The sequence below is a fragment of the Ipomoea nil genome, unplaced genomic scaffold (genome assembly GCF_001879475.1).
Source record: "Ipomoea nil cultivar Tokyo-kokei standard unplaced genomic scaffold, Asagao_1.1 scaffold0268, whole genome shotgun sequence".
NCBI lineage: Eukaryota > Viridiplantae > Streptophyta > Magnoliopsida > Solanales > Convolvulaceae > Ipomoea > Ipomoea nil.
This window is the reverse complement of record NW_017616696.1, coordinates 4,715,859-4,846,156: the sequence shown is the minus strand read 5'-3', so window position 1 is coordinate 4,846,156 and position 130,298 is coordinate 4,715,859. Positions and strand designations below refer to the sequence as shown.

At 34.1% G+C, this 130,298-nt stretch overlaps 13 protein-coding genes across 31 annotated transcripts in view; 7 read left to right on the top strand and 6 right to left on the bottom strand.

Annotated features, from left to right (window-relative positions):
- Positions 1–519, top strand: part of LOC109153176 (uncharacterized mitochondrial protein AtMg00810-like) — an 858-nt gene extending 339 nt beyond the window's left edge. Inside the window, exon 1 of the mRNA XM_019301001.1 lies at positions 1–519. This exon is cut by the window's left edge and continues 339 nt beyond it. Coding sequence (XP_019156546.1) covers positions 1–519 — 519 coding nt within the window.
- Positions 520–8,716: 8,197 nt separating this feature from the next.
- Positions 8,717–9,907, top strand: LOC109153165 (uncharacterized mitochondrial protein AtMg00810-like). The gene has a single exon (XM_019300977.1). The coding sequence runs from the start codon at positions 8,717–8,719 to the stop codon at positions 9,905–9,907; it is 1,191 nt and encodes a 396-aa protein (XP_019156522.1).
- Positions 9,908–14,903: 4,996 nt separating this feature from the next.
- Positions 14,904–16,914, top strand: LOC109151611 (cytochrome P450 94C1-like). Its single transcript, XM_019299443.1, has one exon. It carries the CDS (start codon positions 14,963–14,965, stop codon positions 16,442–16,444), a length of 1,482 nt encoding a protein of 493 aa, XP_019154988.1. The 5' UTR covers positions 14,904–14,962; the 3' UTR covers positions 16,445–16,914.
- A 7,538-nt stretch (positions 16,915–24,452) lies between these two features.
- On the bottom strand, positions 24,453–25,304 carry LOC109153150. The gene is made up of 2 exons (XM_019300952.1): positions 24,796–25,304; positions 24,453–24,693 (listed from the first exon to the last, which is right to left on the bottom strand). Exons 1-2 carry the CDS (start codon positions 25,302–25,304, stop codon positions 24,453–24,455), a joined length of 750 nt encoding a protein of 249 aa, XP_019156497.1.
- A 4,279-nt stretch (positions 25,305–29,583) lies between these two features.
- Positions 29,584–36,429, top strand: LOC109149566. Of its 4 annotated transcripts, none has more exons than XM_019297401.1 (15): positions 29,584–30,027; positions 30,191–30,320; positions 30,447–30,487; positions 30,639–30,732; positions 30,922–31,682; positions 31,820–31,948; positions 32,140–32,212; positions 32,537–32,576; positions 32,766–32,838; positions 33,046–33,111; positions 33,600–33,680; positions 33,773–33,945; positions 34,734–34,780; positions 35,594–35,849; positions 35,925–36,429. In XM_019297401.1, the coding sequence occupies exons 1-15, from the start codon at positions 29,693–29,695 to the stop codon at positions 36,230–36,232; spliced, it is 2,607 nt and encodes an 868-aa protein (XP_019152946.1). In that variant the 5' UTR covers positions 29,584–29,692; the 3' UTR covers positions 36,233–36,429. The 4 variants fall into 4 exon arrangements, with proteins under 4 accessions (XP_019152946.1, XP_019152955.1, XP_019152938.1 ...); XM_019297410.1 differs by having other exon boundaries at positions 30,429–30,487; positions 35,943–36,429; XM_019297393.1 differs by having other exon boundaries at positions 30,429–30,487.
- A 124-nt stretch (positions 36,430–36,553) lies between these two features.
- LOC109149586 (bZIP transcription factor 68) lies at positions 36,554–39,789 on the bottom strand. 6 transcript variants are annotated; one of them, XM_019297468.1, is made up of 7 exons: positions 39,532–39,789; positions 38,850–39,005; positions 38,696–38,773; positions 38,056–38,121; positions 37,782–37,847; positions 37,431–37,688; positions 37,152–37,332 (listed from the first exon to the last, which is right to left on the bottom strand). In XM_019297468.1, exons 1-7 carry the CDS (start codon positions 39,703–39,705, stop codon positions 37,258–37,260), a joined length of 873 nt encoding a protein of 290 aa, XP_019153013.1. In that variant the 5' UTR covers positions 39,706–39,789; the 3' UTR covers positions 37,152–37,257. The 6 variants fall into 6 exon arrangements, with proteins under 6 accessions (XP_019152971.1, XP_019152978.1, XP_019152995.1 ...); XM_019297426.1 differs by having other exon boundaries at positions 36,554–37,688; positions 39,532–39,786; XM_019297433.1 differs by having other exon boundaries at positions 36,554–37,688; positions 38,850–39,002; positions 39,532–39,786.
- Positions 39,790–42,695: 2,906 nt separating this feature from the next.
- On the bottom strand, positions 42,696–43,649 carry LOC109153142 (heavy metal-associated isoprenylated plant protein 32-like). Its single transcript, XM_019300941.1, has 4 exons — positions 43,610–43,649; positions 43,340–43,415; positions 42,869–43,163; positions 42,696–42,708 (listed from the first exon to the last, which is right to left on the bottom strand). The coding sequence occupies exons 1-4, from the start codon at positions 43,628–43,630 to the stop codon at positions 42,696–42,698; spliced, it is 405 nt and encodes a 134-aa protein (XP_019156486.1). The 5' UTR covers positions 43,631–43,649.
- A 15,751-nt stretch (positions 43,650–59,400) lies between these two features.
- Positions 59,401–60,513, bottom strand: LOC109153138 (uncharacterized mitochondrial protein AtMg00810-like). Its single transcript, XM_019300929.1, has one exon. The coding sequence runs from the start codon at positions 60,511–60,513 to the stop codon at positions 59,401–59,403; it is 1,113 nt and encodes a 370-aa protein (XP_019156474.1).
- A 1,996-nt stretch (positions 60,514–62,509) lies between these two features.
- Positions 62,510–63,385, bottom strand: LOC109153120. Its single transcript, XM_019300906.1, has one exon. The coding sequence runs from the start codon at positions 63,383–63,385 to the stop codon at positions 62,510–62,512; it is 876 nt and encodes a 291-aa protein (XP_019156451.1).
- A 3,498-nt stretch (positions 63,386–66,883) lies between these two features.
- On the top strand, positions 66,884–70,863 carry LOC109149508 (serine/threonine-protein kinase D6PK-like). 2 transcript variants are annotated; one of them, XM_019297307.1, is made up of 3 exons: positions 66,884–67,074; positions 67,930–69,749; positions 69,831–70,863. In XM_019297307.1, the coding sequence occupies exons 2-3, from the start codon at positions 68,056–68,058 to the stop codon at positions 70,690–70,692; spliced, it is 2,556 nt and encodes an 851-aa protein (XP_019152852.1). In that variant the 5' UTR covers positions 66,884–67,074; positions 67,930–68,055; the 3' UTR covers positions 70,693–70,863. The 2 variants fall into 2 exon arrangements, with proteins under 2 accessions (XP_019152852.1, XP_019152861.1); XM_019297316.1 differs by lacking the exon at positions 66,884–67,074 and adding an exon at positions 67,544–67,617.
- Positions 70,864–71,799: 936 nt separating this feature from the next.
- Positions 71,800–75,452, top strand: LOC109149536. 4 transcript variants are annotated; one of them, XR_002048966.1, is made up of 5 exons: positions 71,800–72,489; positions 72,651–72,718; positions 72,792–72,971; positions 73,058–73,679; positions 73,906–74,226. XR_002048966.1 is itself a non-coding variant. In XM_019297368.1 (5 exons), exons 1-5 carry the CDS (start codon positions 71,946–71,948, stop codon positions 75,417–75,419), a joined length of 969 nt encoding a protein of 322 aa, XP_019152913.1. In that variant the 5' UTR covers positions 71,800–71,945; the 3' UTR covers positions 75,420–75,452. The 4 variants fall into 4 exon arrangements, 3 of the variants coding, with proteins under 3 accessions (XP_019152913.1, XP_019152904.1, XP_019152892.1); XM_019297368.1 differs by lacking the exon at positions 73,906–74,226 and adding an exon at positions 75,413–75,452 and having other exon boundaries at positions 73,058–73,227; XM_019297359.1 differs by having other exon boundaries at positions 73,058–73,278; positions 73,435–74,228.
- Positions 75,453–75,581: 129 nt separating this feature from the next.
- LOC109149519 (growth-regulating factor 3-like) lies at positions 75,582–78,294 on the bottom strand. Of its 2 annotated transcripts, none has more exons than XM_019297328.1 (4): positions 77,704–78,294; positions 77,421–77,621; positions 76,826–77,150; positions 75,582–76,286 (listed from the first exon to the last, which is right to left on the bottom strand). In XM_019297328.1, exons 1-4 carry the CDS (start codon positions 77,924–77,926, stop codon positions 75,875–75,877), a joined length of 1,161 nt encoding a protein of 386 aa, XP_019152873.1. In that variant the 5' UTR covers positions 77,927–78,294; the 3' UTR covers positions 75,582–75,874. The 2 variants fall into 2 exon arrangements, with proteins under 2 accessions (XP_019152873.1, XP_019152881.1); XM_019297336.1 differs by having other exon boundaries at positions 76,826–77,138.
- A 27,402-nt stretch (positions 78,295–105,696) lies between these two features.
- LOC109149470 (probable DNA double-strand break repair Rad50 ATPase) lies at positions 105,697–108,284 on the top strand. Of its 6 annotated transcripts, none has more exons than XM_019297265.1 (5): positions 105,697–106,294; positions 107,120–107,230; positions 107,663–107,752; positions 107,852–107,893; positions 107,948–108,284. In XM_019297265.1, the coding sequence occupies exons 1-5, from the start codon at positions 106,040–106,042 to the stop codon at positions 107,978–107,980; spliced, it is 531 nt and encodes a 176-aa protein (XP_019152810.1). In that variant the 5' UTR covers positions 105,697–106,039; the 3' UTR covers positions 107,981–108,284. The 6 variants fall into 6 exon arrangements, with proteins under 6 accessions (XP_019152810.1, XP_019152818.1, XP_019152803.1 ...); XM_019297273.1 differs by having other exon boundaries at positions 105,698–106,294; positions 107,852–107,928; positions 107,986–108,284; XM_019297297.1 differs by having other exon boundaries at positions 105,700–106,294; positions 107,663–107,743.
- Positions 108,285–130,298: the final 22,014 nt, after the last annotated feature.

The following is a 130,298-nucleotide window of genomic DNA, read 5'->3' as shown; positions in this document are numbered from 1 at the left end:
ACTAGTGACCTGGTTCTGTTTGTCAGACGTTCTGTTTCCACTGATATTCATGCATTCTCTGACTCGGATTGGGCCGGTAATCCGACTGATCGCAAGTCGACGAGTGGGTTTGCTGTCTACCTAGGTGGCAATCTCGTTTCTTGGTCTTGTCGCAAGCAACGTACAGTGGCTCGCTCGTCAACAGAAGCTGAGTACAAGGTCTTAGCGGATGTGTCTGCGGAAGTGACCTGGCTTGTGTCACTGCTGAGGGAGATTGGACTGTCTCCGGAGTCTCCGCCCAAACTGTGGTGTGATAACTTGGGCGCCACCTATCTCTGCGCTAACCCGGTATTTCATGCGCGAACAAAGCATGTGGAGATTGACTACCACTTTGTTCGTGACGAAGTCTCCAAGAAGGAGATTCAGGTTCATTTCATCTCCACGAAGGATCAGCTGGCTGATATTTTCACTAAGGCGCTTCCGTCTACCCGGTTTCTTTTTCTGCGTGGCAAGCTTAATGTTGCAGCTGGTCCACCTTAAGCTTGAGGGGGAGTGTTAGGACTACTTGTTATAGTCTACTAGGACTCTTCTACTTACTTTTATATCTATGTTGTACAGACCTTTTGTTATGCAACTTCGTTAATCTAATCCTCATCATCATTAGTAACAATAAATTTTAGCTTGAATAGTATCACAATTTCACATAAAACTATATAAGTATTACAATATCATTTATTTTAAATTCAAATTGGTATTAAATTTTCTACAATAAGTATTACAATTTCTTTCATAAGTAACATAATACTAATGTACATATAAGTATTACAATATTTGCACCAAAATAACACTCGGTAAGTATCACAATATCATTATTAGTGATGAGATATGGACCCGAGCCCGGAAGGCTGATGTTAGTTTATTTATTTCAAATAGTAAATGATCAATATCCTAAATAGTATCACAATATCGCATATAAATATTACGGAGTACACTATATATATTATAAGTAATAGTTTATTTATTTCAAATAGGCATTAAATTCTCTGAATATGTATTATGATTATATCATAAATAACAAACAACTATCATATCATAGATTTCACCCGTCTTATGAATTATTAAGACCAATGAGAGGTTCTCACAGAAGTGTGACTCAAAATATACATGTACAGGAAGACATTGGTGAGAGGGCAGCCATAATGGAGGCCAGGGAGTTGGTTTTGGCACGTGGCAAGAACCAACAAGCTAGAATCTGATCAGCTTATCTGATCTAGCTATCTGGCCGGCCAATTCAAACTTTCAAACATCTGGGTTGACTGGGAAGTAGCTAAAGAAGATGGGTTGTGCCACAAAAGGTGAAGTATTAGTTTACTGAACAGTGAACACCAAATCTCTGTCTGTCTGTCTTTCAAGTTGATGAATCTATCTATATATCAAGGATGAGATGAGATATGTTTGACAGTGACCATGCATATCATCCTGCACTTGAACCATGCATGTAACATGTGGGAATTCACCTTCAGATCAGAGTTCAGACGATATATATATATATATATATATATATATATATATATATATATATATATATATATATATATATATATATATGATGCCTGCTACAACTTCAAACTACAAATAATTTCAATTCTCCAGAATTTAAAAAAAAAAAATCTATTAATCAAATTATATTGATGAGTAGAATGTGAATCATGAACATTTAAACGGTCTCGATACGTCTCCCCAACAGGTTAAGGTTAAGACATGTTGTAGGGTCGGAAGGGAATACAATTCTGCCTGTGACATTTTTCATGTGCATGTTTAGCTGGTCTGGGGTAGGAATGTAGGATTGTTATTGGATTCTCTCATCTGCTCAAGGCTTTGGATCTGACTCTATAACAATGTGGTATCTGTTCATAAATATTTTTTCAACCTATTGAAGCACAATGAGCTAATAACATCTCCATTGAACTCGAACTCACAACCTTCCATATGGAAGTCCAACTCGGGTGCCATTAAATTAGACCACGAGATTGTTACATAGGTTGTTTTGTTTCAAATTATTACAACTGAAAGCGGTTTATTAGTTTTCTTAATTTGAATCTGTCAATTATAGACAATCTCAGCTAATTTACTCCATTTACCAACTAGGATAACAAGACAAAATTTATTTAATGAATACTTTCAGGTAATGGCTTTGAATTTTTTTCATCACTAAAAAAATTATTACATACATATATAAATAAAATAAAATAAAATAAACCAAATATCGGCTAACGGCGCGCTTAGATTATCCATAATCATGACAACCTAAAAAGTAGAAAAAGAAAAGCTTCAACCGTCAACCTGATTAATCATGTTAACAACACTAAATTATTAGTGTTGATTAAGAAGGGAAATTATCATGTCTTTCTTGTGGTCCAAAGGGGGGAAGGATTACTTATTTACTTAGAGAAAGATTCCATCCTCAATTATCATGTTTAGCTGCTCCGAATCGCGTCCCGCGATACTTTAGGGACGAAGTCACTGTGTGGCAGCTGTCCTCCTCCTCAACTCCATCCCTTTATATATATGTATGTATATATAAATATATAGCATTAAAGTTTATATAAAGCTTATATTTATATTGAAATTATTAATAGTTTGAGTACTTTTTTTTTTTGAATGTATAGTTTGAATAGTTTAGTTGATTACGTTGAACTTTAAATTTATTTATGTCATAGGTTCAAAAATCTCATTACCAAAACTTGTTCTTATCTTTTCTATTTTTTAGTATAGTCTACTTGTTATGAATAAATTAAATGTTCTTTTAGTCTACTTTTTATGAATCATTTAATTAATGTAGTATATAAGTTTATATTATACTTCACTAGTATTTTCACCCGTGCGATGCACGGAATGGAATTGTTGTAATATATTAAGAATATTTAAATCGATATATAATTATTTAAGAGTTAATTTCACCAGAGGTCGTTTATCTTTCCTGACAATTCCAAATTTAATCCTAGACTATAGTTATTAATTATTACAATTTATTCTATGTTACAACTCTTACGTTAATATTCTTACTATTATTATTAACACTTAATTACTTTTAGATATTATTATTATTATTATTATTATTATTATTATTATTATTATTATTATTATTATTATTCATTGTATTCGAATTAATTTAGAAAAATTTAAAGTTGATCTAACTAAAAGAAATTAAAATAGTGTTATTCAAATTATTTTATCAAATTGATTATGTTTCATATTTTGTCATAAATATTTTCACATTTTCACCTCACTCAAGCATATTTTTGGCTCCGACTCTAAGTATCATATGTAATCTATCAAAAACATTATATTCTATTGTAAGTTCAATTCCTAGTAGGAGTAGATGAATAACCCAAATTAATTTATTTCTTTGTAATCATTTGCCGACTAGAGCCACGAGGCGAAATTTACCCCTTATTGTATAAGATAAAGTAACTTTAGGTTGCATACAAAATTTCAATATGATCAACATATTAATAAAAAAGAAAGGAAATCAACCATATACTCTCTTATAATAATTAATTTCAGAATTAGTTCTTGATTATAGTGTATGTTTAGGTTTAGTTCTCAACTAAAAATTTGACCAAATTTTTCCCGTAACTTTAATTGCAATCCAAATTTATTCATATGTTATCAATTTTGTTTCATATTTTATCAAGGACTAAATTCAGAATAAATCCTTTTTTGAGATAATTATATTAACTTATTATATCAATTTTTTTTAGCGTACTCAAGAATTTGAATTGAAATAATCCAACGGAGTAACTTAAGTCTCTCTTTGTGGGGAGAATTTCAGGACAATCCGGGTTTGATTTTCACAAGTGACGACTCTTTTTGGGCTAATCCCTGTATCTCCCGAAACAAACGGGGATTAGTCAAGTGGACTTAGACCGTTAAACGGATATAAAAAGATCCGACTCACCTCATGATTTACACTCAAAAAAATTGAATTTAAATATATATTTTTTTCGTACTACTCAAAAAAGATCGAACTCATGACACTTAATGCCACTAAACCATAATATCATTGGTAAATGTTAGTATACCTTAATTGTTGTAATATTATAAAAAACACGTGGTGGATTGTCGTGTCAAAGTTCCATCTGTCCCCATGGTAGGCTTTACTAATTCTTAGGTTTAATCAAAAGATGTTCTGATCTTCATCTCCTAATTAAAATTGAATAGCATTAAGTTACCATCATTTTGCTAATTTTAATTTAAGGGAAATACTTCCTCCTCCTATAAATGCCACACAATTTTTGTGATTCCTTAATGTGGCTAGTTTTGAATTGTTAGTTTTTTTTTTTTTTGTTTTTTTTTTTTGTTTTTTTTTTTTTTAATTTGAAATCTCAACTTTCTATTGATGTCAATCGGGCCAACATATTCGATTTTGGTCTAGTCTTATCAGACTGTCAGGCTTATTATTGATTCAGGTTAATCAACTTTTTTCTTTTTTGGGTTTAAAATTTTTTACTATAATCTTAAAATCTCGGGTTGTTAGGCTTATGTTGCATACTTAATTAAAACTTTTGACATTTTCAAATTAGCATTCTAAACTTTCAATATTAATAAATTGACATATTTATACTAATAATAGATATAAACTTATACATCATTCAATCAATATAAACCTCAATTTTCAAATTATAACTAAAAATAATTAATATATTTACACTATAATATAATAATTATAATAATTTTTATTTTTCATTATTTATTGTCATAAAAATTATTTTATTTTGTAATAAACTTATTAAAATTTATTTACAAATTTAATAAAAATTACAAAAGATAAGTTTACATATAAATTACTTGTATATTTTGTTCCACAATACTTGTAAAACAAAGAATAGTCTTAAGTAACTCGAGTTGTAGGGTTATCTCACTAAACTTCGGACTAGCCCGTCTGCATCATTAGAGTTATCGATTTCAAGCCTTTTTTTATCGAGCTAATATTTTATTGCCTTAATCCTACAATTTTTTGAACTTATCGGATCAAGCAATTCAAGGTTAAGATTGACATCCCCTTGCTATAAATTTCCCCATCATCAAAGAGTGGCAAAAAGTAGCATTTTTTTTTTCTCCCTAAACTTTCTCACCCAGAAAGTGGTATTTATATAGGTTTTATTGGACCAAATTTTTTATTTGTCATTTTTAATTGTCAAACATACATCCCTTCATATATTGTCGGCAATTCCTTTCACTAATAAATCAGCGTGCTTTAATTTCCCATCTGAACCACAAATTTCTTGTGACCATATGGTGCCGATATAATCAACATTATTGACACAAATAAAACCTACACTTCTCTCAAGTAAATTCAAATGACAACAATTGATCAAATAAGACCCGTCGACTTGTCGACGTGTCTCAATTATAAAGAAATTTGGTCCAATAAAAAATTAAAGATGTTATTAGACCATATGCATGAGATTAGCCAGGGATAATTTTGTCAATCTCCTTAGTTGGTTGCAACGACTTTTGGCGCCTTTTTTTTTTTCCTTGTGTACTTAATGCTTCATACCTGCTTGTAACTGACCAACTTTCTCATTCATTGAATCAACTGGTTTCATTCCTTCCTTCCAGTATGATCTCTCTTTCACATTCACAATAGCAAGTCACTATTCCATCATGGTATCAGAGCCATGGAGGTCGAGTTACGCTACGGCAGTTACTGGCGGCGTATCCAATCAGTCGGCGAGTCCGACGCCTTCAACGAATCAGTTTCCGGCAATTGCAGTCGCACCGAGCAACTTCCAGAGAAGTCAAGTCGAGGATATGGAGAATCCTCTGTATTTCAACGCGAATGAGAATCCTAATAGCGTTTTAGTCAGTCCGGTTCTCACAGGCAGTAATAATTACGGATCATGGAGCATCTCCATGCAAGTGGCGTTGGAGGTGAAGAACAAATGGTCCCTTGTCGATGGCAGTGCGGCGAAACCGGACAGAAATCAGAGCAATTACGGCGCTTGGAGAAGATGTAATTTGATGATTAAGTCGTGGATTCTCAAGGCGGTGGATCCTTTGATCGCACAGAGCATCATGTACATGGATTCCGCATCGGACATATGGAACGACTTGACGAAGAAGCGATTCGCACAGCGCGATCCTCATCGGATCTCGATTCTCCAAGGTGAGATCTATGGACTCAAACAGGGAAAACTCTCTGTAAATGATTACTATACCAAGTGCAGGTCGCTATGGGAGGAGATGAACGAGCTGCGTCCCTTACCGATCTGCAAATGCATCCCTCGTTGCTCTTGCGATCTGATGGATGAAGTGAGGAAAGATCGCGAGATTGACCAGATCATCCGCTTTCTTCAAGGCTTAAACGAGGAATACAATTCACTCAAATCAAATGTCCTAGTTCTAGATCCGTTACCGGAGATATACAAAGTATATGTGATGGCAGAAAAGTATGAAAGGCAGCTCACGATCAACAACATGAACCTGGAATTCAATCACGCCAATGCAGTGCAGAACAATCCCTCTGCAGAAGAAACAGTTGCCATGGTTAACTATTATAATGGTAAGAAGAACTTTAACTCAAACAGTGGAAACAAGAATGCTAAATGTACTTACTGTGGCATGGTTGGGCATACGGTCGAAAAATGTTACAAAAAGCACGGGTATCCACCGGGGTGGATACCGGGATACAAATCAAAGGGGAAGCAATCTGCCATGGCAGCTACTACCAGTTCTGAGGCTGCTGCCATGATCACACCTGAGCAATTGCAAAAGTTATTGACCTTGCTGCAAACTCAAACTGGACAAGGCCAAAGCCAGTGGCCCGTAACTGCAGTCGTCTCTCTTGTCCCTAAGTTCGACAAACCAGAATTGCACAGTGAAGGCAAGTGTAGCTCATACTCTTATATAAACTCTGCTAATCTGTCTTCATCTATATGGATTTTAGATTCGGGAGCCACCGACCATATAGTGTGCTCCCTTGACTTCTTTGATAACTATTATGATGTTGAAGGAACCATGGTGAATCTACCCAATGGAGAAGGAATCACTGTAAAACGCAAAGGGAGTATTAAATTGGCAGATGATATATGGTTGCAGAATGCTTTATATATTCCAGAGTTCAAGTTTAATATTGTCTCAGTTAGCAAATTACTGCAAACTTCATCTCATTCCTTAATATTTGATTCTGGCCAGTGTCTAATACGGAAGCTTGGGAAGATGATTGGTTTTGCTAGAGAGGATAAGGGCTTGTATGTGCTTCTCCAACCACCTGAGATTAAAACCTGTAGTCACTTTGTTTTGCAGTGTAATAGTGCTCAGCTTTGGCACAAACGTTTAGGGCACTTTCCCATTAATAAAATGCATTTCATCAAGAATATAACTGCTTCATATTCCAAATGTATGCCATGTGATGTGTGTCACCTTGCTAAGCAGAAAAGAGCATCATTCCCTCTGAGTGTTAGTACAACAGATGAATGCTTTGACTTAATTCATATTGATATATGGGGTCCGTTCTTGATTGAATCTTTGTGGGGTGAGAGATATTTTCTCACCATTGTTGATGATCATTCGAGATACACCTGGATCCATCTCATGAAAAATAAATCTGAAGCCAGGGCAGTGATCAAAAGCTTTCACAGAAAAATTCAGACTCAACATGGTGCAAATATAAAGATCATTCGTAGTGATAACGGATTAGAATTCAAGATGGCCGAATTTTTTGATGAAACTGGGATAATCCATCAGACATCATGTGTTAATACTCCCCAGCAGAACGCAGTGGTTGAACGGAAGCATCAACATGTCCTAAGTGTGGCTAGGGCACTTCGTTTTCAAGCCAATCTTCCTCTTGAGTTCTGGGGATTGTGTGTTCTTTATGCTACATACATTATCAATAGGGTTCCTTCTCCGGTTACAGATTGGTTAAGTCCCTATCAGAAATTATACAAGCAGCCACCAAACCTTAATGATATGAGGGTGTTCGGTTGCCTTAGCTATGCAGCCACTCTGCCTACAGCTCGCCACAAAATGGCACCGCGCAGTAAACGGTGTATCTTCATTGGTAGACCAGCAAACACCAAGGGATACCTGCTATATGATCTGCAAGACAAATCCATTTTCATATCCCGAGATGTGATCTTTTATGAACATTGCTTCCCTATGGCTAATCAAGTTTTTGATGACAATTCACAGGTGTTCAACCCCTCGTTACCACAGATTTCCAGTAATGAGGACATTGGTCTACCCACACCTGATCAGGAACACTTGCATGGTACGAGTGTTAGCCACAGTGAGGGACCTCCTTCATTCTTGAGACACAACCCCCCAGTGTTCGAACAGCCAGTATGTGAATCATGTGAGTCTGCAATCCATCCTAGCAATAATGATGTAAATGGCAGCAATAATGATCATCCTAGCAATAATGATCATCCTAGCAATAATGATCAGTCTAAGCCGCAATCTGTTCATGATGAAGAATCTGAAGCTGGTCAGATCAATATTAATCCCAGGAGATCAAGCAGACAACGAAATGTGCCAACAAAGCTCTTTGACTATTATTGTGACAGTGCCATAAGTCACAGGACTTCTCCACATTTGCTATCAAAAGTAATGTCTTATGATTCCCTTACTCCTGCACATAAGATGCTGGCCTTAGCTGTTTCCTCAATTAAAGAACCTTGGACTTACAAGCAAGCTGCTCAGCAAGAATGCCGCTTGCTGGCAGAAGGCAATGAATGCCGAGATCGTGGCTCTTCAAGACAACCACACCTGGGAACTCACCGACCTTCCCCCAGGCAAAACACTAATAGGGTGCAAATGGATTTTTAAAGTCAAGTTGCGCTCGGATGGCACAGTCGAACGGCACAAGGCGAGGCTTGTAGCGAAGGGATTCACTCAACAATTTGGTGTGGATTATTTGGAGACATTCTCCCCGGTTGCTAGACTAACCACCATTCGAACTCTACTGGCTGTGACCACATCTAAAGATTGGAACATCCATCAAATGGATGTCAACAACGCCTTCCTACACGACGACTTAAATGAGGATGTTTATATGGTTTTGCCTCCCGGATTTCAGAGTGAGAAGCCCAACCAAGTCTGTAAGTTGCTTCGATCATTATACGGACTCAAACAAGCGAGTCGTCAGTGGAATGAGAAATTGAGTTCGGCTCTGCTACAAATCGGCTTCCAACAGTCCAAGACCGAACCTTCTTTACTTACCAAAGGGGTAGATGACAACTTCATTGCCTTGCTAATATATGTCGACGACATAATTGCTGCCAGCCCCAGTATTCAAGCAATTAACGCTGTTAAAGAATTCCTAGATGCTGCGTTTAAAATCAAAGACCTGGGGTCTATCAGTTACTTCCTGGGAATAGAAGCACGCAAAGTGAATGGTGGTTTGAATCTCTGCCAACGGAAATTTGCGTTAGACATCCTTGACGAGGCAGGCTTTATTGACTGTAAGCCGGCGAGATCTCCCATGGCACAAGGACTGAAACTTACGCATGATGATGTTACTCCTTTGCCAGATCCCAGCAGTTACAGAAGACTGGTGGGGCGTATGCTCTATCTCACTGCCACGAGACCGGATATAGCTTACTACGTCCAGCAATTGAGCCAGTTCGTGGACTGCCCTACTGACAAGCATATGTTAGCCGCACACCGCATTCTGAGATACATCAAGCAAGCTCCAGGTCAAGGGTTGTTGTTCCCTAAACACTCTGAGCTTCATCTGAATGTGTTCTCAGACTCCGATTGGGCTGCTTGTTCCGAGAGCCGGAAATCCATTACCAGCTACTGTGTTTTTTTGGGCAATGCTCTAATCTCCTGGAAATCAAAGAAGCAGAGCACAGTCTCACGATCTTCATCCGAAGCTGAATATAGAGCATTGGCTGCTACCACCTGTGAAATTCAATAGCTGAGCTATGTCCTAAAAGATTTACATGTTGAGATGGATAAACCAGCCACGTTATTCTGTGATAGCAACTCGGCCATCGCCATTGCCGAGAATCATGTCTTCCACGAGCGCACCAAACACATCGATATAGATTGTCATATCGTGAGGGAAAAACTTCAAAAGGGATTGATCAAGCTTCTGCCGGTTTCCACGCTGAACCAAGTAGCTGATGGCTTCACGAAGCCCCTTGCCACACTGCAATTCTGTCAATACGTTTCTAAGCTGGGCATACAAAACTTATACGCTCCAGCTTACGGGGGGGGGGGGGGGGGGGGGGGGGTATTAGACCATATGCATGAGATTAGCCAGGGATAATTTTGTCAATCTCCTTAGTTGGTTGCAACGGCCTTTGGCGCCTTTTTTTTTCCTTGTGTACTTAATGCTTCATACCTACTTGTAACTGACCAACTTTCTCATTCATTGAATCAACTGGTTTCATTCCTTCCTTCCAGTATGATTTCTCTTTCACATTCACAATAGCAAGTCACTATTCCATCACATGTCAAACTCAATAATATAAGATGAAAATTACAAAAAAGTTCAGTCCACTGTGTTTCTTCCATTAATTACTTTCATAGTGTGGTGTAAGATAAACTTTAATTTATAATTATCTAAAAAATTGTCAAAACCTTTGCCAAATTAGTATTATAAAGTCGATTTCTAAAGCACTTTTGACATAAAGATTCATTTAGCTTGTCAAAATCCCCAAGCTAATTTCATAATTACATTAACAACATTTAGCTAGATATCATGTTGGAATTTTTTTATTTTTTTATTTTGGCCCTGCTGGGATGTATTGTTACAATAAAAATACTATTATCCCACTTCACACACTGTTTTTCATTAGTTTTTCTTTTTTTTTTTTGAATTTTCCATTAAAGACTAAAATTTGTATTGTTTTTATAATATATCTAGAGATCCCATATGCACACTCTTTTTGTTTAAGTATTAAATAAAATATATTTCTAAAAGAATAGAAAACTGTAGATGAATATTTGTTGCGTTGGCGTATGCTTGGGGTTTATTGGCTCAAAAATTTTCAATTGTAAAGCGATTGCTTATTGACTCCGGAAAGTGACAAAATCTACCCCACCAAAGGGAAGGCAAAATAAATAAATCCCCACTATATAGCGTACTGACAAGATGTAAATTATTTATTAATCTTTGGTTGTGTGAGTACAAACTAGGTAGGGAAATATAATGGAAAAGAAAGAATAATAGCACGTGGTTCAATATGGTACAAATTCCCCTGTTGAGTGATGCATAAAAGATGCGTCTTATTATTGCCTTTGTTGTTCTTAAATACAATATAATAAAAAGAGGGGAACCCAATTCAAATTGGTTAGAAAATTGAGTTACTAACTACGATAATGTCTCAAATTTAATTTTCTGTGAGAGCTTTCTATTAACCTTCTTAACTTGAGTCGGCATGTCAGCGTTTCTATAGGTAACTTAAGGTAGTTTACTTTCTTGTGGTGTAAGTTTTTTGTTAAATCAAAATATAATAGAAAGGGGAAATTACATTTCATTCCTTCAATTATTCCTTGTTAGTCATTTAGCCTCTTTTGTTGTTGCAATATATACCTTTAACTTAAAAAACCAGTTAAAGTGAAGTTATTTATTTTGAAGATAAATATCGAGATTAAATATGTTATAATTAAAGAAAAATATAAAAATTTACTAAAATACATATATACTAAGTAAAATCTTAACGGGGTTAATAGTTTTATTGCTTTATGGACTAAAATTGTCTTCTTTAAAAAATAAAAATTAAAGGTAAAAAAGTCAATAATTAAAATAATTAATAGAAAGTAATTGAGAGATTAAAAATACAATTTTCCCTAGAAAAATCTTGAAGTTAGAATCCTTAATCATGAGTTTGAATTTCATTACAATGTTAATTATATTGTACAGTCCCTCATGGGATGGTTGGTTTTTATTTGTTTAAAATCATTGAATTTCGTTCTTATAATACATTATATATACCCATCATTTTGATCAATAAAAATTTTTGAAAAAAAAAAAAGTTGATTAGACCTTAAGGGTGTGTTTAGAAATCAGAAAAATAATTTATGAAAAATATTTTTATTTTCAGAAAACATTCATTTCCAGTGTTTGGTTGCATTCTAAAAAAATGTCTTGGTGTGTTACGTTCATTTTACTTAAAATGAGCAGAAATGTGTAATTAAACATTTTAATGGACCAGGACTATGTGGTCCAATGGTATTCGGGTTGGACTTCCATTTGGAAGGTTGTGAGTTCGAGCCTCAGTGGAGGCGTTATTAGCTCTTTGTGTTTCAATAGGTTGAGAAAGTATATGAACAGATACTACAATGTAATAGAGCTAGTAGCATTCAAAAAAAAAAAACATTTTAATGGTTTTGTTTAGAGCATCCACACTAGTAGTTATTTAGGAGTTATTTCTACATGAATTCTCTCTCCCCCAAAGTTAATAGCTGATGTGGGGAGGAGTTATTTTCAAAAATATTTCTCCTGCAAAGTATGGTATATTTGTGGCCCAGTAGGTAAGAGAAATAATTAAAATATAGTGGGTTAAATGGTGGATCCATAAAAAAATTGAGAAATAACTCAAAACTGATGTGGAGAAGGGTTTTTAGGTGATTGAATGAGCTGGTGGAGGATGAGGCGGATGCTGGGACTCACAAATAACTGAGAAATAACCTCAACTGATAAGGATGCTCTTAGAATATAACAACATTTATAATAATTATAATTATAATAATAATAATAATAATAATAATAATAATAATAATAATAATAATAATAATAATAAATGGTAATGGTGGTGGTGATCGTGGTGTGGTGGCGGTGGTGTAGTGGCGGTGATTTCTGTGGTGGTAGTGAGGTAGTGGTAGTGGTGGTGGTGGCGACGGTGGTGGTGATGGTGTGGAAATTGAAAAATACCTTCTCCAAAAAAAATAGGAGAAGCTTAGTGATTTTTCAAGAAAATGGAGGTATTTTCTTTTGACCAAACACTCATTTTCCTTTGACTCACATTTTTCACTCTTTACCAAACACAAAAAACTCAAAAAATTAAATTATTTTCTAGGTCTCCAAACACATCGTAAAATTTCTATAGAATATAATAGTTATAACATAAAGTCAAAAATTGATCCTATCCGATGTCACTTGACACAAGATCTTAGGTATAATAGCATTTGTTAATTAAGGATTATATATAATATGTTTACATGTCAGTATATATGAGCTCATAGACTTTGTATACTAACCATATAAATATATAACTCCAGAATAGTATACGACAACGTGCAAGACTTTACAAGCTAACAATGTAACCTAAGTGTAGGTAGAATATCACTTTTTTGTACACGAGCCTAATAGTTATAGGGAGTATACTTACGCACACTACAGTCTACAGGCAGGTCCACTTTTGAATCTGGAAACTATTCGATCAGATTTATGTAAATAGTAATTTTGTGAAAAGAGAACCAAGTTTTTTGGTTTTAATATCAGCTTAAATATATTTTATTTAATTAAAACAACATATATTCTTTAATATAAATTATAAATTTTAGGGGATTTGAATTTTTGTATTGTATTAGCAACGGTATTATAACGGGTGAATGCATGCATATAGAACCAATAATTCCAAAGAATATATAGACATCCACAATTTATGATAAATAATTGTTTTGGACACAATTTGTGACTAATATAATGCTCATTTTGACTCAACCATTTCAAGCATTGCATATGCACTTCCACTCAATTATGATGGGAGTCCATTCACCATTTATGTCTCCTCATACTATCCACTGCACAACAATATTGTTATATATTCTTTGTATCTTTTAATATGACTAATATTTAAAAGGCATTGCTAAATCCTCATTTACACTTTATGTAAAATCCAACCTCCTCTAACAGGGTGTTTGGTTGAAGGAAATTTAAATTCCCTTCCCACTTAATTTCACTTCATTTCAAGTGTCACAAAATTCCTTTGTTTGGTTAAAAGGAATTACAATTCCTCATTTTCATGGAATTAAAATTCCATGTCCCCCCTGATATTTTAATTCTTGGGATTTTAGGAAGAAAAAAAGATGGTGATTGAGTCAAAATTACCCCTTACTTTTTTAACCTAAAATTAATATAATGTCTAACAACAGCAATGGACATTTTTGACTTTATACTACTTATTCCCTTTCAATTCCCATGTATACCAAACATTGGAATTGAAATTCTCAGTAATTCTATTCCTGTAAACCAAACACTGAAATTTAAATTCCCACTTTATTCCTAGTAATTCATCTCCCATGGAATTGCAATTCCTTTCCCACTTAATTCCCCCTCTCCAACCAAACGCCCGGTAAATATTCACCACTTATAAAATAATAAACCCCACCTTTTTTTTAAATACTACGGACTCTGTTACAATATAATATATGTTCATATATACAAGGTTACCTCCATTTCATCAGGTTGCCTGCTTACGTGGAATGTGAGTTAACATTTTAAATCATTTTTAATAATAAACATTAAAAAAAAAAAAAAAAAAAAAAAACCACCGGGCAGGGGTGACCGCCGGCCGCCCCCTTCCCCCTCCTTCTTTGTCTGCGACGGAGACGAAGACAGACTCTTCGTCTTCAGGGGAGAGGGTGGTCGGCGACTACCCCAGCGTTTTGAGGTGTTCAGTGGTCTAATTACACTATTTTTTTGTTCAGTAGCCTAATTACACTTTTAGGTTACGTTCTGTGGCCAATTTGGACCACCTTATTCCCAAAATAATAAATCCTACCATCTTAAGAGATAGTAATTTAATTAAATTTTTTTAGTTTGATTTGGGTATGTAATGTTGAGTGTGATCATACACAAATTCCTATATGAATAGAAAATCGTCAAGTTGATTAAACATTAAGTACAGCTCCCCCTATATTTTCATATATATATATATATATATTACATTATTGCGCAGCGAGCTGAGCTCGATCGCTTCTCTATCATATCATATCGTGTTTGGTTTTCAGCCATCTATCCATGGAGCTTCAAGGTTGGCCCTTTGAGAAGTTGATCTTTTTCTTGATTATCGTCTCATCAATCTTTGTTCTCATACTCTATCTACTGAGGATAAAGCTCTTTTACTGCAGCTGCGATGTGTGCAGCGCTTACATGTCAACGAGTTGGTATGCGAAGTACAACAATTTGTGCGATTGGTACACTCATCTTCTCCGCAACTCGCCGTCGAAAACCATCCATATCCATGTCCTCCGGAACACCATCACCGCTAACCCGGAAAACGTGGAGTATATGTTGAAGAGCAGATTCGAGAATTTCCCCAAGGGGAAAGCGTTCTCGGCTATCTTGGGGGATTTTCTCGGGCAGGGAATATTCAACGTGGACGGAGATTCATGGCGGTTTCAGAGGAAAATTGCGAGCATGGAGCTGGGGAGGAGCTCCGTGCTATCGTACGCATTTGAAGTGATCCAAACGGAGATTGATCGCCGCCTTCTTCCGATCCTGGCGGGGAAGAAAGACGGCGGGGTGGTAGACTTGCAGGATGTTTTCCGAAGATTCTCATTCGATTGTATCTGCAGATTCTCGTTTGGATTGGACCCGAAGTGTCTGGAATCTTTGCTGCCGATGTCGGAGTTCGCGGTGTCGTTTCACTTGGCGTCGAAGCTGTCGGCGGAGAGAGCCATGAGCGCCTCCCCGGTTGTGTGGAAGATCAAGAGGTTTCTGAATATAGGGAGCGAAAAGGAGCTGAGAAAATCTATTGAGGTTATGAATATGCTGGCGATGGAGGTGATTAGACAGCGGCGAAAGCTAGGAACTTCCGACGAAAACCACAAAGATCTTCTGTCGAGATTCATGGGGAGCATCGGGGACGACGAAACTTACCTGAGAGATATCGTGATCAGCTTCCTCCTGGCGGGCCGCGACACCGTGGCTTCCGCCTTGACCAGCTTCTTCTGGCTGATCGCCAACCACCCGGACGCGGCGGAGGCCATTCTCGCCGAGGCGGATCGGGTGGTCGGAAAAAACCAAGATCTCATCGCGAGCGAACAAAGGATGAGGGAGCTGAATTACCTCCAAGCGGCGGTGTGCGAGAGCCTGCGGCTATTCCCGCCGATCCAATTCGACTCCAAGTTTTGCGTGGAGGACGACGTGTTGCCGGACGGGACGGCGGTGAAGAGGGGGACTAGGGTTACGTATCACCCTTACGCAATGGGGAGAATGGAGGGGATATGGGGCTCCGACTGCCTGGAATTCAAGCCGGAAAGATGGCTCAGAGATGGGGTTTTCTTCCAAGAAAACCCTTTCAAGTACCCGGTTTTTCAAGCCGGACTTAGGGTGTGTTTGGGAAAGGAAATGGCCCTTCTGGAGCTTAAAAGCGTAGCGCTGTCAGTCCTCCGCCGGTTCCGCGTCCACTTGGCTCAGCCCCACCACACCCCCCGCTTCTCCCCCGGCCTCACCGCCACTTTCCGCGACGGCTTGCCGGTTTTCGTTCAACAAAGGTAGTGCCCGCCCTGCTTAATTAATTAGCACGAATCATATAATATAAGAAAAATGTTCAAATGGACTTTAAAAGTCAATTAAGTTAGACTTTTTTAAGTTGTAATTAAACCCATCAACATTTTATTTTGGTGCAATAGCATATTACTAAAATTTTGGCAACTCTCCGGCACTATTTCCGACCACAAATTGATCGGCGATGGACGCTGATCGTCGGTTGATTTGCGGTCGAAAATGGTTTTTATTTTTAATTTGTTTTCACATATATGCATGCATGTACAAAACATTTGGCTATAAAGAAGCAGCTAGCTTAATTAGCTGGTGACCACCTGGGATGGTTTTTTCCAACCTTAATTTCTCCGAATCCGTGCTTTTAATGCACGGTCTAGTCTGCATCGACACCTTATTTATTGTGTATCTGTAATTCTATATATGTATTTATGTGAATATATATATAGCCAAATTTGAATGTTCAATTCGCACCTACTGAATATTACTCTCTTTCTCTTCAGCAATTTTTCCCTTACTGCAATAATGGTGAAACTGTTTTTGTTTGATCCAATCTCAATCTTTATCAAACTCCATCATATCATTTCACAACTGTGGTCATATATTTTATCTTAAAATTTAAAAAATATAATATATATATATATATATATATATATATATATATATATATATATATATATATATATATATATATATATATATATATATATATATAATCGTAAATCTATAAATTTTACAAATATTTATGTAAAACTGTCGCTTGTTACATAGGTAGAGATTTTATCAAATTAAATGCAGAATACTTTGATTATATCGGGTAGTTGTTATGAGTTTTCCTCATAAAAATTATTATAAATATATGCACACACAAAATATAATGTACAACATTTTCAATGGCGTGTTTCATATTTTAAAAAAGAGACACACTCATTAAAGTTATTGTCTTTCCTATCATTTCATTTGACAATTATTCAATATGGCAACATCAATAGGGGGCTTGACGGGCTTCTATTTTAGGTTTATGATGTGATACCATATGGCATATCACAAACTAGCTAGCTAGGAAATACATATAAAGTTGCTAAAAAAGCTAACCCCTATTTCCATATGGTGTTGTATTGTTATTTACTCAAGTTATATATCATTGTACATGCATACCACGTGAAACACAAAAGTGAATTTCTAATGTTGAATTGATCGATGTATATATTATTAAAATTAAAGATGTATTAAAATAATTTGAGAAAAATAGCAAATAAATAAAGAATATTGGCAAGTTACGGAATCCAATCCATATTACATTGAAATGATTGTTGTAATATTTCTATTTACATTGGGAAGATTTTTTTTGAGTACACAATATTACAATGTAATATGTTAATACGTACTTTCTCAATATACTAAAGTACAAAGTGATCTCCCGTTTTGGAGAGCCATAGTTATATCGCTCGACCACAAGGTCTTTGGCACATTGCGAAGATTCTATCTATATTGAAAAGAGAAAATTCTTGGTACATATATAGATGTTTGTTTACATTATTGAATATTGCATATGATTTATTTATTTGTGATAAATTTGGTCAATGACATTCAAATTTATGCTTATTGGTTGGTCATAATAGGATAAAGTTACAAGTACACAAAATTTTATCAAAATCATTCACCTTCTAATATGACAATAAAACTCTTTTTATTTATTAATTATCGTGAATTAATTAATTTTACCATGCGTTAAAAAAATGAACCTATTTACTAATTACAAATCATATATTGCCACCTTAGATAATGGATTTTTTTTATCAATAATGTACTAAATTCCTCCATCATAATATTATAACTAGTAAAACATATTTGGTAAGTATTTAAACAAAAGCAACACACATTTGGTTTAATATGATACTTAATTGGGTAAGTAATGTGTCTAAGGGAAGTATATATAGTTAGATAAATTAATTTGGTATTTAATATTCAATGAAAAGAACAGCATAATTAAGGGTATATTAATCTTGTCTAAAAAGTTAAAATTACAATATTTTCAACCTACACTATAATTTCATATGCAGACAAATATAATACGGACATGAATAAATCGGGAATATTATATTAACTTGGATTGGTTCTTATGTCGTTGTTGTTGTTTAATTTATTGGATATACATATAGCTGGTGGGCCGGGTGAAAATATTAAAGAGTGTGCTGATAATTTAGGGTAATATAATAATGTGCAATTAGGCATGTGCAGTGAGTAGCCGGCAAATGTTACTGTAAACCATGGCCTACACAATTGAATGAACCATGCATCAAAACATAGAAATAGTATAATTTATGCATACAAATAATGAATATTAATGGTGGGTAGTTGGCTGAGTTCATTTCTTGTTCGATTTGAGACATGACGTTGTGGCTTATCATGGAGGGATGTGGTTAAATGACAATGTCCACCTACTTATCACCAATTAATTTTAAGTAGGATATGATAATCAGATAGTCAAAAAACTATGGGGTTAAGCGTGCTTGACTTACCGCAGTCACCTACTAGGAAGTAAGCATAATACAGTGTTAAGATCCACTAAATAAGTTCAGCTATGTTTTACAAATAATGAACCTCATATACATTAGAAATGAGCCTAAAATGTGCATGCTTAAATAACCAATCTTCAAAAAAAAAAAGAACATTCAATCAATTTGACCTTATACATACATATAAATAATGAACATTGTGGAGCATGATAGATCCATCTAATAAGCATTGTCAGTGGTCCTTGTGGATCTGATCTGCAGCTGTTTAACAAAACATCAAGTGTCGGTTCCAAACACTTGTCAAATTATACAACGCTGCTTGGTTTGTACTAATTAAGGTTGTGCGCACTGAAGATTGGTAGGTCATAGGTGGACGCCCAGACCATGAAAGGCATCCAATACCTTCCCATCTTGTCTTGTAATTTTATTTTCATATTTTTTTAAAGCGATTATGATCATCATCATCGTGTTTGATGCAAAACAAAGAGTATTGGACCCCTGCTAATGTTATTCTTTATTATTATTATTATTATTATTATTGTAAAAAATTGTGTGAGAGAATGTGCTACAGGTCAGAGTCGTTTGGGGCTTGAAAATCGAAATCTAGGAAATAATTAGGTCTGCAAAATGATTGGAACATATATACAAGATTTCGGGATGTAGGTAAGAAAGGAAGAGAGTTAAAGGTACAGATTAGGCTAATGAGCAAAATTAAAGGATGAGAGTACACAAACTAAAAGAATGAAGCATAAAGTGGTGCGTTGGTGAGTAAAGTGATCGATTCTAGTGGGACAGTCTATTATTCAGCAGGGGCGTTATCAAGGGCATCCTCAATAGTTGAGGATTTTTTTTCAGATTTTTGTGAGCTCCAACATTCACCTCATCATTCACTATCTCACTCAATCACAAAAACTCTTATTCCCATTAGTTTTAAGTTTTTTCTCAACTTTTTGTGGACCCATCATTTTACCACTACTATATTTTAATTATTTCTTTATTTATTATCATTATAAAAGTTAATATTTTTATTATACATATCAAAATTAAAATAAATTTAAAATTATACATATTTACAAATTTTTTAAGTTATAATTTTATCACATCGAATCGAAATTTAATAATAAAGTTCAACATGAAAAACTTAAAAAAAAAAAAAAAAAAAAAAAAAGCAGCTGGCCAGCTTTTAAAAGCAAAAAAAAAAAAAAAAAAAAAAAAAAAAAAAAAAAAAAGAATAATAAAATGAATTTCAATTGAGAATGGGTGCCAGCTGGTGGCCACTCTAAACTCTCAATCGTCCCAGCCTCCCAAGCAGTGAGACATGCGTCTCACTAATTTTTTATTTTTTTTTCTGACAAAATTTCCATTCTTGCATAAGGAAGAAACTCTCCAAAAGCCCTCCTCCACATTTGTTAAGAACCCCTTCACCTAGTTTTTACTGTTTGAAAATCCAAGAACAATCCTCTTTTGGGGATGCTCTAAGCGGTTGGCCATGGGGAACGAACTGTCAACAAAAACATGTGATCAGCCTTGACCCTTGATAAGAAGGTTAATTCATGTTGAGTTGTGAAGTTGAGGGAACTGAGCATGAAAGCTTCATTGATGGAAAATCAGAGAGATAAAGGTTCAACATACAAAAGAGATAGACAAAACCCTTATTTAAGCTAAGCCTGATCTACAGTACATAACAGACTTAACCGAATTATGAAAGAGGATAAAAGGACATCAATGCCCCTGGCTTCCAAACTGTGGTGTGTTGCTGCTGCTTAATTGTTGCTTCGTCACCCTCCCGTAAGCTGGAGCATGAACGTCTTGAAGGCCCATCTTAGCATGGAAATTAGAAAAAGATACTCTTGGCAAGGCTTTGGTAAAGCCATCCGCAATCTGTTTTTGTGAAGAAATAGGGAATAACTTCACTACTCCTTCATTAACTTTCTGCTTAACCACATGGCAATCAATCTCTATGTGTTTAGTACTCTCATGAAAGACATGATTCTCTCCAATGGCAATGGCAGATTGATTGTCACAAAACAAAGCACTTGGTCTGTCATGATTCACTCTGAGGTCTGTCAGCAAGTACAAGACCATTGTATCTCACAAACTGAAGAAGTTAAGGCCTTATATTCTGCCTCAGAGGATGATATGGAAACAGTGGCTTGCTTCTTTGTTTTCCAAGAGATTAAGGACTCTCCCAGATATACACAATAGCCAGTAATGGACTTCCTGTCTCTATACATGTATTCCAATCTGAATCAGCAAAACCTTGTAATCTGAGTTGAGATTTTGCAGAATAAAATAACCATTTTCCAGGAGAGCCTTTGAGGTATCTTAGCACTCTGTGTGCTGCAACAAGGTGTGTGTCTTTGGGCTTATCAACAAACTGACTCAATTGTTGTGTAGCATATGAGATGTCAGGTCTGGTGTTTGTCAAGTACATAAGTGTCCCTACTAGTCTTCTGTAAATTTCAGGGTTTTCAAGCAGTCTTCCTTCCAAATTTGTGAGCTTTTGTCCTGCAGTGATGGGAGTCTCTGCAGGCTTAGCATCCATGAAACCATTCTCCTCCAAAATCTCCAGAGTATATTTTCTTTGACAAAGATTAAGACCACTGGGAGTTCTGAAGGTCTCTATTCCCAAGAAGTAATTCAAAGAACCAAGATCTTTGATTTTGAAGGCCTTATCCAGAAATTGTTTAAGCTCGGTAATCAACTTTGAATCTATCCCTGCAACCAAGATGTCATCTACATAGATGAGTAAGGCAATGAAGGATGTGTCTGATGCTTTGGTGAATAGAGAAGGATCTGCAATAGACTGCTGGAAACCATTATCTATCAGTGCTTTTGTCAACTTTGCATTCCACTGTCTACTGGTTTGCTTCAAGCCATATAGTGACCTGACCAATTTACAAACTTGCTTGGAGTTGTTACTCTGAAATCCAGGAGACAATGTCATATAGACTTCCTCTTTTAGATCTCCATGCAAAAAAGCATTGTTGATGTCTAACTGTTGAATATCCCATTCTTTTGCAACAACCACAGCTAGAAAAGTCCTAATTGTAGTCATTCTAGACACAGGAGAAAAAGTTTCAACATAGTCCACTCCACACTGCTGAGTATATCCCTTAGCAACCAACCTTGCCTTATACCTTTCTATGGATCCATCTGCTTTGTGTTTAACCTTGTATACCCATCTATAACCAATTGGGAACTTTTTCTGGTGGCAGATCTGTTAACACCCATGTTTTGTTCTCAACTAGAGCATCTATCTCAGATTGCATGGCTTTTCTCCAGGTTTCATGCCTTACTGCTTCATTGTAGGATTGTGGCTCACAAACAAAAGAAATATATGATGCACAAAGCTTATGGCTGGGAGTTAAACCCTCATAGGAAATGAATTTACTTATGGAATGAGGAGAAGTCCTGCCATGTACCTTATCATGCAACATAGAATGGCAATAATAGTCATTTAGTCTAGTAGGAATGTTTTTTACCCTTACTGACCTTCTGGGTTGTGGTTAACTATTATCCTCCTCATGTATATTTTCCTCTAAGACTGTGTCATTATTTGTCTCAGGACTTTCCTCACTGTCAACATTGTATGATGTATTATCACCAAAATTAAGGTTAGGGCCGCTTCATTCATCATTATGGTGCTCATCAACTTCTTCTGTAAGTTCAGAAGACATATCCTTTCTGTTAGCAAAAGATGGGATCAAAGGTGTTGAAAGATCAACTTCCTCAAACACAGATTGATCTGTATCAGGTTCTATGTTTTTGTTTTTTTCTTGGAAAAGATATATCTGTTCATAAAATTGAACATCTTTGGATACAAAAATATTTTGATTAGTGACAACATATAATAGATATCCTTTCACATTAGTAGGGATCGCTATAAACACACATTTTCTAGCTCTTGGTTGCATTTTGCTTCTTCCTTGTGCTGCAGTAGCACCATAACATAGACAACCAAAGGTTTTCAAATGATCATACCTTGCATTCCTGCCAAATAACATTTCAAAGGGAGCTTTCCAACCAATTATGGGAGTAGATAGTCTATTAATGAGATAGCAGGCATGAAAAACACAATGTCCCCAAAACTCCATGGGAAGACCAGATTGGAACTGTATGGCTCTGGCCACATTCAAAATGTGTTGGTGTTTTCTCTCTGCAACTCCATTTTGTTGGGGAGTGTAGGCACATGACTTCTAATGCGCAATTCCTTTTTCAGCATAGAAAGTGTGCATGAAGAATTCTCTCCCATTATCTGTTCTTACAACCTTAATATTTGCAGAAAATTGAGCAAGAACAGAGTAATTGAAGTTCTGAAATAACATTTTAACTTCTGATTTATTACTCATTAGGTGAAGCCAGGTAAATCTGCTATGACCATCAACAATTGTTAGAAAATAATGTTATCCTTTTAGAGAAGCAATGGCAAAAGGACCCCAAACATCCATGTGGATCAAATCAAAGCACTTTTCTGACCTAGAATCACTAATAGGAAAAACCGATCTTTTATGTTTGGCAAAATGGCAAGCATCACAAGCAAAATCATGCAATTTGAGATGTTGTCCATGTTTTATTCCATTCAAAAGATGTATCTTATTCATAGGATAGTGGCCTAATCTATTGTGCCGCAATTGTAAAGACAAACTATTACACTGAATATCAACATTCTTATCAACACAGTGAGTCTGCCTTATGACTGGGGGTTCATTTATCAAGTATAACCCATCCTTCTCCTTAGCAAAACCAAGTATTGTCCCATAAATATCCTGAATATTACATGCATTAGTATCCATAATGATCTTGCATGATGTCTGCTTAGCTAATTTGCTAGCATAAATGATATTGAATGTGAATGATGGAATGTATAACACATTCCGCAGTAATATGTTGTGATGCAATCTGATCTCTCCTATATGGCTAACATTAACTGCCTCTCCATTGGGCAATTTCACAAGCACTCCATGAACCATTTTACAACTTTCAAAGTACTCTGGGGAACAAGTGATGTGATCTGTTGCCCCTGAGTCTAAAATTCATACAGTAGAAATCATAGCAGTACTAATAAGCAGGTTAGAGACAAAACTACCTTCATTAGGACTCTCAGAGGTATTTTTGAAGGCAGCCTTCATTCCTGAGGTATTCACTGTCACAACTGCATTAGTTGAAGATTGATTTCCTTGACCTTGATTCTGTATGAGAGTCATCAATCTCTGAAATTGATCAGATGATATCCCTATGTCACCAACTTGATTTACAGAGGAATTTGAAGGCTGATAGACATCCTGATTCTGTCTGTTTTTAGCCTTGTACCCTGGGATCCATCTGGGGGGATATTCATGTTTTTTGTAGCATTTTTCAACAGTATGACCAGTCATGTTACAATAAGTGCACTTAGGCGCATTCTTCCCCCCATTATTGTTAAATTTCTTCTTGAAGTTTGAGGCTGAGACTGCCACAAGGCTTTCTTCATCTGGGAGTTGGTTCTAACCACTCTGAACAACATTGGACTGAACCAGTTCATTGCTTCTTTGTACAATGGATCCATTAAACTTCCTTTCTATTTTCAAAGCCATGTTAATGACCTTTTCCATATCTGGAATAGGGTCCATTACAAGAGCACCTGACTTTATAGACTCAAATTCATCATTGAGTCCATCTAGGAACCTAATAACTTGGTCATCTGCTCTTTCTTTCTGCATTTTACGTAATAGATTGCAGGTACATCTAGGAGTACATTCACATACCAACAAAGGTCTCATAGCATTCATTTTCTCCCAAAACGCACTGCATTTAGTAAAATATTCATTCACAGTCAAGTTACCTTACAAATTCCTGTAGATTTGATTCTGCAATTCAGCAATTCTGTGAGGATCTGCTTGTGAATACCTTTTCTTAAGGGACTTCCAAATGTCTGCGGGTATTTCATAATATAGAACAGTTTCTGCAATACTGGAATTGAGAGACTTCAAAATCCACGAGCACACAATGTTGTTACATCTCCTCCATACATAAAATTTTGGATCACCTTCACCTGGATTTGGAATGGATCCATTAGCAAAGCCAAATTTATTTTTAACATCCAAGGCTATCTTCATCGATCGGCTCCACGATGCGTAATTATGTTCAGACAAAGGAGGAGAAACGAGAACAAAATTTGGATTCTCGGTAATGTGCAAGTAGAATGGATCATCAAACCCATCACTCCTCTGGATCGGACTGTGGCTGATTGGATTCTGATTTGCAGGAGGCGATGTCTGTCTGGCTGAGTTGCCTTCATCAATTTCGTTGCTCATCATCACTACTACTGCGTAGCTATGGCGTCGCTCTGATACCATGATAAGAAGGTTAATTCATGTTCAGTTGTGAAGTTGAGGGAACTGAGCATGAAATCTTCATTGATGGAAAATTAGAGAGATAAAGGTTCAACATACAAAAGAGATAGACAAAACTCTTATTTAAGCTAAGCCTGATCTACCGTACATAACAGTCTTAACCGAATTATGAAAGAGGATAAAAGGACATCAATGCCCTTGGCTTCCAAACTGTGGTGTGTTGCTGCTGCTTAATTGTTTCTTCGTCAGCCCTTCATGCAGGTCTTTGGTGCGATCAAGGATGACGAATGGTTTCCAACCAACGTTTTTGCCGCATGGTGCGTTGGTGGGTCTTTGATGGCTTGGCGGGACATGTGGATGGTCTCGATCAATTGTTGACATCCTCGTTCACTCATTCTCTACTTTTTTTACTTAAAAATACTACAATTACCCGAAGATCATGATCTTCTTAAGACATCATTAACTCATACTTAGAGAATGGTCAAACAAGCTAAGGTATTTATCTTTCCCACTTGTCTGAGGGAAGTGCTTGGCATGAAAATTATCAAATTGGGCATGGGATTTGAGCTCGTTGGCTAGATTATTTATTCCTTTTATTATTAGTTATTTATAGCTTGATCTTGGCGTACTGAGGACAAAACCTTATCAATATGATTTATTCTTTTCGTCATTCGTAATTTTATATTTATCACCGGTCAAAATATGATATAATGGCCCGAAGGCAAAGTTATAGACTAAGGACTTGGAGGCAAGTCGAGGGATGACCTCAAGGTCGACTTGACTTGACCTAACTAGGGTTAGTATTGATGGATCTCAGGCTGCATTATGCTTACTTCGTGACCCATCATGTGACTACTATAAGTTAAGCACGTTTAATCACATAATTATTTGGCAATTAGTTGTCATATCCTATTTAAAATTAATTGGTGATAAATAGGTAGACATTAACCATTTAACCACATCTCTCCATAGTAAGTTGCAGCGTCACGTCTCAAATTGAGCAGGGCCTGAACTTTGATCAACCCGGCCGATGCCCAACAAGCATCATACATCACATGCGCAACCATTGAACCCTTTTTTTCCCTTCTAGTGCATGTTTTTAGCATTCAAGTGCCCGTTTTGTAGCTTTCAAGTGCATGTTTTCTTTTTTAAGAGTGCATAATTAATTTCCTTCAGATTTTCCCATTTAGAGTCTTTTTTTCCTCCCTTGCCTTCTGGTGATCCTCTTTATGCCTTTAAGTGCTCAATTTAATGCCTACAAATGTATGTGTCTTACTATTGTGTAAAAATAAATAAAAAATACTTAGCATTCAAGTGAACCCTTTTTTTTTTCCTTATAGTGCATGTTTTTAGCCTTCAAGTGCACATTTTTATGCCTTTAACTCCTTGAAGTGCATTTTTTTTTTTTTTTTTTGCCTTCAAGTGCACAATTTTAGACAATATTTGTTATTTTCAATAACATATAACTAAATTTCTAATGAATTTTGTGAGATTTACAAATGATTTGTATAATAATTGCTTTAATAACACTTAAGTTGAATAATTTTTCTCTTTGGTACCATAAATCATTAAATTGCATCAATTGCACACCTATTTACTTCGAGTGCAGAATTTTAGTCTTCAAGTGCACATTTTTTGTATCTTCAAGTGCATAATTTTGAACTTTCAAGTGCACAATTTTAATTAATTCGAAATTTTTTTTTAAAGAGCATAATGACTAAAATGTGTGCACATTTTTTACCTGAAGAATCATTCGCACATGATCCTATATATATATATATATATATATATATATATATATATATATATATATATATATACACACACTTTGTAGCATGTTAGGTAGTGTCATTATTTGAGTCCTTATCGATCATAGTCCCTAGATATACTTAATTGGATTATTATTTAGTACTCTTAGCAGATTCCTGGGTGCACTCAAATTATACTATATTAATATTGTAAAAAGTACAGTACAATATGCTCTTTATGATATTCTTTTTATGAGCGGTTCTTATTCATTGTACGGTGATGCAATTATCTATTTAATTTTTTTCGAACTTTTCTTTTCATAGTTTTTTTTTTTTAAAAAAAAAATCTTTTCATAGTTTTTGTCTTCATTGTTTTATTATATACGTTGTCAATTGATTTAATTATTTTACAAATAAATATTGCCTAAATTTATCATCTTCTTTTTTCTTTCTTAAAGAAATGATTATATGTAGTACACTTAAGTAAAATAATAATGAATAAATCAATTTTAATGAAAATAATGAATATCTTTAATTACAATAAATAAATAAAAGTAATAAATAATAGACTAACCAGTTTCAAATCATAGAACTATTAAGCTCCAATGGGGAGCTACCTTATATTGAGCGGAACGGAGTTAATTGACTTTACAAAAAATTTATTATTTTTATGTATATTAATGTATTATGTATGTTTAAATTTTTAAAAATTAATTCAATTAAATTTAGTATCATTAAGATAACTTTTGGTTGAGTACTTTTGTACCCTATTACTATTATCAACTATTTGATTAACATTATCATTTTGATTCCAATGTTGAAACCAAACACATCCTAAATTGGTAAGTATATAATAACAAAAATTATTTATTTAAATAGAAAAAGAAATGTAAAAAACGTAGTTAACTCATTCTTATTACACCCTTCTTCTTATCCAAATTTACTTTTTACTCTTTAAATTATAGAAAAATAACAACTTTTCTCACATCAATTATACAGGTTGTCACTTTTAATCTCGTAATTGTTGCCCAAGTGTATTTTTCTGTTCCATAGTTATATTATGGCTGACAGACAATTGATGGACAAGAAATTCTACTGTGTAGATAATTGTAGGGGTGTTCATTCGGTTAACCGTTCGGTTAACCGAACCGTTTTAACCGAACCAAATTAATCGAATTTTTTTTTGCTTTAACCGTTAACCGAACCGAAATTTACTCTACCGAATTGACCGAACCGAACTTTTTTTCGGTTAATCGGTCGGTTAACCGATTAACCGAAATTTTTAACCCTAAAATTTAAAATCCATAAAATAATTCCTAAAATAATAATTCTAATTAAAATAAAATACATATCATAATAAATTCATATTATTATTTATTCTATTTGACATTTTGACTATTTATGATTTTAGTAATTATATATTTAATATTTAATATTTAATATATTATATATTATATATATATTCTAAAATTCGGTTAACCAATCGGTTAATTCGGTTAACCGACACTTTCGAACCGAATTAACCGTTAACCGAATTTTGGAAAAACCTTTAACCATTAACCGAACCGAAATATTTCGGTTCGAAAACGGTTAACCGAATTTCGTCGGTTCGGTCGGTTAACCGAAATTTCTCCAAAATTTGCACACCTCTAGATAATTGAGCAAAGAAAAATGACAACGATATAAATGAGAGATGACAAATGTTATTTTTCTATAATTATTCAATGACTCGATATTGACAAATTATTGTGTGAATCGTGGTCTACGTAGTGTTGTATGAACCATAAAAAATATATTTTTAATGTACTAAAAGTACATTATTTGTGCATTGAATGTACTTTTAGTATTCAAATAATGTACTTTTTCTGAATACAAAGTAATTTTAAAAGTACATTATTTGTGACTAAATGTACATTATTTTATAGTATACAAAATATGGTCCACAGCATAATGATTGTTCAATGTTCAACAATTATATCGTGGATCATGGTCCAAAAATGACGTAAAGAAACGACAGTAGTTAAAGCTTAACGGCGCGGGTATTTTTGGTGTGTTAATTACCAAATGAAACTATAGTGTATTTAAACTGACATTGCCTCACGTATTATTTTTATATTATCAAATGAAACTGCAATTGAATTAAAGTGAAACTGTAGTTGTGTTGAAATGAAACTGCAATGTATACAAACTGAAATTGAATAACAATTTCACATATTTGAGTGTATAATATCGAACGAAACTGTAGTTGTGTTAAAATAAAACTGCAATGTATACAAAATGAAACTGAATATGTTATACAATCAAAGTTACTTTTTGCGAACAGCACGAAAACATGTGTCATTTCTTTTCATTAAAAGAAACGACGTTGTTTAGATGCTTAGACCACAATCAATGTTTGCCTAGGCATATTTTGCTTTCAAAAAATAAATAAATTTGAAGAGGGCCGGATTAGATGGGCTCACTAAATCAGGCAGTCCAGTGAAGGAATGTCCAACGAAATGGTACAAAAGCCCAATCAATAATATTCCAACTTCTAAAATGTTATCTGGAAAAGAAAAGTACAATCCTGAATAACCAGGGTTCGATTCTCACAATTACTTTCCGACGCCTAATTCTAGGGCTCTACGCCTCTACCTCACAACAATGGAAGCTGAGCCAACAGACATGGACGTAGAAGCTCCTCCTGCCGAAGGATTGAAACACTACAAGAGGACGAGAAGGAGAAAAGAGCAACAGAATGCGCCTGCCGAGCAGCCGCAGCAGATGGAGGCGCCGCTGCCGCTGCCGGAGGTGCCGGCCGAGGATGTGTCCGGTCAGGAGGCTCCACCGCGAGTTGAATTGTCGTTGTTCGATGATTCCGTGGAAAATCACTTCAGAGCTATTGATACTATCTCCCAGCTCTGTGGTGAGCCGGATATTGATGATTCTACTGATCAAGCTGAGCTTCGACGATATGGTTCTTCAATCACATTCCTATCGTAAGTGCTGAAGAAAACCTCGTTTTAGTGTTTTAATGCTTGCTACAGTATGTAGTACATGTAAATGTATATGTATGCTTATAGGCATAAATGCTTACTTTTGAACTAATTTTAGTACTTCCAGTTAGCCATTCCTTCGCTTAAATTTCGTCTTTGATTTCAGAGAATGGAGATATTTTAAATACAAACCGAGAAGCATAAGATTTGCTTGTGAAAGTGAGAAGAGTGGTAACGGGAAAGATGTCAACGGGGAAACTATCTTACCTCAATTTTCAGCCGCAACTGTTCCCAAGGTCCTCTTTTTGTAGGTTTGCGTGCGTGCATGTATTGATATTCTGAATTTTTGGCATGTGATTCCATGTACTTAGCTTTTAACAGATAAATTCACTCGGACAATTTAGTTTGATTATATGATGCAGGGGGCGTCAATGAATGAAAAAGTAACATCTCCTCAATCCTGGTATGTGGAGTTGATTTTATCTTAAATTTGGTTCACAATCTTCTTGAAGTGAGGCAAAGAACTTTATCATGAGGCAGTAAATTTTCGAAGTTTTTGGTTCACAAAATTTACCAAGTACTCCGTAGTTAATATCTCATTTTTCTTGTTGCAGCAAAGATGTTGTACTCTATGTTGGAGGTTCTGTCTGGGGTATAGACTGGTGTCCCAGAGCTTATGTAGATTCAGAAATTCTCTTCCAAAGTGAGGTATATAAACCATTTTTATTTTTATTTAATTTGATGATAAGTATGTAATTTCCTTTCCTGCCCTCTTATAGAGAAATAAAATAAAATGAGAGGAGAGTGCCTCCATTTTTCTTTAATTCTCTTCTACTTTGCATCTTTCCTTCTGACAACTTATGTTGATCATCCTCTCTTCTTCAATTAATTATGTAGTTTGTGGCCATTGCTGCTCACCCCCCTGGATCTTCGTATCATAAGATTGGTGCCCCACTTACTGGCAGGGGTATCATTCAGATATGGTGTTTGCTGGATAGTCGATTGAAAGAAGATGTGCCATCTCAAGTTAAGAAAAAGTCAGGGAAAAATTCAAAAAAAGGTGCAATAGTTAAGGCAAAATCATCTATTCCACAAAGGCCAAGAGGAAGACCCAAGAAGAAACCTTTGAATGTGTCATTAGATGATAAAAATCTTGATGAATGTGATGAGCTACCTCTTGCTGTTGAATATCCTGAAGAACCATCCACACTTCACTCCACAGCCATGGCTTGTGAAAATATCAGCATGTCCCAAGAAGACTCTAGAAGGGAGAAGGAGATATCTAACCAACCAGCATCAATAGATACAACTGCTTCAAAACGCAGAAGATTGGGGAAGAATGCAAGAACAAGAGGCCAGACCTGTAATTCTGGTTTGCCCGTGCTAACACTGGATACAAATGGAGAACCTTCTTCCATTGCAAGCTCTGAAACATCTAGAAGTCTTGATCTCATTTCTATTAAATCAAGTGATAATGATGCTGCTCTTATGCAGACTATTCCCAAGGATGTTGCTTTACCTAGAATGATATTGTGTTTGGCTCACAATGGAAAAGTTGCATGGGACATAAAGTGGCGGCCAAAAGATTTTTCTTGCTGTGAATCCAGACATAGAATGGGTTATCTTGCTGTTTTGCTGGGAAGTGGAGCTCTAGAAGTGTAAGCTCTTTTATTTGATTATTATAATATCTCCTATTAGCTTCTAAAAGCTTCCTGCATTATGTTTTCATCTGTCCAGAATCATTGTGGTACTTCTATTATTTGATACTGCATCTCATAAGTGAATTTTAATATAGGTGGGAGGTCCCTTTTCCTCGTATAATTAAAAGACTTTATTCATCAGACAAGGAGGGTACTGATCCTCGCTTTATAAAGTTGGAACCTGTATTCAGATGTTCAATGTTGAAGTGTGGTGATAGGCAAAGGTACTTCATATATAATTGTTTTGCTAAAGCTTTTCAGAAATTTGCGGAGACAAATATTTTTTAAGATGTTTGTGACACTTTCCTATTAACAAAAGCTACTTACTTTCCTCCCACTGAGAAATGTGTCATATGCATATCTATCTATTTGGTAAATTATTTAATGTTTTCCTTCTGTTTTTAACTTTACACAGCATTCCTTTAACAGTGGAGTGGTCCATATCATCCTCGTGCGATATGATTCTAGCTGGATGTCATGACGGAGTGGTATTGCTTACAATCACTCATTTTTTCCTTTTTCATTCACAAATTTCAGCCTAGTTAAATAAGAAAACATTTAAACATTAGTGGTTAACACAACCTTCTCCCCTTGGGAGGTGCAGTGAGGCTGGAATCTTTGAAATTTGCATGCTCCAAAGTAGTTCTATCAAAATTTCTTTGCAGTATTCGTGTTAGTCGAAATCCTGAAACTTAAAGTTTTATCTCTTTCTTCTTCCATCAAATTATTTCTCCTCTAGGATCTAGCATTCCATAAAAGGTGTCTTTGTTGACCATCAAGTGGTAGAATAAAATCAGTAAGTTTGCTTTCAGGTTGCCTTGTGGAAGTTTTCTATCAGCAATTCATCTAAAGGTACTGACATCACATTTTCACCTTTACTTCATTTTGGTGTCAATTTGTCTCCTTTTTGGGGTAGTTGAGAAACCTTTTTCAAAATTTTTGAGAAATCTGAACTGTAAGTGTGAAATTGTCTCCCATGCTCCCTTGCATGCGAATAATGAATTATAACTACTGAGTACTGACCCCATTCTTGATATGCAGACACAAGGCCTTTGCTTTGCTTCAGTGCAGATACAGTTCCCATCAGGTCACTTGCTTGGGCACCATTTGAAAGGTATGTATACTAGATCCTTGGTATTGTGCAAGACAACTAGTTAACATTTTCTCTCAACCATCTTTATCTTGGATTAAGGAAGCGTATTGTGCTGCATAAATGGGATACACATAAAACTTACATAAGTCATCTCTTCACCATTATTGGTTTATTTGCCTTACATGTGACATGTCAACTAAATTATTCAATATAACACTAAATTTGCAGTAGTCCTGAGAGTGAAAATGTCATCATCACTGTTAGTCACAAGTGCTTAAAGTTTTGGGACTTGCGGTAAGTATGCTTCTAAAATTTTACTTATATTCTGTGTTCCCTTTTGTGCTTTAATTGTGTTAGTTCATTTATCTTATGGTATAGAAATAAGTTTTGTGCTTTTCATTTTAAGTGAGATTCAGTACACTTTTCTTCCCTCCTTCCTATACTAACTTGTGCAATCAAACTTGGATTCATTCTCCCAGAGAAGGGTGTACTATGAATGTTCTGTTTTTTTCTTCTATTTATTCTAATTCAAAACTGATTTGTGTAAGCCCATAGTCAAAATCTCTTAACTTTTTTGCATCCTTGATTCCTGGTAACAATGTCTTACACGTCACTGTTGTAATGGACACTAAAGTAGCTCTTTTCATTTAAAAGATTCCTTTGCTTATGTGCAGGGTTCTCCATTTACTTTTCTCTGCTACAAACATACTACTTTGTTCTTAAGAAGTAAATATTTTTCCTCTTTTGCTTATTAATCCGTAAATGTTTATGTGTCTTTGTAGTGATCCATTCCATCATTTACGGGAATATAATCCCGGTCAAGGGGTGTGTATATATAGCTTGGATTGGCTGACAGATCCGAGGTATGTGGTGACATGATATAGTTTGATTGAAACTAATAGTACTTTCTAAATTTAGCATCTCTCTCATCTTGAACTGACTGTCAATGTTGAAGGTGTATTTTTGTATCCTGTGATGATGGATCACTAAGAATTCAGAGCTTGGTAAAGGCTGCCAATGACTTTCCCATCACTGGAAAGCCACTCACCATATCTAAACAACAGGGATTTCACACCTATGAGCGGTCTTTATTTGCAATATGGAGTCTGCACAGTTCACGGCTAACAGGTTACTTTATACCCAAGATGAATCACTATTTTATCTCATATGATAGTTAAAATTGTGTGGATACACTTCATATGACATATGATTGAAATAGACCTAGAAAATGCTAAAAGCCTAATTTCAATTGCCTCATTTTTGGACTGGTCTATTCATGTATCTAGTTAGATTCTCACAACTTCTATAAAGTTAATGTATTTCTGGGGTTAATTTGATGTTATTCATGCCTATCTACTATGACAGATGCATGCTAAATTGAATTTCTTGAGGTTAAAGTCCTTTTTCCTCTCTTAACCCCAGAAATTCATGGGGTTTCATATTATTCATGCTCCAAAAGTCCATGTAACGGAAGTTGTTAAGCCTTCCTTCGCTAACCTCATAAAAGCATGGTAATTCTTGTTGTCAATATCACTTTTTTTATGAGTGTGCTTCCTCTTGTTGGTAATCCGTCTTAGTTCTCTTCTGTCTAGTGTTTTAATGTGACTGTCCAAGTTATGATATAAGGTAAGCTTTAAAGGATATGGCTACTTGTTTGGACCTTCCATTTGCTGATCTGTATTGGTGTGTCCTTAGCACATACATGGTTGTATTGATCTTACCAATCCTCACTCATAATTGTCTGTGTATAACTTGGATATATGGTGGTCACATATGTCTGCTACCTTGCTATTTATATGTAGTCTCAAACAGGAACAAGATAGAAACCCCACATCACTCCTTTGATTGATATGTGGTTGCAAACATGGCACATTTTCTAATTTTGCAGTGTTTTTGTTTTCTTTTTGAAAATTTAGGCATGGTTGCATATTGTGGTGCTGATGGTACCGCTGCCTATTTCCAGGTGCATCATTTCTCCTGATTCTGTCATTATGATACTATTTAATGCTCATCTTCTACAAGTAATTTTTTAATTGAGACTTAAATCCAAATGGTACAAATGCAATTTTGTCTGTCCTCCCCTCTCTCTAGTCCTTACTCCCTACCAAAAGGGCATCTTATAAATTTTCACTAATTCTAACTATAAAACAGTTTAAAATCTTTAGATTTTTTGGAAATGTGTGGAAATAAGATAATGAAGTAATTTAGTCAATGACCTTGTGGTCTAGTGGCACGAAGTGACTCTTCCAAATAGGAGGTCATGGGTTCGAGTCTCAGACTCTCAGTGGGGGTGATATTGACTCTTTGTATTTCAGGACTTTAAGAAAGTTGCTATGAACAAATAGTAACAGAGTCAGTAGTACTCAAAAAAAAAAAAAAAGATAATGAAGTAATTTATGATGAAATGATCCAACTTCCAAGGGTATTGAGGGACCAATTACTGTGGCTGAAAATACATTTTGCTCTATTTTTAAGCAAAATCACTCCCCATCCTTCTAATGGGTGATCATACTTAGGTACTGTTGTACTTTTGTTACCAAAATGAGGTCATATTATCTAAAGTAATTGTTATACTTTCTGAATTCATTTATACTTGTACTAATTCAAAGGTGTCTGCCAAAGACCTTGTGGTCGAGCGGCATAACTGTGAGTCTTCCAAATGGGAGGTCATAGTGTTCGAACCCCACAGATTCTACACTCTAATAGAGTCAATAGTACTCAAAAAAAAAATAAAAAAATAACAAAGGTGTCTAATTTATTTCCTTTATGAGCACAGTTAATTAAGCAAGTTGAGAATGATCCCATAAGGAATCGCGCTCCACATTTTCTTTGTGGATCATTTGTGGAGGAAGAATCTGTGCTCACAGTCATAACACCTATGCCTGACACTCCATTCCGAATGATGAAGACAACCACCAAGTGGAGTGATGTATTGAAAACTACACGCACTCCTGCACCGGCACCAGAACCAAATCAGGAGAAAAGAGCAAACGGTGAGCAAGCAAGATGCCAAGCCTCAGATAAGGAACTAGGTAACCCACCCAACCCATCTACTGCTGCATTCGAATTCTTGCCTACAAACTTGTTATGTTATTAAGAGCATCGTGCTTTATATTCCAACGAAGATCCAGACGCTGAAGCTGGATCCGATGACGATCAGTCAGCAGGTCAGAAGAAGAAACAGGCACCGAAATCGAAATCAAACAGCAAGAAGAAACCGAAACCTGATCAACAACAACAAGATGAGGGCAACGAAGCAGCGCAGGCTGATGATGCAATTGAACTACCTCCGAAAAGTGTAGCAATCCATAGGGTGAGATGGAATGGGAACAATGGCAGTGAGAAGTGGCTATGCTATGGAGGAGCAGCTGGAATCGTTCGCTGCCAGTGGATTGACTCACCACCTATTGACTGATAAACATTCACGTAGGAATGTAGGATAGATGTAAACTCGCAAGATGACTTCAACCACCCCTACTATGTATAATCCATGTCTAGCCCGGTAGCCACTTCTAACAAAAAGTTTTCATGTACATATACAACGGAATGGTGTATATTTTAATTAATCATGCTTTTTTATGAAGTATTTAGTGGATCTGAAACTGTATATAAGACTTCATACCTTTTTACCTTTGTTATATTTTCACATATAAATCAAATTTTCATATTATTAACTTATTAATTTTCCATCTAAATTAAACAGGATATTAACAAAAATTAACTCTAAAAGTAACACTGAGAAACTAAATATATATTTTGGAGTATAACTCTAGAATTAAATATGCTATTTTTCGTTATATTTAACAAGTCTGGGAGAATCGATGTTTCACAAATCAAAACTCAAGGGGAATGAAACTGATACGTGCATTACTTTTTCCTCGCCTGTGTTCCTCCTCTATATACAAAAAGCTCAGTCTAGAAAATGGATGAGTCTGCAATCAACATCACAGTACTACACTAGCATGGACGACGCAACTCAGATTCCTAAATTCCGTCCCGGGTCAGAAAGCCGCCTATGGTGATCGATAGATCTAGCTGAATTCCACCTGCTCATTACATGGTTAGTGCATATGACATGGACGGCAATGGAGGTGGTTCTTTAGTTTCATGATTTCCTTCCTCCTTTTCCTGGCTTCTATAGCGGCAGTGGCCTCTGCTGAGTTTTTGCTAGGGCAAGTCAACACGCCCTTGTCTTCAAATGAGTCCCGAGTTATTTGCGAAAGAGTTGAAGATGAAATGGTATTGAGATCACAAACTTCACCTCCTAAAGAACTGACTTTGGTTCCAGCCATGAGGGCGGCTGTCTGCTTAGGACGAGGCTCTAAATGCTGGCGAATTCCTTCGGTGGTGCAGTTGGTGCCTAGACCTGACAGAAAACCAAGTCCCACTTCTTTGCAATCATCCTTCTGGATAGCTTGTGTATAATTTGAATCTTCTGTCTCATCTTTCACAGGCAAGAATACTCGATGTTGTTCCATACTGACTCCACTGACTGGAGTTATTGAAGATGACACGCTGCATTGATGTAGGACAGAGGTTTCATTATGATCAGAGGATTGAGGAAAATATGGGCTTGGGGCATGAAAAGGGAGGAGCCAAGGGAATGGCAATACATAGAATGGAGTTGCTGGGTTACTTGTGGAATGCTCTTGTTTAAGAAATGGAGTAGGTTCTCCAACATTACTGCTAAAACCATTCTGCGATCCGTGTTGCAAGTGAATAGCATCTAAGGGTTGGAACATAGGTCTCCAGATACAGGGCATCATAGGAGAGTGATTATAAAAGAAGCTCGGAGCTGTAGACATTTCTGGTTGTGTTGAGTTAGAAACTTCATATATATCCTGTGCCTCTTCCTTCACTACACTAGTCACCTAGCAAATGCAAAAGCACTAACATGTATTAGAGAAAAAGAAAGTAGAAGAAATCAAAATTCCAACCAACTTGTTTCAGCTAGACACAGTTACCTGTGCTTTTAAGCTATTATTTGTGCTTTTCAAACAATCATACTCCTTTGCTGCCAACTCCTTTTCCTATTCATTACAGTAAAAAGTTCCAAGCAAACCAACATAACAAATACTGAGTACGATGCAATTTTGGTTAATTAAAGTGAATATAAAGGAATAGAAGCACAAGAGCCAGGAATATAAAGTCGAACTAGAATATAGTACGATGCAATTTTGGTTAATTAAAGTGAATAGTAACAACAAAAGTAAGATTGAGAAATGAAATGATGCTTACCTTCTTCAAATTCTCATTCTCCAATGCTAGGTCAGCTGCTTTTTTTGTCAATTCCTCATACATAGCCTAGAACAAACGAAGAGATTCACCCAGGGTATTCAGTATTCACTAGCCATGAATAGTGAGTGTACTAAAGCATAAAATTAAGTAAATTTTTTATTGACAAAACAAGACTTGGAGTACAGATTCAATTAACCACACAATCTCCAGATGAAGCTCTTCTGAACCATGCATCACATGCATTCACAGTTTTATAAAAAAAAAAGGAGGCTACAAGAACAAGCTCATGCTATGTTTATACAGGTTTCAGAGTAAAGAAACACATTGTATAAAGACAAAGCACAACAAATACAAGCAAATATTTGTTGTGATATTTTGCTTCTTCTGCACCATAAATTTCAAGCTGAAGTACTGTGCAAAGGAAAAGTAAGGCAATGCCCATTTCATATAAAAAATGTTCAACTATTTTTAAGATTTGAAATATACAATATAACAATGAAGCCACTAAATGAGGAAAAATGAATATGACGATGTTTATTTCAAGATCCAGAAGTTTAAGACTCTAATTCTCATGTCATTAAACAAAATGGCATTTGTAAGCCATAACTACAAGTGAGTGGATCAAGCAAATGAATTTTACCTGCCTTCGACGAATTGTTTGCCGAGCTGATTCTCTGTTTGCCAGAACACGACGCAGTCTTCGTGCTTCCTTTTCAGCCTGAGACAAGCAGGTTCAATCAGTAGAACTGACCATAGCCTAAAAAGGATATCAGAAGACAACTAAACTCAAGTACCTCAGTTATATTTTGCCTTGACTTGCTTCCAATAACTGATGGATAATCAAAACTGCATGTAAGACTTGGGCAAATTTCAAACTCATTCCCAGACCCCAAAATATTTGGCAATGGATTTTCTATATTGTGCCGGGGAGACAAGATCTCGTGATCCTGCTATAAACATAATCATTTCTCAATTCCTCTGAAGAAAGGATTAGAGTATATGATATTGAATAAACCTGATCCCATTACATTCAAATCTAGGTAACATTGAGTGGGATGGTTCATGTCAACGCACTTATACTTATTGTAGCCTTATAAACTCTATATCCTGATTGATCACTTTACCACCTATCAAGGATCAAACATAATGTGCAAAACAGGGAAGGCCTCTGTGACTGCAAATCCTACAGTTTCCAAGTAAATAAACAAGGCTTTTATCCCCTTGTGCTTAAACTGCCTAATCATTTAGTCAATGGAAACTCAGATAAAGCGCCATCTGCTATGGCTAGTTGAAGTCGAAGTACACAACCTTATCTAGTTCTATTAACTTAACCAATTTTGAAATTCAGATTAACAAACAACTTCACTTAGCATCGATAACGGAAAACGATACTTGATAAACAACATATCGGCACCAGTACAAGCCATAAGGATAAACAAATCAGAGAGGTAGATATAGAAGCAGAGGCGAACCGACCTCGTGAGGCGGCGGCGGCGGCGGCGGAGAGCGGCTGTTGGCAGGCGATTCGGACGCATCGGAAGCGGTAGAAAGCGCGGAATGTGCTAAACCGGCCAACGCCTCGGCGGCTTCCAGTTCGCAGTCCACCATTCCGTCGTCATATTGGCGGCATGTAGTTGTCCTGTAAGCCATTGATAGAAGGAGAAAGAAAGTAGAAGGCAAGGGATTGTAGGGAGGGAGGATTGGATAAAAGGTGGGAGTCGCAGTGAAGCAGAGTGGAGGAGATGGAAACCTCTACCCGCATCGGACACGTATGCCATGTACCAGGTCATGTATCTCCGACCGCCACGTGTAATTATTCACCCAAGTAAGCACTCTCACATCTCGCTGACACGTGCCGATTTCGTAAGGGTCAGTTTTCTAGATTAATATTTCACTCCTCGCTTTTTAATTCCTCCTAAAATATTATTTCTTTTTTAAATTTAAGCATCATTAATTGTTTAAAAAAAATAATAAATTTAATAATCATATGTTATTTATTTTCTTATAAATCCTGTCAAATACAATTATCCTTACAGAATGGATTAGAGCAAATAATACATATATTTTGTTAATAGTGTAAATTTAGATGGTGTTTGGTTGGGGATTTTTACACCTTATTATGGGTTTTGAATTTTGATACTCATTATCATATTTCTTTGTCTATTTTTTTTTATCATACTATTGGTAAATCTTTTAATAATTACAAAATTCATTAGTTATTTTACTCCTCTACTTTTGAATAATCAAAATAAAAAATAAGAGAGAAAATAATGAAAAAAAAAAAACAATATCCATGTATTAAATATGAAATTTTAATATATATATATATATACATACGCGTGCACGCGCGCGCACACACACACATATGTGTGTGTGTGTGTATTTATATATTTATTTATTTCGATTTCAATTCATATTTAGTTATTTACTACCAAACAAAGTGACTCCTCCTAGTTCCTACTAAAACACATTACCGTTACCAAGCATTTGATTTCTATTACTATTTCAATTTCAATGTTTGAACCAAACACACCATAAGACTTTTCCTCACGAGAAAAGTTGTATTGTTTTCAATCAAGAATACAAGAGATAGAGAGAGAATCATCAAATCTTAGTTATATTATTTGAATTAAAACTAGAGATATAAACCATATATTTATACCGTAGTTGGTCTAGAAAACAATAATAGCAAATGCCACTTATGTATCAACATTAAAATAAATTCAATTGTGCTAAATAGAAGTTCATAAATATCTTCAATTTAGAACAGTACACAACTTGAAAGTCATTAGAGGAAAAAAAAATATATAGAAATTTAAGTTGTCCTTCTGGTCCTCGTCTTTCGTCTAGGTTGCCACGACTTTAATCTTGATCTCCAACTGCCCTTTTAGAAACGAAAAGGGCGTTGCCTGCAAATCATCAAAATTAAATGAAAACATTAATTAATTTTTTTTTTAAAAAAAAATATCGAGATTAAGAATAAAACACTTGCGTATCCTCACCGCTCCAACGTAACATTGAAAATATGTGGATGAAACAAATGATGAGATGTACTTTAACTGTTCTAAATGTCTTTAAATACTTGTATATTAATATTTAAAACGGATAAAAATCATAATAATTATATTATAGCTTCTTGATATGTACATGTTTCCATATCTAATATAATCTAAATCTAAAAATCTAATAAGAATGCATGTAATAAGTGTGATCGAAGGTTCATATGCTTTATTTATGCTATTTTTTAAAAAAAAAAATAAAAATTATACATCACGGTATTAAAGTTGTACTATTCATTTTTTGAAACAAAAAATAAACATACTGATAACCATTAATTATATTTTTCATTATCTTTATCATATACATGCATTCACCATATTCTTTCTATCTATTTTTTTTTTTTTTGAAAGGAATATTCTTTCTATCTATTCTTTAATAACTATAATATTTGTTAAATATATGCGCCCATTATATTAGAATAATAAAATAAATAAAACATTATAAATAAGGATTGATAATTATGAATTTAATTTACATTTACATTTAAAATTAGTAAGGGCTAGTTAGTTATTTTTTTAAAAAAAAATATTAAATTTATGTAAATGATTTACAATATTATTTGACAAAAGGTTTTAATATTTTTAAATATAATAATCAAAATTTACTACTTTAATAAATTACAAGAGATAGTACTAATTTAACGTTTTAAATATTATTTATAACGTGATTATTATTTTAACCTTGATAACATATTTTCATACATGTACCTTACAATATTGTACTAATAATATATATGACGTTGTCAACTACTATGTAGTGTGATGGTACTTCTATTACCATTCTAAATGGATGGTCAAAGATTTAAACTCTAATGACATGTTTTGTTCACGGAGGTCAGAAATGAAATGACATTTCTTGGAATAGACTTATTTCATTGTTTGGTTCGTCACTTTGTCATGGGAATGCTATTCCTAGGAATGACATATTCCCTTTGCAATGAGAATAATCATTCCTAGGGGGGCATTGGTATTAGCTATTTCCATACTTATGGGAATAGCTTTTATATTACAAATACCAAAAATACCCATATATATATATATATATATATATATATATATATATATATATATATATATACACACACACACACACACACACACACACACACACACAAACATACACACACACACACACACATTTATATATTTCTTTCTTTACACCTAATTAAATTTATTTCATATTTCACCACCACCGTCACCGCTACTGCCGCCACCACCACCATCGCCACCGCCGCCACCACCACCGCCACCGCCACCACCACATATTTTTATAAGGGTATTTATGTCTTTTAAAACATATTTCATTTCTATTTGTTAAACCAACCAAACACTGTAATATAATTTATAAAGTCTATTTCTTCCGCGAACCAAACAATAGAATACAATTCATATTCTATTCCTTGCCTATTCCATTCCTTATGGAATAGCATTCCTATTACCCTAAAATTCATTCCGTGAACCAAACGTGCTATAATGGTGGAGATAATAATTCTTTGGACCGAAAAAATTTGAAAAAAAAAAAGCAAATTTAACCACCAAATCGGCTCAAACTCGATTTTTATAAACTTGACCGGTCCAATTCTAATTTCCAAACCTAGCACGAACATTGGCTAGAATGAATCATCTCAAGACAAGTTGATCCTCCACAAACTATAATCATCTCTACTTTTAACATATAAGATATAAAATCTACTAAAATTCTACTTTTAACATATAAGATATAAAATCTACTAAAATAAATAAATAATACGTACCTTATATAGCACGATGGATAATGGTATGGATAGTATGAATGGTGAGGGAGTGCCCCTCTTATAGGGAAGGCTTGGTGAGGGTGATAGCCATGGCCGCCTCCATTGCCAAGGTCATCGTGACCTTGGATATAGCCATATCTTGGATGTAGTCTTAGTTGAGGGTGTTTTAGGTTAGCCATTACTATTTTTGCATGTTTACCTTCTCTTGCTAATGCACTCAAGAGACGATTAGGGTCCACCTCCCCACAAATTTTTACCAAATTTTCCTCTGCATCAATGCTAATTGAATACACACCTAATAATTCACACATTATTGAAAATGAAGAAAAAAAAAGTATTAAATTCATTTCAATAACAAATATTTTTAATTAACGTCTCCTATCATTGGTTTTCATTTTTTTAATTTATATTTTTTAGTGTTCCGTTAAAGAGAAGAGTGCATAATACAAAGTTTAAAAGTAAAAATCTTACCCGCGACCGAACTTATAACTTCAATCATTTTGAATTTGCACGCATCACAATTAATATCCACTCTCAGAATACAACTCTGAAAACAAAAAAATATGTATTTGATTGTAAAATTTTACAATATTTCACGTATTTTCTTTTTTTTTTTTCTTTTTTTTTTTTTTAAAAAATATAGATATACAAGCTAGAAGTGTGGATTATTTAGAACATGTATGCAAAGTATAACATTTCTATTTAAAAATAAAAATAAAAATAGAGATCTCATTGACTTACGGCGTCAGCGTATGGCTCCATTGTTGAATGAGTGAACAGCTTAAGATCTCAAGAATGATTAATAGGAACTTCAACCCAATACGTATTCATTTTTCCCTCCAAAGAAGAAGAGATTTTATTTCCATAATTTTCATATTTTCCTTCCTTCACCTATATTTAATTTAGAAATATTTAGAATTTAAAGTCAAATTAGTACTCTTCTCTTCTTCTCCCAAATAATGCCCACTAAACCATTGAGTTAAGCCCGTGCGGGTGTCAAATTAGTACTCTGATGTTATAAGCAGTCATTATATCGTGGACCGCGGTGCATAATCGATTATGCACCGTGCATCAAAACGGCGCACTGTTAGTGTTAACGGAATGACACTACAGTGTATCTAAACCGACACTGTCTCACGTATTATTTTTATATTATCAAATGAAACTGCAGTTATATCGAAATGATATTGTAGTTGTGGTGAAATGAAACTGCAGTATATAAAAAATGAAATTGAATAACATTTCACATATTTGAGTGTATATTGTACAATGAAGCTGTAGTTATATTGAAATGATCATGTAGTTGTGTTTTAATGAAACTATAGTGTATATAAAATAAAATTAAATAACATTTTCACATATTTGATTGTATAAATATTGAATGAAACTATAATTATATCAAAATAAAACTATAGTTGTGTTGAACTGAAACTGCAGTGTATACAAAATGAAACTGAAGAACAGAGTTATTTTTTGCGAAATGATACGGAACAACGCGAAACAGATTTCATTTCTTTTCATTAAATAAAACGACATCGTTTTGATACGCGGTGCATAATTGATTATGCACCGCGCTGCACGATATAATTTGTCTGTTATAAGTGACTCTGTAACATAAGAATTATTTTAATAAAAGCCCAATATGAATTCGCAAAGGCCCATATTGTTTATAATATATATTTTCCCTACAGAGAGCTTTATAATAATAATATTTACAAATGGTGTATACTCTTTCGCATTTAGTTTATTCTGATTCTTACATATAAGTAGATATGATTGCAGTTCGATTCCGATTCTGAACTGCTAGTTTTATTTTTTAATATATTTTTATTTTTTAAATAGTTTAAATTCAATATTTAATTTTTTTTTTTTAGTTCAGAACCGGAACTGGTGATTCCGGTTTGCAATTTTAATTAATCAAAACCAAAATATTGGGTTCCGATTTTAATAAATTTGTATATTCAAAATAAATAATTACAACCATGTTTCTAATGAGATTTAGACACTTGATATCGACATGCTTGTAATTATTTATTTTAGGATTATTAATATAATATATTAGTGGTAAAAATAATTAATTTTAAATATTTATAAAACACTACTGGAAATTATGGAATTTCCGACCACCTGAAAGTGATCTTAAATCAAGTTAATACCAAAAAGTGATCGGAAATAGCAACAAAGATTTTTCCGGATACTAAAAGTGGTCGGAACAAGGCTTTCGACTTGATTTAAGATCACTTTTAGGTAGTCGGAAATTCCATAATTTCCACTAGTGAAATAATATGAGTTGGAATATAAATATCATAATGTGGCACAATGATGTCAATGTCACGTAAATTAAGTTAATGGTAATATTAACACCGTGAACTTTTTTTTTTTTGAATGCTACTAGCTCTATTACATAGTAGTATCTGTTCATATACTTTCTCAACCTATTGAAACACAAAGAGCTAATAATGCCTCCACTGAGGCTTGAACTCACAACCTTCCAAATGGAAGTCCAACCCGGGTACCATTGGACCACATAGTCCTGGTTAACACCGTGAACTATTGTACTTAGTTTCACCACTTTTTAAAGTAGATGGACTAAATTGAACAAAATAAAAGTACAAGAATTAAATTGAACAAAACACTATAGTACATGGACTTCAAAATTACTTTTAGGAAAAATTGTAAAAAATGCCCCTCTATAATATGTCAATTATCAATGTCACCCCTGAATTATGAGTGGTGTAAATGTTGCCCCTCAATTATCAAAACGGTGCACATATAGCCCCTCCCGTAACTGACATGTGGTTCCCGATTAGTGTACGACATCGTTAAGTCGGAGTAAACATGTAATTTAGTTGTTTTTTCCCTCCCTCGATTCGAAGTACCAGCGATGGACAATGGTGGGGGAACCACAGGTCCGTTACGGGAGGGGCTATATGTGCACCATTTTGATAATTGAGGGGCGACATTTACACCACTCATAATTCAGGGGTGACATTGATAATTGACATATTATAGAGGGGCATTTTTTACAATTCCCCCTTACTTTTAAGTGTATTTATTATGTGTTTCAAGTGATCATTCAATTCATTAACAAAAGGTAATGGCCCTGTTTGGTAAAATGGCTGTTAGCTGATAGCTGTTAGTTGTTAGCTGATTGTGTTAATTAGAGGGTTAGTTGATAACATTAGCTGATTGTAGAAAAGTGTTTGGTAAATTAGCTGTTAGTTGTTAGCTGTTTGGTATAATTTCTTTTCTCAAAAAGCTAATTGAAAAAGTTGCTTGAGGTAGCTTTTTCAATTTTAACCTTTTGGAGTTGCAAAAAGCTAATTAACCAAACATTTATATTGATATTTTAACTAAATCAAACAATTAATAGTGGTTAAATAAACCAAAATTGACCTATAGGCCAATTTTTTACCAAACAGGGCCAATGATAATTATATGCATGACTAGTCACACGCTAATAAATTTTATTTTAGGCTTTAGGGAAAGAACAATCAAACATTTTATTCCTCAAAAGTATTACATTTTGATGTATAAGTAATAAATATTTTATTCCTAATTTAATGTGTGTTTAGAAACCTGAAAAATGATTTCTGAAAATTATTTTCTAGGTTTTCAGTTTTGGCAGGAGGGGGGGGGGGGGGGGGTGAGGAATTAAAGTGAAAGGAAAATGACTTCCAGTCAAAGAGAAATTAGTTATGTTTTCTTGCAAAATAATTTCTCCTCTTTTTTTAGGGAAGTCCTTTTTCATATTCAGACTTGCGCAAAGCTAACGACCTTCTCCATAGCGACATTCTTCATCTTTGACTTTCTTCTTCGTCTCTCTTGCAGTTCACCGTAACCAAGGCCATCAGAGACAGTTTTCGGCTGTGGGAACAAAAATTCACAGCCGGAAACATGCAAAACCAATCTGATTTTTAGATCGGAAACCAGTCTTTGGCCACTGCTTTCTGAAGCTGGAAACCAGTGCTCTATTTTTGGCTTCTGAAATCATAGTTTTAATTTTTTTTTAAAATATAAATAACATTGATTTTTTGTTAGTATATTACTTTACTCATGGTAGGTCAACTAGTATTCTAGTATACTACATTTTTTGAGTTCGAATTTGGGTTGTATGTGTGGATTGCCTATGTGTGAAAATAGAATGGTCATGTTTGTTTTGAATAAAATGTGATCTAATTGTTTGTTGAAATAAATAATTTATTATATCTAAAATTGTTATTATATATTATGATTAATATTGTTATATTTTAAACATAACAATTAAAATGTTTAATGTTACAATCTTGGTATTTTTATTTTTTATTTTTTGAAAAATGAACCAATCACACCAATATAGTTTTCTGGAATGTAACCAAATACTAGGAAAACAATGTTATATGAAAAACGATCATTTTTCAGAAAACATTTTCCAGATTTTCAAACACACCCTTAATATTACATTTACTAGTATAAGTATTACATTTCATATTGACACGATCCATTTCACGAACAAGGATCCGTGAGACGCTCTCACACAAATTTTTACCTACAATTTATTAATGGCCTAAGTGAGATTGTTTGCCGTCTAAATTTGACTTCGTTTGTAATTAATTTTCTTATCGTATCCTATATATAATAAAGCTATATGGTCTTGTGAAAATTGAATGTTGCATTTAATTTTCACAAGACCATATGACTTTAAGGGGGCGTTTGGTTCACGGAATCTTGGATTACCCCAGGTAATAGGATTACCTCCAGGAAGGTAATGTGAGATGTTGGGAATGTAAGATTACCTTGTATGTTTGGTTTGGATGGTGTAATATAATATTACCTTGTTTGGTTCAAAGTTATATTTTAGGTTATATGGATCAATTTACAATAATGTCCTCAATTATATATATATATATATATATATATATATATATATATATATATATATATATATATATATATATATATATATATATATATATATATATATATATATATAATGTGTGTGTATTTATTTATATGTATAAATGTATATCAATGCTTTTTTTGAAAGTTACTGGCTCTATTACATTGTAGTATCAATGCTTAAATATTAAAAAAAAAATAAATATATAAATATACACATGTATATTTGATTATATAAACATATATTAATTTTATTATTATTATTATTATTATTATTATTATTATTATTATTATTATTATTATTATTATTATTATTATTATTATTATTATTATTATTATATAAGGATTAGTTAACAAGGGCAAAGTTGGAATAATTCAAGGTAATCTAAGATTACCTAAAAAAATGGGGGTAATCACATTACCTTGAAACATTACCGCCACGTTAGCTTTCGGGTAATATAACATTACCAGGTAATCTTATAACTTGAACCAAACAAGGTAATATAACATTACCAGACTCAGATTACCTAGGTAATCTAAGATGACCTGAACCAAACGCCCCCTAAGATGTGAAAGTCTTGTGAAAATTAAATGGGCTTTAAGATGTGAAAATTAAATGTTGCATTTAATTTTCACATCTTAAAGTAATTTTCACATCTTAAGAAACATGCATGCAACCCCAAAGTCCATAAGTTTGAAATTAATATATAGCATAGCTATGTGGCTTAATATTTAAGATTGTTGATGTGCATATTGAGGACTACGGAGACAAAGATGCGTTATTCGTGGATTCATCGGATACTATCCAACAACACTCTCCAACTTAATTTACGTGAAGTAGGCTTAGTAACATTAAGATTATATTCTCGAATTATTAGTTCTCATCTTTTATTGATTACACACTTAATTCGATAGTATTTGGAAGAAAAAAATCAATGTTCTAACTAAGATTGTGATTTTGGTCTTTAAAGGTCAATTGTATGTTGCTACATCTAGAGTTAGAAATCTCAAAGGTCTAAAAATTTTGATCCGTGGTGACTCTAAAATTGTAATTCAATTACTATTGTAGTTTACTAAGTTCTTAAAAATTTATAATATTAAATACTATGTACTAATTTTTAATATAGTTTAAGATTTGTAGTAATCACCCACTTTAAATATTATTTTAATTGTAAATATATTTATGTTCATAATTTTATCATAGGAATTCACACATAATAATTATTAAATAACAAAAATTTTATATATGAATAAACCTCATATAGTGTATATTTTTATAACATATTTTCCGTGCATCGCACGGGACAAATACTAGTTACTTTATATAACAACAATACATTGGTTATAATTTCTTTCTATTTAATTTCTACACCCTAGTATTTTCCACTTAAAATGAATAACTGTGCTCTTTGATTGTTCTTTCCCTAAAGCCTAAAATAAAATCTATTAGCGTGTAACTAGTCAAATTGAATTGAATGATTTTCTTTAGATCTTTATTTAAAAAGAAAAAAAAAAACTATAGTAATTTATAATGTTGAATTAAACACCTGCGCCGTTGAGCGTGACATTAAAGCGATCGACAAACATGCATTGCTTAGAGAGTTCTGTAATTCTCCGGGGGACCAGAAAAAGAAACTTTTTTTCAACAAACATGAAACCATCCCTTTTGTGACCTTAACTCCTCAAGAAAGTGATTGTTCTTTTGCTTTTTGATTTTTGACAATTGCCACACTTAGAGGACCACCATTCTTCCTTTGTTATTTATTAAAATACGAATTTTTCACGCACATTACGCAATTAATTTAATGCCCAATATTTGTATTTAAATAAATAATTTAAAATATATCATTGTAAGACTTATATAGGAGAAGTTCATTATAATTGACATTAAAATTAATGTTTAATTTGTACTTTTTAAAAAACATTTACCTAAATACTTATTGTAGTTGATATGGTATTAGGTAGTAGATACTACTTTTTGGTTGAAATTACTCTAAATTTTGTTAATTCACTTTTGGATAGGTTTGTCACTATCTTCGTCTTCATATATATTGCTTGTCCGTGTTTTTTTTTTTTTTTTTTTTTTTTTTTTTTTTTTTTTTTTTTTTTTGCTAATGTCTCATACGTTACTCATGCTAGTTTGCACACAAAAAAAAAAAAAAAAAAAAAAAAAAAAAAAGAAGAAATTTTGGTCTAATCAGTTTTGTTACATTACAGAAATAGATGCATGGAATTCATAAGGTGATTCCCGGCCTTATACAAAAAAAAAAAAAAAAAAAAGAAAAGAAATTTTGGTCTAATCAGTTTTGTTACATTACAGAAATAGATGCATGGAATTCATAAGGTGATTTCCGGCCTTATACTAGTATTTATAAAATTGATCCCGTCATTTTTAGACATTGATCATCTTAGATGGTCTGAGATGGATGGATCAAATTAGTCACTAGGCTACTTATCACGAGAAATCTAGTTCACTAGGGACAGATCCATAAATTTTTTTCAGTAGGGGAGCAAAAGATTAATACAAAAGAGATAGTTTGAAAAAAAAAAACTTGAAAGTATACCCACAAATATTGTTGTGTACCAAAAAAAAAAAAAATAGCCATAAATATTGTTGGATATGGTCGAAAAAATTAAAAAACATAAGGGCCCTGTTTGGTAAAATGACTGTTAGTTGTTAGCTGATTGTGTTAATTAGAGGATATAAATAGTTGATAACATTAGCTTATTGTAGAAAAGTGTTTGGTAAATTAGTTGTTAGCTAATAGCTGTTTGGTATAATTTCTTTTCTCAAAAAGCTAATTGAAAAAGTTGTTGGGATTAGCTTTTTAAATTTTAGCCTTTTGGAGTTGTAAAAAGCTAATTAAATAGACATTTATATTGATATTTTAACTAAATCAAACAATTAATAGTGGTCAAATAAGCCAAAATTGGCCTATAGGCTAATTTTTTACCAAACAGGGCCAAGAACTTTATAAAAAAAAATATTTATACCAAAATATGAAACATAATTAGTTTGATAAAATGATTAAAATAAAAAACACATTATAAATTATACATCTCACTATTAATATAAAAGAATGTTTGCACATATTATATTTTAAAGAATAAATTAAAAAAATATCACTATTAATATTTATTAAAAGGCCAAAAAGTTTAAAAATTCAATAAAAATTGAACCCTTAACCATTCTTTAATTATTTAATTAAAGTCATAACTTGCGATCCCACCTAACTCAACTTTTGGATATTTGTATATATGTATAATTTATTTATCTTGAATTATGTACTATATATATACATGTCTGAAAAGAGGCTTAGATAAAACATGCAGATAAATATCAGTTGTTGATCTGTCTAGATCAACGACTCTAAAAAAAAAAAGATAAAATTTACGCTTCTAATCTACTACATTTAATTTGCATTCTGTTCAAATCCTAAAGTGCTCAACAATGTGCATTGGAAGGCACAACATTGTGCACTGAAAGACACAAATTAAAATTGTGCACTAGAATGCACAAAAATGTTTATTCATCTTCACGAGATTATTAAACCAGTTTCTTGAACCCATCACTTTTCCACAGGATTATTAAACCTATCACTTTCCTTCCCTCTTTCACGGGACTTAGCAACGAGTATGTTGAACCTGTTAAACCAGCATGTTAATTACAATGTGCACTAAGAGCCACAACAATATACACTCAAACGCAAAAATAATACACCAAAAAAAAAAATAAAAAAAATATACACTTAGCAACGGGTCTGTTAAACCTGTTGAACAAGCCTGTTAAAAATATGCACGGGAAAGCACAACAATGTGCACTCAAATATAAAAATCAATGCACCCAAAGACATAAAATATGCAATTACATACAAAAATTATCAAATTTCTTAGTTTTTTTTTTTCTTTTGCTTATTAATACTAAGTAATTAGCATATAACTCTTACAATACTATGAATAAAAAATAATACTGTGAGAATGTTGATGTGGGCGAAGAACTATATAATAAGAAAAATTTTATGAGATATTATAACATGTTTTTGTAAGAAAATTATAAATTATAAACTATGGATTAACAAGTTACTTCTAATAAGAGTTTGAACCCATAACTACTGTCTAAAGTCAATATGACATTATATATATATATATATATATATATATATATATATATATATATATATATTCTTTGCGGCAAATTATACTGTGCATCAGGGCGCACAATGCATTGTGCGCTTTGGTCAAAACGATGTCGTTTTGATCATGTTTTTTTTAGAAATCTTATTTCCCATTTTTACTGTTAAATTAAAAAAAATAAAAATAAAAATCTATGTTTCGAATGTACATAAACTCATAACAAAAAAACATAAACTCATAACAAAATATACATAATCTAACATAATACATAATACACATAAACTCATAACAGAAAATACATAATCTAACATAATACATAATACACATAAACTCATAACAGAATACACATAAATTCTTAACATAATATACATAAAATCTGAACAATAAAAACAACGTTATTTTGGTTAGGATGCACAATGCATTGTGCGCCCTTGTGCACGGTATAATGACTGATTCTTTGCACGTAGTGGTGCAGCAGAAATGGGCCGCACCTCCGCCGGGCGCCGCCAACCACGACCTGTAAGTTGGATGGTCATATAGTGATATAGATACATATGAACGTGTTTATCATTTTCTACGTCCTACCTGCAAGCCACTTTCTTCTTAACTTACTCCCTGCCTCCCTGGCCTGCTTTCAGACTCAGGCCCCAACTCAAACAATAATCAATCAAGTGATGTCAAGGATTTTTTTTTTTTAATTTTTTTTTGAAAAAAAAAACATAAATTAAATAAACCTAAAATACATTAAGGATTGTATTGGCTTTTATAGACTATTATTAATCAATGAACTTCAAATATTCAATTCAAACTTTTAGAGAGGCTTTAAAAGTTGATCGGTATTTGATTAAGATTTTTAAAAAGTCTTTACACCCAAAGTTGTCCTTTGACTATAGTGAAAATTCTAAATTATCAATTTTACTCCTCATTTTAATACTCACTTAACATCAAAATTAACGGAGGATCATTTTGACTTAAAATTCAATCGTCGGAAGACCACTTTGAGTGCAATTAAAAGTCAAAGAACTAATTTGAGAAAATGCCATTGTCGGAGGACCATTTTAAGAATTAACTCTTTAAATTAATAATATATTATTTTTTTCACTAATATAAATAATTAAAATTCATCCCTCAAACATAGTAAGTTTGTTAAAATTTATCATTTAAAAAGTGTTTTAAAAATGTATTCACACTCAAGCATAGCCATTAGCCAGTTTGAGTATAGTACAAATTCTCAAATTAATGATCAACAGGCAACGCATCTGACTTGTTATATTCAGAGAATTAGTTTGGGGCCCCACCCAGTGACCCAATCCCAGTCGGCCACTAGTTTTGTCTAATACTATCTGTATTAAATTTTTTGGTATCATATATACCTATGTATTTTAAGTGTATTTTATACTTTATAAGGTTATTATATTATTAATTAATAAAATATATGATTTAATTTCATCATATATACAATACCATTATGTAAAATATCATAACAATTTCTAAAATTGCAAAGGTCAATTATCCTTTACAGTACAATACATTTGGTTCACAAAATAAATTTTAAAAGATTAAGAATCATATTCCATCCATAACGGAATAAGCAAGTAATATAATAAAATCTCTCCAGTTTACTTTAAAAAAAAAAAAAAAAAAAAAAAAAAACACGGCTAGGGTTGAATTTGCCTCCAACTAAACCTATTCTTACATCTATAATCGCTCTCTCCTTAATTAATCTAACCCCTTGGCAGACACTATAATTTTGCCAACAAACATAATTAAATGAAAAAAAATGGTAAATTACATAAAGTATATTTTGTAGTATAAATTACTTAACTGGTAAGTAGTTATTATGTTATGGTAAAATTTGAAGAGGGTAGGACTTAAGAGCAGACATAAAGTAAAAATTGTGATTTGATGAGATACTGGTTTGTTGTAGTCTTTTGATTTGTGCTTTTGTTATTATAATGATGTATGTATAGTAGGTCGTCGTATGGACCATGTGGTAAGCTTCCCTTCACGCGACAAGTCCGCTGATTGGGGGAGGCCATTCAATTCTTAACCCGCATGGAGAGCTCAATTGATCACATAAATAAAAGTTGAAAATAATAACTCGAGATTGAATCTCACCAACCAACGAAAATATAGAAGCAACATCTCAAAGTGAGAAGTTACTTCCATAATTTACATTCTCCCGAGATTACTTTCATAATTTACATTCTCCTGAATACTCTGTCAAATCGGGACGTGGAGACCTTTTGAATCAGAGATTCAACATTTTAGGAACAATCATTCCCAATTCTTCTTCAACACTCCATATATATCACCATACCCATAGTTCAATTCAATTATAAAACAGGGCAAATTTCAGAAACTTTTATTAGAGCTAATGTTTTTTTTTTTTTTAATTAATCACTATTTTTATTAAAGAAAAAATATATATTTATAATTATATAGCATTCAGTGTAATAATAAAAAATAAAACTATTTTCAAATAAATATTTTCAACTGAAATATATTAATTTAAGTATTTTCATTAGTCCATACATTATAATTAAAAATAGAATAATTAAATAGAATTATTAATATTTATTAATATTATTAGTTAAACTGTTAAATACGTCTATGTGATTAGTATATCTATTTTATTTACATTTATTTATTGTATATAATTTATATTATATATATATATATATATATATATATATATATATATATATATATATATATATATATATATATATATAAACATTATTAATATATCCTCTAAAGCCATGCCCTTACTTTTTCATTTAGGTTAAGTAGCTTACACCAACCAGCAACTTACTTTAAGCTAAGTAATACGAATTAAAAAAAAAATGGTCAATCATAATTTTAATTTGTATATATTGTACAATTGACTAAAGATGCATTATATTTTTATGGAAAATGGTCAAATAAGCCTTCAAACTTTTCTTATAAATTCAATTAAGTCCTAAACATTACAAAGTTACAATTAGACCCATAAACATGTCATTTCGGTGCTTTGAAACCCATCAACCAGTTAATGACATGTTATTGCAGGTCACTAAAATTTCGGCGACCTTCTAACCCACTCTGGAGACATTCCGATAACTCCGGCGAATTTTCAATCAACTTGGCCAAAATTTCTCCGGCATGTGACTTTTTGCTCACTTCTCCACGTTTTTCTTCAATTTTTGGCAAAGTTGATCGAAAATTCGCCAGAGTGAATCAGAATGTCGCCGGTAGTAGGTCGCCGGAATTTTAGTGACCTGCAATAGCAGGTCATATCATTAAGTGATTGTTGGGCTTCAATGCATCAAAATGACATATTTATGGGTCTAATTACAACTTTGTAATATTTAGGGGTTTAATGAATTTTATAGATAAAATTTGAGAACGTATTTGACTATTTTTCCTATTTTAGTGTAATTTTTAAAATTAATAAATACAAGTTACCATTAATGCGAAGGGCGATTATTGACATTTCACTAAGGAAAATGATGTTTTTTTTCTAAATTTTTTCCCTAATATAGTAACATTTCACCCCATGATGTGGCTTAAAATCATTGGTGTCCATGACTTGTGTAACTCCACCTATAATTAAAAAGAAAGTTAATTGTGCAATTAAAAAATGTCATCTAAAAAGGGGAAGATTGGAGGGTGGATTGCACTAGTCTTTGTCTAATTAAGTACGGAATACTATATATATATATATATATATATATATATATATATATATATATATATATATGGTCCAGATCAGGTGAGGACCTAATCTTAGGTGAGGACGTGAGGACTAATCTAGAGCATTAAATCATAATGATGTATGATTGAGATTAAAAGAAACAAATCACACGGATTAAGAAAACAAATCCCTTTAAAATATTAAAATATATAAATTTAGGGTAAATCAGTCTTATTAAAAGATGTGCATTCCTATACTGAGTGTTGTGCATCAATAAGTTCATTGTTGTGCATTCAAACCCCGCCAAAAAATCATACAGTGAACATCCAATGTTCTACGATGCATTGAACTATGTGCTATAATGCACAACTCCCTAGCCTATAGTACACAACTTACAACACTAGGTTGCACAATCAGCACACACGAATGCACAATCGTACTACCCAGGCATTTATACATAATACATATACACGACAATCCAAATATAGACAATATTATACTCAAAAGAACAAGCGAAAAAAATAAAAAATACTGATTAGTTTGCATGGGTGAACACTCAATCAATGATGAAGAAATCGCGGCTCCAAATTGCAACGGAGATGATCCAAGAAAATAGGAAACCAATTTGGCCAAGGATTATACATGCGTTCACACTTTAAAAAATAGAAAAAGACACTATTATCCCACTTTAACAAAAAAGATCAATCCATGTCATCTCAAGAACTCAAATCTGGACCATCCAAATAAAAAAACAAACGCACAAGATTAGTCCTCACGTCCTCACCTAAGATTAGGTCCTCACATGATCCGGATTCTATATATATATATATATATATATATATATATATATATATATATATATATATATATATATATATATATATATATATAGTCAAGTTTCTATGAGAATAGGGCTTTCCGTGTATGCGATCAGTACGATTTACACCATTAGGTATGTATAAATGTACCACACAATGTTTGAAAATACACAATTATGTGTGGTGCATTTTGTGACATTTAATTCTGGTGCATTTTTTAACACTGTGTGGTGTATTTATGCATACCTAATGTGTAAACCTCACCGACCACATGAGAAGCCATGTTCTCATTTGAACCAAAATCTATATATATATATATATATATATATATATATATATATATATATATATATATATATATATATATATATAGGCTTCGAATCCGGTGCAACCCCTATGATACATGAAATCATGAGATCTCATGATATCCATTGATTCATTTTCCATGAATGGTTGAGATTATAAGAGATTCTTAAAGTAATTAAGGATAGATTGAAATCAAAAGGATTAAATAGTAATTGTAGTTATTTGTTTAATTATGGATATAATTGAATTAGAATCCGGGTTTAATGGTACCCGGGTTGGACTTCCATTTGGAAGATTATGAGTTCGAGCCTCAGTGGAGGTGTTATTGGTTCTTTGTGTTTTAGTAGGTTGAGAAAGTATATGAACAGATACTACAATGTAATAAAGCCAGTAGCATTCAAAAAAAAAAGAATTGGAAGGGTGAAAAGCTAGTTTTGCTGGCTGGTGCGTATACGAACATGAGTATGTGCATATGTTGAGGATATTCATGTGTTTTATTTTTTCTTTGGGTTTGTTTGGTTGGGTGACCTAAATGTGATGGGATGTGTGTGTGTGTGTGTTACAAATATTTGAAAGTGTGAAACGACAAACACTGGGAAAAAATTGGTAGTTGAGTTTAGAGTTTCTTGCTGGCGGGTGCGTATACGAACATGAGTATGTGCATAGCGTGTGCATATGTTGAGGATATTGTTTTTTTTTTTTTTTTTTTTTTTGGTTTGTTTGGTTGGACGACCTAAATGTAATGGGATGTGTGTGTGTGTGGTACAGATGTTTAAAAGTGTGAAACGACACAGACTGGGAAAAAAATGGTAGTTCAGTCTAGTGCGTCTTGCTGGCGGGTGCGTATACGAACATGAGTATGTGCATTGCGTGTGCATATGTTGAGGTTATTGGTTTTTTTTTTTTTTTTTTTGGGGGGGGGGGGGGGGGGGGGGGGGGTTGTTTGGTTGGACAACCTAAATGTAATGGGATGTGTATGTGTGCGTGTGGTACAGATATTTGACAATGTGAAACGACACAGACTGGGAAAAAAATGATAGTTGTTGGTTGTTTGTGTGCTTCTGTTAATAAAATAGAGGCCTGACCGCGGTTGCTTTTAAACGTGTGCAATCAGCGCATATGGGGAATAAACCAAAATACAAAATTACCCCTTCTTACCTAAATAATCAGCGCACATGGGGAATAAACCAACACCATCCGAGCCCTTGATTAAAAGAAATCAACGACCGGGGAGTGTGCTCACGAGCTCGGCTGATTGGGGGGTGTGCACCGGATTCAAAATCTATGTATATATATATATATATATATATATATATATATATATATATATATATATATATATATATAGTTTCCTATTAATACGGAAGTACTTGAGTATAACAAAATAATAATGTTGTAGCATGAGTTATATTCCCCACCTAGGATGGATGGAGCAGCAGGTTAACCCTAGTTAGTACATTAACTTTTCCTAGCTAAAGCTTACAAAAATGAGATAATGCATGTGTTGAATTAATCCTTATTCTTATCAGGATCCATTAATTTCTTTTAATAAGTTATTGACTCTATTTTTTGTTTACATTATATTTTAAACCAAAATGTTGACACAAATTTGATTAAAAATATGCATGTGTATATATATAGGGCAACGTTTAGGTTAGAACATGCTTTCAAGTAAAAATTGATTAGTGATGTAATTCATTCATTTTGGTAGATTAATGGTTGATGGTTGCTGAAAAATAAGATGAAAAGAGGTGTAGGTTAATTTTATAAATATTGCAAACTTAAAAGTTTACAATGATTATTATTGGATGATATAATGCTATCATGCATCATAATGCATAATATGATCATTGAGGATGAACGTGATGAGCAAGCAAATATACAAATTTGGAGAGAAGCACCACCTCCTGATGTTGATATGGGTAGAGTAGAGTCGAGTATTCTGTTTGAAGATTTTCTTGCTCGACATATATAGGCAAATCAAAAATAAAGAAGCGCATTGTGATGCATTGATTGAGCATATGTGGGAACAATATGGTAATTCTCAAAATTAAATGTAATGGATGTTCTATGATATATTATTATGGAATAAAATAATATTTCCATTATAATTATATTTTATATTAAAATATTTAAAGTTATAATACAAAGTCTTTATTATTTTATTGAAGAAATAAAATTTTATGCAGAATTTTGTGTAATTGGTTGAAGATGAAAAAAATGTACTGTAATAATATGTTTGAAATATTCCTTTTGGTGTAAAATTTGGCGCATAGGGTTGGGATGCTCTTACACCATATTTGGTGTAATACTATTCATTTACACCATTTTGATGTAGAATTTGGTGTATTCCTTAGCTTGGAAAAAGGTTGCACCAATTTTTTACAACAAATGGTGTTTTGGTGCTTCTTTAGATGAGATAATTGATTATCGATTCAATTCCAAAAGGATAGGAATTACAATACTAATAGCTAAACAACTCTGCGTAAACAAGTCCTATCTAATAGGAAAGCCACAGAAGACTAAGCCTATTACAAAGATACTAATAGCTAAACAACTCTGCGTAAACAAGTCCTATCTAATAGGAAAGCCACAGAAGACTAAGCCTATTACAAAGACTAATACAGCAACATATAAAACGTGACAAATAATAATATGGCTAACACACCCCCTCAAGCTCAAGGTTGGTAGGCAACGACATTGAGCTTGTCCCGAAGAGCTTAAAAACGCGGCCCTGGCAGCGGTTTGGTGAAAATATCTGCGAGCTGGTCTTTAGTCAACACAAAATGAACCAGCATGTCCCCAGAAGCCACCTTGTCCCGAATGAAGTGGAAATCAATTTCCACATGTTTAGTTCCGGTGTGAAAGACTGGATTCACACACAAGTAAGTTGGACCTAAATTGTCACACCATAGAGTGGGTGGGTCACCGGTGTGAAGTCCAAGTTCCCTGAGCAACGAGACAACCCACGTTACCTCTGCAGCCACATCTGCGAGAGCTTTGTACTCGGCTTCAGTAGACGACCGAGCAACTGTACGCTGTTTCCTGGAAAGCCATGAGATCAGATTTTTCCCTAAGAACACTGCATAGCCACCAGTGCTCTTCCTATCAAGCGGACACCCTGCCCAGTCAGAGTCAGAAAAGGCATGAATAACAGCGGAGTATGAGACTGTGATGTGGAGACCGTAATCTAGAATACCCTTAATGTATCGTAGCACCCTTTTGACCAAGGCCCAATGATCAGTAGTCGGAGAGTGCATGAACTGACATAGGCGATTCACAGAATATGAGAGATCCGGCCTCGTGATAGTTAAATACTGCAGAGCCCCAACGACACGACGATATTGTGTCGGGTTGTCATGCGGGGTGGTAGTAGTTGATACTGGCTGAGTCACTGCAGCCGGCATAGCTAAAGGCTTGCAGTCCGTCATACCCGCCCGAGTTAAAATGTCATTCATATACCTGCGTTGAGACAACATGAGGCCATCGTCGATCTTTATAGTTTCAATGCCGAGGAAGAACCCGGGCGCGCTAAGGTCTCGTATCTTGAAAGTTGTGAACAAACGCTTAAGTAGAGAGGTAATGAGCGTGGGATCATTGCCCATCATAATAATGTCGTTGACGTATACGAGTAAGTATACTCGAGAGGTATCGGTTGAGTAATGAAAGAGAGACACGTCTGTCTTTGAGGACGAAAAACCTGTAGAGAGCAAATAATCATGCAGTCTTTTGAACCACGCCCGAGGGGCTTGCTTGAGTCCATATAAAGACCGTTGTAGATGACACACATGATCAGGGTGATTTGGGTCTTCATACCCTGGCGGCTGTTTCATATACACTGTCTCTGCTAGGTGCCCATTTAAGAAGGCATTATGGACGTCGAGTTGCCTCAGAGTCCAGTTATGTGAGATGGCCTAGAGAAAAAAGCAGCCTGACTGTATTCGGTTTGACTACATGACAAAACGTATCAAAGAAGTCTTCGCCTGCCACATGATTGAACCCCTTCGCCGGTCCGCTTAGTGCGAAACACCCATTTACACCCAATAATATTCATGTCGGGACTAGGAGGGACGAGAGTCCAAGTATTATTATGTAATAACGCATTGAATTCCTGGTCCATAGCGTCACGCCACTCTGGATGCCCAACCGCCTGTGAATAACAGGTGGGATCAGTGGTTGTAGTGAGAGCTTGAAATTCTTCACCAGTACCCCGAGTCATATGCCGTAGCCTCATTACATGACCTCGATCTCGAGGCTCGGTTCTTGCGACCCGCTTTCTGCTAGTGATGGCCCGAAAAGGGCCCTCAATGGTTAAGGGGGCGGGCTCTTGCGCCAAGGGAGTGGGACTCGGAGACCTCTGCAGACCAGAGTCAATGACGGCCATGGACCCAGTTTGTGTTACAACCGGGCTAGACGCCCAAGGTAAGGCAGGTAAAAGAGATGTAGTTTTGTCCTGTGCCACCAAGTCTGAAAAGGAAAAACAGTTTCGTCAAAGCGTGACGACAGATATAGACTTTCCCACTCGTTAGGTCCATGCATCTATAACCCCTAAAGGATGAGGGATACCCTAAGAAGACACAGGGTGCCGAGCGATAACCCATCTTGTGCCGGTTATATGGCCTAAGATAAGGATAGCACCGACACCCGAAGACTCGAAGAAAAGTGTATGGTGGTGTGGTTTTATAGAGACGGCTATATGGACTATCATAGTTTAGGACTGTAGTGGGTAAGTAATTGATTAAGTTTGTGGCTGTCTCAAAAGCATAGTCCCAGTATTTTTGTGGAACACAGCCTTCGGCTAGCATGGCTAGCCCTGTTTCAACTATGTGTCGGTTTTTGCGTTCAACGCGGCCATTTTGTTCGTGCGTGTACGCACATGACTGGCGATGAACAATGCCCAACTTTTCGAACACATGATGTAACTTGCGGTATTCCCCGCCCAAATCAGACTGAACAGACTTGATAGAACGCGAAAACTGGTGTTCTACCATGACCCGAAACGACTCGAAACATTTGTATATATCAGATTTTACCCATAAGGGATAAAACCACGAAAAACGAGAATAATCATCTACAAAAAGCAGAAAATAACGAAATCCACTAGTAGAGATTACAGGTGCCGGACCCCATATGTCCGTGAAAATTAAATCTAACACATTTTCACTAGATGATGAAACTCTATTTATGGGAAATCTAGAGGATTTGCCTAGTTGCCGCCGACTTGGTATTATTTGGTGAAACTGGACACAACTTTAGGACTTGATTCTGGACGAGTGCATGGGGATGACCCAACCTGCGATGCCAGACAACTGGAGTGGTACGGGATGTGAGAAACGCAAAATGAGATTGAGAAACGGGAAGCTTGTACAACCCGCCCACCGTAGGACCTCTAAGCAGAACCGCCCGAGTGACCGAATCCTTCACAACTAAAAAATCTTTGTGAAATTCAAAGAAAACATGATTATCATTCGTTAAACGATAAACAGATAATAATGGGACTGAAAGCTGGGGAACATATAACACATTTGACAGATTTAGTATTTTAGACACAGACGATATAGAAGCATGACCAACTCGTGAGATCGTCAAACCTGCGCCATTACCAACACGCAGGACATCACCACCACTATATTCATCAAACTGCGACATCATGGATGCATCGGGTGTAACATGCGCCGTGGCCCCCGTGTCCGGGAACCATCCCGAGGCGGGGGAACCTGCCGCCATGTCATCGCCGGGAACAGCCAGGTTGGCCTGTGCTGCGGGTTGCGGAGCGTATCGCTTGAAGCAGTAAAGGGTTGTATGCCCTTGCGCCCGACATATCTGACATCAAGGGGGTCCGCCTCTGCCGTTGCGACCACGACCACAACCACAACCACCTCTGCCGCGACTCGGATTGCCGGAGTTGTCGCGGCCTGAATTCTGTCCGCCTGTGTTGCCGCGACCTCCAGTGCGGGCGCGACCTGCATAGAACGCGGCTAGGCTAGCATGATCAGGAGTCGCCGGATAGTCCTCGGCATGAAAGAACTCCTGCGCTCGGAGGTAATCTGCAATCTGGGGAATGGTGACTGGAGTGTCGGCTGCTGTCAAGGAGGAGGCCATGGCACGATACTCCTGGCGCAACCCCCGGAGAACGAACATATTCTGTTCGTCAAGGGAAATCGGGCGACCGGCGTGCGCAAGATCTTCAACCAGTAACTGAGCACGTCCGAGGTACTCTGTCGTGCTACTGCCACCCTGCCGGAGAGCGTGAAACTGACCGAGAAGGCCGAGACACCTCGCACGAGTGGAACTGGCTAGAGCGGTGTTGATGGAATCCCAGACCGCCTTGGACGTGGATTGTCCGACCGCAAAGTGCATCACCTCATCCGAAAGGGATGAGATGAGGAGCGACAGCAACGTTTGTTCCTGCTTAATCCAGGCCCTGTAAGCCGGATTGGGAACCGAGGTGGTGGCTGACGTTGTGGACTCGCTGGTCGCCGGTGAGGCGTCAATCATCGCCGGAGGGCACGGGAATTCTCCATCAACGTATCCCATGAGCTCCTGGCCACGAAAGAAAGGGACTAGTTGGGTTCTCCATAACAGAAAATTCCGATATGTCAATTTTATCGAAACAAAGTGGTGTGCACTGTTTAGAGAGTTTGGGCTTGTTGCCGGAGATGGAGTCCCGTCGGCAGAAATTGTGCGCTCGGAGGAGGCTGACATGGTGGTGATTAACCGGTGATTTTGGGAGAGGAGGGAATCAGAAGTGGTGGTAGAGAGAGAGAGAGAGAGAAACAACCTGGTCTAACTGATACCAGATGAGATAATTGATTATCGATTCAATTCCAAAAGGATAGGAATTACAATACTAATAACTAAACAGCTCTGCGTAAACAAGTCCTATCTAATAGGAAAGCCACAGAAGACTAAGCCTATTACAAAGACTAATACAGCAACATATAAAACGTGACAAATAATAATATGGCTAACACTTTGGAGATGGTCAATAAGGAATTAAACAGTTGAAATGTTGTTTAATAATGGGAAGAGACATATGAATGACTTAAGGTGGCCTGGTGGGATTATATTTACCAAAACATATACAGATATCATCAAATCAGTACATATATTCTAAAACATCTTATCTTATGATTGATCTGATCTGCAACACATACAAAAACATTGATATCATCTTAGTTAATTAGCTTTAAAAAAAAAAAAACATTGATATGATCTAAAAACCCAAGGTGGAGGATGGGCGGGGTACGAAGTTGAACTTAAAGCTAAGGTCGGTCTCATGGAGAAAAATCCAAAAGAGGGATGAACCCGCCAAGATTTCCTTGCATCTGAAATCTGCCACACCCATCTCATCTACTTGCTCACCTTCTGACAATGTTTCCTACTCACTTTTATTTCTATTCATTTATTATCTATTCATCACATGCATTCATTTCTTTTTTCAAATGTATTATCCTTTATTAATTTACCCCCACCCCCCAGTAATTAATTTTTCGCTGCTCCACTGCACCAATGTTACCTACTTATAAGCCACCACAAGAATCTCGCCATGCCTACACGGACTTAGTTCATTAGTTCAGTAAGCAGTATTTGAAAGAAGAGATCAATCAAGGTTCGAACCTCGACAGCGACAGTGTGAGGAGCCATTGAGTCTGTGATTTACATCCTCGTAAATGTTCTGGGGGCGTTTCTTGGAAGAAACGATTGAGAGGGCGTTTGATTGGGAGGAGAGAATTAGGAGGAAAAGAATTGTAATTCCGTGAAAAAAGAATAAAGTGTGAATAATAATAATAAGTTTTTTTTTCTATTTTTTCTTTTCAAAGCTGCTGCCGAATTGAAATTTCCATAGCGGTGTATGGATTCCAATCCCACAAAAGGGAAGAAATTGCAATTCCTTCCAACTAAATAAAAAATAATTTCTCATGCCAAAGAATTACATTGTAGAAGATTTACAATTACACTCTATCAAATGCTTTGGAGTGAATCAATCATAATTTTCGTACTTAAAATACCATAGGTTTGATTCTTATCAACGTCTTTACGATCGAGCCACTCATACAGAATTTTCACAATGGGTCTGTCATCATTAAAAAAAAAAAAATCTCTATTTTATTTTTAAAATATATTTAATACAAGACTTCACTTAATAAATAATTACGGAGTATTAAATTACATTAAATGATTTCTTATTCATTACTTAAAGCTAACGTATTTAAGAGGGAAAAGACAGAATTGTGTGACCTACACCTAGTTAATATCATTGTATATATATAAAGGTCGATTTGCCATCATTGTAGTTGTAGAGCATTAAAATATGCATTTTAGTTAACACATGTACTCAGTTTATTAATTAGCTATATAAGAATATGTGCATATGTTTTTATTGATACATAAATCAACCCAAAAACATGAAATTTTATTTAATAATATGATAATGTGCTTAATTTTAAGATTGTGTTTGCCGACAATGTATGGGGAAATAATAGAATCTAACATCACAAAATTATATAAATTATTTGTCCTATATGTGTGTAATCTAGGCATCTAGTTAGGCAGCCATGGCCATAGCCCATATCCCATAGGATGATTTTTCCTAACAACCACTTAATTGCCATCCATGTCCTTCATTATTATCAAACTTTGTCTGCCCATTTTTGTATATGCATATATACCAGGACTATGTGGTCTAATGGTACCCGGATTGAACTTTCATTTGAAGATTATAAGTTCGAGTCTCAGTGGAGGTGTTATTGGTTCTTTGTGTTTCAATAGGTTGAGAAAGTATATGAACAGATACTACAATGTAATAGAGCCAGTAGCTTTCAGAAAAAGTAAGAATATATATATATATTTTTTATAAATAAAAAATAGTAACAATTTTATTTTTTAAAAAAATATTGTGAAATTATTTTATGCATTTTAATTAAAAAAATATTAAATATCTTACTCATTTTATAAAATATGCAAGTAAAACTATTATTATCCGGTAATAACTATGTAAATCTTGTGAGGGGGGAAAGGAAATTTCCAAAGAAATACGGAGTAATAAATGAGAATGAAGATAAATTGAGAACATTAGACAATGCAAATTCGAATCCAAAGACGCATGTGGGGGCCATCTCTCCGCGGTAGAACCGTACAACTGTAGAAGTGGAGCCCATTTTCCAAACTACAACCAAAAAATAATAAAATAAAAAACAACCGAGGGCTCAGCTCCGATGACTCTTCATGAAGGTTATATGATTGAATTTCTGTTTTATTGAGTCTTTAAATTGTAATAGATAAGATACTAAGTTGCAACAGATAGAAAAATATAAAAATATATATTGATCGTGTTTGATAAAATAATTAGCATATCAGCTAATTTTGATTTATTTGATCACCATAAATTGTTTAACTTGGTTAAAAAATTAATATAACATGGCGTTTGGTTGGAGGGGGGAGGGGGAGGGGGGAATTATGTGGGAAAAGAATTATAATTTCAGGGGAGTTGAATTGCTGGGAATAAAGTGGGAATTTAAATTCCAGTGTTTGGTGGACAGGAATAGAATTACTGGGAATTTCAATTCCAATGTTTGGTATACATGGGAATTGAAAGGGAATAAGTAGTATAAAGCCAAAAATGTCCAATATTGTTGTTAATTTTAGGTTAAAAAAGGAAGGGGTAATTTTGACTCATCACTATCTTTTTTTCCCAGGAATTAAAATACCGGAGGGGGGCATGGGATTTTAATTCCATGAAAATGGGAGAATTGCAATTCCAATTTCCTCCAACCAAACTACGGAATTTAATGGCCTTTGAAATTAAGTGGGAATTAAGTGGGAAGGGAATTTAAAATCCCTCCAACCAAACGCCCGATAAGTATTTGATTAATTAATTTTTTTTAACTCTAAAATGTTAAAATTCAAAAAGCTGCTCAAATCAACTTTTTCAATTGACTTTTTTATAAAACAAATTATACGAACAGTCATTGGCTAATAGTTAATTTACCAATCATTTTTCTACAATTAATTAATATTATCAATTAATTATACAATCTAATTAACTCAATCAACTAACAGTTAATAACTATTAGTTAAAAATCATTTACCAAAGATAGCGATTATCTTGCATTCGACTCAATAGTACAAAAAAAAAAACATAGAGGAGGAGAGAGAAAGCAGTAATAAATGACGTTTGGTAATTTAATTGGTAATAAATGGTAATGATCTCATCTCTGCCCACCCTTTCTTCTCCTTCTCCTTGAGAATCAAAGCCAACAAGTGGAAGCCCACTCTCACTCATTTCTATGGTTTTGAAACTCTCATACTTCTTTCTCCCCACAGATTCTCTTGAATTCATTGTCTCTTCAATCTGTAGAGCATTGGATCTCCATTTTCCCTACTTCCTTCAGGTATGTTTCCTTTTCCCTATTTTCTTGATCTACTATTGTTGTTTAGTTAATGAAGTCGTTTTGCTCAGCTCTTGAGGATTAGACCACATCTCTCTGCTTAATCATTGGTCTTTGTTGCTCAACGCCATTCTTTTTTGCTTATTATTATTTTTTTAATGTATATTTTGTTTTGCTTGCTTTTAGTGCTGTGCAGCTCCATATGCATTCGTTTTTGTAAATTTATAAGCTTTTTAGGTGTTTTAATGGAAGATTTTCATTCCCCTTTTTTCTTGGCGAAAGTTTTGTTTTCTTGCGCTAATGGCTTTAGGTTGAAGCCTTTTTCATTACGTTTCTTAGAGGACAAAGAAACCATTTTTATTCATTTTATTTTCAACTGCTCTTTCAGGAAAATGAAATCTATCTTTGCTGTTAGAGAAATCTGGGGAAAACATCTTGCTTCTTTGGTTGAATGTTGCAATCTTTTTATTTACTGCACTGAACTCAATGGGCCATTAAAAAAAAAGATGTTTTGCAGTAAAAAAGTTGAAACTGAACAACCTAAAGGTTATGTTTTTAACCACACTCTGCTTTTAGGGAATGAAGAAGATTTGTAGTAAAACTGTGGACTTTATTTTGTATGGAGGATTAATACTTGGATCTTGTCCAGTTTAAGTTTATCAAACACTTATATATTTTGCTTTTTTGAATTAAAAACAAATGATTTTGGGTGTTATGGAGGTTATTGAGGTATAATTGTGTTTTGACTCTTTTACGAGTGTACATTTGTGTGTGTTTTTCTGTATGTATATGATCTATGTGTGCTAAATGAGGCATACGTTGGGCTATATCTAAATTAAAATATCGATTGTGTTGCAGGTTTGATGGTGTTGGTGTATATCGGGATGACCTAGTTAAGTAGTGATTTGACTTGACAAATGAAGATTTAACGAATTGCTCGAGGTGCTGAGTCCCTTTCGAGTTGTTTCTCTTTGTTGCGGTGTGATGGATTCGCTCAAACATAACTCTGAAATTGTTGAATCGAAGGAGGCGATTCGGGCATCTCAAAAGTCTTGGTATGGAAGAGCGGGTGAAAGAGATGGGAATGGGAAGCCTCCTGTGGTGAAAAAAGCACCCAATAATAAGTATTTGGGAGATGATATCAACCGGCTATTTGAGGCAATAAATTTTCGAACATCAAAGAGTTTGGATTTGTCAGACAGAGTAAGAAGAGATGCCTCGAAAAGGCCAATGAGGGGCAGTGGACCTAATTCACCTGGAATAGGATTCTCGGAGCCCGTCTCTCTAAAACAGGCACTCCGGGGATTATGCATTTCTCAGGCTGCAGAAATGGCTGCAATGAAGAGATTATCTAAGCTCCCCGGTTCTCCCAGTGAATCAGAAGCAGAAAGAGGGGAAATATCTCTAACGCCCGATGAGGGCTCTTCGAGATTCTCTTCTAAGGTGCCTCTCCACCTTCAAGCATCCAGCTCGAGGCCACTAAGTCATAGTGCTCAGTCTTCTCCGAGATATTACATCAGAGCAGCCGCTAAGAGTGCACTTTCCACTGCATGCCCGAATAATAAAATAGTGCCTGCCGATTTGGAGAAGTTACCAAGCCAAAGTGTCCTTTCTTCTCCTCGATTGTTGGGCAAAGCGATTTCCAAGATTGCAGTTGGTGTCATTCCACAAGATGAGAAAATCGTTCCAGAAGAAAGCATTTCAGGCTCGTTCGATATGCCTCAAGAGCCCAAGATAAAGTCCCCGAACCAAGCAGAACACGAAACTTCAGTTCCTCCAAGAAAGGTGACGAGCAATCCATCTAGAAGTGGTGGCACGTCAATTAAAGTCCATAAAGCAACGCCTAAACTAAGACGGAAAGGTATACCTTTATCCAGCAAGGATTTCAGGTCATCTCGTGCTCTAAAACCAACTACACGGATCAGAAGAATTCCCAAAACAAAACCAAACCAAGCCTCGGGCAATTCCAATCTCTCTTGTGAAAACGATGGTGTTCCCGACTCTGCTGGCAAAGTTATCTGCCAGAGATGTCAGTGTGCATTGAAGGACCCGAGAGTCGAGCCTAGCAAGAATCTTGCAACCCCCGTTCCTTTGTATGTCCCTAGTGAAGCGAATACTTGTTCTGGTGAGCCCGGTTTCATTGTGAACCCTGTTTCGAAATCGAACAAGTACTCGAAATCAATATTAGGGGACTTTTCTCAAAGCTCGAAGAGTAGCATCGGTGACTACAGTAGTACCACTACCATCAGCGAAGAGAGCAATATAAGCGGGTTAAGTTATGGTACCAGACCACACATGTCTAAGGATACGAGATGGGAGGCTATAAACCGGGTGAGGAAGCAGCATGGGTTTTTAGGTTTGGGTCATTTCAATCTATTGAAGAAGCTCGGTTGTGGAGACATTGGTACTGTCTATCTTGCCGAGCTGATAGGAACAACTTGCTCGTTTGCAATAAAGGTTATGGATAACGAATTCTTGGCCAGAAGGAAGAAGACACCGAGAGCACAAACAGAAAGAGAGATCTTACGAATACTCGATCACCCTTTTCTCCCTACACTGTATGCACAGTTTACATCAGATAATTTATCCTGTTTAGTTATGGAGTTCTGTCCAGGTGGCGATCTGCACGTGCTCCGGCAAAGGCAGCCTGGAAGATGTTTCCCTGAACCAGCAGCAAGGTATGACATCTTCCATCCTCGCTTCATTTGAATTGAAATACTTTAATTTGCAGATTATAATATTAGAATTATGATTTGCAGGTTTTATGTTGCTGAAGTCCTCCTTGCTCTCGAGTATTTGCATATGCTAGGAGTTGTGTACCGTGATTTGAAGCCCGAAAACATTATGGTACGAGGAGACGGTCACATAATGCTCACAGATTTTGATCTGTCACTGAGATGTTCTGTTAACCCGACTCTCGTAAAATCATCATCATTACCACTGGAGCCTGCTAGGATGTCTGGTCCATGTGCCGGGTCCAAATGCATTGATCCTTTTTGTGCCGAGCCATCGTGTAAAGTTTCGTGCTTTACTCCAATGAACTTTCCCCCCACCACAAGAGCAGGAAGACCAAAAACCGAATCTTTATCATCATCATTCAACAAGTCCTTGCCACAGCTAGTAGTTGAGCCAACGGAGGCCAGGTCTAACTCTTTCGTTGGCACACACGAATATTTAGCTCCGGAGATCATCAAAGGAGACGGGCACGGGAGTGCTGTGGATTGGTGGACACTAGGAGTTTTCCTTTACGAGCTTGTGTATGGCAGGACGCCTTTTAAAGGCACTGGGAACGAGCAAACTCTGACGAATGTGGTGCTGCAGAACCTGAGATTTCCCGAAAGCCCTATCATCAGTTTCCAGGCACGAGATCTGATCAGAGGGCTTCTGGTGAAGGAGCCCGAGAATCGGTTAGGATCAAGAACTGGAGCAGCCGAGATCAAGCGCCACCCGTTCTTCGAGGGCCTCAACTGGGCACTAATACGGTGTGCCATTCCACCTATAGTGCCTGAATTCTGCGACATTGAAGCTGCAAATAGTGCTTTCTTGCAGCAACAGAAGAGCAAGAAAAAGTACAGAGAGTATAGTTCCACGGAAGGGCACCTAGAATTCGAGTTGTTCTAGCAATAAGGAATAGTGCTGTCTGGTTAAGTAGCACTCTGTACCTTAGTATTCCCAGGTTTATAGTTACAAAATTTAATTCTATAATGTATATGTTTAGAACACAAATCTTCAGTTTAATACTAGGAAGTCATTCCATCGATCAGAATTTTGTTCCATCGTGTCGGAACATAGTATTCATTAATGTTTGAAAACATGTCCGTTCACGTTTATAAATGCTTAATAATCAAACATAATTTCGTTCGTGATCGCAATTCGTTCGTAAATAAGAAATAATTTATATTCACAAACAATAACCAAACAAACATTACAACTATATATATATATATATATATATATATATGCTTAACTAGTTGTTCATTAATATGTTCTTAAACATTATTAAACGAGCTTGTTAATGATATTTTAACAAACAAGGCAAATTATGCCCTGGAAACGTGTTCACCGAGAATGGTAAACACAAGGCCAAACGACGTCGTTTTTAGGCAAAAAAAAAAAAAAGAAATTGCAGATGTGGAGTTAACGGCGTTCATCAAATTATGAATTTTCTTTTATGAGATAATCTCATAACAGAAAATTCATAATCGCATAACAGAAAATTCATAATCTCATAACTGAAAATTCATAATCTCATAACTGAAAATTCATAATCTTATAATAGAAAATTCATAATCTCATGGTTCCAAAGTGAATGTGTAGGCATGGTTCCAAAGTGAATGTGCATGCATAGATTTATAATTTATGAATGTCCGTGATTTCGGACAAGAATGTGTAAGCATGGTTCCAAAGTGAATGTGCGGGCATGAATTAATAATTTATAAATGTCCGAAATCATTGTTCACCTCAAATTAAAGTGAAACTACAAAATGTGAAAATGAAGAAGAAAAGTCACGCAATTAATTAAGAAAAAAAAAAAAGGAAAAAAAAAAGATAATGGTGTACTAACACCGTTGGAACCGTGTTCACCATTATGAATGGTGAACACGGTTCCCTGGCATAACGCTCCGTTTATAATTGTTCAGATTCTATTTGAGTTCTAAACTTTGTTCATTTGTGTCTGTTTACTTTAATAAACGAAAATACAAACACGAGTAATTTATTGAAAATTTTACAATCCTAACGGGTATTTGAGGACTAATTTGAGTCACAAACATGAATCAAATATCCAACCTCTCATCCCATTTCTTCATCACCAGTAAGTCGGTAACCCAAAGCTATACATACACACAGACTAATAGATATAGTGAGAGAGAGAGATGCAAGGCGGAAAGGATAGTGTTGAAAACCCCAAAGCCACAAAACCCAGGGTGGTGTGTTGCATAGGAGACATCCACGGCTACATAGCCAAGCTCCAAAACCTCTGGTCCAATCTTGAATCCCTGGTTGACCCATCGGATTTCAAATCTGCCCTCATCATTTTCCTGGGCGATTACTGCGACAGAGGACCAGACACCGGGCGAGTGTTGGATTTCTTGATTTCCTTACCCTCAAAGTACCCAAATCAGTCCCACGTTTTCCTATGTGGAAATCACGATCTCGCCTTCGCAGCATTCTTGGGCGTCCTCCCTAAACCCCCGGACGGCTCCGCTTTCGCCGACACGTGGAAGGAGTTCGAGATGAGTGAGGAGAGGGAAGGGTGGTATAAGGGCGAGGGGTATGAAAATATGCATGTCCAGGGGAGGCGGTGGGCTGGGAAACACACAGTTGCCTTCAATGTTGTGAAAGGGACTAGCTATCAAGGATCCATTTATGATGCCGCCCCGACTTTTCAGTCTTACGGAGTTCCCCATGGATCTGCAGGTTTAGTTTTTTTTCTAATTCTTGTTCAGTGGCAGATGAGTTTGTAATTATCTGTGAGGAAAAATTGATTGCTTCTATCAATTTACATTCCATTTTTTAATTAGTGGTTTATTAGTTGCAAGAAATCTTTGGGGTTAAAATGTGGTTTATATCTTACACAGATCTGATGAAGGCAGTTCCTGATGAGCACAAGAAGTTTCTTGCTGATACAGTATGGATACATGAAGAGGTGAGCTTCTTCTTTGTTCACTTTCATTCCATATAGCTTCTTCTTTGTTATTAATGTGGTTACTTCTTTGTAGGATAACGTCTCCATAGAAACCAAAGAAGGAATCCAAAATTGCAAATTAGTTGCTGTTCATGCTGGTTTGGAGAAAGGTAAAGATGTTGAAGAGCAGATTAAAGCACTGAAAGCTAAGGATACAAGCATCCCTAAGGTGGCAGCTCTGAGTGGAAGGAAAGATGTGTGGGAAATTCCAGAGGTGCTTGCTTGTTACCATCTGTAATTCCTTTTTGCCCAAATTTGCTTGCTACACATCTTCCCAAGTTTCTGTCTTATTTCATGTAGGAACTGACTAAAACTCCAACAATTGTGGTAAGTGGTCACCATGGGAAGCTCCACATTGAAGGCCCCAGGCTGATTATAGACCAAGGTGGTGGCCTAGAAAATAATCCAGTTGCTGCAATGATACTCCCTTCGATGAAGATTGTTCGTGATACAGATTGTTTTAGTCAAGTGGCATGATCTGAGTAGGGAAGGAAAAAAAATCCTGATCTTTGTGCAGATGAGTGAGTTTTAAACAATGATTGGATCTGTTGTTGCGTCTTTTCATTTATACCTTGTACTTTCTGTCACAACTACTAATTATATTATGATTAATATTTTATTTTCCTGAATGGTTTGCCTTGTGTTTTTCATAAATTGTGAGATGTTATACATTGCAGGAAGCCAACCCATAACAATGTTGCCTGCTATTAACTTCACCAACGTTCTGAAGATTACCCAAACAAAGGGTGTAATTCCGAATCAATTATAATTGTAAAAACATTTTTAATAGTTGATTTGTTATAGCTTCAGTCGCAGGTTGGATGATTAAGCAACGCTTTAATCCAGCCTTTCAGATGACCGTGGTAATGACATCTCGTTCGTGATGATTGGACACTTGCTGAAAGTGGTGATTCCCAATATGGTACTTTTACTTGCTCTATGTGCATGTGGATGATTGATTTCGACTCATGGCCTCTTTAGGCCTTCTACAATCTACACCAATTGTTATACCATGGACCAGAGTTTATATTGCATCGTGAACCCTGATACAAAAATTCTGTATCAGTTAACACATTCTCTACCTACAATTAATAGTTTTTGTACATGTAAACAAATAACTTGATAATTACTAGCACATAATATGATAGCTACAGGTACAGAAACTATCAACTGCAGGTACATAATGTGTCAACTGTAGATACAGAATTTGAAGGTTATTTTTTACCAGGGTTTACAATGCAAGGTAGACCTTGGTCCATGGTATAATTTGCCCCACTTTATAGACTTTTTTGGGTATATATTTAGGTCATTGGTTTTGACAATACCCAGATTCTAGTTTCAATTCCATTGTAAGAAAGGGATTTGTCTCCCTTTCAGAGTTAGTCTATGTGGTACCCATGGTGGCTAACTGGCTACTAGCATGTATATATTTCTCTTGTTATCAATGAAGTGATACTGTTCTATGGCCTTATTTAGGTTCTCACCGAACACAATCATGTCCAGAACGAGGTTAAATAGGAATGGCCCAAGTTCCTGGTTATCAGGCAGTGATTCTTTGATAACAGCTCTTTTTTAGCAGCGATTTCTACCTATGAATTCTTACAACCTTGGAGTAACCTCATCCATCCATCCTTAACCAAACGTCACACGATTTGTACCTATGAATTCTTACAACCTTGGAGTAACCTCTAAACTTCACACTTTCAACCTTTACCAAGCTTCTATTTGTAAGCATAGCATTCCTTGATTTTAGGCATGCATTATACACACCATATACGCAACATGATCTCACATTGATGTAAACAAATTGCAGCACTCCCCCATTTCAACTTTGCATAAAGGCAATAATAGACTTTTAATATATTAAAATGTACTTAATATTTATGGTTCACACAATTGTGTGGACCAAATAATTTGGCCCCGGGGCAAGCCTACCCTTTACTTAAACGGGCTCCCCTTGGGTCAAGCCCCCCTCACTTCAATAATCCTTTGGGTTGTGCCCTCTAGGGGCCATCAATATTAATTTATTCTTATTTTTTATGAAACTTAAATACAAATAAATTTTCTACAATTTTATTTTTAATGTTCTTTAATTAGTATTTGCAAATAAACCTATGATAAGAGTATGTAGCGATTTGATAAGAAGTGTCCTTATTTATAATATAGGTTAAGAGTTCAAATCCCTAATTATGCATTGTAATTCTATACTTTAGGTTAAGGGTTCAAAGGTGCTTGCTTGTTAATGTCGATCCTACATACCTGCTTTCACTCTTAAGAAAAGATGAATTTTTGGCTTGACATTTTAAAGTGGTTTTTGCTCAATTTTTGAGAATAAATTGACTGAAGTGGAAGAGAGTAGATGTGAGACCTTCGTACCAGAAGTGATTTTTGGTCTCTGACATGAGCCCAGCCCCACCAAAATTAAAAAAGGAACCTCATTTCTCACGTGAGGCACAAAAACAGCGGGTGCGTTTCCATAGCTTTTTTTTTTAATTTTGTCTGAAAACTTATTTTCTTGTTTTTTTTTAAAAAAAAAAAAAAAAAATCCCTCCCTCGTTCTCTACTATTTGGCATCTTTAAAAAAAAAAAAAAAAAAAAAAAACTATTGAGGTTGCCCTTAAGCATATTATGGTGTAGTGTATTTCATGTAGGAACGGCATGACTGCTATTAACATGACCTGATCGAGCATAGAAGTGAAAAATGTCCTCATCTTTTTGCCGCAGAATTGAAGAAGTTGTCAGCATTGATTATATTGGATCTTTTCGTTAGTTTAGGCCCTGAGATCTTCTGTCACAACTAATAATTATACTATGATTAAGGGAATAAACTCAATCAGGGTCGTTTCATTTCTTTTCCAAGCATGCATGCATGAATCACATATATATAGCAATGTCACCCTCAATTTGTTACTTATTGAAAACTCATAGATGTAACTTACTACTAAAATAATTCCCAAAATCTTGATAACCACAAAATAGTTAGGAAAGTTGATGAAAGCACGAAGAAAAATTAAAGCATTACACACTCCATGCATGCAATTTGTACAGCCGACATTTAAATAAGACAACCTAGACATACATCATTTTTGAAGAAAACAATATAATGATTCTTCTTCTTCAACTGGTGATAAAACTAGTCTCCGACGTTGTTGAGTTACGCTGCAACTGGTGCAAAACGCTGGTGGGCGAGGAGTTGGACGTGGAAGATCTCAAAGCCTCCGCCAGCGGCCCGCCCACGGCGGAACCCACCTGGACCTGGTGGTGGCTCGTCCCCCACGCGGCGGTTGTCCGTTCCATGTTGCCCCCCAGCGGAGGCCCGGTGGCGAGCTTCAGTGAGAAATCGGAAGAAGCGTTTCCGGGGATGGATATGGAGAGGTTGGTGGCGGAAGCCACGGCGGAGGAGCTCTCATTTTCCTCAAGTGGTCTGGGCCAGTCGTCGAAGAAATGCCGGAGTGTCTGTCCGCCGGCCGGCCCATCCTTTTGGGCCTCAAGTGGGCCGTTGCTTTCCATAATGGGCTCTCCATGATGCCTGGAAAACACACATTTTTACTAGTGGATAGGGTGAATTCAGATCAGAGTTGATAATAAAAGCAGTCAGTCAGTCTGTTATATAATACTCAACGGGAAAAAATATCAAAGAGAAGACCCCTACCCCTACCCCCCCCCCACCCTACCACGCCAATAATGGTGGACCCAAAAACTAGTTTGAATGAGAGATGAAGTTATAATTATGCAGTGGACCATAGCCTTTCCAGAAAGAAACAAAAGTGTTGCATCTCATTCATGATTTTGAAACATAATAAAACCTTATAGCTTAATTAACATCTTGATTTGACGTTGTAATAAGAAAGCAAGCAAAACCCGTTTCATTATTTGATTAAAGTTTGCTCCTTTTGGGGAACAAGAATCTCAAAACTATGTCTCTTGAGGGGAGGCCATTCCATTTTGTCCTTCAAACAACAACCTTAGCAATTACAGACCAACAACATATTACTAACAATGATTAGAAATGATGTTACGTTGTACACGGTTTTTGTGTTTTTTTTTGTTTTGATGTTTTTTTTTTACCTTTGACTGAGGTGAAAGAGATCAATGGAAGACGAGGGAGGAGCAGTAGCGGCGGAGAGAGTGAAGTGAGGGGGGGCATCACGGCCGGGCACGGCGGACAAGGGCTGAGCATCCGCCGTGGGGCCACCGGCGGCAGTAGGCGGAGTTGGCGTGGGAATTTCCACAGGCTTTCTTGAACGGTTGCGGCCACGGTGCATGTGGCGCTCACAATACTTCTGACCCGCCACCACGTCCCTCGAGCACCTCCACTTCTTCCCGTCGGTCCTCCGGCACCGACCCGGCTCCGGATCCATCGCCGCTCTCCCCCAGTACCCTGCTTGCATCACTATACATATAATAATAATATATAAACCCCAAAGGACGACAAAGAAAAACATGAAAGCTACCCAGACATTCTAGCTACCAAGTACTACTGTATTATTAAAGATTTCTTGAAAAGCATAAATCTTTGAAAACCCCAAAGCTATTTATCATCAGGGTTTTCCTTATTTCCTAGGATTAATAAACAAAAAAGAGAAACATAACAATAAGCATGCAGTACAGTTGAAATTAAAGACACATACAGAAATAATGGAAGAACTAACAGAGAACTTACAAGGTGCTGAAGCTGGGTGATAATGGGGATATTGGTGAAGAGGGTGAGGGAAATAGTAAGGAGCAGAGTTGAAGAGGCTCTTTTTAACCAGGTGGAGAAGCTCAGGTGGAACAGGTGCCCCAGCAATCATGTGTCTGAAGATCAAAGCCTGCAGTTCAAGCTCCTGCCACTGCCCCAAGCTGAAGTAACTTCCACCCATCCCTATTTTAAAGAAGTAAAAGAATTTGAAGTAAGTTGGAAGCAAAGTTTAAATTTTGATGAGATGAGAGTGGCAGAAACTCACTGGGAAATTTGGTGGTGGCAGTGGGTGTGGAATCAGAAGAGAATGCTGACAGCTTGCTGGTGGGGGGTTCAGAGACAAACAATGGAAGTGCAGAGGAAGATGACCCCCCACCCCCACCCCCATGACTAGCTGTGGTAGTGGTGGAGTGGAGATCAAGCACAAGTCTTGGTACCTTTGCTTCTGACTCCTCCTGGTTTCTCCATTGCTTCAGATCAAAGTCCATGGACAAACAAAAAGAATAGATTCCCTCTTTTCTTTTTTGGTAGTTTTGGCTTCTAGCTTGCTAGTTTTTTTTCTTTTAAACAAGTAAAGAGAAAGTAGTTTTGGGAAGATCAGAAGAGGCTTTTATGTTTGATGAGTTTGTGAGTGGACCCTTTTTATATCTTTTGCTGGGGAGCTACAAAAATTGAAACTTGCCAACCAAACACACATAATAAAGGCCTGTAGTGTTGTGTTTGTTGTGTTGTGGACACTACCACATACTCACACTTACTGGAGAAGATCAGAGAAGCCTATACTATGCCCTATGCTATGATATGATAAGCTAAGATTAGAGAACACTTGAAGAAAAAGACAGACAGACAAGACAGTTGAGAGAAATCTATAAATATAATAAATAATAAAAAAAATTCTGCAGAAAAAGAAAAAAAAAAAAAAAAAAAAAGTTGAGAGCTGAGCTGCCTGGCTGCAGGCAGGCTGCAGGTTCAGGTCTTTGTAAGCTTTGGGAAGAGAATAAAGATGGAGAAAAAGAAATGTTAAGAGGCTAATTATATTCTTGAATTCATTAATAACAAAGCTAAGTTGTTTGATATATATGCAACTCCAGAAAAAAGCATAAATGGTAACCTGATTTGTTTATTCTGCCTGTGGAGTTCAACTTTTTACCATTTCAGATAGAATGTGAAAGAGAGAGAGAGAGATTGGAAGAGAAAGGAGGCTGACAAATGCAAGGTTCTATTCAGCCAAACCCAGACTTTTGTCTAGGCTTAGTGGAGTGTTGTATAGTTTTTATAATTTTGGTGGGATATTGATCTGATAGGTCAGGGTTTGCAGCATACATACATCACTGCTCACACTCAACAACACAAGGTCAAACTCATCATCAAACCCATCCATTTTCAGTTCTCATTCAAACCTCTTTCCTTTCACAACTTACCAACAATATATAGTAATATTCCAACTTTGAAACATCCTATTACTATACCTTACTCTAGCTTATGCTGGAATATGATGGAATATGATAAAAGGAGATGTTTGGTAAATAGTTATTAACTGATGGTGGTTAGATGATTAGATTAGTGATTTAACTAATTGATAGTATTAGTTGATTGTAAAAATGTGTTTGGTAAATTAACTGTTAGTTGTTGGCTGATTACTATAAATGACTTTGAGCACTCATATTGATTGTTTAACTAAGTCAAATAGTTAATAGTGATTAAATATATTAAAATCAACTGATAGACTAACTATTTTATTAATCATGGACAAAATGTTTGAAGAAGGTCAGGCTGATATGTGTCTGGTAAATTAGCTGTTAGTTGTTGGCTGATTACTATAAAATAACTCTAAGCACTCATATTGATTGTTTAACTAAATCAAACAGTTAATAGTGATCAAATATATTAAAATTAACTGATAAGCTAACAATTTTACCAAGCATAGACAAAATGTTTGAAGAAGGCCAGCTGATATGATCTGATCTGATCTGATATCTTGATGGTTTGACAAAAGTGCCCTTTTGTTTTTGCATCAAATTAAACAACCAAACCATATATACATGCATGAGCCCAGGGTTCTCCTCCTTCCATGCACTTTCGATCTGTTTCTTCTTGGTTTCTCAATAGTTTACACATACCAAGATATTCCCAGCAGTCTAGTAATGTTAAATGTTTCTCTAGGTGTTTTTTACCAGACATTTTTTAATCTTTGAAAACATTAAAAAGATAATCTCCCTTTGCCTTGGGACACCAAAACTAGGATTTTTACACCCTCCACATGTCTGTCATGATAATGGCTACCTAGTCTGCCATTTTCTTCCCATCTATATATAAATTTTCTGGTCAAATCTTCATTTCTCACTCATATAAAATACAAGAAAAATTTTTTTTTTTTAACTTTTCTTGATTTCCGACAGCACATGAAAATCAAAAAGGATGAAGAAGTAATTGAATGTGAAGATGGGGTTGGGGGGTGATCTTTGGCAATCAATGAGCCTGGGGAAAAGGATCCAACCATCTCAGTGAAGTGTCAGAATTCTCCCCCCAGGTACAGGTGGTAGAGAAACAGTGAACCCGGGCTGGACCGGACCGTCCTGAACCCGGTCCATACCATACAACAAGCTCGGTTCAACGCAATTTAAAAGGAATTTTAACGTGAAATTGTCTGACAAATAAAAACAATTTTCTGACACTAACCAAACGCCGTGTCAGTGACCTATATAGACTGTGTAGTCGCTTTCCCTCACAGACATGTGACCCAGCTTTTCTTTATTGCACTTTAAACAATTATTTTATTGTTTATTATAAGTATTCTTTATACTCGCATTATTAAATTTATTTATGAACCAAAACTTTTAAAAATATATATATTTCGTAGTTTTTCAGAATAAGTAGACGAATCAGGCAGGTGACGTGGACGGCCCATGATAGATCCCACCTTGTTAAAACTGTACGCACGGGTGATCCAAGGATCTCCCCACTTCCCCCGTTATCTTGACTTGCTTTTCTTTGGACCAAACCTTTTTTTCTTAATTTATCATCGCGCACCCTATAGCGCTAGAGTTGCACACAGGGCAGTTCAAGATCGAATCAGTCCCAATTATTATGGGCTTGTTTGGTTATCAGCGATTAGCGGTCAACGGTAGCGAGTTGTGTTAGCGGTTATCAGATAGCGGATTGTATTAGCAGGTTTGACCAGCAGATTGTATTAGCGATTTGTAAAAAAATATTTAATAAAATTAGCTGTTTAGATTAGCGATTAACATGTAAAATGACCATAAGGGTATACATTATAATTTATAATTTATAATTCATAATAATAATAATAATAATAATTATAAAAAAAAAAAAAAAAAAAAAAAAGAGCGAAAGAAGGGTGCAGCACAAGCTGCTCCCCTCTTGTATTCTCACTTTTCCCACCGTCCCACATCGGTTGAAAAAGTGGGAATGGAGCCTTATTTAAGGAGCCTCAAGGCTCCACAAATTTGTTGCCCATCCCAGATGGGCAACATTGAGGAGCCATTTTGGCTCCTCAAAATTAAGGAGCCGATTCGGCTCCTCAATAAGTTTTAAGTTTTTTTTTTTTAATATAAACAGGGGCGTTTTGGGGAAAATTTAATTGGGACTGATTTAATATAAACAGGGGCGTTTTAATATATATATTCACACGCACTTTTTCAAAGTTAATATTTTGTTTAAAATAATATTTTAACAATTAATCTTAAAATAGAAAAAAATTAATATATTTTTCTACAAAATTAAAATTTATAAGACTTTAATAACATTTGAACTTGTACTATTAAAAAATTTGATAAGACTTGTAATATTTTTCAGTAACTAATAAATATTATACATTGTATTATAATTTATAAAGTGCATGCTAGATTTTTTCCGTGCTTAAATTTGGCCCTGGCCCGGTTAGAGACCTAGGCTTGATCTAGTTTCGAGTTGGGTTTGGGTATTTGTTTTATAGGACTTGAACCGACCCTCTAGGACCTATATATATATATATATATATATATATATATATATATATATATATATATATATATATATATATTGAAAGGTTCCCGTGCGGTTAATTAATGTGCGTGAGATTTGTACTTAATGTGCGTCAATATGTAAAATGCAGCAGAAAATATGGATGTCAGCTTCATCCCCATCCCCAGTAGCCATTGCCCCCTCCCTGATGATGATGATGCGGGGGCGGGCTATGGTGGTTAAGAATTATGGGAATAATACAACAGAAATCCATACTTAGCTGGTGTGCAAATTTTGCTGTGCGTGCGTCATCTATATAAACATTCAGCTGCACTGAAGGTAGTTGATAATCCAAAATCCATGGCCAAATTGAAAGAAGAAGTAACAAGAAGTTTGGGCGTTAATGTGCGTGAGTTTTCTGTTCTGCTTCCTTCTGAGTTCGTAATTCTGAACTACTCACGTACATTAAGCACAAATCTCACGCATATTAATCACAATACTCAGGCACATTAAGTACAAAACTCACGCATATTAACATTACGCACATTAAGTACAAATCTCAGGTACATTAAGCACAACACTCGCGCACATTAAGTATAAACCTCACGCACATTTTATATATATATATATATATATATATATATATATATATATATATATATATATATATATATATATATATATAAGGCTTCGAATTCGGTGCACCCCCTCTAATAGATGAGACCATGAGGCCTCCTAATATCCATTGATTCAATTTTTATCAATGGTTGAGCTTATAAGAGATTAGGGTAGTAATTAAGGACATTTTCCAATGTAAAGGATATATTAGTAATTGTAATTCTAATTTATTTATGGACATAATATTATTGGAATCTGTAGCATTAAATTAGGGAGTTTATGGATGGAAATTAATACTTTGAATTACTACAAAGGTTGATGAGGTGAACTTGGCGTGAACAATTCTTGAGGAGAAAACGAATGGGTAAGTGCATTTGCGTGCCATCGTCTGTGCATACACTGAATATTGGAATTTTTTCCGCTGGGATGGTGGGAGGGGGGTGGGGGTTGGTGGACGAACTAGAATATCTGTTATGTTCGTAGCGTGTGCATGTTCAGGTGGTTGCATACAGGTCTGTTTGTGAAACCGATATGTTGACGGGAGGATGCATAGAAACAATGAGTGTATTTGGCCTGTGAAAGATTGTGAAAAAAAAAAAATCACAACCACAATCCTTATAATATGCAACCACTATATGCACAGGCCTTTTCTTGTGCGTGATTTCTTGTGGTTGGCTTGTTTTACAAGGAATATATTGTAAAAATTAATAGGTTTTTTTTTTTTTTTTTTTTTTTTTTTTTTTTTTTTTTTACAGTGGTGTGTGCATTTGTATGATTTGGCGTTTGCAAATTTTTGGAAAATGAACTTAGCATCATGTCATTTTTTTTAGTTTTGTTTTTATACTGGTGTGTGCATATTTTTGGTATGGCGTGTGCAAATTTTTGGCAATAGAATTTTGCATCATGTGGTCTATTGTACACGTCATAACACTCCAATGCACACTCCAAATACAAAAAACAAATGCATATGAAGAAATGCAAAGGTCATGCGCTTTTATATTCTACATGCAATAACATTTAAAAAAAAATATCATGGTTTATATACATTAAAAAAAAAAAACAACAAGAACTAACGCACACACCATACTATAACAATGCACACACCGCTGTAAGATTGCATTTTAAAATAAAATGGTAATAAAGGCGTGCGCATTAAACTGGTATGTGCTTAATGAAGTAGGTGGATGCGTAGGAATGAGCACGTAGATATTTGCTAATTAGGTTTTATTTCACAATCTATGGCCTGTGCGCACACGGGTGACAGTGTGTGCGTAATGCTGGTGACAGTGTGCATTCGAGGTATAAGGCGCATGCGTTATGCTGAAATTCTATTATTGCACAGACGTCATTATTATCATGCACATAGCAAAATGTGACACTGTATATCGCGCAGCAGATTCCCATATACCAGAAATGTGATGCGCACAAACTACAATTTAGTTTGCACACACCTAAAATACAAAACCAAAAAAATGAAAATGTAGTCCCAACGAAACATAAATTGATCATTGACCCGGCATAGCCATTTACTAATAAAAACTTTAGGAAATGAAAACAAAATGAAACAAATCAAGATACAATCATCTAAGGCTCATGGAATAAAAATAGCAATATCAATTATATAGGATATAGGGAATAACACATTTAATGTAGATTAGCAGCAAATAAGGCTCTTTAAACTTCTAGATTCCAGATGAACAGCTTCAATCCCTTCTTTTTCGTGAGCAACAACAACATTAGGAACCCACGTCCATAGTTGAGTATAATTTGTGATCGTGGGAATATAAGGCAAAGGCTATAAAAGAAAGAAATATGATTATAGACATTAGCAAAGACCAACATGCATCAAAATAAGTTAACAATATTCCATTGTCAATGAGAAGATTGCAAGAGCAAACATTAATAGGGGTTTGCAAAAACATTTAGCATCATAAATAATTCCAATTTTCCACATCAAAGTGGAGTATAATTATGATGGAGGGATGGCAATTAAAAACCAATCTGCAGGCACCCACTCTCACCCAATATGCACAAGTAAGGTTTTTTCAAGGGTGGTGGGTGGGGATTGGGTGTGGATGTGAAAATCCCACTCAAATCCATTGCCAGCAGAGGGTGAAAATCTCACTCAAATCCATCTGAAGCACATACCATATATAGCAAAATAACAGAGATCATATAACATAGTTCATATATCTTAAACACAACATGACTCTTGTTTTTCAAGAAACTCACTTCATAAAGCTAAAATCTTCCTACAATTTTTCAGCAACCAATCACAAATATTTCGACTAAAGTTATGAAACTCCAGATCTACTTGCATCAAGTCCAAAAACTGAAAACAAAACCCCTGAAGATAAATTGGAATAAGGGTATCAAACAAGTATAAATGAATAAGAACAAACTTGTTTCCCCCATTTTTCCTAAAACTTGATAGATGAAGCAAAGCAACCAAGGGAACCTACTCATTACCATCCTACAACAGTCACCCACCATCCTACAACAAGCACCATCGAGAACATACTCTCACCGGCCGGAACCCCAACCATCCAACAATGGTCACCCAGCACTGCCAGACCAAAACCCCCCAAATTGGTACAAATTACCATGTCTAACATCCAAAAAAAAAAAAAAAAAAATACACCCAACCGTGCGGAACCCTAAATCCCCCAAAAGAAAAAGAAAAAAAAAACATGAACGAACAAAAAAAAAATCACCTTCCTTTCAAAAAAAAAAAAAAAAAAAAATCACCGCCACTACCCATAGCTCCCACCATGCCGGAAAAATCACGAAAACAAATACACAATAGAAAACGAAAAGAAAACATGAAATCAGAATACCTTGTTGACACCCGGAAGAATTCCTCTTTTGTCGCTTTGAATGCCTGTAGAAAGAGCTAGCCATTGAGATTATCATGCCACTACAGGCAGAAGCGACATTAGAAAATCCACTAGCTCAACAAAGACGGATGAGCGAGCGCCGGAAAATTATCGAGTCGGAAGATTGAACTCTGTGGAGACGGAGGAGTGAGAGATATTTCACAAAGCTGCGATCGAAAAAAAAAAAAAAGAATTGAGAATAAAAAAGACTTTGCACCTTCCAATAAAAAGCAAGAAATAAATAAAGTAATATAATAAATATAATGCCAAAAGACTAGAACTCCCCTACCTAGTAAATAAATCAGCTCACAGCCTTAAAAATGCAAAGTAATCTCACACGTTGAAATGAAAAAATAAAAGATCAGGATTTAGGCTCACGAGCTCACCTGGCAAGAGGGGATGCATCGGATTCAATATATATATATATATATATATATATATATATATATATATATATATATATATATATATATATATATATATATATATATCAAAAGAGTGTTATTCACAAAAGGATTTTATCAAAAGTATCAAACAATTAAAATTTTGAATTATTCAATTCTTTTTATTTTCTTACTCATTTTCTGAAAAATGAACCAAACACACAATGACAGTTTTCCGTTGTGTAGTCAAACACTGGAAAGGAAAATAGTTTCTAAAAAATGACTCATTTTCCAGAAAATATTTTGCATAAAATATTTTCAGAAGTCATTTTACTGCTTTCCAAACGGAGCCTTAAGTGAAAATGTTTGAACCGTTGGAATTAAAATCAAATGTTTAATAACAAAATTAAATTTTAATAAAAAGTAAAATAGTGTTTGATAGCAAATGAGATTTTAAAGATTTATCAAAATTATTAGTTGTAACTAGAGGAAGTCAGAGCAAAGTGATTATCATTTAATTACTAATGTTTTGAGAAAAAATAGTATTTTTGTTTTTGTATTTATATAAACTTGTAATTTTAGTTCATCAATTATTGATGTAAACGTTATTAACTTTTGACTTTTTTTTTTTTTTGAGGTGATGATGTTAGTCTTTCTTTACAGTGTGGTGGTTTTGATGATTTTGATTTTTCTATCTATTAAAAAAGAATTTAATAATTTAAAAACATAGAATTATATTTTTATCTCTACATAAGACAACAAGTGGTAAAGTAAACATGACAAAATTTAATGCTTTCAAATGTGTGAAGACCAAAATCGACACTAATAATTAAAAAAAAAAAATTAAAATTACTATTTTTATAAAAATAAGAACAAAGAAAAACACAATTTTGTGGATTTTAATTACTTTAGCCTTTTATTATGATATAAAATATAAAGAAAAAAGTGTTAAATTGACTTATTTAATCCTAACAAATATTGTAATTAGGTCCCTTCATTGAAAAAAAAATCTCAATGAAGTCTCCTAAACTGATAAAATAGTGCAATTAAACTAAATTATTATATGTCAACTATTATGTAGTATGATGACATATATGTTACCATTTCAAATGGGTGGTCACGAAAAAAAGCATCCACGTAATCACAAGCAGATCTTATGTGTATAATTATTTTATTTTTTATTTTCAAATTTATCACTTTTTTTCTATAAAAAAAAACTTTTATTTTTAGTTTAAAAATTTATAATTAAAAAAATCACTAGACATCAACTTTACAACGTGTTGTTGTTTGTACTTATCGACAACATATGAAACTATACGTCAACGGACTGAACAACCATGCATGTCTGATTTGTTTAGGGTTGGGGTTCAACCTTTGGAAGAATGCATGTCTGATTTGACAAAGGAATAGCCACCTCCCCCCTTTGAGCAACGAAGGTAGCCGATCGCCTTTGTCCCTCTAAGACGAAGGTGTTCATGAGGGTCGCCTTCATCAAATTTAGACCTTATTTTGAGGTCCATATGTGGACAACCATGACTGTCTGTCAACAAAAATAGTCACTAACTTTTGAGTTGATGGCTAATGAATGTTTTTTAAAATTTTAAAAATTAATTAAATTAAATTAATCTTAAAATAAAATAATTGTATATATAGGATCTACGTAAGTATAAGAGGTCATATGTTAGTCTAGTTAGCGTTACATTAACGGTAGAAGTTTAATTACATTATTTTACTATTTAAAAGAAATTACTAAAACTTTTTAAAAAAAAATTAAAGAATCCAATTTTGCTATTCATTAAATTTAAATAAAGAATGAATTTTACAAATGCTTTAAGGTGAAGAAACAGGTTAATGATGAAATGGGATGGAAATATTGAAGGATGGAGTACAGTCCAACAATAGCTGGAGCCTGGATGTTGATGTGGGGCCCTCTGTACCTTTTGGCCTTTTCTGCCTTTCCTCTGGGAGTTAGAGGATAAAGTGGAAAGCACGCCGGCACGCGACTAAAGAACTAACCTACGGATTTCTCACGTGCCAACACGTGACCATTTTTCTCGAGATTGTCTATTTCCCTTCTATTTTAATTTTATTCAACCGGTTTTAGATTCCTTTATTTTTATTTTTTTACAATTAAAATAGAAATCAAACACTTTGTGCTTAAAACACGTTGAGATTATTTAGCTACTATATTTATAGAAACAATAATCGTAAATGGACCTGAACAATTGAGCAATATTCAAGACACCTATGTAACTCTCTCTGAGAAAATGTCACATGATTAAGCTTTAATGATGAGATATTGACTCTTTAAACTTAATAGTTAGAGAAAATATAGAACAAATATTACTTGTAATAGAATCAATAGTATTCAAGAAACCAAAAAAAAAAAAACAATTAAAATGGAATATGAGACAAACAACTGATTTGATGGCATCATTATTATTTTTTTTTTATAAGGAATGTCTGAAGTTCGAGTCATATCTCAATTTAGGATCGGCATTATTTATATGCATTTAGATTTAGATGGATTCTCCGTCGTCGTATGGCCCATTTTAAGCAGAGTTTTTAGTGGCCCATTGGGCCTTATCTATGCTTTTCCAAATTCCAAACGTATAGATCCGTCTCCGAAGCTATACCTTTTGGCAGCCCATTTACAGTTTCTAATATGAGCCCTTATGCGGCAAATTATGCATTGCAACCGTGTGCACCAGGTATGGTGCACACAGAATTGGATTAATAATTTTTATAATATAGATTCATAATTATTGAACTCTATATTCACAATTACAAAATTCTATGTTCATAATTTTCAATTTTTATATTCCTAATTGTTGAACTATGTATTCATAAATCACAGAACTATATGTTCATAATTTGATAGCTATACAGTTTAGAAATTATGAATTTACAGTACAGAAATTATGAATCTGCAGTATAGAAATTATGAATCTATAATATATAAATTATAAATCTATAGTATGAAAATTATGAATCTATAATATAGAAATTATGAATCCAATTACGTGTGCACCTTGCATGGTGCACACGGTTGCACAACATAATGCTCCCCTTCTGCCCTTTCCAATGGTTCTAGCCTTACGAATGGCAATTTAGGACGTACAATTAGAACGTTGTTTGTTGAACTACTTTGGAATGAGTACAAGTCCAGTTCATTGTTTTTGGGCTTTAACCGTACTGGACAATATCTGCTTCAATTACAATCGATTCTTATAAACCCCAATTACAAATAATATAAGTGATCAAGCGGCATAGCCAGTGTTGTAAAAATCCCACTAGACACCGATCAATTGGGGCGCCTAGATGCTAGGCGTTGGCCTACCGACTAGCGTATTACTATAATCGATGATTTAGCAGGCTGGCCAATTAAGTCGCCTAAGTGCCTCCTAAGCACCGACTAGGTTGCCTAGTTGGCCAATTAGCTATTGTCCTTTCTTTTTTAAATGAGTTTTTCACTTGAAACGATATATATTTTTAGCGAAATAACCTTAAATTATTCAAACTCTAGATGTTTTTTAAGTTAATATTTAATATTTTAGTATTAAGTATTAAATAAGTATGGGAAATCGCAGTTTTGGTCTCTCAATTATTGCCCAATCTGCAATGTCATCATTAGTTCCCAATTTGAATACAATTGATCCCTCAATTATTTGACCATTAAGCAGATTTGGTCCTTTTGTGACGCCAAGCTCCAGCGCCGGCGGCCTTCTTCTTCATCAATAGATTGGGTTCCGAAACGGGCGTTTGCCTCTGAAAATGTTGGAATGGACGGAGGCGATTTTCGAGCGAGTTAGCCGGAGAAAGCTCCTGCAAACTCAAGAAGATGACCAGGTTCTGGTGACTGACATTGTGGTTGTGAGTCAAGATGGGAGTGGAAATTTTACCACCATTAATGCCGACGGCGGCGCTGCTCCCAACAACATTCTGTCCGACGGCGGCTACTTCCTCGTATACGTGACTGCTGGCGTGTACGAGGAATACGTCTCCATTGCCAAGAACAAGAAATACTTGATGATGATCGACGGCGGCATTAACTAGACCATCATAATCGGAAATCAGAGCTATGTTGATGGCTAGACTACTTTCAATTCTTACTCATGTGAAATTTCAATTATACCCTTGATTTAAACGGAGTTAAACTTATGGTCTCATAGAAGGACCAAATATGCTTAATGGTCAAATTATTGAGGGACCAATTGTGTTCAAATTGGGAACTAAGGATGACATTGCAGATTGGGCACTAATTGAGGGACCAAAAGTGCGATTTCTCATACTTATTATAAACAATGCTATGTGAAATTCTACTTTTACCCATGCTTTAAACGGTGTTAAACGGCCATACATACAGAAGGACCAAATCTGCTTAATGGTCGAATAATTGAGGGACCAAATGTGTTCAAATTGAGAACTAAGGATGCCATTGCAGAATGGGCACTAATTGAGGGACCAAAAGTGCGATTACCCCTAAATATAAATATAAATATGTATTTGTATAATAATAATAATAATAATAATAATAATAATAATTATTATTATTATTATTATTATTATTATTATTATTATTATTATTATTTCCTCTCTCACACACACATGCATATACATGTATATAAATAAATAAATAAATAAATAAATAAATAAATAAATAAATAAATAAATAAATAAATAAATATATATATATATATATATATATATATATATATATATATATATATATATATATATATATATATATAACATTGAGTATATCATAATCATATTCATTATTATTATTATTATTATTATTATTATTATTTTGTATAAGGGTATTTATGTCTTTAAAACATATTCCATTTCTATTCCTTTAACCAACCAAACACTGAAATACAATTACTAAAGTCTATTCCTTCAGCCAACCAAACAACAGAATATAGGAATTATATTCCTTACATATTTCATTCCCTGTGGAATAGCATTTTTATTCCCTCCAAATTCATTCCGTGAACCAAACGTGCTGTAAAAGAAATTTATCTTCTCATTAGAAAAACTCTATCTAATTAAACTACCATGTACCTAATCCATACATCACTATAAAATTTATCTAACTTTTACAACAAATAACTCCTAAATATTATTGCCAAAAAAAAAAAAAAAAAAAAAAAAAAGTACCAACTACAATTAAGGGAAAGGTGTGCAGCATGCACAACAATAAAAATACAATAACAACCGTTTTCAAGCGACACATGATCACCAAAGATGCAATCAACTTCAACTAACAGAAACTGATAGGTATTTTCTTTTTGACTTAACCCTAAATGAAAATATCTCTTTGCATAAAATATCCAATATAAAATCCACAAATGGGTGAACCACATAGGTATCACAATTGTCTTATATTGCGATTTGCGACAAAAAGCAGGCAACCAAATTTTGATTCTTTTGCTAAATGAATACAAATATAGTACCATTTAAAACAACAAACTCTCGTTCATATTTTACTTAAAATAATAAAACTATATATTTTGTAAATGTCCAAACACTACCAACTTTGTTGTTTACTAACCATATCATTTCTCGATAATAAAGATTTTTATGAACTCACGGCAACTCCAATTAAATTAGTCGGATAATTAATTAGCTTGATAATCACAAAATTTCAAATTCAATTTATTATGAAAGCTGTCTATAGATCTTCTTAGTTTGAGTTTATATATCCCTCCTATGCTACTTGGAGTTGGGCTCCAAGCCCCATTAGTGATCATGCTGCATATCAAGTATCAAGTGGCAAATTATATCGTGCACTAGGGCGCACAATTTGGCCCAAACGACGTCGTTTTTATAAGTTGGTGGTAACTGACGCGACGGACACCGTTCTGTCCGTCCAATCCCATTACAATTTTATTTTTTTTGTGCTTATGTGTATTACTAGTTTTTCTACGCGCTTTGCGCGAATAGGATAATGCCCAATACTTACTTTTAAATAAGTATTTCAAAGTATATCAATGTAATATTATATAGAAGATGTTCATGCATAGGTAAATAAATGTTGAATTTGTTTATTTAAATCGGTAATTTAAAATATATAAATGCAAGATAATATATGAGAGATTGATTATATATAACTGTCACAAAAATAAATGTTTGCAACTTTGTAATAACGTTAATCTAAGTACTAAGTCTAAAAGCTAGTCTAAATAAATACTATTTTTGGTTTAAATGTTTCTAATTCTCTTTTAGGTAGCATTGTTATTGTTTTCATTTTTAGTACATGTCTTCTTCTTTTTCTTCTTCTTCTTTTTTTTTTTTTTTTTTTTTTTTGTTATTGGTAGTGTGTCATAGAGGGATTCATCATGCAATGAGATTATGGTGTATGAAGTTTTAAATTTGTCTGTCGTGTATATGACTGAGATCTTAGTTGTGCTATGAACTCTTTATCTTACAAGCACATGTTGATATTTGGTAGTGGTAGTTTTCCCTACATGGTTCATGTGTTGTGAGACATCTAATTCAAAATTAATTAAATGCATATATATTATTTTTTGTTGTAGCTACCAATTTATTTTTTAATTTAAGTAATAAGAGCAATAAAGTGGGAAAATTATGATGTAGAACCGTGTCCACACACGGTTCCAAAATTGTTCATAATTATGAATATATAGTTCAAAAATTATGAACATAAAGTTGTGAACATAATTATGAACATATAGTTCTGTAATTATGAATATAGAGATTCAATAATTGTGAATATGAAGTTAAAAAGTTATGAATATATAGCTTTATAATTATGAACATATAGTTCAATAATTATGAACATAGAGTTCTGTAATTGTGAATATAGAGTTCAATAATTATGAATATGAAGTTAAAAAATTATGAATATATAGCTTTATAATTATGAACATATAGTTCAGTAATTATGAACATAGAACTGTGTCCACATTGCAAGGTGGACACAGTTCCACGGCATAACGATTGAATAAAGTGGCGTACATACTTTTCATTCACAATAATGAAATCATTGATTTTTTTTTAAATTTCCATTCGTTGTTGACACAAATTGTTTTGAGAGTTTGTCAATGACAATTGCTGTCAATAGATGATGATAATAAATAATTCAAAATATAAGGTTACAATAGATATTGTTATAATAATATAGTAAAAATTAACTTACAAATTTCTTTAGAAGTTTTCATGCACTGATAAAAGCATAATTGAAATATTAAGTTTTGTTTTCAATAATCAAAAGAAGATTAATTAAACGAAAAAAAAAAAAAAAACTGAACTTAAATTTATTATTTTTTTTAATGAAAGAAAATCAAATGATTATCAAAGTTCCTGATTTATAATCATTGAATGCTATGTATTTAGTCGAGCTAATTATTTGACCAAAGTTTATGTTAAATTTTATATTTTATTTTTTAATACATTTTAACATATTCGTAGTATATGTTTAACAATTATGCTAACTCTAATTGGAATGAGGTTCGAACCTAAGACCTTTCTTATAGAAATTAATGAGTAAGTTAAGAATAATAAATAGTTAACGGAATATTCTGTTAATAAAGTTTATACTAACGGAATTTAAAGTTATTTAAGGAAAGAAAATAATATAATAAAGGGTAAATAAGGAAAATCATTAAAAATACTAAAATCAAAATACTATGAATCATTCATTTTAAGAAACAAGTAGTACCGACATTTTTTTTTATTCCAGTTAAGGGCCTAACATTATTGGCTCTTATTATAATTGTAGATGTTAAGAGTTTATGTGTATTATATATGTTAAGAGTTCATGTGTATTATGTTAGATTATCTGTATTATATATGTTAGGAGTTTATGTGTATTATACTATACAATTCTATACATACAAAACATGGAATTTTTTAGGGCACACAATGCATTGATATATATAACAATTGGTATCAAGTAAGGGTAAGTATTTAGTATCAAATAATTTTTCATGTTAAAACATTGTAGAGCACTAAGTTTTAATATTGTTCGATATAATGCACTTAGGTTAGGAATGACAATTTCAATCCGTCTCGCGGATATCCACTCGAATTCACCTCCGCGTGGGTCTAGTTTTTTGGGTGGTAGTGGGTGGTGGATCGGGTGTGAGTCTTTAAAAAAAAAAAAAAAAAAAAAAAAAAAAAAAAAAACGCGTTGGGTCGGGTTAGATTCGGGTTCTATGTACAAAATCCACTTTAAAAATTAACAATTTAGTTATTATATTTAAATATTTCTATTATTTTATGTTTTAGTATAACTAATAAATTATATTATTTTATTATGTGTAAGTAATTTAAATATTATTTTTTAAAAAAATAATAAGATTATAAGTAGTGAGTACCCGTGCACCCGCACCCGGTGGGGGTGGAAGTGAGTTTTGAAAAAGTTCACTCGATGCGGGTTGGGGGTGGGAGTGGGTGGAGAAAATATAATGTGAGTCAGGTGATGGATGTAGCGCTCTCTGACCCATTGACATTCCTAACTTAGGTTGGCTTTACCCCAATCATTATTGGACTTGCAAGATGATGTGGAAATTAAAAATATATATATATATATATATATAGAGTTAAATATATAATTTATTTTGTTTGAAATTCACGTGGCTAGCAAACTTGCTACTTTAGCAAGTTTGCTAATGGCAGTTTGTGCGGTCATTTGGCAGCAAAAGTTGTTGCGTCATTACTTTTTTTTTTATTTTATTATTTTATTATTATATTTATAATATAATATGAAAGTGGAGCCACTTTTGAAAGTGATCGAATATTGTAGGTATGTAGAGAAAATAGTAGAGAAATTGTAAATTTAATGATGTGAAAGTGTGACTCATTTTTTAAAGTGGGATCAAGATAACTTTAGTCTTAAAGATTTCTACATTGATTTAGACTTTTTTAAAAATACAATAAAATGACATTAGTATTTAGTAGTGGGAAGAAATATTTATTTTGTTTGTGTTGAGTAAGAGACACTTCATCTATATTAAATGCATAAGTCATGATCAAAGGAAGAGTTGGACCTGATTCCCAGCTACAGAAAATTCTTGGTCAACTTAGCTAATGAATTGAAAGTCCATATAGAAGTTCCAGGCTCTTGCGTAGTGCTAAGGTCATAAGTATAAAAAGAATCTCTAATTAAACATTTTTAGTATTATTTTTTTTTTTATATAATTTATACATTAAATTTGTTGTTATATAGATTAACTTACGAATATGACTACTGTTATGAAGTAACCGGAGCAATGACAGAAAAACATACTCCGTATGTTATACCAATACTTTGTAATTCAATTGACATTCAATATGTCTAAAATTCATTTCATCATATAGTATGTATTAGGGGTAAGGGCGAAGCAGATTGGAGAAGATTTGGGTTAATTTGCATCCATTTCGTTAAAGGTGGATTTAAAAAATCTTATACATATCTTCATTTACAAAGAGTTCGAATCCAGTCCGATTCGATACACTAATAGCGGATTGGATGCGAATTTTAAATTTAAAAAATTAATATAATTTATAATACAAGATTTCAAACATTACTTTTAATTTTTGTTTACTGATAAATTAATTTCGTATTAGAATTTTGTTTTATTAGCGACAAAATTAAGTTTAGGCCGCAATTCGGAGAGATAGTTAGGTTAACTGCCTCCATCCAGATATTATTTTGTTCATTAGACATTGATACCCCTTCCCCTACACATACTTTAATTTGCAATCATTTATGCATGCGAAAACTCTGTACTTATCATGGCATGACTTAGCAAATTATTAAATAAATAAAAGATTCTTTATTTCGGTAATCCTACTTTATTCTTTTCTTTAACTCCCTGTGTTAATCAAATTACATTACACCATTAAGCAACTGTTTAGCAAGCTAAATAATTGTGATTAAGTCATCTACCAATCTCGTATCTGATATAAAAAAAAATAAGGTTTTGTTTTTGTCTCGTCTAATTGAACAAATAATACTTTAAACACTTTTAGCAATTTGAACCGCTCATCTCCTTTTAACTTTTTTTTTTGGGGGTCTATTTAAAAAATTTTATTTCCTCTAATTTTAAAATCCATATGTATGAAGAAATTGTCAAATTAACATCGGCATCAAATTTAGGTTGGAGTATCTCAGCCGGCAACCACACTGGTCCAGCGCAAGAGATTCCTAAGGCCGTGATCAAGCAATCGTAGCCATTGATCTTGAATATGATTTGATGTTGATTTTTGAATCTTGTCAAATGTCAAGTGGTGGTGGATTGGTCCCCTCATTTGTGCAAAAGAAAAAGACAGAGTCGACCCATTATCTTTGTGATTATATCATTTTTGAATTGAAAAATGTAAAGGATTACGATATTTTGACATAATTTAATTGAGTTACTTTCATTTTTGTCTTAGATTTATAGGTGTCAGTTCACTTTTAGTTATATTTTATCAGAAAATCTTCATTTGGTCCTAGTATTATTGTTAAATACAAGGGCGTTTCGATCTTCAATTGTGATTTTTTTTTTCAAAAAAATAAACACAAAAAAAATATAGCGAGTCAACCTATTTTGTATAAAAAAGATCGAAATATCATTGTATTTAACAGCATTTCAATGATTTTGTTGATGAATGATAAAAAATGATCATGTCACAATAATACTATGATCAAATGTTAATTTTTTAATAAATAAGGACTAAAAATAAACTACCACCAATAAATTTAGGACAATAAATAGAATTAACTCTAATTTAATTGCTTCTGATTTTATTGATAAATAGCAAAAGTTAAAATAAAAAGTGAGATTAGTGCAATGTTTTTTTTTTTTTTTTTTTTTTTTTTCAGAATAGGTAAAGCGCAGCCTTGTGTCAATCATATCATTTAACACCGCTATAATAAATAAATCCAACATAAATATTATTATTATTTAAAAGAAAAAAGAAATAAATATGTAAAGAAACAAAGTGAAAATCTTCGACATAATATATTATAGTAAAGTGGGATTCTTCTTTGGAAGTCCAAAATAGAAAGGAAGTGATATTTGTCAAAAGGTTAGCTGAGCTGCAATTGCTTTTATCCCATTTTGTTTAATGATTTATTTAGCAAACAACTATTATTCAAATGAAACAAGTTTAGTTTTATATATGTATGATTTGAATTACGTTAGAAACGTTACTAAAGTAATTGGGTGTTGTTTGGTTCGAATTCCATTGAAATTAGAATAAATAAATAAATAAATAATCACTTAAAAATAAATAAATAAAGATATATATAGAGTCGCGCTCTGATACTAATGTCGCGCCCAGGAACGAATATGCGAACCAAGAATATATATATATATATATATATATATATATATATATATATATATATATATATATATATATTCAAGTTCCATATTGAATGCATGGATAATTAATTTTTATTTATTTCTTTTTTTCTTCATATATATATTTTTTTATTTCATTGTTAAAAAATATGAGAATATTTTATTATTACTAAAGAATTTGTATCAAAATAGTATGATAACAAAAGTAGGAAAAAAACATGATATGAGTATCAAATCTGATAATATGATAGAAAAGTCCGCAATCAAACGCTACTTGAAATTTTTTTGCACACACACACACACACACACACACATATATATATATATATATATATATATATATATATATATATATATATATATATATATATATATATAGGTTTAATATTACTTTTACTTTAAACGATTGATTGGTTGCATTTTGATGTAATTATATTATTATGGCCAAGGATTTCATATAAATTATTTTTTAAAAAATTATTTTGTTTGGACTGCTTCGCACTTATGAGTTGTGACTCTGAATTTAGAATTTGGATCTTCGAATTGGGTGTGGAGGTGAGTCAGGCCAGCCTTTCTATGCCAAACTTTTCATTTAAGCTCCCTCTCAGGGATAGATAGAATTAATTAATTACAAATAAAGATCATAAATACTTTAATTAAGAATGTCTTTTATAATTTTAAATTTATTACAGTTGATTGGGGTTTTTTTTTTTTTTTTTTTTTTTTTTAAATGTAGTAACCTTTAAAAAAAAATAATGTGGATGAGATTAAATCTAGTCACACTATTCCTAAGAAATTAGATATAGGCAACAAATAGATATATATGCGTAGATTACATGTGACTGCGATAAGTCAAATTAAACACGCTTAATATTAAAGTTTTATGACTATTTAGTTGTCATATGCTACTCAAAACCAATTGATGATAAATATATGGACATTAATGTGGTAAGCCACAGTGCCACGTCTCGAATTGAGTAAGGCTGAAGTCGGTCAACCTAACTGACGCCAAACAAATATGATTTTGAACATAATGGGTAATCATTCAACTTGTGCAAAGAATTTGTTTCTTTTTTTAATGAAATATTATCATTGGTGGGTGTTGCCAAACCACTCTAAAAGCCATAAGATGATGGAAGTGAAGATTTTTGTTATAGCCAACAATGAGTGGCTCTCCAACTCCATAGACCTATACCCACGTCTTCAACAAATACATGACCATAGTAATAAATTGTTAAAAACTTTGCAATCAAAGCATACTGTATAAATAAGGCTTATATAGATACCCTGAGGCTGGGTATTTCAAAGAATGCCACCTGAGATTAGCATTAATTTCAACATAAAACCACCTTTAATAAATACTGTTTGTTTGGGCATTGTAACGTGGGAAAGTGTGCAGGCAGTGGCTTTGTTTACCTAACAACAAATAATGCAACAATGAGTAGCGTGCCTTGCCCCTAAACAATATAATGTGGGAATTAACGCAACTAAGCATTGGGTGTACAATTAAGGTTACGATTTATATGCACTATATATGGTTCGCACAACGCTGTATGAATTATTATAAAAAATATATTTTTAATGTATTAAAAATATATTATTTACAAAATAACATATTTTTAATACTCAAATATGTACTTTATGTATACAAATATATATAATTTTTATTTGTGATACATACAATTGTGTAGACACTGTTCTATGTAGAGATGACCACGGTTTCGATTCGAACTGTAGGTTCGAACCGGAACCGTGACTGTGCAAACCGGAATCGAATCGGAACCGTCCGTACGGTTCCGGTTCCGGTTAAGGTTTGTAAAATCTTAGAACCGGAATCGACGGTTCCGGTTTCAAATCGAAAAAAATTAAATATTATAGTGTTTTTTTAATTTTTTTTTTTAAATTCCGGTTAGAACCGGAACCGGAATCGGAACCTTACTATAAGGTTCCGATTCCGGTTTCGCCATCCACGGAACTGGAACCGACGAATCCGAAGCGGAACTGAACCGAAACTGGAACCGTGGTCACCCCTACTTCTATGCAATAACCACTTGTTACGCAGCAAGAAGAGTACAAAAATATGAGAAGAGGAGTGGACCGGCGAGGCGGGGGCTGGGAGGGCTTATAATTAGCTTAGCTTGTGGGTTGTGGGTTGTGGCTTTGTTGAAAAGTTTATCTAAGGACAGCGCAATCAATTGCACATGTCAGGCTGTCCATCTTTTGGGCAGGCAAAAAGATTGCTTATTAAAATTGCTAGCTGATCTTCCACATACCTCACCCCACCCGCACCCAAGTTATGAATTATGATCTAGGAATGACGGATCTTTTACGATCGTCCAAATCAATCCCGCATTCCTTACATTTTAAGTTGTGTAATTTTACCCGGTACTTGATTTGGAAATAATTTCATAATTCGTTACTTCATTATTTTTTATTGATGAAACAATATATATTTGGAGTGCGGCCTGTCAAAGATTTTAATCAATCAATTTGAGTAAACCCGCTTCATTATTGGCATGAGTGGTTGTGTACTCTCATTTTTTTTAAAAGATGTCGGGTAAGCTAGGTGCAAATGGGGACTAGTCTGAGTATGGTACATGTTTAAAGGTATCTCCTACAGTTAGAGCATACTCAGGACACTTCATGGTCTAAAGTCTAAACAAAAAATAAATAAAATTAAGAGATACAATTCATATGGGGCAACCTCAACCAAAATTTTCAGTGGACTTGATAATCACAAATTTACAAGTTTGACTTCGAACAGGAGCGGCCTATTGGCCTCCTTGGTTTGAGCCAATCAGTTATAAGCATAGATTGATTTTCCTCTTTATGATTCTTTGCCATCTAGGGTCACAAGGCGGAGGTTTACCAAATGTACACTCTCGATTAATGGTTTGGGTTTCTCTTGTCACTATAAAAAGAGAGAAAAAAATGGTCAAATAAGTCCATACACTTTATTCAAAGAGGCCCTAAACTTTCAAAAGGTGCAATTAGACTCACTAACATGTTATTTTGGTGTATTGAAGCCTAAAAACTAATGAATGACATGTAATAGCAGGTCAATAGGGTTCCAGCAGCCCCCCGACGACCCTCTGACCAACCCCAACGAGATTCCAGGGGCAAACACTGGCAATTGGCGATTGTCGAACGATCTCTGGTCGCCTTTGAAGAAGGCAACCAACACTGAGTTGCCTTCTTCGACAAGAAGGCGGCCAAATGGTTTCCATCCCCGGACAAATGCAACCATTTTGGTCGCCTTTTGCTCCGGATAAATGCCACTATATTTGGTCGCCTTCTCGGCAAGGGGCAAACTTTTTGATACCTTCTCAGGCAAAAGGCGACCATTTTGGTCGTGTTATGCTCCCCAAAAGTTTGTCGGAGGGTTGCCGGTGTTGGCTGGAAAGGTTATCGAAGTGCTACTAACCTGCTATTATATGTCACTAATCGATTTTTGAGTTTTAATACACCAAAATAACATGCCTAATTAACTTTTTCATTAAAGTTTAGGTGCTCATTTTGACTTTTTTTTTTTTTTCACAAAAAGAGAAAAAATAAATAGAGAAAAAAAAATTAAAAAGAAGATACATTTCATATGTTTAATTTTATATGTTCAAAATGATTAATTAATGATGAGAAATTGAGATTTCAAAACTAAGAATTGTATGTCCTTGAAATACTACGCCACTTTGTATTGGTATCCAACCAAAAATATTTCATTGATTTTGTTAGAACATTTTTTTTTCTCTCTAAAAATCAATAAAATGTTTTTTGGTATATCGAAGAGACACAATACTTTATCTTTTTTTTTTTTTTTTTTTTAAAGAACTATTGAATCTGCTATAATGCAGTATCTGTTCTACAGAAGTCAAGCATTTTCAGGCTCATTCTGAAATTTGATTTGCACCCCCTGCGTGCGAGAGAGAGTATTTATGCTATACAATTCGACATACCTTTAAAATGCTCTTGTATATATAGTGGTGCAAACCCACTTCCCAAACCAATGTGAGACAAGTGCTTTTACTAAGCCTTTTCACCTTCATTTTTTAACTCTAATGAGTCTATTTTGAGAATCAATTTGTCATTTCTCACCCATTATCGATTTTGAACGTACAATATATCAATCTCTTCGTCTCACTGCGAAAAATCTGAATAGATTTTGATCCGACCTAAATTGAAAGTGAATCTCACATATATTTGTATCACAACATAGCCACTTAAATGCCATTTTATGCTAAAAATTTTAACAATTTCTAAATATAAAATTTTTATATACTAATGTTAAACTTAATATTATTATAAAAAATACATAAAATGGTATTGAGGGTAGTATATGCATGATTTTTTAGGTATACGACTCCAGCCTTGCAATTACATTTCTTTGTAATAGAAACACATACTGAACATTATAAATGAGAATCCACATGATGCAACTAACTCGTAAACTTGTAAAAAAAAAAAAAGATAAAATAACAAATACTCAAGAACATATTAATCTAATTAATGCATGCCTAAAACGACCAACTATTTTTAAAATATTCAATTACATTAAGATGTCCAATAGAATGCAATCCTATCTATCTAGAACTGGTTCACAACCCAGATCATATGTTGGAATCGTGGTTCATGAGTGTCAAGTCGTTATGGCACAGTTTATTTCATGTCATTTTAATTTTATTCCTAGACGTTTAAATATTATTGCTCATACATTAGCTACAATGGTCACTGACCAAGATATTGTTATGTTTTGGGACGATGTCCCCCCTGATGTTATTATTCCACATTTATAGTAATGAAAATACGCAACTTTGCTTTAAAAAAAAAAAAAAAAAGATGTCCAATAGAAATTATTTTGTTCATTACCCAAAATAATAATTTTATTTAAATAAAAACATTTATTGTTATATAGTTAACTAACATATATAGACAAAATTTAAAACACATTCATTTAATCATTGCATTTGAACATTCCCCTAAACCTCTGTGTCTGATTTATTTCTAAATTTTAAAATCTTCATATAATAATGTGGTGGCGGCATTATAAGAAATGACTAATAAAATTCGTAAGATTTAACAACAAAAGACAATAATATTGCGTTTCAATTAATGGAAACAGCCAAACAGGGCCATTGACAATGTCAATGGCTCTTTTTCTAAAGTTTAAATGACCAAGTTTTTTCTATACCAAAACTCAAGTTTAATAGCTTTGTAGTCTACAAATCTCCACTTTCTTTCTCAATAAATTCATTGTTTTATTCTCAAAGGACAATAAATTAAAATTCTTGATGTCTCAGAAATCGGAAACAATGTTGTTTATTTAATTTTTTTTTTTTTTTAATATAAAATCCCCTTTGGAAGTCAGCATAATTAGTTGTAATATATATAAAGGTTTGATATAAAATTAAATTGGTGTTTTTTTAATATAAAATTATTAGTTTACCAAAAAAAAAAAAGGAGATAAAGTCTATTACAAAAAATTGCAATTACCTAAGAAGACTAGAAAAAAGCCAAAAACGTGTCGGTGCTTCACTTCATGGTATGAATTGTTTACATAATTTGTTTACTTTTGATTTTTGCATTTTAAGTGTAATAACATTTACATCCAAAAAAATGAGATATCCTGTTTGATACGGAGTATTTAATTATGAGCCACTCATTAATTAAGTACGTGTGTTTATTGTCCCAAAATAAATAAGAAAAGTTTTGTCTGACCGCATTTTTAATTTCCTAAAAATATCTTTGATATAGTTTTTTTTTTTCTTTTTTTCCGCATATGTATTTAATATAATTTATTATTTTTGTAAGGACTATCATGATATTCAATTGTAGCGTACTAGCATGTGTGGTATTCAATGGTAGCATGTACATAATACTATTCGAGAAACTTTTAAAACAATCACCGTTGACTGATCAATTTATCATATATTTAACTAGTTTTTACATGTATATTGTGTGACTAATTTAATTCCTAATATTTATATTTAAATAAATAATTCAAAATATATCAATGTAATATATACGAGAAGTTTATTATAATTGACATTAAATTAAAATTAATGTTTGCACTTTTCTAAAAATAATTATTTAAATATTTATTGTAATTGGTATGGAATTAGGTAGTATCCCCACCTTCCTGGCTGCCTCTCAGCACTCCAGCCACCACCTCCGAGAACCTCAGCAGTCTTGAACCTCTGATCTGTTCTCCGACAGTTCCCATCCACGTAGTACCTTTCACCCCTCGATCTCTGTTCTCCGTATTCTCCACCCTCGATCTCTATTCTGAGTGTTCAGTCTTCACCCACTAGTCCACTACTATGAATCTATGACTATGATATATAATATATATTATATAATAAAAAATAAATAAATCGGGCGTCTAGCGTCTTTTTCAACCTTGGGTAGTAAATACTACTTTTGGTCGGAATTACTCTAAGTTTTGTTAATTTACTTTTGGATAGGTTTGTCATTGTGTTCGTATTCATTGCTTATCCGCTTCTTTTTGTTAGTAGTGTCTTATGTGCAATTGTGTTACTGGTGCTAATTTGAAAAAAGAACCGATTTGAATCTAAGATAGGTCAACGATATTATTGTTATTTTGGGGTGATTGTTATTTCAGTTTCATAATTATATTAGATTTAAATGTGATGGTTCTGTTGAATGAGTTGCAAACATGAATAGCGTTAGAATAATGAGTATGCATTACTTGCACAAATTGAATGCTACAAATATACCAAAAGAAGTAATAAAGAGAGGGTAAAATCATATCATTGGCGTATCTGTTTCACTTATATCCGGGAGAGGACTAAGCTAAAGGGAGCCAATGATGCACACTACCTTCAATCTAGTTCGCCCTACCAAAAAAACACCCAAAGGCTCGATAAATTTTTTAACTCAAGAGGAATCAATTCTGAAATCTGGTTTCTATGAAGCTACAATTGTACTAAACTTTTTGCATTTGACAGAACAGAGAGATTGAACTAGAAACATTATTGTTATTAAGCAGTAGCCACCTCTTATTGTGATGGAATTGGTTGAAGAGGCAAGCAATACGAGCCAATTAAATGTCTTAAGAATCAAAGATCCTGCCTGGTGAGGCTCAACCAATTGCTGTCACTCTCTCGTCTCTTACGTTTGCTTCAATACTCCACAAGGTTGATGAAGTTACAACAGATGCTAGCCAATTAGATGTAGTTGGTGACTTTAGCATAAAATAATCAATTTCAAGCTTGAATGAGTTTGACAGTGGCATCGATTTCAGTGGAGTAAGTATTCATGTTCTACATAATGTTGGCTTTGTTGCTCCGTGACAATCTGTATGTGCATTAGAGCCATGTTTATGTAGCAAAAGCTTCATGGAATCATAAAATCATGAAAATTTTCTATGTATTAATTATGCAGTTATTTATCTCTTATATGTGGATTTGTTTTGAATATTTCAGGTAGTGTGGGGTCTTTTGGATCAATAAAGTTTAATTCGCTTCATCAAATTCTCCATTTTACTTCTGGGGAAGAATTAAATATGCAGACCCAAAAGTAAGATGATTCATTGACATTTTTGTGTTCTTGATGCATTGATTTTCACTGTAGAAATGGTAAAAATTGGTGAACCAGAAAGTGATGCTTAATTGATTAAATTGACTGTATGCGGAATCAACCAAGTGCTTAGAGAATTTTTGGCAACTCATCAAAGGCTGGAATTCTTACAATGTGCACTTGCATTTCAAGAAAGATATGGTAACTTATTGCTCATTTGTTTTGTGTATCTCAATTTGTTTAATTCCTCCACCCCCCACCCCCCCACCTTTTTTTTTTTTTTGAAGATTCTGATAAATGTAACCCTTACTTTTTAAAATGAATAAAGCATTTTACACCTTACAATCTAATTAGTTTTCTTATATTAAAGAAATAGATGCATATAATCCCTAAGTGAATTCCATTATAATTTTCTAACGTTAATCGGCTCTAAAAAATTCATACCTCATGATATTCAATTATAACATTTACATAATACTATTCAAAAAAATTGCAAAACAATCAACGCTAACTGATCAATTTGTTTTATATTTAATAAATGATCCACACATTAATTTTTCAAAACAAATGCATTACTCTAATCCATGTCGTTTCCTTCTGACAATATGATGAAAGGGATTACTCCTCATTTCTCTTCCTATCCATTTTTTATACCAAACTTTTACCTAAATTTTTGAATAATTTCTTACTCTCTGACACTCAATGATCTTGGCTTCAAAGTTGAAATTCAAAGCCACAACTTTATTATCTTGTTGAATAATTAAGTTAGTTCATGAGGGAAAATAAACAACTAAAAAGATAGACACAAGTGCTGAGACAAACCATGGATTTGGCATAAGAGTGTACATATATTTATTGTGTTGTTGATGGTCACCTTTTCCAAGTTTTGATGTTGTTGGCTCATTCAATCCACAAGGTCAATACGAGAGTGCCCTGTGGGAGACGTTTGGTTATTAGTAATTACTAATAATTCTATTGATATTGACTTAAATTTGGAAATTTTAATAATTCTATTGGTATTTTGTTTTCCAAAGGATTTGGGAAGAAAGTATAATAATATTAGACTATTTTACCTTCATCAAAATTTATTAATTACACATGTATATATTATTGTTAAGGACAAATTGGTCTTTATATTCATAAGTTCTTAACATTCCAAACCCAACCAAACAATAGAATTCATATTTTCAGTAATTTCTTTTTCACCAATCAAACAATGGAATCTATTTTCCTAGTAATTTGTTTTCCATGGAATTTGAATTCCATTTTCCATCAAATATTTTCCAGCGAACCAAACGGGCTATTAGGGTGTGTTTAGAAACCCAGAAAATATTTTCTAAAAATCATTTTTCAAGTTTCCAGTGTTTGACAAATGGAGAAAAATAATTCTGGTCAATTAGAATTATACACCGAAACTAATTATATTTTTACCACATAAAGATTAGTAAAAAATTAAAAGTAAAAACTATTTAAGACATTTTAATATTTGCAGTTATTGATTTTGAATAAGAAAATGGGAAATAGTTAGTGTGGATTATAAGAAAAGGGAACAGGCGTGAAGGGAGTCGCAGCCAGGCAGGCTTGTTCATAAGCACCTGCAAACAGTACAAAACCGAGAGAGCCCCTCTCCCCACACCACCAAACCCAAAGCAAAAGCAAAAGCATAGAGATTCATTTAGAGAGAGAAATACTCGGGGGAGAGATAGAGATAGTGATAGAGATAGAGAGAGAGAAACAAAACATAAAAGCTAGCAACCCAAACCAAAGAAGCCGCAAAAAATAATTAAAAACCAGAAAAAATTGAGGGGAAAAGAAGGGTTTCGCTTTTTCTTCGGTGTTTTCAGTGCAAACAAGAAGAAGAAGAAGAAGAAGTAGCAGCTACGGCGGAAGTGGTAGAACAAGAAGAAGAAGCAGGAGGAGGAGGAGAGACGATGCAGAACCAGAGACAAGGAGGAGAGTCACAGACTCAGCTTCAGACACTGATGCAGTCTGGCCAAATTTCTGGGAGCTTGAGCTTCAATGGCACCATGACTAAGGAAGACGAGGAGATGTCTAGGTCTGCTCTCTCCACCTTCAAGGCTAAAGAAGAGGAGATTGAGAAGAAGAAGCTCGAGGTCAGGGAGAAAGTCCAGGCTCAGCTTGGCCGTATTGAAGAAGAAACCAGGCGTTTGGCTACCATTCGCGAGGTATTTTCATGGTTTCTCTAGATTCTTATTTTCCTCTATTTTCTTGTCAAAATTTTTTATTTTTTCCCCTCAGCAAATGAATTTGTCTTTATTTAACAGTATTATTGTCCTTTTTTTTTTTTTAAATATTTTATTTCCCTTATCCAGGAATCTAAATTTATCTCCACAGTCTCCTTGAACTTCTTGTGTACTTAAAGGAAATTCAGATGCTCCAACTTTTTTTTTTTTTTTTTTTTACCAAATTTTGGTGGTAAAAGATGAAACTTTTTTCCACTGTCATGAAATAGGTTACCTAAAGAGTGAAATTAATTTTGTTTGCCGTGAAATTGCGTCCGTATATCGTCTAGATCTTGAATTTCTGCTCAAGCTCATGAACAGTAAAATAGGTTAATTTGAAAAAGTATATGTCTTTGTATACCCCCCACCCACCCCTTGTGGTGGGGTGGGGGGGAGGGGCAAAACCCACTCACAAATTCTCAAAAGGATGTTGGATTTAAGTCTTATTTTCCAAATCATCTATCCTCAGCCCACAAATTAGCTACCTTAATTTGAGGTTTCATACTTTGAACCAGTACCAGAATATACTGCTTCTTAATTTGATGGAGGAATCTGGGTTTGCCTGTTCCTTTTCTAGAATAGAGATAAGTTGTATAATTCCAAGAAAATTTGAGTGGTGGGTATTGTAAAGATCCGGAAATGTTCTTGAAATTTTCAAAATGCAACGGTCACTGGTGTCAAAATTTTGTCCCTTCTCTGCTATCTCCACCTCATCCATCATTGTATTTCCTTTGAACTCAATTATGGGCACTTTTAATGTTGTTTTAGGAACTAGAAGCGCTAGCAGATCCAATGAAGAAGGAAGTTTCTCTCGTTCGCAAGAAGATTGATACGGTTAACAAGGAGTTAAAACCATTGGGACAGACTTGCCAGAAGAAGGTGAAACATCTCAACAGTATTTTCTTGAATTTCTGTTCACATATCTTCCATTTCATCTCCATTTGGTATTTGGTAAATCTACATACCCTTTTAACGGCTTAACCCCCCACCCCACCCCACACAAAGGAGGAAGGGTTAAATTGCGTGGGGCGGGGAGTGAAATAACCTAATTAGTATAACCTATGTAAATGAATCTTACAGACAAAGATAAATTCAATAATGGAGGATAGAAATGGATGGTTTGGCTGTATTAATGGACCACTCATGTTCTCTGAAATCATGATGCCCCCTTGTTATCCTTTTGTCACGGTGGCCTTGTTTCTCTTAAGTTATGGTTTTACTCATCGTAAAGAGCTTAAAGCGGAGAATAGTTTGCTTATTCAACCATTTCAAGAACCATATTGGACTATAATTCTGTGTTCTCGATAACAGGAGAGAGAGTACAAAGAAGCTCTCGAGGCCTTCAATGAGAAGCACAAGGAAAAAGTACAGCTAATCACAAGGTTGACGGAGGTCAGTAACGTAGGTTTTCATTGCTTTTCACTTCACTACTCGTCTTTACCTCCGATACTTTCAATCATACAACGTACTTACCAGTTACCACACTGTCCAATAATGCAGCTGGTGAGTGAAAGCGAGAAGTTGAGGATGAAGAAGTTGGAGGAGCTGAGCAAGAGCATAGAAACGCTACGCTGAAATCTTCTGAAGAAGTTGGAGGAGCTGAGCAAGAGCATAGAAACGCTACGCTGAAATCTTCTCCCCCCGCTAATCGAAAGTCTCGTGACTAATTAGGCCATGCGTGTGATGTATTTAAGTAAAAAGACAGTCTTAATTATATATGGGTGTTTTTTGTGTCGGGTTGTAAGTTTTCTTCTTCTTCTTCTTCTTCTTTCTTATTCCGCTTTTGGTTGTCTTGCTCTTAGCTTTTGATGTCTGACTTTAGATCCCGAGGGACATACCCCTGTAAACAGGTTTGTAACAAAAAAGCAGGTCTCAACTCTCAGCTATGGATTCTTGTCATTTCTCTCTTGATTCAACTTCAATTTGCCCATAATGTTGTACCATGTTGGAAGGGGAACTTATATGCTTTTGATTGCTTCCTAGTACTCAACTACACATGAACTATCATAGTAGCCAGCCTATCATTGATGATTTCATTTGTTAGATGTTGTGGTTTTACATCATTTTCAAGTTAGTTACATTACATTATAAATATAGGTGGTTTCTTGTTCCTTTCAATGCTTATGCATTTAGATATGCTTTCTTTTTACTAGTAATTTTTGGTGGTCCTATCTCTCCATATATTATTATCTTTCCAATTTTTTACTTTCTTAGGTTGAAATTGTCATTTTCCTGACAATTGGAGAATTGTGATTCAAATATTTGACCATATATATGTTGCGTTTGGAATGAGTTCAATGCACCTCTCTCAATAGGTGAAGGGTTTATTGAGAACAAGCTAGGTAAAAGGTAAGGATTGATATGTTCTATCTATTTGAATAAATCAATAGTTGAAGGTTGTTAAAAATTAAGGGCGAAAATGACGGAATGAGATTTATAAATATTGTAATTTGAGAGTTTGTAATAATTATAAGATTCATTATGTGTTTTTTTTTTTTATTTACTAAAATCTTTCATTATCGATGAATTTTGATGAGTGATTGAGATTAGTCACCACTTTTTATGGAATGAGGTTGTTCTCATTTGAACTCACCCAACCAACCTATGTGTGTGTGTGAGTACAAGCTAAAAGCTTTGGGAGAGGTTTTAAGTTTGTACGGAGTACTAGGAGACAAAATCCTACAATACTTGGTACAAAGTCGAAGTATTTACTATTCCGTATTAACTTCAGAGTGCTGTTGAATACAAAAGATGCTAGTATTGATCAACATCTTAAAATTTTTCATGTGTTCTCAATTACCTTAAATGGTTTTAATGGAAAATGCATGAAGAAAATTTATGTTATAATGATGTCGAGAAACACAAAGAGTGTTATTTTTGTAAAATAATAAGATCATTAATGAAAAAAAATTAAAAGTACAATGAGTTCGATGAATAAGTGTTGACAAGAATTATGTCATTCCGATATGAGAATTATGCTCTACCTATTCACTATCACTTTTGGGGCAAAACTAATATTTATACTCATATTAGACTAGTAATATAAATTTTCTTAGTTTTATATTAATTTTCCTTCTACTACTATTCTTGCCTTTCCGGCGGGTGGTATCATTAGCCACCTGTCGGACCTTATTTAAATTTTAATATGGTATCAGAGCAATAGCCTTAAATCAAGAACTTTCAGGTGTCTAATCTCAGTATTTTCCAAGGGTCTTTGTTCTGGCATTTTGGTGTTGTCCGTTGGCATATCACCTCCCAATGACAGTGAGTTTCTCATGGGTTTTTGTTGTTTTGGTATGCTGTATTGTTTTCCCGAGGAGTTCAATTATAAGATTGCTGACCAGTAGATCCTGATTGAGGATGTGTTAGCTACATATTATGTGGATCTGCAAGTTTTTCGCAACCATATGCTCTAGCTTGAGGGGTGTATTAGAAATTACAATTAATTTTTTTTTTTTTTTGAAAGCACACACAGTTATAGATTTTTATGAGATAGAATTTAGTTTAGGTTTTTTTTTTTTCCTTATAATATTCTTATATTTAGTTATCATAATAAGCCTATAAATACATGTTTTTCATGATACGTCACTACTGGAAATTATGAAATTTACGACCACCTGAAAGTGATCTTGAATCAAATTGATATCAAAAAGTGGTCGGAAATAGCAAGAAAGGTTTTTCCGGATATCAAAAGTGGTCGGAACAAGGCTTTCGACTTGATTTAAGATCACTTTCAGGTGGTCGGAAATTACATAATTTCCAGTAGTGCGTTATGATCAGACTAGTCATATAAATTTTCATAGTTTTAAAAAATATTTATATTCATAATAATATATGTGTGGTAAGTTAAGTTATTTAATAGATATAATATTTTATAAAAATAATATTTTTTGTATAAAAGTTATTCATATTCCAATTGAAGAAAAATTGTACTAGAATCATTTATGATTGCATGAAATGTACTTTGAGTCTATACCTTATACAGTTGTAAATCTCACTTTTGGTAAGGTAAGAACTACGAAACCAGGACACTTGACAATTATTTCCCCCCTTCTCCCACATGGAAAAAGTCCAGAAATCTATTGAATAGTTTTAGGGTTTCCAAATACTTCATAGTAAAATAAATTACTAGAATTGGTCAGAGAATAAGAATAGATGTTCTATGTTTTCTACCTTAGCTTATAGTTGGGTGGCATTATCAAACATAATTTCATATTAGTAACCTAGAGGGTGTGGTTGAATGGAAGAGACTCATCCATCCTTAACCAACGGCCAAGAATTCGATCTTTCTTTGGAAATGGAACAACCTTAAATCTCCAAGCCAACTGTCCCATCCAAAAGAAGTGCCTACAGTTCAGCACGATTTTAACACGTCGCTCCAGATTAGGTGACATCGCAACAACGGCATTTACACATTTATTATTATATATAATATTAAGGTATTAAACTATGTAATTATGATTAGAATGATATTAAAAAGCAAGGAAAAGAAGAAAAGAAAATGAAAGTATGAGTGAGAAGCAAGTTTCTTACATATTCGGTTTGGGAAATATAGTATGGGATGGGATGGGAAAAGGGTAAAGTAGAACAAAAGGCAGCCACTTTACAAAGAAAAAGGGAGGGATAAAGAGCTGCCAAGGCCTGCTTTACTATTTCTTTGTTTGTTATCTTATGCCACTAAGATACCCATTTGACAAACGCCACCAAATCCTACCCAATAATTTGTTGTATCCAAACATTCACACTATATACTTAACAACGATATGACATATTCCAGATAGATGTGACCATTGTGACGAATTATATATATATATACTTGACCAACTCTTTCGGCTCGGCTTCGATCCTCCCTGGATTCCAGACCAGTTTTACAATTGTCTGAGTCAGACTCCAGAGCTTTGGAACTGGTGGTCTCACTCATGTCATCCGTTAGTCCTTAAGAAAAATCTAGCTTGAACCAAACTTAAATTATCGTTAATGTTGTAGAAGGCGCTAAGTGCTAGTCGGGCGCCCGGGGACGCTTAGCGTCTAGAGCGGTCGAGTAATTTGAGTATATCAGCTCCACTTTTTCCACACAGGGCTGTTAGTTGTTAGACTATTATAATCTCACAAACTAGTCAATTACATATGTTAGATGGTTAGTTGAGTACATGGCTGGAGGAATATAGAAAAGGAGCAATCGAGCAAGCAAAAAGTACCACTCAGTCCAATTAGGTGCCAACTAGGTGGAGTTAGATGCCCAACTCGACACTTAGGACGCCTAGTCGGCCAACCAACTAAAAGTCACGTATAGCTGAAATTGTCTCGTTCTAGAGCGCCTATCACATAGTCGACCGCCTAGATCAATTTTTACAATACTGAATAACTGAATTTACGGTCACCTCTAATTTTATATATAATATTAGCATTTATTTAATGGTACTTTATTCCCTAAAATATTGCAGTTTTATTTCCTAGTGACGTGTCCAAATGAATTTGGTTCATTTTAAAGTCCTACTATGGTGATTAATTAAGATAAATTATTGAGCCCCACGTTGTTGACATTTTGTTTAGAGTGTGGTTAGGTGGAAAGAAAATGTGGGATGAAAAATGATTTCATTACTCCAATTTTACTTTCCACTGCAATGACTGAAATGCATTATATTTAAGGTTTGGCGAAGGTTGGTGAATAGTCAAGTAGTTTAACATTTTGGGTAAAGATTTAAAGAGCAAGTCTAACATCTTACCTCTCGAAAATGAGACGGTATAAAAAAATAAAGTTACACTTTCGTTACTAACTATATTTTTTTAGATAAAGGTGAACACTTAATCTTAATAAGTGATATTAGAGTTATGTCACAGATACGACCAGTGGGGGCAGTTGCCCCCACTCCCCTTACCTCCATCCCATATATATATATATATATAGAGGTCCCTTGTATATACATAATTAACTTATAGTTATTAAATTTACATACATATAATCAAAGGATGAGTTGCTTTCAAAAAAAAAAAAAAAAAAAAAAAGGATGAGTTAGCTTAGATTGTATCCCTAATGGCCCGTTTGGTTCACGGAATAGGCCGAGAATGTCATAGCATCTCAGTAATAAGCCTATTCCTTTGTTTAGTAACCATTTCTATTACCAGGAATAATATTCCTGGTAATAGCCTATTACCTCAAATAAGGTAATAGCTATTACTAGGGCCCCCCTAGTATTAGCCTATTACTGAACGCTCAGGAATAGATTTTAGAATCTATTTTCTTTTTTACCCCTTTCTTTAACCTAATTTTTTTTATCCTATATATAAATTTATCCTATTTCACCACCGTCGTCGCCACCACCACCATCACCGTCGCCGCCGTCGTCGCCACCACCAGAATCACCACCCAGCAGCACCACCGTCACCACCACCACCACCACCGCCACAACGTCGCCGCCCCCACCACCACTGCCACAACCGTCACCGTCACCACCACCACTATCGCCCCCACCACTGCCACCGCCACCACCACCACTACCACCCCAGCAGCACCATCACCACCGCCACCACCACCATCACCACCACCGCCACCACCATCGCCACCGCCACCACCACCGCCACCGCCACCACCATCACCGCCATCGCCAGCGCCGCCACCACCACCACCACCATCGCCAGCGCCGCCGCCACCATCACATATTTTTATAAGGGTATTTATGTCTTTTAAAACATATTTCATTTCTATTCCTTAAATCAACCAAACACTGTAATATAATTCCTAAAGTCTATTCCTTCCGCGAACCAAACAATAGAATACAATTCCTATTCTATTTCTTGCCTATTCCATTCCTTATGGAATAGCATTCCTATTACCTCAAAATTCATTCCGTGAACCAAACGTGCTGTAATTGTTATGGGCTCAAATCCTACAAGCATGAATTTATATTGAGCTGACCAGGGATCGAGTCTCACCAGCGGCTTTGCAGAGCAAAGGTGTAGCTCCTGTGGTTCATGTGTGTGGGGCCCTTAGGGTTGGGGTTCAACCTTTTGGAAAAAATGAATTTATATTGAGATTATAATTCAAATTGAATTTTTTATTTGTAACATTGTGTTTTTTTTTTAATCTTATTTTTTGATATTAATAGTGATATGAGTGATTTATAATATGTTTTTTATTTGAACTATTTTATCTAATTAATTATATTTCATATTTTGTGAAATTTTTATTTGTAATATTGTGTATTTTTTCTTGTTTTTTAATATTAATAGTGATATGATTGTTTTATAATGTGTTTTTTTATTCAAATTATTTTATCTAATTAATTATATTCCATATTTTGTTTTGAATATTTTTTTTTATTATCTCATTTTGATGTATTTTAATTTTTCATCCTAATTAACAATATTTATGAATCAGCCTCTAAGTATTTTCTTTTTCAAAATAATTTATTAGCTTTTAATCTTTCGACTTCACTGGCAAAGATTTCTGGATCCGCCCCTGAATATGGCAGTTTCGTTTAAAGATCATAATCGGAACCCTATACCAAATCTATAAGGTTCCAATTCAGATTCATGATTTTTTTTTTTTTTTGAACTAGTTCCAATTATGAACACTTTTTTTTTTTTTTTTTAAATTATTTATTTATCTAATACAAATACATACGCACACATTTCATTTGGAACTTCAAATTTACAATTTTGAAAATTGAAAATAATGAAAGTTGGAATTTAAAAAATGAAAAAAAGGGTTGCACTTGCGATTTGAATCTAAAACGATGCACATATATCACTAGAATTGAACCTTCCTCATAGGTTCCAATTCCAATTTCATATATTCTGTAATTGTGAACCTTCGGTTTGAAATTAGAATTGCACTATGGTCACAACTAATTAATTATTAACTAATATGTTAGAAAATATCTAAAAATATTAGGCAAAAATTTGTGTGAGACCATCGCATTGGTCTAAATTGACTAATGATGTTAAAAGCCCGTCTCACATATTTAGACCCGTGTGATGGTCTCACACAAGTGTTATATTATATATCTAAATTTAAGTTATATCACTAATTTTGTCCTTTTTTATATAGTGCTAATAGATTTATAGATCAAGTTTGAAATGCTATATATATATATATATATATATATATATATATATATATATATATATATATATATATATATATATATTATACTTTTAACTTGACAAAGTTATATTCATTACATTATGGCAAAAACTTGTGTGAGATTGTGTCACGGGTTTCAATTTGTGAGACGGGTCAAATTTTTGATTAATGAGGCCAAAGATCCGACCCATTAATCAAAGATTTGACCCATTAACTAAATATCCGGCCCACCTCACATATTGAGACCCGTAAGACGATCTCACACAAATGTGGCAAATTATTGTGTGGATCATGGTCCACATGTGGACCATAATAAAAAGTACATTTTTAATATACTAAATGTACATTATTTTAGTACTGAATGTACATTATACAATATAATGTACACTCAGAATAAAAATAATGTACATCCCCTAAATACAATGTACATTAATTTTGTACTGAATGCACATTATTTTTATACTGAATGTGTGGATCATGGTCCATACAATAATAATTACACAAATGTTACTCTTACATTTTATATAAATTCGTTAATCTCTCGTTAAAATCAATTGTATAAGATTTTATTAAGGAAATTAAAACTAATTAAAGTAAATATTATTACAATCTAATTAATCACACCATATTTATTAGCCATTATATTAATTTTATTCCAAAATTATTGGCTTACATATTTAAATTACTTTTTTTTTTTGAAAACCAAATCAAAAAATTTTATTAAAGCAAATGTTCAATACAAAGAAGGAACAGAGAACAACCAACAATTGGGAGTCTGAGAACGCGTAGCTCGAGCCAAAGCGTGAGTCAATTTGTTCACTGATCTAGACACATATTGAAAAGACACCATTTCAAAGTGTTATTGAAAAGCCCGGCACTCTCACAACACACAGCCTGCATATGAAAGATCCTGAGACGTACCATTGAGCAACTTGCATACACTCTGACAATCAGAAAAGATAGCAATCTTGTTAAAACCCCTATCCTTAAGCTAAGATAGGGCTACCTTCACTGCCAACGCTTCCGTTAAATGAACATCATTCAAGCATCTGATAGGTCCATTCTTAGCCCCGCAAAGTCTCCATTGTTATCCCTTGCAAAAAGGCCAAAAAACGCTTCGCCAGTGTCCGGGAAGACAACCGCATCAACAAAAACACTTAGGGTGTGTTTGGTTGGTGGATTTTGCCCATAGGAATGAGTATGAAAGTGATTGTTGTCGTTTGGTTGATAGGTTTTTAGAACACTACTATGGGTTTTGAATACCCCATCAATTGAAAAACCCATACCCAAATAAAATAAGGGTTTCATTCCCTTATTTATTTTCAAGCACTACTATTAGTAACCATTCCCATTCTACCGTACTACCAAACATATTAAGTACTTCCACTAAAACCCATTACCATTACCATTACCAAGTATTTGATACCCATTCCGATTCCGATTTCTATGTGTGAACCAAACACACCCTTAATCTATTCGCATAGTCGCATAGACTAACGGTACCACACTATTTGCCGGCACACTCAAGCTGCGATTAGTATCCACAGTATTAGCTGGCTTTATATAATTGAGCAGGAGGGATTTGTTAATAAGCGCCAACCTTGCTTGCTTCAATTATAAACAAAAATAATATGATAATAATTAATTTATGAAAAAAATCAAATTGTATCTCTTTTTTTTTTTTTTTTTTTTTTTTTTTTTTTTTTCAAAATATAAGATTTTCATATGTATAACTTTCTAGAATAATATTTTAAAATTATTTTTATAAATTATGCTACACACCTCCAATTTTACCACTCACAAACCACCACTCTATGATGTGGCATAATCCTAAACATTAATAGAATTATTTTTTTTTTAAAAGAAGAAAACTAATGCCTAAGATTTTGCCACATCATGGAGTTTTTTTTTTTTTTTTACTCACTCTATTACATCATGGAGTGGTTGATTTGTGAGTTGTAAAATTAGGGGTTATAGCGTTTTCTATTTTTATTAATAATTTTAATAAATTTTAATATTGGATCAAAATCTTTGTGCATTACACATAAAAATGCTAGTCTATATACTATATAATATAATCTAATAAGAGCCAATAAGATTAGGCCTATAATGAGAATTAAAAGTTGTTGGTCCAATTGTTTGCTGAAATTAATGGTTGATATTGTTTTGATTTTAGTATGTTTTTTTAATTTTTTCTATTTTATCCTCTATTATATCATTTACTAACAAGATGAATGAAACAAAGTATATGAGTATGGATCCGCCACCGGTTTCAACTAAATGTTGTATATAGTACATAATACCATACCAACTATAAGATTCAAATAATTATTTTTAGAAAAGTGTAAATTAAACTTTAATTTTAATGTCAACTATAATGAACTTCTTCTATATAATCTTGTATTAATATACTTTGAATTACTTATTTAAATATAAACATTAAGCATTAAATCAGAAGCGTAATGCACGCGTAAAACTAGTATCTAAAATTAGAATAAATAAAGCAAGTGGTTCAAATAAATCCAAGCATCCAACATTAACGTGTTACGGTATGCACATGCAAGAACTAAAAATAAAATTAGGAGTTGAATAAATATAACATTCTAACCGTTGTGGTGGACCAACCGTCTATAACTTCCACCCATATTTCCTTTTTGAACTTTGAATTCCCTTTGTCACATACTCTGCAACCAGCTTGGAGTAGAATCTGATTCTGTATTATTATTTACAATCATTATGTTAATGCAACCATTTTTATATTTATTAAATCATATTTTATTATAAGTTAATGAGATTCAATTATGATCTTTTTCTTTAATTTCATTGGCTCTTTTCAATTGGTGGTACAAAAATTCGGACAGTGCAACGGTTCGAAAATAATAAAAGTTGATCCCTAAAACAATGTCTTGAATTATACTATTTATACAAGTATTAACTTCGATGACGTATTTTTTAAGAAAAAAAAAAAACTTAGATGACGTATTATATCTCACAGATGGTGACAATAATTTCCATGCTAGGCAAATTATAGCATTGATTAAAGTTTACCTTACCTTATGGACCCTAATTTAAAATAACTTTTAGATTATGTGTCTACTATGTTAACTAGATTCATAATACAAGATAGATATTGGTCCATAGTATAACAATTAACAATTGTTCGTTAACACGTGTCGTAACAAAATTCGCAAATTATGTGCCGGAAACGTGTTCACCATGAATGGTGAACACGGGCCCAAATGGCGTCGTTTTTATGAAGAAAAAAAAAATAGTAACGACTTTTTGCATTTTATGTTCAGATTATGAATTTATATTTATTAAATTATGAATTTTCTGTTATGAGATTATGAATTTACAATATGTAATTATGAATTTTTTGTAAATTCATACCTCATAACAGAGATTATGAATTTTATGTTATGAGATTATGAATTTACAGTTATGTAATTATGAATTTTCTGTAAATTCATAATCTCATAACAGAAAATTCATAATTTCATAACAGAAAATTCAAAATCTCATAAACGAATATTCATAATTTCATAATTGCACATTTATAAATCTATGTCTGCAAATTCATAATTTATGAGTATTGAAGAAGCTTGCACGAAGAGGAAGTGAAATCGCGAAATGTAAAAATGAAGAAGAAAAGTCGCGCTGTTAATTAAGAGAGAGAACCAAAAAAAAAAAAAAAAAAAAAAAAGATAACGGTGTCGTTGCCGTTGTGACCGTGTTCATCATGGACGGTGAGAACACGGTTCCATGGTGAACACGGTTCGATGGCATAAGGATTGAACAAAATTAAGTTTGTCTGAAGCCTGACCAAAATAACAGGCTTCATGTTTGGGCCTGTCAAATAAATACTTAATTGGGCCCAGGCGTTTGAGTTGGACATATTTATCCCAACAAATAATTTGGTTGTATATCTGAGAAACATGCTTTGATAAAAAGGCAATTGTTATGCCGTGGCAAATGGAAACGGTTCGATAATTTTGGAGTAACGGTATTGTTAATGACATCGTTTTCCTCCGCCAATCAAATTTTTTTTTTCTTAATTTGTTAAAAGAATTTTGCGACATAAAAAATTGTGAATATAGAGTTTATGAATTATGAATATAAAGTTCTATAATTATGAATATAGAATTCTATAATTGTGAATATAGAGTTCAATAATTGTGAATATGAAATTCAAAAATTATAAACATAGAGTTCAATAATTGTGAATATGAAATTCAAAAATTATAAACATAGAGTTCAATAATTATAAATATAGATTTCTGAAGACAAAGGCCGCTAACGGACACCGCAAATTATGCCATGGAATCGTGTTCACCGAGAATGGTGAACACAAGGCAAAACGACGTCATTTTTAGGCAAAAAAAAAAAAAAAAAAAATTCGCGGATGTGGAGTTAACGGCGCGCGTTTGATCAAATTATGAATTTTCTGTTATGAGATTATGAATTTTATGAAAATTCATAATCTCATAACAGAAAATTCATAATCGCATAACAGAAAATTCATAATCTCACAACTGAAAATTCATAATCTCATTACAGAAAATTCATAATCTTATAACAGAAAATTCATAATCTCATGGTTCCAAAGTGAATGTGTAGGCATGGTTCCAAAGTGAATGTGCATGCATAGATTCATAATTTATGAATGTCCGTGATTTCGGACGGGAATATGTAGGCATGGTTCCAAAGTGAATGTGCAGGCATGAATTCATAATTTATGAACGTCCGAAATTATGAATGTAATGAAAATTCATAATCTCATAACAGAAAATTCATAATCGCATAACAGAAAATTCATAATCTCATAACAGAAAATTCATAATCTCATAACAGAAAATTCATAATCTTATAACAGAAAATTCATAATCTCATGGTTCCAAAGTGAATGTGTAGGCATGGTTCCAAAGTGAATGTGCAGGCATGGTTCCAAAGTGAATGTGCAGGCATGGATTCATAATTTATGAATGTCCGTGTTTTCGGACGGGAATGTGTAGGCATGGTTCCAAAGTGAATGTGCAGGCATGAATTCATAATTTATGAATGTCCGAAATCTTTGTTCACCTCAAATTAAAGTGAAACCGCAAAATGTGAAAATAAAGAAGAAAAGTCAAGCAATTAATTAAAAAATAAATAAATAAAAAAAAAAGAAAAAGAAGAAGAAGATAACGGTGTACTAACACCGTTGGAACCGTGTTCACCATGAATGGTGAACACGGTTCCATGGCATAACGTCCCAACGGACACGGTTCCAAAAAATAATTTGCCATAAAAAGGCTGAAATTATATCCAGAATACGGAGGAAAATTTGAGTATATATATAAGTTCAAAGTTACAGCCATAAGCGAATAATGCGGATAGTTATGCTGTGGGCTCGTGCCCAGCGTGCATCATGGGCACGGCACCGTTATCTTCCCTCTTTTTTTTTTTTTAAATTTAATTTCAGACCGCTTCGTTATAGGAGCATATATTCACAACTTTGTGTTCATAATTTCATAACTGTACATTCATAGTTCCATAACTGTACATTCATAATTCAATAACTGTAAATTCATAATTTTCGAACCTCTATGTTCATAATTGTAAGTTCATAATGTCAAAGTTCTATGTTCATAATTCCATAACTGTACATTCATAATTTCATAACTGTACATTCATAATTTCATACTGTATATTCATAATTCCATACCGAACATTCATAATTTTGGAAACTCTATGTTCATAATTGTAAGTTCATAATTCCATAACTATACATTCATAATTCTATAACTGTATATTCATAATGTCATAACTGTATATTCATAATTTCATAACGAATATGCCGTTAACGCCGTTAACGGCGTTTCGAACATTTTTTTTTTTTTAGTTAAAACATCGTCGTTTTCAAGGAAAACGACGCCATTTTAGCTCGTGCGCATAGCATAATTTGCCGCATAATGCACTTTTATAGTCCAAAAGGTGAGATTATGTGCATAAGCCCAAACCATAGAAGTTGGGCCTTAACAACAAAATCCATAATATTATGGACTACGCTTTTAGTGGATAACAATACTATTATGGTCTATTACTATGTCTAAAATAAATAATTACAACTATGTTTCTAATGGATAACAATAGTATTATGGACGGATAGTTATGCTGTGCATTCGTACGCACCATGCATGGTGTATACAGATGCAAAAATGACATCGTTTTATTAAAAAACGTGTATTCCACTTTAAAAAAAAAAGTTTAGTTTCGATTCCCCTCAACAGCATTATGTTGTTCATTGATTCTGGAATTTTAGTTCATTGATTCTGGAATTTTAGTTCATCGATTCTGGAATTTTAGTTCATCGATTATGAAATTTTAGTTCATAGATTCTGAAATTTTAGTTCATTCATTTTGGAATTTTTAGTTCTTGGAATTTTAGTTCATTCATTCTGAAATTTTAGTTAATAGATTCTGGAATTTTAGTTCATATGTTATTGCTGGAAATCGAAACTGAATTTTTTTTTATGTGAGACGCGCGTTTTTAATAAACCGACATCGTTTTTGCATCCGTATGCACCATGCATGGTTCATACGGATGCACAACATAATTTGCCATTATGGACTACTAACAATACTATTATGTTCCAAAATCCTAACTAGCTCCATGCGGGTACAATCGTTATATCGTGCACCAAGACGCACAATGCATTATGCACTTCGCCCTGTTCAAAACGACGTCGTTTTGTTAAGTTGTGTGTGGAGTTGACGTGAAGGAATTTGTGTGTATTTTGTTATACAATTATGTACATTCTTTTATACAATTATATATACCAGGACTATGTGGTCTAATGGTATCCGGGTTGGACTTCCATTTGGAAGGTTGTAAGTTCGAGCCTCAGTGGAGGCGTTATTAGCTCTCTGTGTTTCAGTAGGTTGAGAAAGTATATGAACAGATACTACAATGTAATAGAGCTAGTAGCATTCAAAAAAATATATACATTCGAAACAGAGGATTTTTTTTAAGAGTTAAGAGTTTATGTGTATTATGTATTATGTTAGATTATGTGTATTATCATTTCAAAAAAATTATGTATATTCTGTTATAGGTTCAAATGCGGTTGGTGCGCCCATGTATGGTTGTGCGGTTAAATCTGAGCCATTGATCTTACTTAAATCAATGTCCAGGATTACCAAATTTAAAAAAAAAAAAAAAAAAAAAAAAAAAAACCGCTGTGGCAATTTGATAATTTTTGCATCAAGATCAAATTTAAGGTGTTTGGTGTTCCTTCATAAGGTGCGTGGGTTGTGTGCTTAATGTGAGTATTTGTTGAAACTTAAAGTGCGTGATTTTCCTCCTTAAGGTGCGTGATTTTTGTGCTTAAGGTGCATGAGTTTTGTGCTTAATGTGAGTAGTTGTTGAAACTTAAAGTGCGTGATTTTCCTCCTTAAGGTGCGTGATTTTTGTGCTTAAGGTGCATGGGTTTGTGCTTAAGGTGCATGAGTTTTGTGCTTAATGTGAGTAGTTGTTGAAACTTAAAGTGCGTGATTTTCCTCCTGAAGGTGCGTGATTTTTGTGCTTAAGGTGCGTGGGTTTGTGCTTAAGGTGCATGAGTTTTGTGCTTAATGTGAGTAGTTGTTGAAACTTAAGGTGCGTGATTTTCCTTATTAAGGTGTGTTGTTTTCCTTCTTAAGGTGCGTGATTTGTATGCTTAAGGTGCGTCAGTTGTGTGAAACTTAAGGGGGGTCATTTTAAAATCTTAGGTGCATGGGTTGTGTACTTAAGGTGAGTAGTTTGAATTCTTAAGGTGCTTTGTTTGTGTGCTTAAGGTACGTGGTTTGTGTACTTAAGGTGCGTCAACTGCACAACCGCACGGGAAGCTTATACCCGCACCTGAACCCTTATATATATAAATATATATATATATATATATATATATATATATATATATATATATATATATATATATATATATATAATTTGGATCATATGCGAAGGAAGTGTTTAGGTAAAAAAAAAAAATGAATAAATCTCAACCATAGATATAATCCAAATCAACATCCAAGATTGAAGATTAATTAAAAAACGTGCAGTGGCATTATTGTAATTTTGAGTAAGTCAGATTATTTTTGTATTCGAGTGCACATTTTTCTTCTTCGAGTGCACATGCATGTTTCATTCTTCAAGTGCATATTTTCTTTTCTTCGAGTGCATCTATTTATTTTCAATACATAGTTTCGCCTTTGAGTGAACATCATCTTTGTGCCTTTTAGTGTAAAATTTTGGTCTTCAAGTGCATGTTTTGTAGCCTTCAAATGCATGATTTCCTTTCTAAGAGTGCATAATTAATTTTTTCTTCGAAATTTCTCTTTTAGTCTTTTTTTTCCCCCTGCCTTCTAGTGATCCTCTTTATGCCTTCAAGTGCTTAATTTCACGCCTACAAGTGCAAGTGTGTTTTACTATTGTGTAAAAAAAAAAAAAAATAGCATTCCATTGAACCATTTTTTTTCCTTCTAGTGCATGTTTTCCTTTCTAAAAGTGCACAATTAATTTCTTTCGAATTTTCTCTTTTAGTTTTTTTTTTTTTCCTCCATTGCCATCTAGTGATCCTCTTTATGCATTCAAGTGCCCAATTTCATGCCACACATGCTGTGCATCCGTATGCATCATGCATGGTGCATATGGATGCAAAAACGACGTCATTTTATTAAAAACGCGCGTCTCCCCTTTAAAAAAAATTCAGGTTCGATTCCCAGCAACAACATATGAACTAAAATTTCAGAATCGATGAACTATAATTCCAGAATCTATGAACTAAAATTCCAGAATCTAATCTATGAACTAAAAATTCCAGAATGAATGAACTAAAATTCCAGAATCTATGAACTAAAATTTCAGAATCGATGAACTACAATTCCAGAATCGATGAAGTATAATTCCATAGTCTATGAACTAAAATCCCATAATCTATGAACTAAAATTCCATAATGAATGAACAACATAATGCTGTTGCTGGGGTCGAACCTGAATTTTTTTTTTTTAAGGGGAGACGCACGTTTTTAATAAAACGACGTCGTTTTTGCATCCGTATGCACCATGCATGGTGCATACAGATGCACAACATAACTACTCTACAAGTGTATGTGTGTCTTACTATTGTGTAAAAAAAAAAAAAATACATAGCATTTCAGTGAACCATTTTTTTCCTTCTAGCTAGTGCTTGTCTTTAGCATTCAAGTGCATTTTTTTTGCCTTCAAGTGCACAATTCGGGGCCAATATTTGTTATATCTTTTGCATTTTTTTTTCCAATAACATATAACTAAATTTCTAATGAAATTTGTGAGATTTACAAACGATTTGTATGGGTAATTTATTTAATAACACTTAAGTTGAATAACTTCCTTTTTTGGTACCATAAATTGCATCAATTGCACATCTATTTACCTTCAAATGTAGAATTTTTGCCTTCAAATGCATATTTTTGTATCTTCAAGTGCATGATTTTGAGATTTCAAGTGCACAATTTTTATTAATTCAAAAGGATTTTTTTAAGAGCATCAGATTTGGATTAATTCAATGACTGAGATTTGTACACATTTTTTACTTAAAAAGTCATTCACACATGATCCTAGACCTATATATATATATATATATATATATATATATATATATACACTATATTTTGATTTTTTTTTAATCACTAGCCTACTTCTTCCTGAATCAAAAAAATTCAACTCACACCTCAGTGCAAAAGCAGGTTTGAACCTGGCACCCCGGCCCTATTGCCTATTGTACATTTGTACTCCACATGCAATTACACCTACTTATAATAGCATTCTTGAGAGTATAACATTAAGGCTTTGCACCAATTAGTCAACTTTGTATATTCACCTTGCCTGGTTGGAATTAGATCCATGGTTTAAAAAATCGCTAGGCGCCCATCGGGTGCATGGGAAGCGCCTAGTGCCTAGAGCGCCTAGGCGGGGATTAATCGTCGCCTAGGCGCCAGTGTATTTTTTATTTTATTTTTTATTTTTAAAAAATTTGTTTAAAATTTTTAAATTTTTTAAGACTTGATAATTATAAAATATTTAATACTTTAATAGTTAATGCTAAAATGTTAAATATTAACCCAAAAAACATCTAGAGCTTAAAGAATTTAGGGTTATTTCGCTCAAAACGATGTTGTTTTGAGTGAAATAACTCATTTAAAAAAAATGGAACAATAGTTAATTGGCCGACTAGGCGACCTAGTTGGTGCCTAGGCGGCCTAGTCGGCGCCTAGGCAGTTAGTGCCTAGGCGGCCTAGACGGCACTTAGGCGGCCTAGTCGGTCGCCTAGCCGGCCAGGCGCATAGACCACCGATTATGGTGATACGCTAGGCGGTCGGCCAGCGCCTAGCGCCTAGGCGTCGATTAATCAGTGCCTAGACGGAATTTTTGCAACATTGATTAGATCCATATATCATGATTATCATCCACTATAGACCTATTATTTTGTGAGAAAGAGATTGTTAATAACAATTAACAATAATATACAAACTTCAATAATCAATCAAAACTCTTGAGCACAACAGAGAAACATATGATGAAGCCATAGTTGGATGAAGTATATTAATCCAATTCAAGATGCTAGTTAGGAAAGGTTGGAATGTGTGGCATTATAATATTTAAATATTATATTATATATTATATATATAAATTGTCACATGCATGCAACTAACTCAACACATATATACAGCTTCGCCTTCAAATAAGTAAGCGTACATTATCGATCGATCCGACAATTGGAAGCGAATGAATTGAAGAAGACTAAACAAAACATAGCGATTAGCGAACGACAAACAAGTGATGATCTGAGCAACATAGTAAGTGGGAATTGAATAATAATAGTCTTTAATTTAATGCTGCACCTTATTAGTCACTACTCAACTCAAGTACCATTCATTATATTATTTAATTAGTTGGCGTGAACCACTCTTTTGTTGCCTTCTCATACGTTAACAAGCTTTTGGTCCTACTATACTGCTTGCATTTATAATAATAATAATAATAATAATAATAATATCTTTGTTGGTTTTATGACTTTTAGGTAGTCAACAGCGGGTCAAGCTCAAATTATAGAAGAGTGTTGAAATAACGATAAGAATGAAACAAAGTATGAGTAAGGAGAATTCAGGGTCTATGAAGGTGTATTTATAGAAGAAGAGTAGTTACGCTGTCTAAGAGTGAAACTAATTTCTAAAGTTTCCCGCAATAAAGAATCATTTGTACCGTGTGAATAGATAAGTAAAATCATATTAGTAACAAATTCCTATTAAATAATGGACTCCAACGTGCAGGACCGGTCCAAACATTTTATAGACCCCGGACGAAATTTAAAAAGGGCCCTATATGAAAAACTAAAATTTAAATTTAATAATACTAAAAAATTGATAATATTAAATAACATGAAATAAGATTAGAAAATTTTCAACAATTTGTTAAATACAAAAACAATCATGACGACAAATTTCTACGTGTTTTACTTGATGCAAAATCATCAATAATTGCATCAAAGATTAATATTCTCTAGCATATCCTTCTTAGTTCTCAATACACAAAATGAATTAAAATAAAACCATTATTCATATAATAAAACTAATAAACTTACAATTTCATTATACAGAATTAAAAGACAAATAAAATTCCTAATTCCCAACTCTTAAAACAACAATACGGTATAATTAGAAAGTTAGAATTGCTAAACAACAACTCAACAATTAACCCAATTTATTTTAATATATACTAACTAATATTATATATATATATATATATATATATATATATATATATAATATCTTATGGCTTATAGGATCCCCTCTAGAGATGGGTCCTGGGCAGGTGTCCAGCCTGCCCACCCCTCTGGGTCGGCCCTGTCAACATGCATGGGGTTTGTTGGTTGCGAATTCCGCCTTATTTATACTGTCCTTTGGTCTCCGAAGGTCATTCACATTGTGCCATAGCCGAGGGGCCGTGGTTCGACCAGTTCCTAAGAACTAGGACCAACCGACGACTACAAAGCCGATCGATTGGGCCCTAGTACCCCGTCCATCAATCTTCTATACATGAATTTGTCTCATAATGTTTATTTTCTAACATGACAATAAAATACTTTATATTCATTAGGTGTTGATAAATTAGTTGACTCCACCGCAATTAAAGAATGATCTACTATTAAACTTAAATGAATTGAAGAAGCTCTCTCAATATTTATTCCTCTAGTATTAAACTTCAAGACAAGAAGATTTATTTAGACAAAATTAGCTTTCCCACTTAAATCACTAACAAAACAAGCATAAACACACATGCACTGTTTCTTTAGCAGCAAAAGGAATCTAATTAAGCCTCGGATTCTCTCTTATGTACTACCATCCATTGATTTGGTTACTTGTATTAATACTGTATGCTTATTGCTTAGGACAAAATGTAGATGAACTCTAATTTAACTATTCTCACCATAAACATATCAATCAGGGACCACTACTGGAAATTATGGAATTTCCGGCCACCTGAAAGTGATCTTAAATCAAGTTGATACCAAAAAGTGGTCGGAAATAGCAACAAAGGTTTTTCCGGATACCAAAAGTGGTCGGAACAAGGTTTTCGATTTGATTTAAGATCACTTTCAGGTAGTCGAAAATTTCATCATTTCCAGTAGTGGACTTTAATTTAACTTATTGTAAGAGTAGTTCATAATTTTTGCCTTCTTCGTTCATCCCAAGTTAGGATGGATCAAACATTACAATATGCAGAGAGAGAAAGAGAGACATATGTGAAGGCCTATAGACAATAATATCGGGTTAATTTAATAATAGAAACAATGGAAAACGGTGAAAAAAATACAATATGAAGAGAAAGCTTGAAAATTTGCCACCGCAATATCTATTTTTCTATAAATACCTTGTGTTGGGTAAAATATTTTGTAAATTAAAATCGATGGCCCTTCAACGCATGCTCCTAGCGTCCTGGGGTGTAAATGAATCAGTACATGTATAATTACCTTGTATTGGGTAGGATATTTTGCACACTATAATCGACCAGGCCAATTCGTTTTAAGGAAGTGATGAATCAGTTTTAAGGATAGTGTGTGCGACATACACCTTGAGTTAATTTTGTTTTTAGCAAAAATTTGTGGGGAATGTATTTTGAAGTATAATAAAACTCCTTATATGACCTAACATATATTGACCCATTGTTTTAAATTGTGTAAATCGTTAAGATCAAGTGTTTACTATTACGTTAAAAGCTATAACTCGTTGCGAATGGCGTAACATTATTTCTTTATACCGTCACATTTTTTACAGAGTGCTGACTTGGCCCTTCAAGCCTCCGCCCAACAACCCCCTAGTTATCTAGTGCTAGACTTGACTTTTCATCGCAGTCAGCCCGACAATTCTCTTTGCCTACGAGGGTGCTGGAGTACTTGGTCCTTCAATTCAATTCAACCTCCGCCCAACAATATAATCCTCTAACCACCACCCGGTGCTGGACTTGAACCTTCACTGACCTCCTCCCAACATCAATTTATATCAATTTACATCCGTTTCCAATAGTATAGCACTATAGCTCCCAACCCGTCCTGGTTCAAACGGTACGTACAAACTATTCCCATGAAATTAAACACTGTAAAAATAGGGTTGTTTTTTACTTTGAAATTTATAAAGTGATGCATACAGATAGAAGAGTGTCGATTAGCATGGAGGAAGCAAGCGGTTGTAAGCTTGTAAAAATGCCGCATGCTCGCCCACTTAATTGTCTCTACTTGCAGATCAGATGCCAGCCTGCATGCATGCAACAGCGCAGCATAGAAGAAACACCCCCAAACCCCCCCCCCCCCACCCCACCCACCCACCCACACCCCTCCCCCTTCCTAATTCAAATTAAACTTGTCTGTACTAGCATTTCCTCAGTACTGCCAATTCTTCCCATTCAGTGATATGATGACAAACACTTTCAAATCTTTCTCTTTTGATGATATTGTATTTTTTATAAAAAATTAAAACTAGAGTTAATAAGAGCAACATCAATAGATGGAGATTTTAGTTCGTTTTGTAGAGGTGATTAAGAGAGAGAAGGAAAAGGAGGGAAAAAAAAAGTAATAGAACTAACGCGCCTAATGGGCATCAATTGCCCTAACGCGCAACTATGAAAAAGTCATTGTTTTTTGTGGGACAGTGAGTCTCACAAAAAACTAAGTTTTACAAAAGGAATTCAACATTTTCTCTTTTCCATATGGATGTAAAAACTGCAAAAATCATCCAAAATCTCTCTATTGGGATGCTCTAAGCCTCTAATAATCCCATTCTATGTGGAACATGTTTGGGAAATATAGAGTATATAATGCAACAACAATAACAGTTGCTTTTGTGTTCGGTCGGGGCATAACTCTATGATCAAAAGATTAAAGAGTTAATACCCAAAATCGTCCTCGATTATAGTGATTTTTCTCAATTTCGTCCTAAACGATTTTGGTGACCTAATATCATCCCAGACTTTTGTGTTTCGCTCAATTTAGTCCCAGACTTTTGTGTTTTTGCTCAATTTAGTCCCTCATTTGTTATTCTGTCCATTTGGTGTTAAATAAATAAACAATTCAGTAATTTTAATATTGGCATATCTTTACTTAGGGACATGTGAACTGCGAAACCCCTTTTTTTTTTACGAATTATTCCCAAAATTACTCCTAAAACTGCGAATATAAAATTTGATTTGCAGGTCTGAGAGTAATTATGGGTGTAATTCGTACAAGAAAGAGGAATTTCACACTTCACAAGTTGAAAGTAAAGAGAGATCAATATTGACATTATTGAATTGTCCCTTTATTTAACACCAATTTGACGGAATAACAAATGGAGGACTAAATTGAGCGAAACACAAAAGTTTGGGACGATATTAGGTCACCAAAATCGTTTAGGACGAAATTGAGAAAAATCACTATAATCGAGAACGATTTTGGGTATTAACTCAAAGATTAAATTTGGGTGTAGTGACTCAGCGAATACCCGAGTTTGAATCCTCAATGAGGCAGTCTACAAGTGGATAGCATATGCACCGGCCATTGAGTTTCTCTTTCAATTCTTATTAAGGCACTTCAATTATGAAGATTAAGAGGATAATATAAATAATATATACACACACACAACCTTAACACAAATAATGTTTATTCGATCATTCTTCAATTCCTTCATCTTTTATAATTGTGATGATAAGAATGTCCCATCTATAAATTAATAGATAGATGCTAGCATGCCATAATTATTGGTTACATCTCTCTCTGGGTTCACTATATGTCATCAAAAATAAAGTGATATGATGCAAAGTGATAAAAGATACGGAGTAGTTAATTATGACACCAATAATCAGTTGGTCCATCATATCCATTAATGTATGTAGCAATTTTAAACAGTTTCTGAACACCTGTAGTTCTTGTCATGGTCCACCCATATTACTTTCAGTGACAAATCGCTTTATTATATAGAAATATACAGACCGGAAAAATATAATGCCATAATGGTGATAGTAAAATTCAACATATTATCATTGATATACAAAAAAGGTTAATATTTTCTTTAATATGTTGTACCACGCCATTTAAAAAAGAAAAGAAATTGGGAGCGTGGACATAAGCTTTCTATCTATTCTCAAGTAAAATAAAAGGTAAAAGTTATCAGGGTAATTCAATTTGGATCAAGATAAAAGTACGTTAACTTTTATTTAAATTTTTAGATACTAGTTCAAATGAGGACATGACTTCCTGTGCGATCGGAACGTATTGCACCATTAGGTATGTATAAATACATCATACAGTGTCCGAAAATGCACTAGAATTAAAT

Bases quoted from the DNA above. Each gene is read 5' to 3' on its own strand.
- LOC109153142 (XM_019300941.1), bottom strand. From the start codon at position 43,630: ATGGAGCCATACGCTGACGCC. The intron at 43,416-43,609 runs GTAAGTCAATGA...TTTTGTTTTCAG, and splicing joins TGGAGCCATACGCTGACGCC to AGTTGTATTCTGAGAGTGGA. The intron at 43,164-43,339 runs GTAAGATTTTTA...GTGAATTATTAG, and splicing joins AGTTATAAGTTCGGTCGCGG to GTGTGTATTCAATTAGCATT.
- LOC109153138 (XM_019300929.1), bottom strand. From the start codon at position 60,513: ATGAAACAGCCGCCAGGGTATGAAGACCCAAATCACCCTGATCATGTG.
- LOC109149470 (XM_019297265.1), top strand. From the start codon at position 106,040: ATGCAGAACCAGAGACAAGGAGGAGAGTCACAGACTCAGCTTCAGACA. The intron at 106,295-107,119 runs GTATTTTCATGG...ATGTTGTTTTAG, and splicing joins GTTTGGCTACCATTCGCGAG to GAACTAGAAGCGCTAGCAGA. The intron at 107,753-107,851 runs GTAGGTTTTCAT...CCAATAATGCAG, and splicing joins GGTTGACGGAGGTCAGTAAC to CTGGTGAGTGAAAGCGAGAA.
- LOC109151611 (XM_019299443.1), top strand. From the start codon at position 14,963: ATGGAGCTTCAAGGTTGGCCCTTTGAGAAGTTGATCTTTTTCTTGATT.
- LOC109153120 (XM_019300906.1), bottom strand. From the start codon at position 63,385: ATGTCAGCCTCCTCCGAGCGCACAATTTCTGCCGACGGGACTCCATCT.
- LOC109149586 (XM_019297426.1), bottom strand. From the start codon at position 39,705: ATGGCTTACAGGACAACTACATGCCGCCAATATGACGACGGAATGGTG. The intron at 38,774-38,849 runs GTACTTGAGTTT...TGCTTGTCTCAG, and splicing joins CAAGGCAAAATATAACTGAG to GCTGAAAAGGAAGCACGAAG. The intron at 37,848-38,055 runs GTAAGCATCATT...TGTAATGAATAG, and splicing joins AGAATGAGAATTTGAAGAAG to GAAAAGGAGTTGGCAGCAAA.
- LOC109149536 (XM_019297368.1), top strand. From the start codon at position 71,946: ATGCAAGGCGGAAAGGATAGTGTTGAAAACCCCAAAGCCACAAAACCC. The intron at 72,490-72,650 runs GTTTAGTTTTTT...TATCTTACACAG, and splicing joins AGTTCCCCATGGATCTGCAG to ATCTGATGAAGGCAGTTCCT. The intron at 72,972-73,057 runs GTGCTTGCTTGT...TATTTCATGTAG, and splicing joins ATGTGTGGGAAATTCCAGAG to GAACTGACTAAAACTCCAAC.
- LOC109149519 (XM_019297328.1), bottom strand. From the start codon at position 77,926: ATGGACTTTGATCTGAAGCAATGGAGAAACCAGGAGGAGTCAGAAGCA. The intron at 77,622-77,703 runs GTGAGTTTCTGC...TCTTTAAAATAG, and splicing joins TGCCACCACCAAATTTCCCA to GGATGGGTGGAAGTTACTTC. The intron at 77,151-77,420 runs GTAAGTTCTCTG...TTATATGTATAG, and splicing joins TCACCCAGCTTCAGCACCTT to TGATGCAAGCAGGGTACTGG.
- LOC109153150 (XM_019300952.1), bottom strand. From the start codon at position 25,304: ATGGTATCAGAGCGACGCCATAGCTACGCAGTAGTAGTGATGATGAGC. The intron at 24,694-24,795 runs GTAAGGTAACTT...ATGTACTCCTAG, and splicing joins AATCAAATCTACAGGAATTT to ATGTACCTGCAATCTATTAC.
- LOC109149566 (XM_019297393.1), top strand. From the start codon at position 29,693: ATGGAAGCTGAGCCAACAGACATGGACGTAGAAGCTCCTCCTGCCGAA. The intron at 31,683-31,819 runs GTAAGCTCTTTT...ATTTTAATATAG, and splicing joins GGAAGTGGAGCTCTAGAAGT to GTGGGAGGTCCCTTTTCCTC. The intron at 31,949-32,139 runs GTACTTCATATA...AACTTTACACAG, and splicing joins AAGTGTGGTGATAGGCAAAG to CATTCCTTTAACAGTGGAGT.
- LOC109153165 (XM_019300977.1), top strand. From the start codon at position 8,717: ATGAATGCCGAGATCGTGGCTCTTCAAGACAACCACACCTGGGAACTC.
- LOC109149508 (XM_019297307.1), top strand. From the start codon at position 68,056: ATGGATTCGCTCAAACATAACTCTGAAATTGTTGAATCGAAGGAGGCG. The intron at 69,750-69,830 runs GTATGACATCTT...TATGATTTGCAG, and splicing joins TTCCCTGAACCAGCAGCAAG to GTTTTATGTTGCTGAAGTCC.